We start from the raw sequence: 141,685 nt of genomic DNA, 5'->3' as shown, positions 1-141,685 counted from the left end.
GCTCCCACAGGCATGCCAGCAAAGCTAACCCTTCACTGTGGCTGGGAGCCTGGCCATCGGCCGCCATGGGTGCTGACCTAATGACCTGGCCCCGGTTCCCCAGAGAGTCTGGCCTGGCAAAGACGTCTGGGAGTTGGCTAACCTGCAGGAAGGCCCTGTGCAGGGAAGGGGAAAGCCCTCGCCGGCTCAGACAGGGAAGCTGGTGGAGAGCAGGCGCCAGGAGCAGGGGTGGGACCCTTCCTACCCCTGTGCTGGGGCAGCGAACACGGCGCAGAGCTCATGAGAATGGACCCCAGCCAATACTGGGTTCACAATGGCACCAGTGGCGCCATGGAGCCGGGCCCATGCTCAGAAGGGGCCCTGGCCTGCTCTACTTGTCCTGCGCCCCGAAACCCGCTCCTCCCCGCATCTACCACTTGCTCCTCTCGGCCTGCCCGCCGGCTGGCCAGGAACTCCTCTCCACCTCTGCCCCCTGGCCAGACCTCAGTGCACCTCCGGCTCCAGGCCTGTGGGGCCCCCACCTGTCTCCCCGGAGCTGAGTCTCCTGGGACTGATGCAGAAGCCTGGCCAGTCTCGGCTGGTTGGGGGGTGGGCAGGTGGGGGGGCTTGTTTGGGCCCCTCCAGGCAAATGGGTCCTGATGGAGCCCGGCAGGGGCAGGCCCTGGCCTGGCTGATCGTGCCACTCCCGAGGGGCCGGAGCGATTCCCGGCCCTGGGACCAGCCCTGGCTGCGCTGGCGTTTCAGCCTGGCAGACACAGTCGCCTCCCAGCAGGGCCGGTGAGTGGGGCCGGCAGGCAGGGCGTGGGGGAGGGGGTCTCTGGGAAGTCTCGGGGGGTGCTGGGCCGTGAGGGGGCGGGGAAGATCTGCGTGTGTTGGGGCATTAGGGAGTGGGGGTTCTGTGTGGGGTGCGGGGCAGCTATGGTAGGGCCTGGGGGGGTGCTGGGCATAGCAGGTCCAGGGGGGCTTTGGTCATAGGGAATCGGGGGGGGGCATTCTGGTGTTGGGCAGGGGGGCTGTGTGGCATAGCATGGGCGCATCCCTGAGGGGAAGGGGCATGCTGGCAGCTCAGGGCTGGGCGGGCCATTGTGTATCTGGCAACTGCCAGTTTGTAAATAGTGCCCTCGCGCTGGGCGGAGCGGGGCCGCCCCTACCATGTCATATTGCCCCTGACTGGCCCCTCACTCTGGGGACTAAGCCCCCCGCGCCGTGCTCCATTGCCTCCATGGGGGGCCCACAAATATGTTTGGGGCTGGACTCACAAAAGGTTAATCCGGCTCTGCTCCTAGCCCATACACCACACAGCAAGTAACTCGTCTGCCTTGGCACACAGCTGGGTATCTACTTTGCCAACCAGGGGGTGCGCCCGGTGAGATCACTCCCAGCTTTCCCTACATCCCATTTAAATCCCCTGGGCCATACCCAGCCACACCCCATTAACAGACCCACTGCATATTCCTTTAGCAGCCCTATATGCAGGGACAACACTGCGGAGGGGGTGGGTAGTTCCCCAGCAGGGCAGGTCCAGGTGCAGGGAAGCTGTAGTGTAGACAGGGCCCAGGCGTGGCGTCTACTGGCTCACTGCACCCAGAGGATGGCACCTCTAAATTTGACTCAGAGAGGCAGCGGGAATGACAGGTCAGGGCTGCAGAGGTGGTAGGGAAGATGGGGGGTAGCGGATGCCATGGGAGTGAAGCGGGTCGCTGTCCAGTGAAGAAGAGGGAGGGGCGAGCCCTTGACATGCTGAGGGACGTGAGGGCAGGGGGAGGAACCCCAGGAGGTCCTGCAGGAGCCATCAATCGGGAGTGAGTACAGAGCCCCCTGAGGAGCAGGGTGTGGGGGAGGGGGCAAACAAAGGCAGAGCAAAGATCGGGTCCTAACAGCATGTGTATGCGTGAGCCTAAGTGTGGACAGGCATGTCCGTGTATCATGTGAGTGTGCGCATGCGTGGTTGTGTTTCCCAAAGTGACAGGGAGGCGGAAAAGCAGAGCCACTCAGAGCAAAGCCCCAGAGCTCTCCTGGGACCTCCTGTGCTGAGCCTGGGGGGCGGGGCTGCTGCCCCTGCAAAAAGCAAACAAGGTATCAGATTATATCAGCGAAGGGGGCACAGGGCCTGGCCCATGGAGGAGGTGGAGTGTAGAGCTTGGGCACTGCCTGGTGCTACCTGCAGAACCACTCAGTGATGCAGGGGAAGGCTGCAGGGTGCCGGGCCAGGTGCTGGGCCCCCTCCCAAGGCACACGGCTTGCTTAGCATTCACGGGGTTAAGGCAGAGCTATATTTCTGGGTCTCTGTCTCCTGATGACTGTGTTTCTGAGCCACCCCGTGTTCCGTAACATGATAACATTAAAAGAAAAGGAGGACTTGTGGCACCTTAGAGACTAACAAATTTATTTGAGCATAAGCTTTCGTGAGCTACAGCTCACTTCATCGGATGCTGTAGCTCATGAAAGCTTATGCTCAAATAAATTTGTTAGTCTCTAAGGTGCCACAAGTCCTCCTTTTCTTTTTGCGAATACAGACTAACACGGCTGCTACTCTGAAACATGATAACGTTAGAGTCAGCCACAGTGCGACGGGCTGGATGGTTTTGTGTTCCCAGCACACCACCTCTCCCACGCAGGGTCTGTCTGTTGATAAAATCAGAGAGACTCCTTAATCCTTTGGTGAGGCAACTGAGGCACGGAGCATTTTAGGGCCCTGGCTAAGGGCATGCAGCCAGCAGCAGAGCCAGGCCTGGAACCCAGGAGTCCTGACTCTTCACCACCTGCACTATCCACGGAATCTCTGTTCCCCAGTGCCATATCATCTGAATGCCTCACAGTCTTAACTGTCTTTATCCTCACACATCACTGTGCGGTACAGCAGGGCTATTATCCATATGGCACAGAGGGGAAACTGAGGCACAGAGAGACTAAAGGACATGCCCAAGGTCTGACAGGCAGTCTGTGGCAGAACATGGTCTCCAGTGAACCCTGAGCCCCACACCTGACCAAAGCCAGGAATAGAAGGGCTCTTTCTTGGGAAGAAGGATGGGCTCATGGTTTGGTCCCTGTCTGGCACCTCAGGAGATCTTGGATCAATTCCTGACTCTTCCGCAGACTCCCTGGGTGCCCCTGGGCCAGTCACATGGGCCCAAATCATCACAGGCATTTATGCTTCTAACTTTCATTGATATCAATGAAGTTCTGGGCCTTAGCCGCTCTGTGCCTCAGTTTCCCATTTGGACACTGGAGATAGCAGCACTGCCTGCCCCAGTGGAGTTGGTGACAGTGTGTATGGAGGAGTTGAGATGGGATAATGTTGGGGCCAGCTGGAACCCAGGAGTCCTGACTCCCTGCTTGAGCCACAAGACCCCACTCCCAGAGAGTGACTACTAGGACCGCCCGAGTTTCATCGAGTGTCAATGCAGCAAGCAAGAGCTACCCCCTGCCCATACTGTGGCTGGCTGAGGCCTTGTGGCTGCTTTGCAGGTGACTAAAGGTGAGGAAACAGGCATTGGGCCTGGTGCATGTCCCAGCAGGTGGGCGTGGGCAGGTCCAGGGAGGTGCCACCAATGGGAGTTGCAGAGAGTGGGACGATGAATCAGGCAGAAACTGCTGCCCTGGCACTGTGTGGTCGTATGGGCCACAAACAGGAACCTGCCTCACCCCGAGAGCTTCAGATAGGAGTACCCAGACAATTACCCAGCAAAGACCCCCCACCCCAATTTGCTATGCCCCAAACCCTCTAGGGACATTCCTACCCCCCACGGAAACTCCCTGCTCCTAGGAAACTGTACTCCCATATACACTGTCCCCTAAGGCAGGCTCCATCCCCGACAGCGGGAGACCCCAGCCCACAGGAGGCAGTGCATCCCCACCCACCCACCCAGAGCAGCAGGACACAGACCCGTCCCCAAACCTGATCCCCCCTAGGAAGACCATCCATCCTGAGCCCCCCTCCCCAGGATAGAACCCTCCTGGGAAGAGACTCCACTGCCTCACCCACCCACACACAGGAGGGACCCTTACCCTCAAGCAATGTTGTCAGCTCTTGGAATTGCATCCTGAGTCTCACAGTCGTTGCTGCTTTGCCTTAAAGCCCCAGCTCCCAGAGTCAGGTGATGACAGGAGACTCTCAGTTTTGTAGTCAACGTCTGGCCCTGGGGGCTAGGAAGGAAATGGGTCCCCTACAGGCTCCAGGAGGTGAATAAAGAACCTACCATAAGTACCTATGACAACCTCAGAATCGTGATTTTGGAGCCCTTGGGGTTAGTGGCACTGCCCCAGAAATCCCATCACCTAGGCAGGGCCTAGCTCTGCAGCTCAAGCTGTAACAGTTGCTGCTCTCAGCTTGGGAGGGCCCCTCTTGGGTCCCTGATGGTGGGCACCCTGGACATGTGTATGGCTGACAGTGACACAGTAAGAGGCCCTCTTCAGGGAGCTCAGAGCTGGCATCACCCCTCCTGTAGTGCTGGGAGGCTTCCCCCCCGAGGGGAGCCAGGCAGGTCATGTTGCTTCCATCCTCTCCCAAGGTTACGTGGGGTGAGGGCAGAGTGAGGGGCCTAGTTTCAGAGGAAGTACATTTCCCCCCCTTTGTTCCTGTGCAAACAGGGCGTGTTTCATTCAGTAAAGACCCAGAGCCTGGCAGGAACCAAAGCCTGATGCTTGTCACTCGGCAGCCACTTTCTTGCCCAAGTTGTTGTGCGAGAGGCTCTTTGAGAGCTCCTGGAATGGGGTCAAGCTAGGAGCTGGGACCCAAGCCCCACCAGAGATTCCCCTGATGGCACGTCGCTTCCCCTCTTCCTACCATCCTGAGAGAACAGGACAATCGCAGGCACGAGGGCTGTGCCAACTAGCAGGATGACATTGCAGATTTATAGCTTTTAGAGAGCCCCACCCAAGGTTGCAGCCCCAATGTGCTAGTGGTACAATCAGACAGGGAGAGGCAGCCCCTGCCCCAAAGCATTTACAGTCTTAACAGAGAAGGGGAAGCTGAGGCATGGAGCAGCGAATTGACTTGCCGCAGGTCAGGCAAGTGTCTGAGCCGGGGGAGAACCCACTAGCCCTCGCTGCCTGCTCTGTGACAGGCTTTGCAGGTGTAACAAGGTACATATACTGCGGCGTTACTCAGGACATGACTTGGCTCTCAGCTGCCGAGTGGGAACCTGATCCAGGGGCTGGGTCACCACCAGGTCTCTGCTCTCGTGTCTCTTGGAAAGGTGCTGGGCGGGGCCCTGTTCCGCCAGCTCTTCCCGTCTATTCTGTCCTCCGTTTTCTGCCCCCCAGTAAATCTCCCTGTGCTCGCTCCCCCGCCCACACAGCTCTGCCAGAGACACCTGGCGTGGAGAATGCGGCTGTTATACAACCTGTCGGGAGCAGCAGGGAGTGTGGCTGTGTGGGCTGGCCGGGGGCAGGGAGTCCTCCCCACGGACCAGCAGTGCCAGTGGGTCCTGCAGTGCGGCTGAGGAGACATATAATCAGGCCCTAGAGAGCAGGGGAACTTTCCCAGTTAGTCCCCACTGGATTTCCTCATGTTTATTACTGGGTGAACTGGGACAGTGGAACCAAGAGGCCGAAAAGGGGCCTTGAAAGCAGCACAAGACATTAGGGACTGAACTGACGAGTCCCTGGGTGCTCTGGGCATGAATGCATGGGCCACCCCCGCCGCACAGATTCAGTCACCACGGCCCATCCCTCCAGCGGGGTGGGGGAGCTGCCTGGCTGGGAACTCCTGCACGCCCTGCACAGCCGACATGGATATTACTGGGCTGACGAGCCTTCCCCCTCTCTGACAGATCGCTCCTGGGACTGACGTGACCTGAATCATCCTTGTTCCGTCCCTGAAGGCAGCTGAGTGTTGTCATCTGCTTGCTAGAGCTAGGGAAATTGAGGCTGCGGAGGGGCTGTGGCTTGTCCGAGGCCACAGGGCGAGCTCCAGGACTAAAACACATGCATTCCTGGGGCCCAGGCCTATGCTCAGACCCGCCCTCTGGGGATGCACTGCCTAGATGCTCTTCACTGGTGGGGCTTGGGGCACTGCCAGCCCCTCACTGGCCCCACTTTGTTCACATTCTTTGTGGCCTGGGACCAGAGAAACTGGCAGCCCGTGAGGCAGAGCCAGGCTGGCTGCCCCTGGGGCCCTCTGTGACCCCGGGAGCAAGAGAAGGGCAAGAGGTGACTCTGCCCCTCGGGCCGGGGGGTGAGGCTGAGGCCATGCCAAGTGCAGCTTTTCACGCCTGTGTATTGGGAAGGGGCTCAGGCAGCAGGTGCCTGGGTACTGCGTGGCAGCCGGAGCCAGCCCAGCTTTCGCAAAGCCTTCGCCCACTTGCCAGCTAGGCCCTTGGCTCCCATGCCCGCTGGGGGCTGGGTGCCAGTGGCCCATGCAGTCGACAGGGAGGCAGCGACCTGGGTTCTATTCCCGGCTCTGTCAGTGAGTCACCGCCCCTCTCTTTGCCTTCCTTTCTCCATCTCGAAAAGGCTATTGAACAGTAACACCTGCAGACCGCACCTGAGATCAGGGCTTGGGGGGAGCTGAGACATGGAATGCCTGAGGGCTAGCGCTCTGCGGGAAAATCTGCCTCCCAGTCGGAGAGCTAAAGTCAGCTGAAAAGGTGGCCCCAAAGCACAGGGGGAGACTGTGACAGAGTCCAAAATTGGCACATTGGGCACCTCACAATCTTTCACATGCTCACAGGTAGGGCAGGGCTTTTGTTCCCATTGTTCAGGCCCTGGCAGCATAAGGGACTGCCCCAAGGAGTCTGTAGCAGATGCGGGGCTTGAACCCAGGTCTTAAAGGCCTAGGTCTATGTCCTAACCACTAGGCAAGCCTTCCTCTTTAGAGACAGCCTCACCCAGATGGTAAATTATTTTCAGAGCTATGGATTTAATGCTCTGTATAAATAGTTATTACTACTATTTCCCCTGTAGCTAGTGACCCCATCCTTGCCGATATTAATGAGCTTGGTGCCAGGCCAGGCTGGGTTCCTGCGCATGTACCCTGACCTGCAGTGGGTCTGGGGGCTGCTCCATGCCCCAGAGGCACTTGCTCCCAGGGGGCCAGAGCACAGAAGTTCTGTTTCATGAAGGATTCTGAGCTTTCAAAATCTGGTTTCTGAATTGGAGCAAAAACCTGAACATTTTGAAATTTTCCAAGAAGGAAAATTTGAGAAGAAAAAAATGCATTTGGAGTCACTCGAAACATTTGAGTGAGATTTTGGACTTTTAGTTTTGTTTTGTGTTATGCTGTAACAGCAGATTTAAAAATTGTATTAAAGTTATGTTTAAAATCAAATTTACACAAGTTACGAGGGAAGGTACTGTACATCTGGGATCAGGCTTGGGTTATGGAGGATTGCAAGTATTGGTTACAAGGTTCACGAGGTACATACGTGTCACATAACCAGCATAGATCCAGAGTGCGGTGTGGGAGTTTTTAAAGCGTCAGTGGACAAGTGGGCGCAGGTGTGCCACCCATGGAATGTATTAAGAGTCCAAGTCAGTATTGGTGTAGAGGATAAGTACATGGGTGGGGTGCGTCACTCAGTTCATCAGGGAAGGAAGTGGGTTACTTCCCTGGTTGGTGTTCTCGGTTACTTGACCTGGTACTAGCGGTGTCCCGTGATGTGTTCCATGTAGATGTCTCTGGACCACCTCATGGTGTCGGACACCATGAGCTGTCTCATGAGCCGGGCGTAGAATCATAATATAACGCGCAATTGTCCAAACTGGAGGTTTTTGACATTGTTTGAACCTTTCCCCCCTTTTTTATTCCCAAAACGAAATTCTGGTGAAATCGGCCCAGTTTTTGTGAAGTGATTCAGTTTCGACAGAAGCACGTATTCAGCTGGAATGCGGTTCTACTGAAGTTTCTCTGCCAGTTCTAGTGAGGAGCACCCGAGCTCTCTCTTGCACATGAAGATGAATTGTGAGCTGGCAATGGCCGTATGCTGGGCCCAGGCAGGGACAGGGCTTAGGGCCCATTACTAGCAAAGGAAAGTGGTGGCCACAGAGACTAGCAGGCAAGAGTGGGACAGCTTGTCTAGCAGCAGGTGCTGGCGGTAGCAGTGCTGGGATGGGCAGCCAGTGCTGAACAGATCCCCCAAAGCTGGGCCAGAATTTTCCAATGGAACATTTTTCCATCCAAAAAAGTCATTTGGTCAAACTTGAAACTTTCCACGGGAATGTGTCCCTTTCAATGACATTGCTTTTAAAAACAAAATCAAACAAAGCATTTTGGTGCTGTCACTTCGACAGGATTGGATTGGCACCTTCCATTTTTTTAGATTAGAAGCGACTTTTCATTTTGAATTTGATAATATCATATCATATATCCTATCAATCAAAAGCCGAAACTGAAAGAAAACATTTAGCTAGACCCAGAACCCAGGTTGTTCTTTTTTTAATTTTCGTACCGCAGGAAATTTTGAAATTCTTTCTTTGTCCCAATTTGGAACAAATCCAGATTTTGAAATCACAAATTGCACCAGACAATGGCAATTCCAGCTCCCCCCAGCTCTCTCCAAAGCCATGTGATTAGGACTTTCCTGCAGGCACATGGATGTGCCCTGTCTCTATGCAGCCCTCTTTATTGTCAGCTCTCTGCATGATTCATGTATGTTCCCTATGACAGCTGATGGGAAGGGCCCGGTTTCATTTTATGGGACCTTACATTTTTATTGTCAGACGGCTTGATAACAAAACTAGATTTGTGCCATTGCCCTCCGGATCAGGTGAGAACTCACATTACAGGCTGGAGCTAGTGTCATTGCTCCCCTGGGGAAGGTCAGCGGGCAGGGCTGCAGGCGCCCTCCAGGTCTGCGATGTAACCCATTGGGAGAGAAGACACCTTGCTCCCTGGGTGCCTTCTGCTAGGGAGACATACTGTCTGTTTTCCCCAGCTCTCCCACCCACCCAAGAACAGCGAGGCAGCTGGGCCAGCCCCATCAGTAAGAGCCGGTTGGAGCAGCTGACCAGCGTCTCCTGGGTGGGTGAGACTTGGAGAAGCAGAGCAGCGAAACTGATCTGGTCTGTACCGAGCTCTATACCGGCCCTAATGCCTTCAGCTCATAAAGGTTGTCAGCTGTAGGTGAAAAGCAGCCTTGCAAATTGTTGCCGTAATCAGGTGGTGAGATCTATTGGTTTAACGAGGAGGAACAGGAGATAATGCAAATGGGCAGTGCTGCCCGGAAACTGCTGTGGAACTTGCACCTGCACTTTCTAACAGCTTAGCCTTGGCACCAGCTTGAGCCTAGAAGTTCTGCAATATTCGCTCACAGCTACCATAGGGTTGCCAGATGTCCAGTTTTCGACCAGAACACCCGGTCAAAAAGGGACCCTGGCAGCTCCAGTCAGCCCTGCCGACCAGGCCGTTAAAAGTCTGGTTGGCAGTGCAGCAGGGCTGGCAGACTCCCTGGCAGTGGGGCTGGCAGGCTTAGGGCAGGGACAGCGTGCCGCGCCGCTGTGGCCTCCCCTGAGCTCAAGGGAGGCCATGGGGCTCTGCACGCTGCCCCTGCCCTGAGTGCTGGCTCTGCAGCTCCCATTGGCCAGAAACCACGGCCAACAGGAGCTGTGGGGGGTGGTACATGCGGGCACAGGCAGCACATGGAGCCTCCGGCTGCCCCTGAGCCGGAGGGACATGCTGGCCACTTCCCAGGAGCTCACACCCCTCCCGGAGCCCTCACCCCCTCCTGCACCGCAACCTCTTGCCGCAGCCTAGAGCCGCCTCCCACACTCTGAACCCCTCAGCCCCAGCCCCCTCCTGCATCCCAAACCCCTCATCCCTGGCCCCACTGCAGAGCCCACACCCCCAGCCAGAGCCCTCACCCCCTCCTGCACCCCAATCCCCTGCCCCAACCTCCTGAAAATGAGCAAGTGAGCAAGGGTGGGGGACAGTAAGCGATGGGGGGGAGGGGGATGGAGTGAGCGGAAGGCGGGGCCTCAGAGAAGGCAGGGGGTGGGGCAAGGGTGTTCGGTTTTCTGCAATTAGAAAGTCGGTTGGCAACCCTAAGCTGCTATGGGGTGCTGAGTTTCAGGGGCTGAGCTCCTGGAGGGAGGCTCTCTATCCCATAGCCACGCTCTCCGCTATAGGACCATCGTGGACACCTCCTGGGGGGAGAAACGCAGCAGATCTCTCCGAGAGCCGTGCCTGCTGGTCTGTGCGATGCCATTTCCACATTTCCTGCTGAGCACTCTGGGACCCTGTTGGCTCAGCGGGCACGACAACTATTTGTGGATTTACGTCGATGTGACTGCTTCTGCCCAATGGGAACAAAGGTGCACCCTAGAAACAAATCCAGCCTCAGGCTTGGGGAACCAGACGCTACAGGTGCCAATCCTGCGGTTTGCATGGTGATCATGAGAGCTGGAGCTAACCCCTGAGAATAATCCTCTACACACATGTTGAAATCACCCAAGACACTTGACCTCAGCAGACCAGGCCAGCTTGGCAAGGAGCCGGACCCTGGGCCCATTGAAGCTAGAAGTACAAATCCCATTGATTTTAAGCGCCCTGAGAGGAGATCCATAAATAAACCCCATTTCCACTCAGTGATCCTTGCCTGGGGCTAGCCCGCTCACTGGGTTTTCAGCACCTCCCCATCTCCTCACTATCCACCCAAATGTGTCTCAACCGGTTTAGCATTAATCCCCTCCAGCTTGGCTAGTGTTGGACGGTTTCTGAGATATGTAGCCTCCTCCTGTAATAAACACATTCCTTCAGCATGTTTATTCCAGTATCAGGGATTTAGGACAAAGCTTCACTTTGCCTACTCCACCTGTAGTGCTGAGAGTACACAGCTGACCAGCAGAAATAATGATGAGTTACTATGGAATCAGGGATGGTGAATTGCCTATACCGCATCTATCTATCTATCTATCTATCTATCTATCTATCTATCTATCTATCTATCTATCTATCTATCTCCATACACAGCATCTATCTATCTATCTGAAAGGACCATTTTTGGCCTGAAATAGTTTAGTTGTGGAGAGCAGGCCCTTGTCACTGCAGGGCCTTGCCAATAATGATATTAAGCCTTTGCTCTTCTGGACAATAACTCCCTCCATCTGATGGTCTCAAAACGCTTTACAAAAATGGGGAAGTATCATTACCCCCATCTCACAGATGGGAAAACTGAGGCACAGAGGCTTGTGTGGGTGGCAGAACCTGCCCTCTCCATACATAAATCCTCCCTACACAGCCCCTGGTGAAGCTTCCCTGTGCATTCATGGGAGCTATATTAGACTGTGTGTCCTGCCATTGCACAATGAACATAAGGCCCAGCGGGTCTGGAACACAGGCATGCAGAGCTACCAGGTGGCAAACACCTCCACACGGCCACCCAGCAGCAGCCGTAAGCTACTCCTGCTCCATTGCCCATGACCTGCTGCAGACACAGACCATAGGAAGTCCCGTCTCATGGGGTCTGACAAGCAACAACCTCATGGCTCCTGATTGACTCTCCACCCTATATAAAGGGACTTTCCAGGAAGTGTTCAGGTAATAGTGTTTTTGCTCTTGAACTCCTGGCTTCACTCTCGGCTTGATTCGGCCATCATGTTCTGACCTAGACCCTGAAACCTGACTCAGCTTCTGATCCTTGGCATTGACCCTGGCCAAGAACTTGATTATGAACTCCACTGTGTGACTCTCAGCTTCAGGTGTGACCCTGCTCTGACCCTTGGTCCTGGTTGCCCTTATCAGGATCCTGACAGTGAATCAGTGATGTAGGTGTCCATGCCTATGGCCAGTGGTGCCAGGGTAAGATCTCAGGTAGGCACCCATCTTCAGCCTAAAATTTGCATGTGATCTTTCACAGTGCCCCTGCTGAAAATGAGGCACTGATTGTTACCTTCATGGGGGCTCATCCCCAGCTGGCACAGGGAGTGAGAGGGGGCTGACCCAAAGAACACTAACAACCAGGTCATTAGGGCAGATCTACTCAGTTCATGGGAAAGATTCAGTTTTCAACTTGAAAAACTTTTGGGGGCAAAAAAGTTTAGAAATTGTCTAAACATTTTGTTTCCACATTTTCAAAATGAAACCTCCCATTGTCTGGTTCAAAATGACTCTTCATTTCAAAATTAAAGAGTAAAATGAATGTAAGAAAATAAAATAAAAAATGGCCAGAATTGAAATGAAAGGCTTCAAAATGATCTAAATGAAATTTTTCAATTGATCCAGATCCAATTTTTGAGGGGGGGAGGGAGATTGGGGGGTTCGTGAAAATTTTCAACTTTTTGTCCCAATTTGGGATGGGAAAAATTTTTCATTATCTCAAAACAATTTGTGGACTGGGCAATATATTTCTCACCCATATCTAGCTCTGACAGCTGGCATCACGACCGGTCCTGCAGGAAGAGCCAAGATCAGTGCCTAGTTTTTATGTTCAGACTCTCCTGCGCTCATCTCCTAAGAGCTATTGTATCTTTCACCCTTCCAGGAAGCCTCCCTCAGACAGTCCTGGTGCTGGATGGCTGAGCCTCCTTTGCAAACAAAGGGCTTTTGGTGGATTTGTTTAAATTTCAGCCAATCAGCTGCTAATTTTTACATATCAAAAGGTATATTTTGAATACAAAGCCCCATGGTATGATTATTTGCTTCTGATTGGCTTAAACTCAGAACACACCTGCTCTCTGGGCCAATCAGAATGCAGCTTTATTTCAATGGCTGTGAAAAGGGGTCACTCCGGTGCATTTATTGTCAGAGAAATCGGCTGCTCAGGTCTCCCCTGGGTCCTTGTCACCTTAGGACACTTCTCATAAGACCAGTACTGGGCTCTTAAAGTTCGTCAGCCAAAAACAAGCTGTGTGTCTGCTTTCCCAAATGCCAATCCAGCTAGAGTGTGCTTTGCAGACCCACTCTGCAGAAACCACTCTATCGCCGTTCACTCAGCCTCCTTGGGGGATGGACTGAATTAGCTCTGTGCACAAAGCAAGCAAGTGCTTGACCCCTCTGGAGTGCCCTTTGTCGTGTGGGATTCAGGTGCGGGTTTCTGGAATGACAGCCTTTAGCGTTACTGCAGAGAGGCTCTTCTAAGCCTGGGAAGACACGAGGCCCGATTCTGTACCATGCTGATCACTTCTTTGATGGAATACGGGTAATACCCTGGCGTAGTGCATGTGAGCCTCTCCCTCTAGTGGCTGACCCCAGTAATTTAAATAGCTGCTACTTACTCCCAAGTGAAAGATTTCAGAGTAGCAGCCGTGTTAGTCTGTATTCGCAAAAAGAACAGGAGTACTTGTGGCACCTTAGAGACTAACAAATTTATTTGAGCATAAGCTTTCATGAGCTACAGCTCACTTCATCGGATGCATCACGAAAGCTTATGCTCAAATAAATTTGTTAGTCTCTAAGGTGCCACAAGTCCTCCTTTTCTTTTTCCAAGTGAAAGAGTTCTCCTTTAGGTCAAAGAGTAGATGTGCTTTGTGGGCTAAAGTTCATAGATGCAAACTCCACTAGTGACTGGGGCAGATGCATTACACTCTGTATCCTCCGCTCCTGACTGAGTTCAGCGACTTACAGAATCAGGCAACCAAGGAGTTTCCTTACTTATGAGGTAAGTGGTGAGTAAGTTAAGCCATCCGTCACTCAGACAGCGCTCACAGGACCAGTTTTTTAAGAAATCTGCACCTTGACTCTCCTGATCTAACCTCTGGCCTCTGAGCAAACACAAGATCTTGCGAGAACAAAAAGCCAAGCAGGTGGAAAATTACATCTGACCGCCGTCTCAAGGTTCTTAGACAATATCTGGATTTCCTAAGAGCTGGTGCAATGGAGCAACACATGCGTGCAGCACCAGGCTGGCTGGGTCAGAAAGCACTTGGGGAGGCGTGTATTCTGCACAGGGTAGAACAAAGTTCGGGGTAAACACAAACTGCACAGGAGTCTTGGGAAAATTACTGCCTGACATCATCCACATGCGGATTTTGCAACTTGGTCTATTGTACATTGCAGCTTTGTGTGTGTAGCTGAGTCAGTTACCCTGTACAGCCCACGATAATGGCAAGGGATTGTTTCTCCCCTCAGGTACATGTGGGCCCTCATTGCTACATGGCCTGGAAATCCATTCCCCAGGCTGCTCTGTTGAGAGGGAATGGGACTTTTTGCATTAGAAGTCTCTGGGCCAACTCAGTCCTTGACTATCCTGGGCCCCAGTGCCACAAGCTTGGTAATGTAAAGATAGTTTAGTGATGCTCCCAACATCTGGGGGTGGGACACGTCTCCATGGCTGGAGATGGGACACTGGACGGGGCGGGCCAGTGCTCTGAAGCAGTACAAAGAATTCTTCCTCCGATGCTTGGTTGGCTGGTTCTTCCCCCACATGCTCAAGGTCTAACTGATCGCCATCCATGGGGTCAGGAAGGAGTTTTCTCCCAGCTCAGATTGGCAATGACCTTGGGGAGGTTCTGCCTCCCTCCCCAGGATGCGGCACTGGTCCCTTGCTGGGGTCATCAATCAGTTCCCTGCCATCAGGGCGGGCTCCAGGCACCAGCTTTCCAAGCACATGCTAGGGGCGGCAGTCAGAATGGGGCGGCAGTCTGTGTCCCGCGGCGGCAATTCGGTGGCAGCTCCGCCACTCTTCCTGCCGCAGCGGCTTTTGGGTGGCAGCTCTGCCGCTCTTCCGGGTGTGGCAGCAATTCGGCGGCAACTGCTTGGGGCGGCAAAATTGGTAGAGTCGCCCCTTCCTGCCATTTAGAGATAATGGTCCAGAATCCTGAAAGGGCCCTTGCCAAGGGATCAGATTAACCCTTTGCTCCGCCGACTGACTACCTTAGTATGTCTCTTTGTTTCTAAATGGAGTTTTTATGTGAATTTAGTGCTGGTGTCAGGTGCTGGCCTGTTTGCATTCTGGGCAGGTGGTGAATGGCATGCCCTGTGTACAGAACAGGTGCATTGTGGGAACAACCAGTCAACCATGCACACTCTCACACACTCTCACTCTCACCTTTCACACACACACACAGACACACACAGACAGACACACACACACACTCCAGCCTCAGTCCATGTAAACCACCAAACACAGTAGCAGTAGCTCCTGGTCAGTGCTTAATCAGGCTTGGCTCCCACTAGTGACCTAGCATCACTATTCTTCCTACTATATATTATGATTTTGCTAATGCCCTAAATCACCCATCAGGATCGGAGCCTCCATTGTGTTAGGTACTGTGCAAATACGGAGAACAACATGGTCCCTGCCTTGATGGTCTTTTGTATGTGGCACATCTGACCTGTGGAACTCATTGCCACAGGACACCATTGATACCTACATTACATTGATGAGCAGTGAAAGCATAATTGTCCACTGGAGAGTGTTTCTTGCACCCCTCTCTGAAATAGCTGGTGCTGGGTACTGTCAGAGACAGGATAGCGGGCTAGATGAGCCCCAGGTCTAATTGGCCTGGCAGTTCCTATCTTCCTGTCCATTTCCAGTGGAGCGGGTGCTTGGGCATTTGGCAAGCACCCAACACTGCAGCTGACCCCACACAGCAACTCTGTTCTGCTGGGTGATCTCCGCTCCAAGGGTGGCGTGGGTCTTGGGAGTCTGAATCCCCCTTCATCCCTATAGGCCAGTGCATTGGTGGGGAACGTGCCCTGCTGCTCTTCAGGCTGGACTCAGTCTATGGAGAGAGGACTCCCTTCTCCACAGCTCTGCCTCCAGCCCTGAACATGTAACTCCCCTACTCCCCAAATGCACTCGGTGCCTTTAAAGCGCCCAGGCTTTTGCTGTGCTGAGCCCGGCTTTCATGCCATTGAAACCAATGTGCAGGGCCATCAGTGTCCAAATAGCAGAGAAACACAGCGACCCCCGCGGGTCCTTCCCAGCGCAGTCCAGCTCACGCATTGGGAACAGGGAATGTGGCACCGCAGCCTTAGCCGATAGGTCTGCCTCCTCGCTGCCCACTTGCCGCTTGCCAAGTGTCTCTCCCGAGTTGCACCTCGACAATTGCCCAAGCAGCGTGAGTAACGGGCAACTTTGCATGCCAACCGGCTGCCATCTTGGCCACCGAGTGGCTGGGTTCCAACTCCATGTGGTGTGGGCATCGTGCCAGGGAGAGTCTAGCAGCGCACGCCTGCGTCATCTGATGACTCACAAACAGTAGCTATTGCAAGACGACGTCTTCCTGGCAGTTGACTTTTCTAGGGGGCAGGGCAGAAGGTGTATGCCCCACCTTTATTCCAGAGTTTAGGGACTCTGGGCTTTCCACGTGCTCCTGATCCCGCAGGGCAGGCAGCTGTGTGGGGAAGTGACCCCAGTGCTGACGGACTCACTGCTCATGGGACAAGGCCCGGCAGGATGGAAACAAAACATTCCCTTGTCAACGCAGCCTCGTAAAGCATCCAGACCCACCTCAACCATCCAGGGCTGTGCAGCCATGCCAAGCCATGCAGGGCAGGGCAGCCCAGCACCTCTGCTGCATCTCATGGCCCCCCGTGCAACATGGTGACAGGCACGTTAGAAAGACACAGAGAAACTGAGACTGGAAATGCTGCACCATACGTCACCTTCCGAGGCTTATTTGAGAGTTTCTTAACAGTGACACCTTTGATGGGATAAGGGTGTTAACGCTACCCCCGATCCTTAATCTGGGGACCAGTGCAGTGCTGCTTAGTCTGACCCCTGTCCTTTGACCTGTCCAATTTGGGAGAAGCAACTGACAGCAAAGCTACCAACAGCATAGCTCACAGGGCCAAGGGGGACACAAGCCATGCCAAGGTCACGCAGTCCCCAGGAAGGCAAATTGTGAAAGCAGCCAAAGACCTCCCTAGTTTATAGAGGCAGAGGATGGGAAGTACATTGCTTTGCACGTATGGGGTCAGCCCAGGGGTGAAAGCAACTTAAAGGACTTACCGGTACTCTGGAGTCCTGAGCAGGGGGCGGGGCCTCAACCCGAAGAGGCGGGGCCTTTAGAGCTCCAGGCTCCGGCTGCAGTAGTGGTGGCTGGGAGCCCCAGGCCCTTTAAATCGCCCCTGGAGCCCCAGGGGGCCCGGCCACCTCCGCTATCCGGGGGCTCCGGCAGTGGGGCTCTGGCTGCTGCTGGGAGCCTCTGGCCCTTTAAATTGCCGCCTGGGGAAGCCGGTCTGGTCTGGCGTACCGGGCGTACCGGCTTACTTTCACCTCTGGGTCAGCCTGTCAAGTACTCACGCGTCCTCGTGGCTTGGACTCCGAAGACCTGGGTTTTATTCCTGGCACGGCCCTGGCCTGCTGGGTGACTTTCCCTCCCTGTGAAGCGTCCCCATGGGGTTTAAGATACTGACTCCTTTGGAAAGCCCTTTGAGATCGGCTGATGCACGGAGCTACGTAAGAGCTGGAGTGATTATTATGCACAGGCTGAGTTCCTCCGAAGATCTGGCCCCTTTTGGGAAATCTTGGCCTAGCTTACACGCTGCGTATTCACCAGCAGCGTTATTATTATTATGCTGGTTTGGGAAGGGAGCAGCCCAGCCGCCCCATCACTAGGTTGCTGGGGAAGTTCGTCCCCAAATGTGCAGCTTCCCCTGTCTCTGGAACGGGGTCTCCTGGCACCTGGGTCGGAGCACCCTGCATGGCCAGGACTCTGCCCCCAGAACCTTCGGCCTTGTTCTGCTCGGGGTAACGTGTCCCATTCATAGCGGAGACGGGTCCTTTTTCTCCCCCTCGGAGCAGATCACAGCCCCCAGCCCCATGCCCCTCAGTCTTTACTGTCCCCCAGCACCCCTGCCGTGGGGAACAGCTGCTTGAAAGCTGTGAGGAATGCCCAGGAGAGCCAGCCCCCGGCACACCCGACGGGCTCTGCTGGAGAAACCGAGGAGTCGCACCCAGGAGCCTGCTTCTGACCCCGGCCTGTAGTGGATGCGTCAGAGCGAGGTGAGAAGAGGCCCCAAGCCCTCCAGCCCAAGGGGGGGATTTACTCCAAACATGTCAATACACCTCCCACCCCTTCACAGAAGGGGTGGGGCTGAGATGACCACTCCCAGGATCCATCAGGGAGCAAGGCTGGGTCAGGGAAATCTCCCTCCAGATTGTGTGTCCCCAAACTGCAACCTTGCTCCCTGCCATGCCTTCCCCAGACTGCTCTGCCAGGAGCAGCAGTGCTGGACTTGGGGGGCCCCGTGGGGGAGGGGCCGGCTGTGCAGGGCCCTGACTGTTTGGCTTTATTTGCATGCATGGGGTGGCAGGGAATTTCCCAGGTTTTCCCATGGTGGCAGCAGCCGGATGTTCTGTTCAGTGACCTTGGCCCCTCGAGGAGGGTACGCCCTGGTGCGCAGTGTGCCCATGGTGCCCCGCCCATCACTCTTGGGCGCAGAAGAACCCTGACGTGCCCAGAGGCACGTCACATGGAGCTGTGCCCGCAGGGGCTCTGCAAGGGGAGGAGGGCCGGGGGAGAACACGTGGGCAAGAAACGCCGGGGAGAGGTTTGTGTATCAGGCCACAGAACACACTGTACACGTCGCATACAACACAGAGCACACGTCCACCCGCACAACACACACACACACACAAAGAGAGCACAACACACACACACACACACGGAGCACACGTCCACCCGCACAACTCACACACACACACAGCACATGGCCACCCGCACAACACACAGACACACACGCACACACACAAAGAGAGCACACATCCACCTGCACAACACACACACACACACACACGTAGAGCACATTTCCAGCTGCACCACACACACACACACACGGAGCACACGTCCCACACATACACATATACAGAGCACACGGCCACCCGCACAACACACACACATACACACACACATCCATCCGCACAACACACACACACACACACACACACACACATAGAGTACACTTATAGCTGCACAACACACACACACACACACACACAGAGCACACGTCCATCTGCACAACACACACACACATGCAGTGCTCACTTCCAGCTGCACAACACACATACATGGAGCACACGTCCACCCGCACAACTCACACATACACACACACACACATACAGAGCACACATCCACCCGCACAACACACACACACACACGTAGAGCACACTTCCAGCTGCACAACACACACACACACACGGAGCACATGTCCACCCACACAACTCACACATACACACACACACAGAGCACACGGCCACCTGAACAACACACACACACAGAGCACACGTCCACCCGCACAACACATACACACACACATAGAGCACACTTCCAGCTGCACAACACACACACACACACGGAGCACACGTCCACCCACACACAATACATACAAATAGAGCACACATCCATCTGCATAACACACACACAGGCAGAGCACACTTTCACCTGCACAACACTCATCCACAGAGAACACACATCCAGGCTCACAGCACAGAGCTCACACAACAGACACACACAGCACAAATCCACCCACACAACACAACATGCACACAACATGCACAAATAGAGCGCACATCCACCTACACAACACACACAGCACACATCCACCAACACAACACAGACGCACAGAGCACATTGACCTGCCCAACACACTCCCAGCTGACACACAACATGCACATACATCTGCACAACACACAGAGAACACACCTTCCACCCACATAAAGAAACACATTCTCACACAAAGCACATGACGCATTCTGCTGTGTGACCCACAATGTGCAATGCTTCACAGATTTACTTATTTTTTACAAGATGGTGTGGTCTGTTTGCACAGAAAACAGACGGCGCCCGGCTCTGAGCACCAACGGTGTCAGGGTGCCAAATCCTGACTGAGGGAGGGGAAGGTTTTAGTTGAGAGTTGGTCCTGCTTTGAGCAGGGGGTTGGACTAGATGACCTCCTGAGGTCGCTTCCAACCCTGAGAGTCTGTGATTCTAAGGTCCCCTCTTTCGGAGATAGAGATGTCCCAGGACGCTAACTAGCACTTTTCGTGGCCTTGCTTGGCCCCTGCCCCTCTGGTTCAAGTGACAGCCTGGTTCCCAGTGTCACCTCCTGGTTTCACTGGCCCCTCCTTTCATGATGGGTTTGGCTTTGGGCTGGGACATTCTGCATTTGGTCTCTGTCCAAAGAGGGCCATTCATTTGGAAACTTGGAGCAAAACCCCCTCATCTGTGTTTGTGCTTGGCAGCAATCAAACAGACCTCCTGGCAAATCCGGCCATCCGGGAGAGTGGCCAGGAAGGGAAAGCCCAGATGGAGACCTCAGGACACCTCTCATTATAGTGCTGGTGACGTTCCCCCTTAAACCCTCCTCAGGAAATCAGTGGTGTGGGCTTTGCTTCCAGCTGTTCAGTTTTAACCAGCCCTTGCCAAATAGAAAGGACACACAGTGCAGATAGCAGGCTTCCCCTTGCACTGTAAACAAGCACCTTCTGGGGGCTGGGGGACCCATGGCCAGCCAAGGGCATGGTCAGCGGCTTGTAGGAAGTGCCTGATTCTTTTCTCAGTGGGAAGGTCAGTCAGTTGACAGTTCACTTGCAATTGCTGCCTCAGGTCAGAAAAAGGCCACCCAGCTGGGAGGGGAACAGACCATACTGGGCTGGTGCTGGTGGAGCGTAGAGGTGGCTGGGAATTTTTGGCAGAATGTTTTTACATCGGAAACTGCCAGTTTGTTGGAACTGGATTGTTGGTGGAAAGGGCGGGCGCCGGGCACCAGCCATTCTTGCAGCTCAAAACATTGTGAAAACAAAAATGAAATGGCCAGAAGGTAAAATTCTGGCTTTGCACTAGGAAATGACTTTTCGTTTTGACCTTTGATCTAATGATCCGAAAACCAAAATGTTCATTTGAAAGGGTTGAAATAGAAATGAAAGGTTTGAAAATTATTGAAATGAAACATCGATTGACCCGAACCAACATTTTGGGGGATTTTTTGGTTAGCAGAAATGGTCAAGATTTTCACCTTTTGTCCTGAATTGGGATGGGATTTCCCATCCAGCTGCAGTGTGGAATTCATTTGGGTCAGTATTGCTAGTCTGGTGGGAGCCAGCAGCTGGCGCTGCGCATGTTGTCTTAGCATGTGAACAGCAGACAGCCTTTGAAGACCTACTGGCTTGTTGGTTTGGTGGGGATGCAGACAGCTTGCGGGGGAGCTGTGGCAAGCTACAGGAGAGTTTGCTGTCTGCTTAACCTCTCTAATCAAGTTGATTCTGGGGGCAGAGTGGCTCCTTGGGAACTGGGCACTGCTGTCTGGGTTGAGAGGTCAGAGATCCGGGATTGCCTATCCTTTGTGACCACCTCTGTTCCAGGACTGGAGTGTGTACGCATGTATCTAAATGAGTTATACAAAAAATATGCCCAGATTCTGTGACTGTTCCCAAACTAACCTGCAAAGCCCCAATACAGGGGGGCCAGAACAGGAGGGTCAGGGGGCCATGGCCCCATCACCTTAAGGATGAGTGATGGGGGGAGGGGTGGAGAGGAGCGGGTGGGGCCTCAGGGGAACAGGCAGAGTGGGGGCAAGGAAGAGGTGAATATGGGCAGAGCCTTGGGGGAAGAGGTGGAGCAAGGGACTTGGGGCAGAGCTGGGGAGGACTGGGGGTGGAGCCACAGGGGAGGGGCAGTGGGTGGGGCCATGGTCTGGGTGCCGGTGACCACCCCACTTTTAGAGAACTTTTGGTGCTCCTGCCCTGATATCTGTCCCCAAATAGCAGAGGGGCGACACAATGCAGGTCTGGCTTGGGGGGGGGGGTGCAGGGGTGTGAATCTGCACCAAGGCCAGTGTGAGCAATGAATGGATTTAGAGAACTACCATACACTCCCATTCTCTGCCAGGCTCCCTGGGCCCTGTGCTCAGGAGAAATTTCCATGTCCTGTTTTCCGATCCACTGGACTGTCCTGCCTGCCAGAGCTTGCCAAACCCACACCTGCCTTGTAACTAGTGCGATGCTCCTTTCCACTGTGCTCCAGTGTCCAGAGACACCTCTGACGGGAATGATCTCGCCACGCTTTGTAGCTTCCTCCCTGAGCTGCAGTGATAGCCCGTTACTGCAGACAGCCTCCCTACGGATGTGGCAGTAGCTCTGGCAATCACATGGCAGTTGCTGGTGAAAACGATGCACGTTCCAAAGACTGTGAAAGGCTTGCCATGCCAACAGCAGCCTGCCTGTGCCCTGGAGCCTCACCCACTAGCCATGGGCCTTGTGTCACAGAGTCCCCGGGCGGATGCTCTGGAACTGCTTCCTACAAAGCCAGTCAGGACCCTGGGGGAGCCTCCTCTCTGTGAGCAGACTGTCTGCAGGACACACAGCTCACCCGGCTTCCCCCTTCCAGGGTCTGACCTCGGAGCATTCAGCATCCTCTGCCCCTCCGTGTGCTTCCCACAGCGAGTCCACCCAGGCAGGGTCCTGGGGAAGCCAGAGGGTCCTGCCCCCCAACTCCTCAGTCAGACGTGACTCTCAGCCAGCCAGTAAAACAGAGGTTTATTAGACAACAGGAACATGGTTTAACACAGAGCTTGTAGGTACAGAGAACAGGACCCCTCAGCCGGGTCCATTTTGGGGGGCAATGAGCCAGACAACCACGTCTGCACTTCACTCCATGTCCCCAGCCAGCCCCAAACTGAAACTCTCTCCATCCCCTTCTCCTCTGGGCTTTGTCCCTTTCCCGGGCCAGGAGGTCACCTGAGTCCTTTGTTCAGCAACCCTTCCTATCACCTTGCAGGGGGGAAGGCCATCAGCTGCCAGAAGACAGAGTGTCGGCCATTTTATGTACCCTGGCCCTTTGCTCTGCAACAATTACACCCCCTTATCCCACCACCTAGAGACTTAAGAAATGCATAGGGGAAACTAAGGCACCCCTACAGTATTCAGAGGAAAGATTAAGAACAGTTCCACTTCGTTACATCTCTCCCCACTTTGAGACCGAACTGAGCGAGGTCACTTTAGCCGGTGACCTGGGGAAGTTCGAACCCTCCAACGTTCCCATGGATGCCCCAGCATCTCTCCCATTCCTTGGTGGGAGTTACACCAGGCCCTTCCAGTTTTACGCCCTTCCTGTTTCATGTCCTCCCTTAGGTCGGGTATGCTCGATGGCATGTGGGAAGGTTTATGCGGCCCGTGCCCTTTTGCCACCCCAATACCCCTGGGGTTCAAACTGGGATCAGGTCTTCCCCCAGCGCTCCAGTCTGGAGGGCTGCAATTCGGGCTCTCTTGGTTAAGAGCCCCCATCTTGACCTGGGCCAGCTCTGGACTTGGGCAGCAGCTCCCCACCTTGTGGCCCAGGTACGATGCCTCTGCCATCCCCACCTTACACCTTCCAGCTTTTACCGTCAGTCCTGCCTCCTTGAGGCAGCCCAGCCCCCTCTTCACCGGGGACACGTGTTTCTCCCAGGTCTGGCTAGAGACACCGATGTCCTCAATGGACGCCAGGGCCAAGTTCTCCACCCCCCTCAGCTTGTCTAGAATCTCACCAGGCCTAGGGATGGGGTAGGCATCGGACACAGTGAGGGCTTTAAGCGTCCGATAGTCCCCACAGAACCAGATCGACCCGTCTGTCTTGGGGACCAGCCCCACAGGTGAGGCCCATGGGCTGTTGAACGGCTGGATCACCTCTAAAGCCAGCATGTCCTTGACCTCCCTCTCCAGGCTCTGGGCTGTTTTTCCAGTGACTCTGAACGGGGGACACCTGATGGGAGGATTGGCTCCCACCTCAGGGAAGAGATCCACCAGGGCGTCTTTCCCGTTCTCCTCCGAACCATCCCTTACCAGGTCCAGGGGGTCCCCTCACTCTCCTCCCACACAGCAGCTCAAAGGGAAGAACCCAGTGGATTCCTGGGGCACTTCCCCGTACCACAGGTGGGGCAGGTGCTTGTCCCCGTCCTGCGGATGCTGATTCATAAAACTCCTCAGCATCGTCCCCAGGGCCCCATAGACTCTCTCCACCAGCCCGTGGGATGGAGGGTGACCTACAGAGGCCCAGGTGGGCCAAACCCCCCATTTCTCCCACCAGCCCCGGAGCCGGTCTGACAGGACATTGGACCCCTGGTATGTAAGGACTGCGCTGGGGATCCCCCCTCTGCTGAAGATGGTCAGCAGCACGTCTGCCCTGGTGTCTGCCTCAGTGGAGGACAGAGCCCCCGCCCCTGGGTAGCAGGTGGCAAAATCCATCACCCCCAGGACGTATTTCTTCCCTGACAGGGTCTCCTTGCTGAGGGGCCCCACTATATCCATGGCCACCTTCTGGAAAGTTTCCTCTATGATGGGCAGGGGTCTCAAGGGAGCTTCACCCTTATCCCGGCCTTCCCCGCCCTCCGGCTGGGGTCGCAGGACCTGCAGTGCTGCAGGGCTGCGTCCCAGACTCCGGGCCAGTCACAGTTCTGCAGCAGCCGCTGCCTGGGGCCTGGATCCCCTGGTGTCCCGAGAGAGGGACATCGTGGGCCAGGTACGACAGCCGGCGGCGACACTTCTGGGGCACCCTCAGCTGCCTCCTGATCCCCACAGTTCTACTTCCTCTGGGGGAGCCCATTCCCGGTACAGGAATCTCCCACGGGAATCTGTCCCTGCAGCCTTCCCCAAGGGGGTTTGCAGCCTGTAGCCAGCAAGTTCCCTCAGCTCCTCCAAGGAGGATCCTTCTGCAGCTCGGTCTGGAATTCAGCGGCTGGGCCAGGGAGCGGGACCTGTTCCTTCTCGCGGGCTGGGCCTGGGGTCACAGCCCCACTGAGCCCTGTCCTGGGTCGCTCCCTCCCTGCCGGGGGATCACTTCCCAGCAGCGCCTCTGGACAAGGCAAACCTGGTTGGCAGCCGACCTGCCCTGCCTGAGGGTCCCCCCCTCAGCTGGAGTCTTATCTCCCCCCTTGCTCAGTGCTGCCCTTGCTGTCCCAGTGGGGGTAGGCAGTGAGCTCTCTGCTCTCCTTACAGCATCAGAGCCAGCATGAGCCCCCTCTCCGATGTGCAGGGGGGCAGGGAACATCTCTCTGTCCCACCCAGCCCCAGGAGGCTGGTTACAGGCAGGTGGGTATCCCGAGCCTAGCAGCTCCTCCTCACTGCCAGCCAGGTCATCTGCATTTTCACTGACCATTTCCCTCTCCGCCGATTGGTTCCCTGGATTCAAATTCAAACCTTTGGCCGTTATAGGAGCAAGGTCTGGATCCTGTCCCAAAGAGATACAATCATCCCCCAACAGGGTCTCCCAGCTGGTATCCTGGAGAACCCCAACGACCAGCCAGCCCCACCCCTCCTGGATCTGCACAGGGATCTGGGCCATAGGCAGGGCGAGGGGCTTCATCCTTGGGACCCTCACCCAGCTCACACAGCCCCTCAGCATCTGAGGCTGCACCACCCAGGGCCTGACAACAGTTCTCTGTGTCCCAGGATCTCGCCACCCCAGGAATGTCTCCCCATTGACCGTCACCTTCCGCTCCCATCTGGCTGACGGCGTCTATGGCCTTGGGACCCAGCAAGGGAGCTAGACACCGGGGCTTTTCCGCAGAGTCCCCCTGGTTCAAATCGCCAGCCTGCTCAAAGGCAGTGAGATGGGCATCCACAATCCCCCCCTCCTTAACCAGAGGCAGCGATTTAGTATTGAGGTTCCCTGCGGAGCTGACACCCCGGGGTCTGTCCCCACTCACCCCTGGGAGGTCCCCTATTCCTCTCCCCTCCACCATCACCAGTTCATGCTTCTGCAGCTCTTTCTTGGGCTCTCGCTGTCTCTCACAGTCCTCTTGCTCTCTCGGACTCAGCTCCAATCCCGTCCGTCTCCGTTCCCCCAATAGGGAACCCGATCGTGAAGACCCTTGTCTGGTCGGGGACAGGAGTCTTGGGGATGCCTGGCTACCACTCCAGCTGCTCCCAGATCCTCCTATAGCCCCATTTGGGTCAGGAATCTGCTCCTTAGACCGGTCGTCCTCCTCCAGCTGCACAATTAACTGTGCTTTGGTGAACTTTCCAATGCGCAACCCTCTCTTTTTGCACAGGGTTACAATGTCCTTCTTAAGGAGATGGTGACAGGCCCTCACTTTGCTGTTCCCAAGTTGTTGTGGACTCACAGGCCTGTGTGCTCTCAGCTCCCCATGGTTTCCAGGGAGAGCCCCTAGTGTGCCAACCCTTCTCAAGGTCACCACCTCTTTGCCAGAGTCAAGCTGCAGACTCCTCTGCCCCTGGGACCGCTCGCTGCAATCCCCAGGGGAACCCTGTTACTGCAAAAGTCCTTCTCTCTCCCAGGGCCAAGCCACAGGCTCCTCCACCCCTGAGACTGCTCACCGCAGTCCCCAGGGGGACCCCATTACTGCACGGTCCTTCTCGCTGGTCACACACTCCCAAGCGTAGCTCCTCTGCCTCCTGAAACTGCTCCTCTCTGAGCCTTCAGCATGCATGGTCCTCGTTAGCCCCCCTTCGTTTTACTGCTCCCCAGTCACTTACTACAGAAAGCGCCATCCGCAGGGTGCAGTACATCCCACTGCTAACACCAGTTGTCACGGAGTCCCCGGGCAATGCTCTGGAACTGTTCCCTACAAAGCCAGGCAGGACTCTGGTGAAGTCTCCTCTCTGTGGGCAGACTGTTTGCAGGACAAAAAGCTCACACAGTTTCCACCTTCCTGGGTCTGACATCGGAGCATTCAGCATCCTCTGCCCCTCCGTGCGCTTCCCACAGCGAGTCCGCCCAAGCGGGGTCCTGGGGAAGCCAGAGGGTCCTGCACCCCAACTTTGCAGTCAGATATGACTCTCAGCCAACCAGTAAAACAGAGATTTATTAGATCATAGAACTATAGAATATCAGGGTTGGAACGGACCTCAGGAGGTCATCTAGTCCAACCCCCTGCTCAAAGCAGGACCAATCCCCAACTAAATCATCCCAGCCAGGGCTTTGTCAAGCCTGACCTTAAAAACTTCTAAGGAAGGAGATTCCACCACCTCCCTAGGTAACGCATTCCAGTGCTTCACCACCCTCCTAGTGAAAAAGTTTTTCCTAATATCCAACCTAAACCTCCCCTACTGCAACTTGAGACCATTACTCCTTGTTCTGTCATCTGCTACCACTGAGAACAGTCTAGATCCATCCTCTTTGGAACCCCCTTTCAGGTAGTTGAAAGCAGCTATCAAATCCCCCCTCATTCTTCTCTTCTGCAGACTAAACAATCCCAGTTCCCTCAGCCTCTCCTCATAAATCATGTGTTCCAGCCCCCTAATCATTTTTGTTGTCCTCCGCCGGACACTTTCCAATTTTTCCACATCCTTCTTGTAGTGTGGGGCCCAAAACTGGACACAGTACTCCAGATGAGGCCTCACCAATGTCGAATAGAGGGGAACGACCACGTCCCTCGATCTGCTGGCAATGCCTCTACTTATACAGCCCAAAATGCCATTGGCCTTCTTGGCAACAAGGGCACACTGTTGACTCATATCCAGCTTCTCATCCACTGTAACCCCCAGGTCCTTTTCTGCAGAACTGCTGCCGAGCCATTCGGTCCCTAGTCTGTAGCGGTGCATGGGATTCTTCTGTCCTAAGTGCAGGATTCTGCACTTGTCATTGTTGAACCTCATCAGATTTCTTTTGGCCCAATCCTCTAATATGTCTAGGTACCTCTGTACCTTATCCCTACCCTCCAGCATATCTACCTCTCCTTCCAGTTTAGTGTCATCTGCAAACTTGCTGAGGGTGCAATCCATGCCATCCTCCAGATCATTAATGAAGATATTGAACAAAACTAGCCCCAGGACCGACCCACTTGATACTGGCTGCCAACTAGACATGGAGCCATTGATCACTACCCGTTGAGCCCAACAATCTAGCCAACTTTCTATCCACCTTATAGTCCATTCATCCAGCCCATACTTCTTTAACTTGCTAGCAAGAATACTGTGGGAGACAGTGTCAAAAGCTTTGCTAAAGTCAAGGAACAACACGTCCACTGCTTTTCCCTCATCCACAGAGCCCGTTATCTAGTCATAGAAGGCAATTAGATTAGTCAGGCATGACTTGCCCTTGGTGAATCCATGCTGACTGTTCCTGATCACTTTCCTCTCCTCTAAGTGCTTCAGAATTGATTCCTTGAGGAGCTGCTTCATGATTTTTCCAGGGACTGAGGTAAGGCTGACTGGCCTGTATTTCCCAGGATTCTCCTTCTTCCCTTTTTTAAAGATGGGCACTACATTAGCCTTTTTCCAGTCGTCCGGGACCTCCCCTGATTGCTATGTGTTTTCAGACATAATGGCCAATGGCTCTACAATCACATCCACCAACTCCTTTAGCACTCTCGGATGCAGCGCATCCGGCCCCATGGATTGTGCTCATCCAGCTTTTCTAAATAGTCCCGAACCACTTCTTTCTCCACAGAGGGCTGGTCACCTCCTCCCCATACTGTGCTGCCCAGTGCAGTAGTCTGGGAGCCGACCTTGTTCGTGAAGACAGAGGCAAAAAAAGCATTGAGTACATTTGATTTTTCCACATCCTCTGTCACTAGGTTGCCTCCCTCATTCAGTAAGGGGCCCACACTTTCCTTGACTTTCTTCTTGTTGCTAACATACCTGAAGAAACCCTTCTTGTTACTCTTAACATCTCTTGATAGCTGCAACTCCAGGGGTGATTTGGCCTCCCCTGATTTCACTCCTGCATGCCCGAGCAATATCATTATACTCTTCCCTGGTCATTTGTCCAATCTTCCACTTCTTGTAAGCTTCTTTTTTGTGTTTAAGATCAGCAAGGATTTCACTGTTAAACCAAGCTGGTCGCCTGCCATATTTACTATTCTTTCTACACATTGGGATGGTTTGTCCCTGTAACCTCAATAAGGATTCTTTATAATACAGCCAGCTCTCCTGGACTCCTTTCCCCCTCATGTTATTCTCCCAGGGGACCCTGCCCATCAGTTCCTTGAGGGAGTCAAAGTCTGCTTTTCTGAAGTCCAGGGTCCGTATTCTGCTGCTCTCCTTTCTTCCTTGTGTCAGGATCCTGAACTTGACCATCTCATGGTCACTGCCTCTGAGGTTCTCATCCACTTTTGCTTCCCCTACTAATTTTTCCCAGTTTCTGAGCAGCAATTCAAGAAGAGCTCTGCCCCAGTTGGTTCCTCCAGCATTTGCACCAGGAAATTGTCCCCTACACTTTCCAAAACTTCCTGGATTGTCTGTGCACTGCTGTATTGCTCTCCCAGCAGATATCAGGGTGATTGAAGTCTCCCATGAGAACCAGGGCCTGTAATCTAGTAACTTCCATGAGTTGTCGGAAGAAAGCCTCGTCCACCTCATCCCCCTGATCCGGTGGTCTACAGCAGACGCCCACCACGACATCACCCTTGTTGCTCACACTTTGAAACTTAATCCAGAGACTCTCAGGTTTTTCTGCAGTTTCATACTGGAGCTCTGAGCAGTCATACTGCTCCCTTACATACAATGCAATTCCCCCACCTTTTCTGCCCTGCCTGTCCTTCTGGAACAGTTTATATCCATCCATGACAGCACTCCAGTCATGTGAGTTATCCCACCAAGTCTCTGTTATTCCAATCACATCATAATTCCTCGACTGTGCCAGGACTTCCAGTTCTCCCTGCTTGTTTCCCAGGCTTCTTGCATTTGTGTACAGGCACTTGAGATAACTCACTGTTTGTCCTGCTTTCTTAGTATGAGGCAGGAGCCCTGCCCTCTCACGTGCTCCTGCTCGTGCTTCCTCCCGGTATCCCACTTCCCCACTTACCTCAGGGTTTTGGTCTCCTTCCCCCGGTGAACCTAGTTTAAAGCCCTCCTCACTAAGTTAGCCAGCCTGCTTGCGAAGATGCTCTTCCCTCTCTTCATTAGGTGAAGCCTGTCTCTGCCTAGCACAACACCTTCTTGGAACACCATCCCATGGTCAAAGAATCTAAAGCCTTCTCTCAGACACCATCTGCATAGCCTTTCGTTGACTTCCATGATTCGATGGTCTACCCAGGCCTTTTCCTTCCATGGGGAGGATGGACGAGAACACCGCTTGTGCCTCAAATTCCTTTATCCTTCTTCCCACAGCTGTGTAGTCTGCAGTGATCCGCTCAAGGTCATTCTTGGCAGTATCATTGGTGCCCACGTGGAGAAGCAGGAAGGGGTAGCGATCTGAGGGCTGGATGGATCTCGGCAGTCTCTCCATCACATCGTGAATCCTAGCTCCTGGTAAGCAGCAGACTTCTTGGTTTTCCCGGTCAGGGCAGGAGATAGATGACTCAGTCCCCCTGAGGAGAGAGTCCCTGACCACCAACACCCACCTCCTTCTCTTGGGAGCGGTGGTCGTGGAACCCCCATCCCTAGGACAGTGCATCTCATGCCTTCCAATCGGCGGAGTCTCCTTCTGTTCCCTTCCCTCATATGTGTCATCTAGTCCACTCTCCGCATTAGTACCTGTGGAGAGAACATGAAAATGGTTGCTTACCTGTATCTGCGTTGCTGGTACATGGAAGCTTCCCTTTCAGAAACATGGTCTAAAACAGAGCTTGTAGGTACAGAGAACAGGACCCCTCAGCCGGGTCCATTTTGGGGGGCAGTGAGCCAGACAACCACGTCTGCACTTCACTCCTCCTCCACAGCCAGCCCCAGACTGACTCACCCTCCAGCCCCTCCTCCTCTGGGCTTTGTCCCTTTCCCGGGCCAGGAGGTCACCTGATTCCTTTGTTCTCCAACCCTTTAGCTCTCCCCTTGCAGGGGGGAAGGGCCCAGGCCATCAGCTGCCAGGAGACAGAGTGTCAGCCATTTATGTACCCTGGCCCTTTGCTCTGCAACAATTACACCCCCTTATCCCACCACCTAGAGACTTAAGAAATGCATAGGGGAAACTGAGGCCCCCTACAGTATTCAGAGGAAACATTAAGAACAGTCCCACTTCGTCACACCTTGTCATTCTATGCACCATCTGCTAGCACCTGTTCCAGGTCAGGATGCTCCGTGATGATCCTGTTGTGGTGGGTTGGGTCACAGAGACCCCCTTGGGATTGTCACCTGATGTGCGGAGACTACCTCTGAGCCTGTTTTCCCTGCCAGCTTGGGACTTCAGAACCCTTCCTTGGTGAGCCAGACACAGACCCAGGTCTGAACCATGTCCCCCAAAGCTGCAGGTTTTAACTGAAAACCACTTGGCAGGTACTCCTGTCTCCAGCACCCAGATACCCAGTTCCCAATGCCCCAAATGAATCCATTATACTCTGTATAAAGTGTATACAGGGTAAATTCATAAATTGTTTGCCCTCTATAACACTGATAGAGAGGTATGCACAGTTGTTTGTTCCCCCCGATATTAATTACTTACTCTGGGTTAATTAATAAGCAAAAGTGATTTTATTAAGTATAAAAATTAGGATTTAAGTGGTTCCAAGCAAAATAAAACAAAACATGGAAGTCTAAGCCTAATACATTTAAGAAACTGATTACAGGTAAATCTCAACCTCAGAGATGTTCCAATAAGCTTCTTTCACAGACTAGACACCTTTATAGTCTGAGCCCAATCCTGTCCCCTGATACAGTCCTTGTTAGCTCCAGCTAAGGTGGTAATTAGGGAATTTCTCATGACTGGAACCTCCTTTGTTCTGTTCCACCCCCTTATATGGCTTTGGCACAAGGTGGGAATCTTTTGTCTCTCTGGGTCCCCACCCCTCTTTCTAAATGGAAAGCACCAGGTTTAAGTTGGATTCCAGTACGAGGTGACATGGTCACAAGTTCTGGATGACCCCAAGCCTTCATTCTTCCTGGCCTGGCTCACAGGAAGGCTTGCAAGTAAACAGCCATTTACAACCAATTGTCCCGGTTAATGGGAGCCAGCAAGATTCCAAACCACCATTAATGACCCACACTTTCAATAATTACAATAGAACCTCAGAGTTATATTTCATATTTCTCATTTCAGATACAAGAATGATACATTCATACAAATAGGATGAGCACACTCAGTAGATTATAAGCTTTGTAATGATACCTTACAAGAGACCTTTTGCATGAGGATCATTTGACAGGTGCATGTGAGGCAGAACCTGGCCTGCAGGGAGCTATATCGGCAGCCTGCAGCCCATCAGGGACGTCTCCACAAAGAGCAGACTTTGGAGGGGCGCGTCAGGAAGGGGGTGCCTAGACTGGGCATATGGGAAGAGGCCCTGGGATGGACAGACAGGGCTGTTTGGGTTAGGGTCTTGTTTAGGGTCACAGGGCTGGCCCTGAAGTGAGATTGGGGAAGCCCCTGCTACACTTAGCCTGGCTCCATGGGTAGGTAAGGGTCTGTGTTGGTGGCTCCTTCTGTGGGATCAGGGCCTTAAACCCAGCTGTAGCTAGCACGGCTCTGCTCCCAACATCCACAATGATTTATGGAGCAGGAAAGCCCAAATCAATTGGAGAAAGGCACACTCTGAGGAGACTTCCTGCTTACATAAGAGACCAGAAACCAACACACTTAGGGCGCCTGTTTCAACTGCACTACCCAGGGGAATCAGCAGGAGGCACTGTGACTTAGACACCGCCTGATGCATCAGTCCCTCCCTGCTTCCCCATTGCTCTGGGCTGGTAAGTCCTGGCCCTGGCCTGTGCCAGCCACATATGACAGCACCCCACCCCTTCTCAGCCACACTGCGTGGCACCTGGGACAAGGGAAAGGGAAGACAAGGCAAAGAAAGTGGCTCTTAGGGCTGGGATTGGCAATTCTATCCCAACATCTCAGAAAGAACTTTTACTCGCAGTCGGAAAAAAGATGAAACTTCTTGCAAAAGAAATTCTGACGAATGTCGCTGGGCGCCCACTGGCTTGTACATTAAAAAGGAACGTTTAATATGCTGCAGCTGGACTGGCTGTCGAATCGAATGAGAATCATGTTTCCCACTTTACGCTTTTGTGTGTGTCAAAATCAGCGTGTTCCAGCGAAACGTTTGGATTTTGACAACCGCATTGGGTGACGGAAAACGGGTCCTTTGACTCTGTGAGATGTCTCCTTCGGGCAGCTCCCTCTGGTGGCCACACATGGGCCATTGTGGGCAAAGATGTGCTGAACACATTCATCTCTGATTATTGGAATCAGTTTGGAAAACCACCAAGGCATTAACTTTGGGTTCATGCCTCAAAGATTTTGGCATGTTCTGAACGAGATTAAGTTAAAAATACCATTCAGAATCCAATCCCCAGGCCCTGGGATGGAGAATTCCTTTGTCTGGTCTTCAAGAACAGTCTGAGATGAGTCTTGGGTCTTGGAGAAAGCACTGTTTGTTAGGATATCAAGAGACCCGAATTCTCTGCAAAGCCAAGAGGGTCAGAGCATACCGAGGGTGAGCTGGGGGAAGGACGTAGCCTGGTGAGCGCAGTCTCAGAGTCACAATGGTTTACACTCAAGAATCCAATGTTATGCTTCCAGAACTTGGGCTTTAGTTCTCCAGCTGACGTGCTGTGTCACACAGGTCCCCATGCTGGTATGGCTCCGCCTTCCCCTCGCCACATCTCTACCCTTGCCTTATACCCCACCCTAGCCGGCACTGAAGTCTTTGCAGGATCGTCCTTGGGACAATCGCATAACTCCCTCAGGTGTCGCGGCATGTCCTACAATCTGCCACAAACATTGCTCCCCGTGCACTGAACCTGCAATGAAGCTGCGGCCAGGATGGGCTGCAATGCTCTGCCCCTGCTTACAAGAAAGGCTAGAAACCATCTTTGCCTTTGCTGTTCCTGCTCCTGGGGGGGTGGCACCTGGGGCGGGGGTGAGGTGGGTTTCTGGGGGCTGGCTGTGGGAGGGAGACAGGCTCCCCCAGCAGCTCCACTCAGGGGCTGTTTACTCTCGGGGCAGAAACAGGCCATCGCTCCAGGCATAGGTATCTCCAGAGAGGTCTTCGTGAAGGATGTTGGGCCAAGATCTTTACTGACACGGCAGCTGGGCTCAAAGTGCATTGGTGGGGTAGTGGAAGGGGGTGTCAATGGGTGTCTGGGGTGATACCCCGCCTTTCACAATGGCATGTTGGTGACTTCCCTCCCCTTCCCAGGATCAGCCAGCAGGGACCATCTGCTGGTATCAGAAGGGCGTGGCCCCATACCACCCCCAGGACTTCTGGCACCTCAGCCGCCTCCATTTCCTTCTGAGTCAGGGCCTGATCTGGCCCAGGGCAGCGGGGGAGCCCATCCGGGCCACGTGTGGTCCTGGGCATCTGACAAGGATTTCTTTCATGGGCTTTCTCATGGGCTAGTGCAGGCAGGCTGCAGCACTGAGCCATCCTGGCCTGTCTCCCCTGAAAAGCAAAGGGCATTTCTCTGCCGCTGACAGACAAGGGCTCATTGCAGAACCACGCCACAACACGGTAGTCTGTGCTCCCTGAGGCAGGGAGCAACCATCCCTGATAATTATAGACCTTGTTAATTACTCCCACCCCCACCCCCACCTCGAGCCTCCCAATCACGCCCTTCTCTGGAATCATGGGGAGGTTCCAAGTCATCAGAGGTCAAACGCAAAAGCCATTACGCTTGGCGTCTCCCATGCACTGCAAATGCCCTGCTTGGTGACGTGCCCCAGACATGGCACCTGAGTTCATGGGGTTTCCAATCCACTGGGAACGGCAAAGGGCCCCCAGCGTTTGAAGGCCGATCAGGAATTTTTGGATGAAATAGTTTTTCCCATCAGAAAATGCTGATCTGTTAAAACTGAAACTTTTTGCGGTATGACACTTTTGTTGGGAAGGTTTCTCAGGTCTGCAGTGGCATTTCTGTTCACAGAGGCATTTGAATGGCCAATACACCAGTGGTCATGGAGGTACCTAGCATGTAGGAGACACTGTTCAAATCCTCACCAGGCCTGATTTGGAGCAGAAATTTGGTCATCCGTGTTTTTTTTTTTACAAACTGGGCATGTTTAGTGTTGAGAAAAGAAGTCAGAGGGAGGACCTGATAGCAGTCTTCAAATCTGTGAAGGGCTGTTATAGGGAGGATGGTTATCAGTTGTTCTTCATGTCCACAGAAGGCAGGACAAGAAGTAATGGGCTTAATCTGCAGCATGGGAGATTTAGGTTAGGAAACCGTTCAAACGCTAAGGCTAGTTAAGAACAGGTTTCCAGGGGAAGTTGTGGAATCCCCGTCACTGGAGGTTTCTAAGAATCGAGGTGGACAAACACCTGCCAGGGCTGGTCTAGGTTATCTGGTCCTTCCTCAGCACAGGGGGCTGGACTTGATGACCTGCCAAGGTCCCTTCCTGCCCTACGTTTGAGCCCCAGTAAGTGCCCTAACCACCAGGCTGTAGTCACACCCCTTCTGCCTTGCTTGGCTAATGAATATTTATTTATTTATACAAAGTGAATCAGCTGCAACAGGACAAATGGAAGAAGGATAAAGGAGTTGGAGGCGCAAGTGGTGTTCTCGTCCATCCTCCCCGTGGAAGGAAAAGGCCTGGGTAGGGACCGTCGAATCGTGGAGGTCAACGAATGGCTACGCAGGTGGTGTCGGAGAGAAGGCTTTGGATTCTTTGACCATGGGATGGTGTTCCATGAAGGAGGAGTGCTGGGCAGAGACGGGCTCCATCTTACGAAGAGAGGGAAGAACATCTTTGCCAGCAGGCTGGCTAACCTAGTGAGGAGGGCTTTAAACTAGGTTCACCGGGGGAAGGAGACCAAAGCCCTGAGGTAAGTGGGAAAGCGGGATACCGGGAGGAAGCACAGGCAGGAAGGTCTGTGAGGGGAGGGCTCCTGCCTCATACTGGGAATGAGGGGCGATCAACAGGTTATCTCAAGTGCTTATATACAAATGCACAAAGCCTTGGAAACAAGCAGGGAGAACTGGAGGTCCTGGTGATGTCAAGGAATTATGACGTGATTGGAATAACAGAGACTTGGTGGGATAACTCACATGACTGGAGTACAGTCATGGATGGTTATAAACTGTTCAGGAAGGACAGGCAGGGCAGAAAAGGTGGGGGAGTAGCACTGTATGTAAGGGAGCAGTATGACTGCTCAGAGCTCCGGTACGAAACTGTGGAAAAACCTGAGTGTCTCTGGATTAAGTTTAGAAGTGTGTGCAACAAGAGTGATGTCATGGTGGGAGTCTGCTATAGACCACCGGACCAGGGGGATGAGGTGGATGAGGCTTTCTTCCGGCAACTCACGGAAGCTACTAGATCGCATGCCCTGATTCTCATGGGTGACTTTAATTTTCCTGATATCTGCTGGGAGAGCAATACAGCGGTGCATAGACAATCCAGGAAGTTTTTGGAAAGCGTAGGGGACAATTTCCTGGTGCAAGTGCTAGGGGAGCCAACTAGGGGGAGCGCTTTTCTTGACCTGCTGCTCACAAACCGGGTAGAATTAGTGGGGGAAGCAAAAGTGGATGGGAATCTGGGAGGCAGTGACCATGAGTTGGTTGAGTTCAGGATCCTGACGCAGGGAAGAAAGGTAAGCAGCAGGATACGGACCCTGGACTTCAGGAAAGCAGACTTTGACTCCCTCAGGGAACAGATGGCCAGGATCCCCTGGGGGACTAACATGAAAGGGAAGGGAGTCCAGGAGAGCTGGCTGTATTTCAAGGAATCCCTGTTGAGGTTACAGGGACAAACCATCCCGATGAGTCGAAAGAATAGTAAATATGGCAGGCGACCAGCTTGGCTTAATGGTGAAATCCTAGCGGATCTTAAACATAAAAAAGAAGCTTACAAGAAGTGGAAGGTTGGACATATGACCAGGGAAGAGTATAAAAATATTGCTCGGGCATGTAGGAAAGATATCAGGAGGGCCAAATCGCACCTGGAGCTGCAGCTAGCAAGAGATGTCAAGAGTAACAAGAAGGGTTTCTTCAGGTATGTTGGCAACAAGAAGAAAGCCAAGGAAAGTGTGGGCCCCTTACTGAATGAGGGAGGCAAGCTAGTGACAGAGGATGTGGAAAAAGCTAATGTACTCAATGCTTTTTTTGCCTCTGTTTTCACTAACAAGGTCAGCTCCCAGACTGCTGTGCTGGGCAACACAAAATGGGGAAGAGATGGCCAGCCCTCTGTAGAGATAGAGGTGGTTAGGGACTATTTAGAAAAGCTGGACGTGCACAAGTCCATGGGGCCGGACGAATTGCATCCGAGAGTGCTGAAGGAATTGGCGGCTGTGATTGCAGAGCCCTTGGCCATTATCTTTGAAAACTCGTGGCGAATGGGGGAAGTCCCGGATGACTGGAAAAAGGCTAATGTAGTGCCCATCTTTAAAAAAGGGAAGAAGGAGGATCCTGGGAACTACAGGCCGGTCAGCCTCACCTCAGTCCCTGGAAAAATCATGGAGCAGGTCCTCAAAGAATCAATCCTGAAGCACTTAGAGGAGAGGAAAGTGATCAGGAACAGTCAGCATGGATTCACCAAGGGAAGGTCATGCCTGACTAATCTAATCGCCTTTTATGATGAGATTACTGGTTCTGTGGATGAAGGGAAAGCAGTGGATGTATTGTTTCTTGACTTTAGCAAAGCTTTTGACACGGTCTCCCACAGCATTCTTGTCAGCAAGTTAAGGAAGTATGGGCTGGATGAATGCACTATAAGGTGGGTAGAAAGCTGGCTAGATTGTCGGGCTCAACGGGTAGTGATCAATGGCTCCATGTCTAGTTGGCAGCCGGTGTCAAGTGGAGTGCCCCAGGGGTCGGTCCTGGGGCCCGTTTTGTTCAATATCTTCATAAATGATCTGGAGGATGGTGTGGATTGCACTCTCAGCAAATTTGCGGATGATACCAAACTGGGAGGAGTGGTAGATACGCTGGAGGGGAGGGATAGGATACAGAAGGACCTAGACAAATTGGAGGATTGGGCCAAAAGAAATCTAATGAGGTTCAATAAGGATAAATGCAGGGTCCTGCACTTAGGATGGAAGAATCCAATGCACCGCTACAGACTAGGGACCGAATGGCTCGGCAGCAGTTCTGCGGAAAAGGACCTAGGGGTGACAGTGGACGAGAAGCTGGATATGAGTCAGCAGTGTGCCCTTGTTGCCAAGAAGGCCAATGGCATTTTGGGTTGTATAAGTAGGGGCATAGCGAGCAGATCGAGGGACGTGATCGTTCCCCTCTATTCGACACTGGTGAGGCCTCATCTGGAGTACTGTGTCCAGTTTTGGGCCCCACACTACAGGAAGGATGTGGATAAATTGGAAAGAGTACAACGAAGGGCAACGAAAATGATTAGGGGTCTAGAGCACATGACTTATGAGGAGAGGCTGAGGGAGCTGGGATTGTTTAGTCTGCAGAAGAGAAGAATGAGGGGGGATTTGATAGCTGCTTTCAACTACCTGAAAGGGGGTTTCAAAGAGGATGGCTCTAGACTGTTCTCAATGGTAGCAGATGACAGAACGAGGAGTAATGGTCTCAAGTTGCAATGGGGGAGGTTTAGATTGGATATTAGGAAAAACTTTTTCACTAAGAGGGTGGTGAAACACTGGAATGCGTTACCTAGGGAGGTGGTAGAATCTCCTTCCTTAGAGGTTTTTAAGGTCAGGCTTGACAAAGCCCTAGCTGGGATGATTTAACTGGGACTTGGTCCTGCTTTGAGCAGGGGGTTGGACTAGATGACCTTCTGGGGTCCCTTCCAACCCTGATATTCTATGATTCTATGATTCTATGAAATTGTGAGCAAGAGAGCCAGAGGCTGACTCTGGAACCTAGTGATTAGAGCCCTGACGTGGGAGAGCGAGGTTCAAATCCCTGGCCTGCCTGATTCAGAGAGGGGCTTGTACCAGGATCTCTCACATCTCAGCTGAGTGCTCTAACCACTAGGCAGTAGGTGGGAGAGGGCAGAGGGCTACTGTAGCTATTCTTCATGCATTAGGCTGGCTGGATAATTTGTAGGCACCAAGATTTGGGGAGTTTTTTGTGACCCACCTTGGGCATTGTTTGGCAAAGGTAGGCTGGTTGCAGGCTCTCTTCTGAGCAAATCCCCTGCCAGGCTCCCAGGACACCTTCAGACCCACCAGGCCCCCCCCACACCAGCTCCTCTGGCAGACACCATGTTGTTCTATTTGTTATGCAAACAAATTGCTCAGATTTCATGGTTGCAGCTCCACCAAACCGGTTTGCATGGCCAAGGCTTGGGGGGGGAAGGGGGAAGGGCAGAGACGTGCCTTCTAGTGGCAGACTGAAGAAGCTGTATATTCTCTTTAGCTTATCCAAGGGAAGGGTAAGAGAGGGGAGGCCACACTGCTATTTGTCTACCTGTGTTGGGAATGACACCTCCAACCAGCCAGGTAGATGTACCCTACATTTCTAGCCCTCCTGCAGAGAAAAGCTGGACCTGGAAATGGGACCTGAGCATAAACCTCAAGTGTCGAAACCAGAAGGGAAAACAAAGAACTTGACGTTGGCTGTTTTAAAAAAAAAATCTCGTCGTTTTTAAACCGATCTCATGATGTTGGGGGCCAGCCTCATGATTTTGCCTTCCCTGGGGCTGGCGGGGCTGATACCATAGCAAAGTGAGTGACTTTTGCTCTACATCTGGGCGTTAAAGTGCATTTGCACAGATGTTAATCCAAGGGAATCAGCTATCCATCTTAACAGACCCCCCTCCCCTTCCTGCTCACCTTCCCACCCACATTCTGCCCTCTGAGCTGGGATGGGCCTAATGCTGTGAGTTAGACAGTAAAATGCGGTTCTAAAGGATCTACTCTAGGATTCTTTGGGGCAGGTCTCTGGCCTGTGCTATGCAGGAGGGCGGCCTAGACGATGGCAGAGGACCCTTCCGGCCTTGGAATCCAGGAAAGATTAAGCAGCATAATGAGCTGGCCAAGTGCATGTGTGTTGGCCCTGTACCAGAGGGAACCAAAGCCACTAATTTACACATCGGCCGTGACAGGGGGATTGTGGCAGGGGTCTGTGCTTTAGCAGCAGGGTCTGCGTTCTCGCCCTGCCATTTCTGTGCACCCCAAATGGCGTGGAGATGCCCCGGAAGTTCCCAGATGGGCATGGGTTTGTTACACCACACTCAGCTTTTGGCCCCGGTGTCCGAGTCAGGGCTGTCTAGCTCTGCACCGTGCTCTGAACTGCCCTCTCCAGCCAGCAGCGTGACTTCTCCCCCAGCGGAAGGAGGAGGGTGGGACGGCTCTCTCCAGGCACTGGTGTGGCAGGACCCTTCTCCTACAGGAGTGTGCCTTAAATCCTCCCCTCCCCATGAGTGGTCTCTGTTGACTGTGATCAGCAAGAGCCCCAAGGTCACATGTGCATGACAAGGAGCCATCCCAAACCCTTCCAGATGTGCAGGGAACCCAGTACATCTGCTCAGGGCTGTCATCTATTTGTCATTTCCCAATCTTCATTTCCTCTTTGTGCCCTCACAAACCCAGAATCGTCCTCTTCTCCATGGGCTGCTGCCTGTTTGCAAAGTGCTGCTCCCCAGGCAGGTGCAGTGAGCCGGCTGCAGACAGCCCTGAGTGGTGGCAAATCGCCAGAGAAGCTCCCGGGAAAGGCCAAAAGGATGAACTGTCAAAAACGGGATTGGGGGGAGGTCACTAAATCCATCATCAAGTGAGTCTTCCCCCACCTTTCCCCATGTGAAACCCACAGTGTCTATCCCTCAAACCACCGGCTGGAGGGGAGCTGGGTTTGATGGTGCCCCCTCGTTCCCCCAGCACTGTTTCAGGGATCTCAGAGCCGGGGCAGATAGTGGGCGTGCTGGTAGTATGGCTCTGGAGGAGCTGCACTGGGAAGGAGCTGGAGCTAGGCAAAGACAGAGAGACCTGGATCCCTGTGCATCTCCCCAGCATCTGTGCAGATCCTGGAGGATCTGTAGAGCTGTGGGAGGGGCTCCTGGTCCACGTCTATGCCTTGCACAGACAGCAGGAACGATTTCTGGGGAACTGGCCAAGTGACCTCAGCACAAGTGTGGTGGAGCTGGGGATTACAGCTCCCATCAGCCCGCACCCCATTGTACACCCTTTCCTCCTGGCTAAGCAAGGACCACATTTGCCCATGTGATTCAGCCCCGTCCTCATTGCACTTCCCTTTCCACTGGCTGCCAGGGAAGGGGAAAGGCCCTGAACCAGGGCTCTTCTGTTCAGCAGTCGGAGCCACCTGGCAGCTGGGAGCTGAAGAGAAGCCCCAAGGATGTGGGCAGAGCCACAGGTGGGATGCTGGGTGCAGGCCTGGGTGGGGTTTTATGAGGGAGCAGCTGGGCAGAGAGCCAAAGGGGGCCCAACGAGAGACACTGACTGCGCCTAGCGTGGAAACCTGCAAAGGCATATTTGAACAGAGCCTGCACTGGGGAGGTACCCCAGGCTCCAGCCCAAAGAGCCCTGGACAGCCCCAGGGACCCAGATAGGATCCGCCACTCAAGAGTGCTGGAAACTTTGTAGACATTGGGAGGGAGGTGGCCAAGGCCAGAGTGGCGGGGGAATTAAAAAACGACTTAACTCACATGCCAGAACAATAACCAGAATTCGCCATGTAGCCACATGATACTATTTAAGGTTTAATTTAAGTCCGAACAAATGAAAAAACAGACAACTTTAGTCCTAAACATCAGAACTGCATTTTATTTTTGCACTTTGTGTATTGTCCTTCACTTGCATTTATCATTTTACTGCATACGCTCCACTATGAATATTGACCTGTAACTTGCCATTCTGTAACATTGCAATCGAATTGTCCTTGTTAATGGATAATGCGCATTTTAACAATTGTCACCCTAAGCTGTATGGCTCCTTGGAAAAAGACATCAGCAAAATAAATAATAATAACAACAAACAACTCTGAAGGGAGGTAAACGTGTCCCCATTGGAAGTGCTACCGTATAAAATGATTTTTTTTTCTAATGTTTTATAAAAAATCAAATCAAATCAATGTTTGGATATGTTTAGAAAACCTAACAAACCCCAGCACCAGGCTGTAGCAGATCGAAGCAATACGGTGTCTATTAAGGAAAAAAATGCAAACGTCATGCGATTTTGATCACGCGATCATCTAGGGTCACAGTGGAGATCTAAAAAAGAAAAGGAGTACTTGTGGCACCTTAGAGACTAACAAATTTAGTGGAGATCTAGGCATGCGTCTGACCTGATCTCACAGTGCGTCTCATCCTTTAGCAGTATGAGCATGTTTTCCCACCGCGCATATGTGCCTTTTGTTGAAAAGTGGGAGGGGGCCATGATCCCCTGCCCCTCCCCGGGTTTTGGCACCGCTGTGACTCATTTTGAACTGTAACTGTTCAGGCATCTGCACCTGGCATATCTGCAGCCTTCCCGTTGTCGGCCAGCCCCAGCAAAATAACCTGGCCTATAGCCCTGGGTCTCAGGGATTAGTGGGACCCACCTGAAGCAAGCAGCTACAACGCTTGCCTGTGAGAGGCGATCCCCCTGACCCACTGCTGGCACTTAGGGGCTTGGGGTGGGGAGGAACCCTGATAATTACACAAGGGTTTGTGAGAAACGGCCCTTGGCTGGCAGTTCTCAAGGCAGTGCTGCGAGGGGTCAAACAGGACTGGGTTTTCTGTGAGTCTGGTGGGTCTGCTGGCAGGTGTGCACTGAGCTGGGCTCAGTGACTGTGCTGGGGTGGCAAACAGCTGGACTGCCCAGGCGGTGGGGTGTGGTTTGATGAAGTGCAGAAGCAGCAGCTGAGTCTGAATGGGAGGATGGCCCAGTGGTGAGGGCACTGACCTGGGAGAGCAGGTCCCTGCTCCACCAGAGGCTTCATTTGTGACCTTGGGCAAGTCCCCTACCTCTGTGCCTCACTTTCCCATCTGTACAATGGGGCTAACAGCACTATCCTGCCACCCCGTGCAAGCGATGAATTCTTCTTCTCCGTTAGCCCCAGCGTCTCCTATTGGCAGAGCCTGGCCCTGCAGAGTCAACACTCAAATACAAAGAAGCACTGCATTTCTCGGAGTCCTGGATTGCAGGGGCACTTGGCCCCCCCAGCGGGGCGGTACCCGGGCAGGACCAGGCTTGAACATGTGCATGCGAGCGGCGGTGAGAGCAGCACTTGGCCATGCCCTTGTTAGCTCGTATGTTTGGAACGGTTCCAGTTCAGGAAGAGTTCAGCCAATCCTTGGCTGATCCTGCCGGGTGGCCGGCCCCCACAGGCCGGTGAATGAACCGAGAGGCACAAAGACTGTTCGGTAGCTTGCTTGCCAAAGGGGGCATTGTTCGGGAGAGAGGGGACAGTGACTCAGGGCTGCGCCCCCATGCACTCAAGGAACCCCAGTGCCTGCCAGGTGCCGTCTCCAGCTTCCACTCCGAGTTTTGTGGACCATGTCCTTGAATCCAGCGGGTAACAAGCGAGGGGGCCACGGGCAGAATGCCCCTTCTGAGCTGGGAGCCTGCAGGCTCAGATTTGCCCCGAGCACATCAGCGGAAGGGCTCGCCTGCTCCATGGGCAGGCTCCCATGGCGGGCTCCCGGGGCGGGCTCACGACCACACTCAGCGTGGTAACCATGGCATTAACCACAGGCCTGGCCTGGCACAGGGCCCGTGCAACAGGTTCAACCAGTCCTCCTGCCTCCCAGTTCTCTGGGCAAGAGGCCATCCCAGAGTGCAATTGCTCCATAGGGCAGCCTGTCCGGTGCTGAGGCAGTCTGGGATAGCTACCCGCTATTTCCCCAGCATGCACTGGGCCAAACAAGGTTAGACAGCGCAGTGCACACCGTGGAGGCACAAGGGAGCAGGGTTGTGAGAAATGCAGTTGGGTGGCCACAGCTCCACCCCGCTTGTTGTAACAGGAGCAGATGAGCGTCAGACGGGTTACCGAAGCGTGGGCGTTTCGTTAGACAAGACAGCGGCCTTCCATGCGTGAAGGGACTGTTCTGTGGGCCACAGACCATTCTCAGCCCCTGCCCCGGGCAGCCAGGCCATGCTGTGAGCTGCGGCTCCAGCAATAAGAGTGGCTAAGGACCAGCGGCTGGAGAGGATACCATCCATAGGAGTGCAGCAGTCAGAGGAGAGGGAGAGCCAGTCTGACCCTCCATCTCCGCCCTGCCCTGCGCCAGGTGTGTCAGAGGAAGGTGTGATACAGCAGCAGCTGGGAAATTGCATGCATGGCTCCCCACGCCTCCAACACCGCTGAGCCGGGGGCTGCTCCCCTGACTGAGCGTTCCCAGGCTCAGTTGCTCTCTGAAGGCACCCCTTAGCCTTGGCCAGGCACGCTACGGAGCCAGCTCGGTTCTGAAGCATCCTCTTCTGCAGGCCTTGGGGACCATCCCCACACCAGCGGACCATCCAGACAGCCAGCTGTGAAGCTGCAGTGCCGTATTGCAGTGGTTCTGTACGGGACTGAGCCAGGGCTCAGGAGGATGGGATCGTTTTCTACAGGATCCCACGGCAGCAGCTGCCAGCCGTGGTCTCACGTTTCATGTGGAGCAGGTTACCATTGCCCCTTGGCTGAGAGAGAACACAGGCCAGCGTGCTGAGAATGAACCAGACACCATGCTGAAACCCGGCGGCTCTAGAGGAGCACAAAGTGCCTTGCCACTGTCAGCAAGTTAAATCTCCCAGCCCCAGGGAGCCCCCTTCCTCCCCCGGCCCCCGATGGTATGTCTCATCACCCCCCCTTTAGGGGGGAAACTGAGGCACAGAGCGGGTCAGTGACTTGTCCTAAGAAGTTGGTGGCTGAGCCAAGAGTCAAATGCAAATCTGACTCACCAGCCCCTTCCTCTCCCACATTACAGGCGGCTCAAGAAAATAATGTCAGGAGCACATAGGTGAGAAGGTTTGATTTTGACCTGATGTGTGACTCCACAGGAAAAGAGTTTTAGTGCCCAGCACCACGGAGCCTATATAGGGGGCTGCTCACATCCGGGGGGCGGTGGAAGATTCAAAGACAGGGGAATGTGATCCGCTGTGACCTACAGCAACTGCTCCAAAGAAGATCTAAGTAATAATGGGAGAGAGTATTGGAATTCGGGCAACCTGAGTTCTAGTCCCAGCTCGACCAACGGTCTGCTGGGTGACCTAGGGCACGTTGCTGCCTTGATCTGTGCCTCAGTTTCCCCATCTGTAAAAGTGGATAATGCTACTGGCCTCCCTTGTAAAGTGCTTTGAGATCTACTGACGTAGCATGTTATAGCAGAGCTAGGGCCCATTCAGTGACAAACCTGACGTCCCATCAAACATTGCAAGAGCCAAGGGCAATACTGTACCAAAAAAACCCCAATATACCTGGGAACACATAAGGGCTCATTCTGAATAGGACAGGTGGGACCACAATAACCAAGAAGCCAGTGCTAGAAACTCACAAGGTCCCCGGTGTGACTAGCTCATCTCTGAGGGAGAGGGAGGGATAGCTCGGTGGTTTGAGCATTGGTCTGCTAAACCCAGGATTGTGAGTTTGATTCTTGAGGGGGCCATTTGGGGCAAAAATTGGGGATTGGTCCTGCTTTGAGCAGGGGATTGAACTAGATACCGCCTGAGGTCCCTTCCAACCCTGATATTCTATGACTTTATTACTGATCCCCGATCAGTGACATCCATTGAAAATGGACTTTTGGGACCAGTAATGCTGAGCCACCGAAACGTCACCTGCCCCCAGCCAGCCCTGCCATACCATGGGCTGTTGTTATTTTCAGAGAAATTCCATGACACATCAGGCTGTTGTGTAACCACGTGACATGAGGCTAAAAATAGCCCTCTCGCTTACAGCAAATTACCTGGGCAGAGTTACACAATTTCTGGGTCACGGTCCTGTGAGCTAGTCCCACGAGTAACAAGGGTCATTTGGAGCCACTGGGAGAGCTCCCGGGGCCTCCTCAGAGTATTCGAGTCACGGAGAGGCCAGCGTGGATTCTTGGGCTGTGACTCACCTCCGTCCCCAGCACCGATGCCCACGGCCCTGCTCCACTGTGAATGCTGCCACGTATTTAACCCAGCTCCTCTCTGTGTCCTGCTGTGTTTGGCCTTTTGCAGGCAGCATCTGGCTGATCTCCAGCCGTGCATGTGCCAAAGCCCCTCTTGTGCCACACCTCCCACGGGCACACCTGGGCAGCCAGGCTCAGCACCGTGGCATCTTCTGCCAGGGAACTCTTCCCCCTGGCAGCGCCAAGGCAAGTGGGGAATACAGGATAGGGCAGTTGGCCCCCCGGGGACTGCAGTTTCTGGTTCGGTATCAGTTCGGACAAGGGTCTGGCAGCTGGCACGTCTGCCCCTCACCCCACCTGGCGGGCAGGCCTGAGAGGAGGCAAAGGGGTTCTTGGCGCTGCCCCGCAACTTATTAAAGGCACCAAGTCCTGTTCAAAGGATACACTGATTTCAATTTTCCTTCCCACAATGCCGCACTCTTGGAACAATGAAAGTCACCCGAACACTTCACCGGGCAGGAACTACAGCATTGAACGCCCTTCAGCCATGGAGCTCAAAGCCCCCCGCCAAGGGAGGGCGGCATTCTGATCCCTCTTTCATGGGGGGAAGGAACTTTCCCTGGGGCACCCTACGAGTCAATGGCAGAGCCAGGACTAGAACCCTGATCTAGCTCCTACGAGAGGAAGGATAGCCCAGTGGTTAGGACGTGCTTCTAAGGTCTAGGAAACCCAGCTAGGATTCTCTGCCCCGCGCCAGGCTCGGTGAGTGACTTTTTGCAAAATCCTGTACTAAGCGGGGCCCAGCAGGCCAACCAGTTGTCAGCCTAACTGGTGGCGAGGGGGTAAAGGTTCCTGAATTGTCGTGATGACCTGCTGTAGGACACTGCCTTGGGAGAGCTGTAAGCTGGAGCCAGGCTGAGTTAATCTAACCAGAGGGCTCACTGGTATTGCCCGAGGCCCGGCAGTAGGACGATGACAGGTGAACAAGAGGAATAGAGGACTCCTGTCAATGGACCAAAATTGGTGCTTTGGAAATTACCCCTAACTGGTGGACAGAATAATGAGAGGAGAGGCTCATCTGCCCATTCCCCCTTTTGGAGGCCCTTACAAAGAGATGTGGGAGTGGGAGGAAGAGGAACTACCACCACCCCTGCGGTCGCCACAGAGACATCCAGACTGTCACACGCCAGTGGGGACGCCTGACTGTCATGGCTGCACCAGCAAGGACCCCAGCCTGATTCATGGGAGATCCTGCTCTGTCATTGCCTCCCCCAGGAGTCCCTTTCCATCTTCTTCCTGTCCTCTCTCTTGTTTGAGGAGGGCAGAGAGTCTGGGGGTATGGGGTGGTGGGGTTGAGTGTAGAAAGGAGGTGGGATCAGTGGGGCAGAGAGAACAATGGGGTTTGGGAGGGGCGAGGCCATGGAGAGCTTTGCAAGCCTAGCAGGTAGTTCTGAATGGCCTCTCAAACCGTGACTCAATGGGTTGCAGTGAGGAAGCTGGAGCTGGTGCTGAAGGATGTGGGGTGCATCTGAGGTAGGGGGGATACAGACTGGTCCCCCACAGCCCAGAGCGCAGTCAGCACCGAAGCCCTCTGTTAAGTCGAAGGGCACATGCAGAGCAGTGAGTCAAAACCAGAAATTGCCTGGCTGGAAGGTTGCAGCATCACACGACTTTATTTGCCAGACTCCAAATTGATAACACACAAGGACAGAAAACCAGAGAGCAACAAAGCAGGCTGCTCCCCAGGGCAGAGAGGCCCAGTTCGCCCACCCGGCTCCAAGCTGGCTCTGCAGCGCAGACTGATTCCAATCTCGCGAATCCCCCTAGCTTGCATGCGGGAGAGCCCTGACATTTAAAGTGACAGCTTGTAATTGTAACACAGCGTTCAATACGCCACACCCTCCCAGCGCTGCCTGGCCCCTGGTGAGCATGGTGCTCATCACCCTGACTGCCTGACTGGATGAAAGCGTGGGGCTGGGGGCTGGGTGGAGAACTCAGACCTGGGTGTGGGGCAGGAGGAGGGAGGGTGTTGGGCTGGGTGCAGGATAGTGGAGGGGGCGTGTGGGAGGCTGGATGGAGAGCAGTGGGGAGGAGTAGCTGGGGGGCAGGGGGGCTGGAAGCAGGGCAGCAGCGGGAGGGCTCTGACCCCTGCTCAGGAAAATTCTGGTTCTGCTCCTGCCCTCCAGCCCGGGATAGTGTGTCCCTGAAACTCTGTGCAGCAGGCTCTGTGCCAGGCCAGGCTCCCTCTGCTGAGGAGGTTGCAGTGGTGCAGGGCAGTGGGCATTATAGAGCATCAGAGAGTCTGATGCCAGGGAGCCCACAAGCTGGCTGCACCCCAGCACTCTCCATGTAGAAAAGGACCTGGGGGTTACAGTGGATGAGAAGCTGGATACTAGTCAGCAGTGTGCCCTGGTTGCCAAGAAGGCCAACAGCATATTGGGCTGCATTAGTAGGAGCATTGCCAGCAGATCGTGGGAAGTGATTATTCCCCTCTATTCGGCACTGGTGAGGCCACATCTGGAGTATTGCATCCAGTTTTGGGGCCCCCACTGCAGAAGGGATGTGGACAAATTAGAGAGAGTCCAGTGGAGGGCAACGAGAATGATCAGGGGCCTGGGACACATGACTTATGAGGAGAGGCTGAGGGAACTGGGCCTCTTTAGTCTGCGGAAGAGAAGAGTGAGGGGGGATTTGAGAGCAGCCTTCAACTAGCTGAAAGGGTTTCCAAAGAGGATGGAGCTCGGCTGTTCTCAGGGGTGGCAGATGACAGAACAAGGAGCAATGGTCTCAAGGTGCAGTGGGGGAGATTTAGGTTGGATATTAGGAAACACTATTTCACTAGGAGGGTGGTGAAGCACTGGAATGGGTTACCTGGGGAGGTGGTGGAATCTCCATCCTATGAGGTTTTTAAGACCTGGCTGGGATGATTTAGTTGGGGATTGGTCCTGCTTTGAGCAGGGGCTTGGACTAGATGACCTCCTGAGGTCCCTTCCAACCCTAATCATCTATGATTCTATGGTTCAGGCCGGCACTGTCTGGGGTGAGTCAAACTCTGCTGGGGGTGGGGTAGGAGTTGGCCCAGTGGAGTTTGTCCGGAGCCCCGTGTCTCTGACGTCTGAGTGCTCAGAGCTCGGGCATGTCTATGACCCTTATTGGCTATGCTCCAGCGATGGTGCCAGCCCCACTCTTAGGAGTAGTGCATTAACCTGCCGGGACAATGGAGCACTGGCTGCAGTGTGGTAACCGACAGGGAGGTTAGAACGGGCATCCCTGGCATCCTTGTGGCCAGGCTGATGTGCCGGAACGAAGTGCTGCAATGCAAGTGCCGCCTGTCCACTGCCTTGGCCCAGCTCGAGTGCTGGCTGCAGGGGTTGCTAGCGGGCAGCCAGGTGCCTGGCAAGATGAGGGCACACATCGCTGAGCCACTCGCTCCTCTCAATGGGGAATAAACCCTGTAGCTCTGACCCTTCCAAGCCCCGGTGTGAGCAGCCCCTGCAGGCAGGCCAGGGTGCTCAGCAAAGAAGGTCCCGGATGTGCCCCACAGATGCAGGCTGTGAGGCTGTGGAAAGTCATGTGCTCATGAGACTGGACAGGGCAGGGCTCACACCCTGATGACTTTCCAGACAGAAAGTCCCACTCACTTTGATTTGCAAGCGTGCGGTCGCTGGGAGGTGGGGCGGAGCACGCGGCCCATTCACACTGGCATGGGCAACCCGCAGGAACAAACTGCCCCTTCTCCTTGGATCCCTTGGACTTGCAGCAGCTCAACTTTGTCAGAGATTCAGGGTGTCACGGTAACGTCTTTTGATCCAGTAGCTGCACTAGGCTGAGATCAGGGCCCCACTGCACCCACAGTAACAGCCAGGCCCTGACCCAAGGAGCAGACAAGCCAAGTGAACGAGATATGGAGGAAGAACAGAAACAGAGAGGACCCTTGACGTGCCCAAGGTCACCCAGGGTGCCAGTGGCAGAGATGGGGATAGACCCCAGGTGTCCTGAGTCCCCAGCCAATCCCGCATCTGTCAGGAATGAGGGTTTGCAGCTGCACCTTCCCGCACTCCAGGCAGCCTTTGAGCACAGCCAAGCCACAGCAGAGCCGCCTGATTGGCCAAGGAAGTGCCCGAGTCTATTTGCAGCTGGGACCATCTCTCCTGTGCTCTGCCCTGCTCCTGCCTTGTTCCCAGCCTTGCTCCAGCCCTGCTCGGGTCCTGATTCCAGCTCTGCCCCATCGGCCGTACTGCCACTGGACCACACAGGTCTCCTTCCATCAGCTATCCGTTTTATTATTTAACATTTCTATTGTGGTAGCACCTAGACACCAACCAGCTCAAGGCCCTGTTGTGCCAGGCGCTGCACAACCCTGTGCTGACAGTCCTGGCCCCCAAGAGCTGACAGCGTCAAAGGCAAACAAACAGCGAGGGGGAGGTGCCACCGTGTGGGCGGGCAGGAGTAAGCCTGGGGGCAGGGAGCAGCATGCGCATAAACAAAAACTACCCTCCCAAAACAAACCACTGCATGCACAGCTCTCCCCCTGGGAAGAGGATGAGAGAGACCCAGCCATGTGGGCCAGCCAGGAGCCATGTCACGTCACTGTCTGCAGGGGCTCAGATACCCCGGGGAAGAAGGTTGGAGAAGAACCTGGAAACACGAGAAGAGAGCCGGGAGCTGGGACAGCGACGGGTGCAGGGCAGTCAAGTCATGTCTTAGCCTTGTCTGCACGTCCATGGGTGCCTCAGGGGTCTCAACATCCCTCATAAGCCACTCTGGCATCCTGTCCTGCTTCACCTCTGAATAGCAGCCCCATCCCCCGGGCACCTGCTAGCTGTCCCAACCCTTGGAGTGGGCCTTGGCCTTCTGCTTGTTTTTTTAGGTTTTCCCTTTCTTTCTCCCTACGTCGCTCTCTTATAGGGGCTGTAGCGTTAATTGCATTTTAATCCCAAATGTGGCAATAGTACAGGCGGCTGGATCGCAGCTTGGCCCGTGACTCTGCATCTGTCTGGGCAATGGGCAGTGTTCTGGATGGATAGCGCACTCTGCGTGGGCCTGGCTCCCCCCGCCCCGGTCCCCACAGCAACAGCCCCCTGTGATCCCAGAGCCCCCCTCTCGGTGGTGCAGGTCGGTTGCTCTGGTGAGTTGCATTGCGGCCACCAGAGGGCCCGGGGCTCTGGCAAGGGCCGGTTTGGCTGCGGGAAACTCTGATTATTCTGGCCAGAGCTCTGCGGAGAACCCAGAGCGGCGGTCGGAGCAGGGAGAGCAGCCTGCAGCCTCTCTGCCTGCCGGCTCACCCCACGCGGCTCCTCCACTCCTCCTTCAAGTTGGGGAATTTTCCCTGTCTCGCCGCAGCCCCGGGGTTGGGGTCACCCCTGCTTTGCAGGCGTGGTGGAGCTGGTGCCAAGGGAGCGATGGCTTTGCCTTGGTCTCTCGTGCTTTCACTGCTGGTGCTGAAGACCTCAGGGGCCATGGCGAAGCCGGGCACTGCCCCGCTGATCCAGGGAGACCGTGCACGTCCCCGGCAGGAGCACGGGGACAGAGGAGGTGGTCTGGGGCCTGACCTACCAGACGATGTTCTGTTGGGGTCACCTGGGAAGGTGTGGCACCCACAGGACGGTCACCGGGTCCCGCCTGCCTCAGGACGGCTGACGAGGGAGCGGCTGCCCAGAGGGACTGAGGACAAGGACTCCAAGTCAGTCCAGCAGTACATGCCGGGGGTAAGGGTGGAGTTCCCCCGGCCCATCAACCCAGCCAGTCTACAGCCAACCAAGTCCCTGGTGCCGTCCAGCACAGACCCTGCTGAGTACCGAGATGGGACCCACACAGACCTGCAAGGCACAGACCCCCGTGGCAACCTCCCCACGGTGCCGGACAAACGTCTGCAGATCCAGAACCCCCTGTACCCGGTGACGGAGAACTCTTACAGCGCCTACGCTGTGATGTTCCTCTCCCTCATCGTCTTCGCCGTGGGCATCATCGGCAACCTGTCAGTCATGTGCATCGTCTGGCACAACTACTACCTGAAGAGCGCCTGGAACTCCATCCTGGCCAGTCTGGCTCTCTGGGACTTCCTTGTCCTCTTCTTCTGCCTCCCCGTGGTCATCTTCAACGAGATCACCAAGAAGAGGCTTCTGGGGGACATCTCCTGCCGCATCGTGCCCTTCATGGAGGTAAGGGGCCGGCGGGGGCTCCGGCAGATGGTGTAAGCCCGCTCCTGCAGTGCCATTCGCCCGGTGCAGGGATCCAGCACAACCCCTTTGAGTGCCACTTCACCCCTCTGGGCTTGTGCTGATGTAGTTCCCCCATATGGCCCAGCACTTTAAACCTGGTCTGGGGCCCAGGCATCTGGGTTCAGACAGCGAGTGTGGGACAGGCCCTGTATGGAGCAACGACAGCCCCAGTCCCCTTGTAGGGTGACCAGATGTCCCGATTTTATAGGGACAGTCCCAATATTCGGGGCTTTGTTTTATATAGACACTTATTACCCTCCACCCCCGTCCCAATTTTTCACACTTGCTGTCTGATCACCCTACCCCCTCAGGCTGTAGTCTGGGGCTCCCAGAGCCACACGGGCTGTGTAGGGTGAGAAAAGGGACTGTAAAATCCTCCCTCATTCCCGTCCAGGGGTCTGCTTTTGCTAACAGACCAGAGACACAGCAGAGACCTCCTCGCTCTTGGGCCCCTAACAGCAGGCACCTAAATAAGTGGCCTGATCCCCAGTGGTGCGAGGCATCCACACCAGCCCTCTGGAAACCAGGCAACTTGATCTGGGCACCCAAAGCGAGGGGCCTGGCTCTCAGCACCCCAGCTGCGGTATTGTAGCCAGTGGCTTGGACTGCTGCCAGCCCTGCCCAGCTGGGGACGAGTTAACCCCCATTCTACCCTGTCCCCCCCACGCTCGCAGCCTGCTAGTGCCAGGCCCTGTGTCGCAGCAGGGTGTGCAGGTGGCCAGCCAGAGGGCAGGCGGGGTTGTCGCTCATGGAGGGCAGGCTAAGCCAAGCGTGTAGTACAGTGATGTGGGCCAGATCAGCACCTTGTGTTCAGAATAAACAGACCCACTGCGGTGCCATTTTCACAGTCACGTCTCTCCCCGTCAGCGCTAGCCCAATACGCAGGAAAACGGGCTGGACTGAAAGAGCTGGAGCCGCAGGCCCTCTGTTCCAGCTTCCGCGCGGTCAGGGGAGCTGGATTCAGGGCTGGGGTGGGGGTTGTGTCCTTGCTGGGGGAGACAGAAGCTGACGCAGGGTCGGACCACGCTGCAGTCAGAGGCGTGAGGGCGGCACATAGACAGACCCGAGAAATGACCGACATCTAGCTAGAGAAATGACCGACAGCAGGGAAGCTGCAGCACCATGGGCTGCAGCCAGGGCTGCACAGAGATTTTGGGGGGACAGAGGCAAAATCTGAAACCCAGGCTCCCCCAACCCTTCCAAAAAACTTACGACTGAGAGGGAGATCCCGGGGGGGGGGAGGTTGCAGCCTCACGCTCACCCCACAGCAGCTGCTCCCATCCTGCGAGGCTGGGCTCAGCTCCCTGCTCCAGATGTTACAACCTGGCAGCCTCAGGTGTGTCCCAGCCCAGCCATCCCACCATCACCATGGAGGGGCAGCCAGGCCAAACCTGAGTGGCCCTGTGACCCTGCACACTAGGTCACAATGCCACTCGACCTAGGTGCCCTCTCAAACAGGGGGCCCAGGGCAACCTGCCCCTTCCCCAGCCTCCAGGGGCCTGGTACCAGCCCACCCAGGACCCTGGGAAATTATTCAGCCTGCAGCTGCCCTACTGCCAGTACTCCAGCTCGCTAGGTCACAGCTGTGTCTGCATACGCTGCAATCACGCCTCGGCAGTGCAGACCCCATAGTCTCAGGGTACCTGGTCCTGGCAGGGTTGCTCAAGGGTGGGGGCTTGTGCCTCCGGCTAGTTCAAAGAGTCAAGCTGAGCCGCCGGTCGTGTCTTTCCTGGGCCACCCCAGGGATGAAGGGAGGAGGGTGGGGAGAGGGGCATTATAAGGGAGGTTACCCTGGAGAACCCAAGCATGCGAGCCGAGGAAAACCCATCCCCAACTCAGCCTCTCCTGGCCCCTGCCAGCTGCACTGAGATCACGGGGGAGGGGGGCTCTAAAGTGAGTCTGGGGGCTGGGAGCTTGGCGCCGGACCTGCTGCAGCTGGGGAGTCCGAATCTCCCCTCCCTCACCCTGATAGCATCGCTGGGGTCACACTAGCATAGAGCTGGTGTCAGTGAGAACAGCGAACCCCACTCCCTAGTGTCATGGGAGGGACCCTGCAGCCAGCCTGCATGCAGCTGTGCCTCTCTGCTGCGCATGGGGGACCAGATCCTTCCTGACTGCCCCCCTGGGACCCCTGCCTCATGTCATCAGCCAGAGCTCCATGGGAGTCAACGGGCCGGATCCCCAGCTGATGTGGGTGGACCGTAGCCGCCCTGGTCTCAGTGGAGCTCTGCTGCTGTGCACCAGCTGGAGATCTGTCCCCAGGAGTCAGTTCGGGACTGGCACAGGCTGCTGGATGTTCCTGGTGCATGACAGGCTGAGAAGTTGGTCACATTCCCCAGAGCTCTCTGAAGCTCTTCGCTGTGAAATCTGCTGTTCTCAGCCTCACCGAAACGCAGCCTCCAAAAACCTCCCGCACGTCCCTGTTCAGGAGAGTCCTGCACTTCGCTGCCATGGTGGGAGACACCCCAGCGCTACCTCGGCAGTGCCACAGGCACAGAAGGGTTAGACTGGAGTCAGGAAAACCCTTCAGCCATCAGTTTCCTCTTCTATCGAAAACCAATCTTTTCCTGTTCATCATCAGGGTTTACCGAGAAGGCAAGTGAAGGCAGCTGATAGGTAGCCACCCGACGCCCCCTCCTCCGGTCAGCTGGGCGAGGAAATTAATGCTCTGGTGTAGTATCCCTTCCCTCCTGAAGCCACTCAGCACCTCAGCCTCCACAACTGCTGCAGGTTGCCAATCCCTTAGACTGAACTGCACGTGGCAGGGCCTGGCGTTGGGCGCTGCGTCTGTCCAGCCCTCACAGTGCGGTCCTGGACATGCTCGACTGGAATGCAATATAATTAATAATGGCTAACGAATCAGCACCTATTTGGCTCTGCGGGGCCAGGGTGGGGGGTGGTCTTTGTAGTTTCTGCCTAGTGCAATAATGTGCTGCAAAGCAACGCGGGAAATACCTGGAAATACACCCAGTGCAGGGGCCGTTGCGAGGCTCCCCCCGGGGCCTGGGTGGGCCTAGATGTTATGCTGGGCCCACTGCCCCTGGAGGAATCCCATCCCTGCAGAATAGTGCTCAGACACTTAATGCTGTATGTCCCGGGCTGGGGGCTGGAGGCTGCTCCGGGAGGGCGGGGAGCAGCCCCGGTGGTGCACCCAGCTGCAAGTGATGCAGTTGGCACAGCCCCCTGCGGTCAGGCTGCTGTAAGGGCTCATTCAGTGGAGGAGGTAGCCGGGATAATGGGCCTCGGTGTTGGGGAGTGTCAGTCTGACGGGGGTTGTAGTATGCGCTCAGACAGGCGCTGCTGCATTGCTCACCACTTGCTCTCTCTGGGGGGATCTAGGCTGGGCGCAGGGGCTGTGTCCATGGGCCGTGTCTTAACAACATACTGCTGGGGCTCCCCCGTCCCGGTCCCGCTGCAGCTGGCCAGGTTCACTGGTTGGCCTCCAGATTGCTCCTAGGTCACCCTAGCACCTGCTAGAACAGGGGCGGTCAAACTTTTTGGGTTTCAGAAATTGTATGGAGGGCTGGTTAGGGGAGGCTGTACCTCTCCAAACAGCCAGGCATAGCCCGGACCCCACCTCCTATCCAACCCCCCACTTTTTCTTGCCCCCTGACAGCCCCCTTGGGACTCCTGCCCCATCCAACCTCCACTGTTTCCTGACGGCTTTCCCAGGACCTCTGCCCCATCCACATCCTTTGCTCTCAGTCCCGTGACTGCCCCCGTACCTCCCACCCCTAACTGCCCCCCAGCACCCCACCCAACCCCCCCCTACTTCCTGACTGCCCCCCATCCACCGCCCCTGCTTCCTGACCACCCCCGGAACCCCCGCCCCTGACTGCCACCCCATCCAACTTCTCCTCTCCTTCCTGACTGCCCCTCCCGTGACCCCTGCCCCATTCAACCACCTCTTCTCCCTGACTGCCCCCGGAACCCCTGCCCCCATTTAACCCCCTGTTCCCCAGCCCCTGCCCCACCCCCCAAACTCCCCATCTCTCTATCCAACCCCCCTTCCCCCTTACTGTGTTGCCTGGAGCACCGGTGGCCGGCGGCGCGGCTGCACCAGGACAGGCAGCCATGCCGCCCGGCTGGAGCCAGACACACACCGCGCGGCGCAGAGCACAGGGTCAGGCCAGGCTCTGCAGCTGCGCTGCCCGGCAAGAGCTCGCAGCCCCCCCCGCCCAGAGCATCATGCCGGTGGCGCAGTGAGCTGAGGCTGCGGAGAAGGGCGACAGTGGGGAAGGGGCCGGGGGTGAGCCTCCCGGGGCAGGATCTCAGGGGCTGGGCAGAACGGTCCCATGGGCCGGTTGAGGCCCGTGGGTCATAGTTTGCTGGTCATTACCGGGGGGGTAGGGGGAGCAGCAGGAGGCGCGGTGGTTGCCGGGTTTGGAAGCAAATGGCTCGGTAGTGTGCTAGGCTTAGTGAGGCAGCTAGTGCGGGCTCAACCCAGCTCCTCCTCTAGCCTTCAGAAGCCCAGAACCCAGGAACGTGCTGCAGTGGGTCACACGCCGTGAGGATGGGTCCTGGCTGCTGCATGTCCTGCCCCGCAGAGACTCTGGGTCCATCCGCGTTGCAGCCAGCGGAGCGACTGCACCATGGGTAGGCATCCCCGAGCTAGCGCCAATAACAATAGCCGCGAGGCCACGGCAGCACGGGCTGTACGAGTCCGTCCGGACCCTGGGCCTGTACTCAGGTGGCTGGGTTATTGGCCCTAGCTAGCTCAAAGCCAGCTGGCGTGTGTCTATACAAGGTGCAGACACCCTTGGATTGGAGTGCTGAATGGCCACCTTCAGGAGCTGCCCTCCTGCCTCCTGGCTTGAGGAAGGGTCAAGCTGTGGCAATGGGAGGGGTAGGGCATGTTGGGGGTCCAAGCCAGGCCAGGGGGGCTCCTACAGTCCCAGCAGCCAAGAACCTCTTCCTCTCCCTAGCGTAGTGCTCCATAGCCAGCTTTCTTGGGGTGAAGGCTTTGTCTGCAGAAGGAAGTGGCCCCACTGTGACTACATTGGTTCTGATGCCAATACAGCCCCTGGGGGTGGGTGCTCTTATTCCAGTTTAAGAATGTCCACATGGGGGGCTGCACTGATGTACCCCAATACAGTTCCACACTGATTTAGCCCAGCTGGGGCCATTCTTTCCTGTAGCCGAGTTCCAAGAGCTGGGCTGCATCCCTGGAGATTGGTCCGGTCCCTAAAGGTACATCTGCCCAGCTCGGGTAGACGTCCAGATACACCAGCTCCGCTTAAGCTAGCACCTAAAACTAGCAGCGTGCCACTCAGCCAGCCATCCAAATCCAATCCTGCCTGACCCCCGGGGACGTACCTGGCAACTACTGTGAGCTACTGTGGTTGCATTGCTCCACCTAGCACAGGTCTGTCTTCCCGCACTGTGTAGCGCCCTCCCAGCTGCTGAATAGAGGTGCCCTTCATTTCTCGGTGCCCCATAGCTTATAACCGCCCATCCTTTCTCTTGTCCAGTTAGACCAGAGGTGGCAGAACTGAGGGGGTGGCAGGCTGAGGGGAAGCACCCTCAAGTGGAAATATTGTGATCTGTGTTCTGCCCCCATGTCCGGAGTGACTGGAACATGTGGGATCAGGCCAGGCAGCAGGAAGGAATTGGGGTGGTGGGACCGGGGCTGGCAGCAGCTGTTCCCAACAAGAGAGACACCCTGACCTCCCCTTCTGTACCACTGCCCCTGATGCTCCACCCCCCATTCAAAGTGAGCTCCCACAGCATCAGAGTTCAACTGCGAGCTCTCACTGTCTCTGTGTGTGCGGGGCCATGAGCTGGTGTGGACACCACTGAAATACCGATACAACAGCTGAGGGACCCAGGCAGGGGTCCCAGGGGAAGTGCTGGGATCATGGTGAGGGGATGCTGATGTAAGCAGGCAGGGAGGCAGGCGGAGGTGAGAGCGCTGGGCAGGAAGGGACAGCTGCAGAAGGAACGTCCTTGTGTCTCTACTGATGATGCAACAGCCAGTGCGGGGGTGGTGAGCACCCCGGAGGCACTGCTTAGACGGATGATGTGGACATGCTGGAGTGAGGGCTGAGTACAGGATGGTGATGAGCAGCACCCTGCCATCCCCAGAAGGGCCTGTGCCAGCATCCCCAGGGGAGTAACTTTTTTCAAATGCTAAAAGTTGTTTTTTTAAAAAAAAGGGACCAATGTCCGATATTTGCTGAGCACTGAGAACTTCCCTTGCGGAGGTCAGAAAGGGCCATGTGTGCTTGGCAGGGGGTTGCCCACTGCTGGAATACAGTGTCCAGTTCTGGTGTCTGCAGGATTCTGCTGTTGAAGGATATTGATAAATTGGATAGGGTTCAGAGAGAGTTATGAGATGGATTAGAAAACCTGCCCTATAGTGAGAGACACAAGAAGCTCCAGCTATTTAGCTTAACAAAAAGAAGGTTGAAGAGTGACTTGATCTGTAAGTACTTACATGGGGAACAAGGAGTTGATCATGGGCTTTTTAGCCTAGCAGCTAAAGGTCTAACACAGTCCAATGGCTGGAAGTTGAAGCTAGACAAATGCAGACTGGAAATAAAGACTCTAATTTTTTAACTGGGAGGATAATTCACCATTGGAACAAATTACCAAGGGCTGTGGTGGATTCTTCCCTGGCAAATTTTAAATCAAGACAGGATGTTTTTTAAAAAGATCTGTTCTAGCTCCACAAGCAGTTAGTTCGGGGATGGGCTCTGGTTTTCCTGCGCTGTACAGGGGTCAGACTAGCTGCTCCCAATGGTCCCTTGGGATCTAGGACTCTGGGGAACGGTGGAGCCCAGCGAGCGCACGTGTGTGTGAACAGTTGTGCACGGACAGTGACCATTTCTTTAGCACAAGGGCTGTGGGATTGGGGTTGCGAGTGAGTGGGCAGTGCTGGCGCGGTGGCTGCAGAGTAGCTGATGGTGTTTATTTTCACTCCGAACCCTCCCAGAACTTGGCATTTTTTCCTACCAATTGTGTCCTCTTCCTTTGGCAGAGGGGGACGTTTTTCCTGGGTTTCTCAATGCAGCGGAAATGCCCAGGGGCTGATTTTGGACAACAACAGCTTGGGCTTGTTCAGCACATGGGGGAGCGGATAGCGAGGGACAGGAAGGCCTGCAAGGAGCCTGCTGGTGGTCCGAAGGCATGCGGCCCCTCGTGAGCCTGGGTCTCCCCCTTGTTTTCAGCTGCTGCGTTGCCTTAAGTGAGCTTCCAACCCCTCGTCTGTGCTCTTTGGAGCTGTTATGGGAGGGGCGTGTGGGACAGGCATTCTAGTCAAGCGGGTGAAAAAGGAGGAGAGCCCTGGCCTGGAGGGATGAGCACAGGGGCTCAAACCCTCCTGGCTCTGCCGCTGGCCTCCCTGGGCAGCCTCAGGCAAGTCACTGAATCCCCCTGCCTCAGTTTACTCCCTGGGGGCAGCTCGAGCTCCCTCCCAGGTGCGGTGAGGCTCCATGTAATATTCGTGCCGTGCATTGAAGGTGCAGTTACGTCTCCGGCTGCAACCACCTCTTAGGCCCTTGCATTGCACAGTCACTCACAGGAATGTGTGTGCAAACTGGGTTTGTAGATGTACTTTCACCTCCCCTGGAGCCCTTGCTCCTGCCCTCAGAGTGCTCCCCACTGCTGCAGAAGAAGTAGGAAATGGTGTTATTGGCCCCTTGACAAACAGGTGGGTGGCTGGGGATTGTTGTGATGTGTGGTTGTTAATTCCTCGGTGGCTGCTTTAGAAATGCAGGGCTTTGGAATCTGGGAAATGGTCAAACTTTGGCAGGTGGGTCAGATTTGGGGCACAAGCCCTGGGAACCCCCTTAAACTCTGTCTTAGCAGTGTTCTCACTGACCAGCAAAGAGCCGCCTTGCAAACTTCCATCTCACCAGCTGTAAAGGCCTGATGTGTCTCTGGCCAATGCAACCCTGTCTCCATTTAGTGCCACACAGTGACCCCAGCCTGTCTCTTCTTCCATGTCCCCAGGTGTCTTCTTTAGGTGTCACCACCTTCAGCCTTTGTGCCCTGGGCATCGATAGGTTCCATGCAGCGACCAGCCCTCAGCTCAAGATGCGGCTCATAGAGCAATGCCAGTCTATCATTGCCAAGCTGGCGGTCATCTGGGTGGGCTCCATGACCCTCTCTGTGCCGGAGATTCTCCTCTGGCAGCTGACGCAGGACATGTCGCCAGTCTCCGGTGTGGTGACTGAGTACTGCACCATGAAGCCTTCACTGGAGCTGCCGGAGTCCGTCTACTCCCTGATCCTCACCTACCAAAACGCCAGGATGTGGTGGTATTTTGGCTGCTACTTCTGCCTGCCCATCCTCTTCACCGTGAGCTGCCAGCTGGTGACCCGAAGGATCAGCAGCACCGAGAAGAAGGCGGAGTGCCGGGCGTCCAAACGCGGCCAGTGTGAGAGGCAGCTCAACTGCACCGTCATAGGCCTGACGGTGACCTATGGCCTGTGCACCATCCCCGAGAACATCGGCAACGTCGTGGTGGCCTACCTGTCCCCAGATATGTCCAAGCAGACCTTGGGCCTGCTCAGCCTCATCAACCAGTTCTTCTTGTTCTTCAAGTGCGCCGTCACCCCCGTGCTGCTCCTCTGTCTCTGCAAGCCGCTGGGCCAGGCCTTCGTGGACTGCTGCTGCTGCTGTTGTGAGGAGTGTAGCCAGGACACAGCCTCCAGCGAGGGCAGCAGCTCAGACAGCAAGCTGAAGACAGAGATGTCCTCCTCCATCTTCTTCGACAAGCCCAGGGCATCGCCTCCCCCAATCATGGCCCTGGGCACGCCTTGCTGAGCTCCACCAGCCCCGAGGGAAGCAGGAGAGATTGTTCCTTTGGTGCCTCCCAAAACCAAATCTTATGACTTTAGTCTGTGTCTGTGCATGAGATGGAGTGGGGCATCTTCATGCCTGCCGTGGGCTCGTTGGATACCCAGCAAGGACGTTAGTGCTGTTGCGAGCTGAGGTGGCTTCTTAGGGAGCTCTCCTGCCTTTGCTGGAGAGTCACCAAGGCCATGGGCACCTTCCAGTCGCAGTCCCCTGGCATGGCTCTGAGGAATTGCTGGCCTGGGTGAGGGGATGTCTCAGAAAGGGCCCATCTGCAGCACTTCAAGGACTGAGAGTTGCCATAGTGTCTCCTAGAGGATGTAGCCACTATTAACCTGTCTGATGTATCCTGGGTTCTCACCATCCTTCTTTGCCCCCAGCCCATCCTCCAAACTGGGAGGCAGCTGTGGTGAAAAGACTCCTGTAGGATCTAAACTCTCCCCTTGTACGAGTACCCTGTCCTCAATAAATCACTAACTAGACAGAACGAAGGGCCTCCAGCTAGGCAGGTTCTTTGATGCAGTATCACAGGGCAGCAGGCTGGGTTCGCTGAGCTGCCCATCGTGTACCAAACGGCCTGGGGCTGCCAGCCCAGCTCTTTTGGATTTAGATCAGTATCTTCCGACGCAGTGCTTCCCTCACTCCAGGCATGGGGAGGCGGCGACCCATCCTGGGGGGCTGGATGCTGGAAAGGGCTGGTCATTTAGATCAGTGTCATCGCCCCGTGTAACTGGAGACAATCCAACTGAGCCTGCTGGGCCGGGTGCTGGGGACCAGGAGAGCCGTGCACAGGCAGGCAGGGGACAGGTAACCAAGTCGCGTGTCTGCTCTCACGTTCCTGGGGCTGCTCTAAGTTACGCTGGCAGGAATCAGCCCCTGGGGATAGTTCTCCCAGTGGTGGATGGCTGGAGTGCAAGGTGCTGCTCCTCCCTGGGCCTTCACCTTGACCCATCCCTGACACCAGAGGGGCAGGGAGCAGGTGGTGCCATGCTGGCTGGACCCCAGGCTGGCTCCATGCCAGCGGGAGATGCCCCTGTAGCTGAGGCACTTCATTGGTAGCGTTGCTTTCTGGCTGCGGGGCACAGCCCTGGTGGCACAAAGCAGCCCGAAGGGGCCTAAGGATCAGGCTCCCAACTTAGAAGAAACCATGTTAGTCTGGGGCATTTAGCACCGGGCTGAGTGCCAGCTGAGTCCTAATCCCACCGCGCGGGCGAGTCCCTTATCCCTCCGAAGCCCAAGGACAAGAGCTGGCCTTCGGGCTGGGGATGCTGGAGCAGTATCGCCGGGGAAGATCCCCAGAGGGGAACAGTGAGTGTGGGGCAAAGCGCAGCCCCCCAGCCCAGCTCCTCCTCTGCAGCTGTAGGCTGGGCTGGAGTCCTGGAGAGCCCCGGCCTTACCCGGAAGGCTGCTGCCAGTGGGGGTGGGGAGGGGAGTAGGGCACAAGCTCAGAGTCTCAGCCTGTCTGGGAGCCTGGCACCGTTCCCTCCTCGGCACTGACACAGAGAGCCCGTTTCTGCTGGATGCTGCCTTCACATGGCACCTGGGCCTTTTTTGAAGCAGAAAGGAGCCAACAGGAGCCGGGGCCCAGCGCATGTGCCCACAAAGCAGGCTTTCTGTGCACCCAGCAGCCGGAGGAGAAGGCAAACAACCCAGCTCTGGGTCCACCAGCTCCCTGGCAGCTTAGAAGAACCAATGTGCAAAGACACTCCTCTGAATATCCCTAAATGGGCAAGAATCCATCTCCGTGCCCAGGCAGGAGAGAGAAACTCTGACCCCGAAAGTCATTCTTTGCTGGCATCCCCCTCATGCCCATGCTCTCTGATCCCGCTGGTCAAGCCCCCCCCCCAATGCACACCAGCAAGGTAATGCCCCCAGGTTAATAGTGATGCCCAGCTCAGCCCCGAGCAGCATGGCACATGGAACAGGGCCATGGTTCCCTCGCCCCTGGTTCTGAATCCCTACGGCACCACCCTTTGCAGGATTGTCCCCAGGGCGGGGCTCCCAGGTTTGCACCACTGGCTTCCCAGGCGAGGAGAGTTTGAGCCTTTTGCCCTGCACTGGCAGGAAAACTGGGTCAGCTGCACAGAGAACCAGCCGAAAACCTCACCCCCGCTCAGCCTGAGCTCAGGCACTGGGAGCTCTGGAAGAGGGCAGCAAACTGCTGCATCAATGTCATGCTGCCCAGTCCCTCATGTGCCCCCTGGTTTGCAGCAGGACAGATATGGCCACATGGAGTGAGGCTGTTCTCTCGGCATTTCTGAGCCAGGGTGTGTCAGAAATCAGCCCGTCCCGGAGAAGTCCAGTGCAGAGCGGGTCTGGGGCTGGCATGATGGAGTCCCATACGCCTTGCAGCTTACCCAGCGCTTTGAGATCTCAGGCTGAGAGTGCTCCAAGTGCAAAGGGCTCATTACCCGACTGCCGCCCAAGTGTTTTACAGCCATCACCCCAGACCCTGCGGCGTCTCCAGCCCCGGCGTCTGGGGTGGGCCAGCACTGTGAAGCTTGTGCCAATCATTGGTAGCACTGGCCGCTTCGCTGAAGCGGCTCGAGGAACACCTCCTCCTCAGCCCCCCGCTTTTGCTCTGTCCCAGGATCCTATTGTGTGAGAGGCTGTTACTGATCACACCCTTCAGCGGCCAGGAAAGCCTGCCAGGGCCGGGGCAGGCCGGAGAAATCACAGCTCACGTGGCGTGAATGAGAAACTGGCCTCTGTTGCCACATGGTGCATCTGCGCCCAGGCCAGGTGATGGAGGCCGTGGTCCCGTGACCTGCTTGGTCTCTAGACAGCAGCTGAGTCGCCGGGAGGCCCGGCTGAACCGGGGCAAGCAGCAGGTGAATGGGCCCAGCTGGTCTTTCCTGGTGGCTCGGCAGCAGTGACTGGGGATGCAGGCGCAGGGCCCGGGACTAGCCGACTGGCTCGGCTTTCGGTTTGCTGCCCACCCCCACCTCAGCCTCCTGGCCCCGGTTGCTCAGGGATGTTAAAGCTCCTTGTTCTTGCGCTTCGGCAGCCACCCCCAGCCCGGTGAAATGCCACCGGGCGAGGGAGGCGGTTGCTAAGCACCAGGAGCTCAGCCAGGGCTTTGTCCAGGGAATGACACCCACCGGTTTCCCTTGGGCCTGTTGCCATGGAGACAAAAGTCCCAGTCTTTGTTTCGGGAGCATGAAGACTGCCCCCCCATCCCCCCACTCAGTAAGCGCACCAGGTCCCGCTGGCAGCCATGCATGCCTGCTAGCTCCCAAGGAGACCAGCGCTCGCGGGCGGGCGGGGCCACTCGCTCCTTTCGTTGTGCAGGCAGGAGGCAGCGCTGGCATTCGAGGGGCCATCAATCAGCCCAGCAACCCCTAATCGCCCCAAGGGTGTGCATGTATGGGGGGAGATGATGGAGCTTCAGGCTCTGGCCTCTGCAACCAGCTCCAGCTCAGGGTATTAAAACGTGACTCTAGGGGAAGCAGCGGGAGTGGGAGCGACCAGGGAAATGGGGGTGTGATGAGCACAGGGTAAATGCCTACATGGATAGATGGGGAGGCTAGGGGGGAAGTGTCCACATGCAGAGCCAAGCTGCAGCTGCCTGGGTGTACATGCCATGCCCCCATCACCTTGCTAGCCAAGCATCCCAGCCCTTGCATGGTGTGTGCGGGGAGGTGATGGAAGCCGGGGGGCTGGGGACCTCCCCTTTGGCAGCCCCCTCACTCTCTTCCAAGTGCCGCCCTGTGCTGGCGACGTGCTGGAGGAGTAGGTCCCACAGGGCTGGTGCCCGGGAGCGATGGTGCAGGAGGAGTGGAGCCGCTGGACCGGACAGTCCTTCCCGCACGCCACAGCCAGGCGTGTTCCCGGCTGGGGGGGGCGGGGGGCTCAGCCAGCTGGCTGGGGGCTGCTGTGACTCGCATGCAGGACGAGGGCTGCAGGAGCTGCCTTCATGTGGCTCATTCTGTGCTGGTTTGTCCTGAGCTGGGGCCAGGGGGAACAATGCAGGGTTTGTTCGAGAGCCTGGCTGGCTGGCTGGGGGGGTGGGGGCGGCTGAGAAAACCGAGCTGGGGAGGGGCAGCCGGAGGTGGGGATGGCTGCCAGCGTGCAAACAGGGTTGAAAGTAGCATATGGGGCCTGCAGCGCAGGGGGCAGCTGCCCCAGCCCACCAACAGCCTCAGGGGTAGGATGGAGAACAGAAAGGGGCCAAAACCAGCGCGGCAGGAGGGGAGATGGGCTCCTTTGCACTGCGGTAATGAGCTGGCAGGGGAAGCGCTCCTGCCCCTGAGCAAGGGGCCCCACACCCCACAGGGGATGGGATCTCTGGCCCTGGATTTGCCTATCTCTAGGAGGGGGCTGGAGTATGGCACTCAGCTGCATTGGCATCACATGCCCATCCCGGGTAGGGCAGTCAGGGGTCACCCTATTGGGGGAGGGGGAGTCTCATGCTCCACATCCCCCCCTCGGTCCACCAGCCTCTCGGGCCCATGTCCACTCAACAGGCTCGCTCTCCCCCATAGCAGGGAGTCCCTGGTCTTGCCTCTCTGGAGGGTCTCCCTCCATGACACAGTCTCAGTGCCCTTGGAGGGGGCCCCGGGTGCCAATCCTTCTGCATGCAAATGCCCAATAACCTGTAGAACTCCCCGCTCCCCCACAAAAAAAAGTGACCCCCCACACACACCTACATTAGCAGCAGGGGGAGCTGCCCTGTTTTTGGACACCAGGTAGGATGGGGCACATTTGCCCCAGTGAGGCTTCTGTAAGCAACCCCCCTGCTCCTTCATTGCTGGCGACTAGCCCAGTGCCTAGGCCATGAGCCCACACCTGAGAGGGGGGCATAAGGCTGCGTCCGGCCCTGGCCAACTGGAAGGAGGCAACTGCTGTGGAGAGGGGAGTACGAGTGGGGAGCAGCCGAGTGCCTGGAGAGGCCACAGCTCAGAGCAAGAGGGGGAAGGAGCCTGCAACAGATACATTCCCAGAACTGTAGGTGGGGGCCATGCTGGCCCTGCACCCTCACAGCTCGGGGCCGCTCCCACACTGGTGATCTGCCCCCCAGGCCAACACCTGCTGCTGAAATTCCAGGTGTGCAACAGGGCAGGGGCAGGAGGCCCCGCTGTCATGCGGAGAGTCAGGTACACAAGGGCATGGGTGGGCCCTGGGCATGCACAGCAAATAGGAGCACACAGCCCCAGCCCGGCCTTTCAACGGTGGGAAAAGCTTCCCCTAGTGCTGGCTGGGGCTTGAGTGCTGCGTTCGGCGCCCCCCGAGACTTGCTGGCGTGGCTGGCACTGGTGCCCAGCCCGCTCTGCCCCTCCCCTCGCCCCGGGAGGTGCCTTCACTGTGCTAATCAAGGACGGAATATGCTGAAAGGGGACCCGTGGGAGCTTGTTTGAATTTCTCCCGGCAGCACTAGGCACCTCGCCAACACTCACTCAGAGCCCAGGAAGGCCAGCAGCGCTGGGAAAGGAGCACGGGAGGAGGGGCACGAGGGCACAGGCAGCCCAGGGCTGGTTGGCTGGCAGAGAGCCAGAGTTTAAGGGAGCGTATCCCTCTCCCGCTGCTGGGGGCCAGATCTGGCCTGGCCTGGCCCAGCCCGTAGGGCTTACCCAGAACAGACACGGAGGACATAGTGCAAAGCAAGTGCTGGGTCCTCAGAAGTCTGCAACGGGGAGGAGTTGTCCTTCGTGCTGGAGGGTGAGGAGAGCAGGGGGAGGGAGCTGGAGGTAGAGGTGTTCCACCCACCACAGCCCAGACCCATAGCAGCGCATGGCCCAGTGTCAACAAGGCTAAGGCAAGGGAGCCGCCCTAAGCTGAGGGCTTTGTGTCACCATCCCAGAAGCAGCCATCTAAATCTTCTACCCAGCTAACTGCCCTTTCCCAGGCACAAAAAGCAAGATTTGTGCCTGCAGCATCGACAACCCTGTTGACAGCCCGAGCCCCATGCAGCGAGACCAGGCTAGCCTGAGGAGTATGGTGCGGAGCTGCCGGAGAGCAGCGTTGGGGGGTGACGAGTGCTACCCCCCTCCAGCTCCACCTTGGGGGTCAAGGACACGAGGCACTGGGAGACTTCTCTCCCCCCCACTTTCTCCGTCATCTCTACCACAGCAGGAAGAGCGGCCGCTGCTGCCCAGCTAAGGCTTCGGCTGCCAGCCTAGTTATGTGCCTGAAGGGGTTAAGTCGAGTGGGCTATGAGAGGGTGAACATGGGGGATGAGCCCCACCGCCAGCCTCTGCCCCTGCTCAGAATGACACGCCCCAGCCCTGACAGAAAGCCCCAGCTGCTCTCGCCCTCAGGCAATAGGGCAGTGCCCAAGAGAGCCCTGGTTTAACTGTGCAAGGCTGCAAGTCGTCCCTGGAAGACGGACCATGTGCCAAGACCCCTGCCAGGCTGGTGAGATGAGGAGAGGAAACAAGACCACAGCAAACACGCCCCCCAACACAAAACTGTTAATTTATTTTGATTAGGAGGCCAAAAAAAAAAAAATTGTACAGTTACAAGAATCATTTCCCAACAGAGAAGGTCAATATGAGCCAAAAAATCTCTCCTAAAAAAGGAATATATGACACCACTTTACAATTCATTAAATAAACCATGGAAATGGCTCCTTGTGCAATTCTGCGAAAACGAGAAAAGAGGGGAACAAAGCAGGCTGGACACCCCCACTCCCCCGAAGCAGCTCTGTGCAGAGCGGGGGGCTGGGGAGGGAGCCCAGGACTCTCGGCTGCCCCGAGCTGACACGCTGGACGGGGGGATGCAGCTGGGCCTGGATTACAGGCAGCTGCCCTCAGCCGGAAAGAGGCAGGCTGTGCGCAGCAGCCGCCTCATGGCCCTTCCCCAGATCCTGTGGCTTCACCCCCAGCTGGCTCCGGGCCATCTCCAGTGCCCGGAGAGCAGGCTCCAGCACAGGACAGAAGCCACATGGGCTGGGGCACACTGGTGCTCCTTTCCCCTCCTTCCAGGCCTGGCTGCCACTTCCCCTCCCTGCCGCTGCCCGGGGACCAGACCTACTAGCCTGGGCTGTAGAGGGCAAGGAATTCCACCCTGACATCACACAGGGCCCATCAGCCCCGCTGTTCTATGGAGACAGGCCTTTCCTCTGACCCCTGTGTACTGGGAGAGAGGCCAACACCCCCTCGATGTGCCCCTGGGCCAGCACTCCCAGCTGTGCCCCCTCTGGGGCTGGGACAGACGCGGGGGCAGCAGTGTGACACAGCCGGCCAGCTTGTTTCTAGTCCATGAGAGCCCTGAGTGAACAGCCCTGGGTTGGGAACAGAGTCACGGGGAGCTTTGCACAGCAGCCCTGGCACCTTCCAGAGCAGCTCTGCTGTGCTGGGTCTGTGGGCAGCCAGACATGCCCCATCCTGCTGCAACCCCCCCACCCCCAAGGGTCAGCCCTCCTCCCAACATGCACATCACTGGAATGGAAGGGAGCAGCTTAGAGGGTGAAGCACATCAAGCAAGGGAGAGCCCAGACCCAGCACTGCAGGGGGTGGGCGTAAGGCAGCCCCACTGCCAGAACTTGGAGCACAGGGAAGCCCCCCTCACTTCCAGACGGGGGGGGGGAAGGGGGCAGAGATATCTAAAGCTCCTGGACTCACACGGTGTGGGGTGGGGTCTCTGGCTGCCAGCCTTCAACACACAGACCCTCCTGGAGAAGAGAGGGCCATGCCCCTAGACCCAGAAGCCAAGGTGGAGAACCCCACCGCAGGGCACAATCCGTCTCTGTGGGTCCAGGGCGGGACGAGGCCGGAAGGGGTTTTCCCATCTCTGGCTCGCCAGAGCCTGAGCCCCTGATCTCCCAGGTATGAGGTTGGTACATGAGCTGGGGCAGACACCCCCTCCTGGGCTGCAGCATGAGGGGAACCCTGCTCCCGGATGCTGGAGCATGGGGGGAGGGGAAAGGCCTTCCTCAGAGCTTTGTCCTTGCCTTCAGTTCTACAGCAATTGCAACAGCGCTGAGCCCTCCCCTAAGCGAAGGGGGGCCTAGCCCCACAGCAGAGCCAACGAGAGCGCAGGCGAGTGCGTGCTGCACACCGTCCCTCTGCACGGACCTGGGCAGGACGTGGGTCAGCAGGTGCCACGGCTCCCTCTGCAGCTGTGGGCACAGAGAGCATTCCCAAGGCGCTGGTCGCTGGCCCGCAGGTACCAGCTCTCCCTGACCCCCGTGCTGCACAGCTCGTCCCACCCAGAGAGCGTCTAAGGAGCTGGAGACCTCCCCAAAGCAACCTGGGGGAATGGCAGAGTGCCCCACCTTCCTCCACAGCCAGGGGAGGGGGCAGAAGTGAGTCACTTGCGGAGACTTTGGGGCGTGGGTTGCGGGACGGGAAGCGGAGAGGGAGGGAGTTGCACCTGCCCCTGCCAGCTAGTGCCCAATCCCTGCCTAAGCCTGGGATCGAAAGGCCGAATGCCTGGGAAGGGGCAGAGGTCTAGGAGCAGGAGGGGTGGCTCTGCAGACGGGAACAGCACTGACTCCCCACAGCCTGCTCAAGACTGCTGACCTCAAATGCCCCCACTGCCCTGCCCCCCAGGGCCATGTCCATATGCAGCACAGAGCGGGGGTGGGCATGGGGAGCTCTAAAGGCTTTTTTTGGGGGGCAGGAGGGGAGAGCTGGACCTAGTGAAGATACCAGAGGGGCCCACGGGCCTCAGGGTTGGAGGGACGTCCCCATGGGGGCCTGCATTCAGAATGGAATGGTCCAGCCAAGCCGCTCCGCTCCCATGACACCCTCCCAATACTGCCTTGGGGGCTAAACCACCTCCAGCACTTCTACAGGTCACACACCCCAGTTTAGTAACAGCGTAATTGCTTAAATTAAAATAGATATATACATATATATACTGTGTACACATCGACCACAACAGAACAGTGCCAAAACGAGAGAGAGAGAGAGGAGTCCGACAGCTTCTTTACAATAAAAACAGGAGCTCCATCTCAGCAGGAGCAGAGCCTAGGGTCCCCTAAAAATACCCATCTAGAGAGAGAGAGGGACAGAGAGCAGGGGACAGAGAGAAGGAGGGCTTGGACAATGGCATCTTCCTCGCTCCGAGGCGTGGTCTCAGGGCTCTCAGCTTCTCCTGGACTTTGAGTGCTGAATAAGCCACTGTAGGGTGATGTCTGCAAAGGCAACACACAGAGTTAGCGCCCGCAAAGGGAAGGGAGCCCCCTCCACCACGGGGCTCAGGGGAAGGGGTCAGCGGGGCATCAGAGACTGGTACCTTCTCTAACACAGCTGTTCACTGCTGCATTTCAGCCACTGCTCTGAAGCAGTGTCCCCCACGGCCTGGAAACCTTGGGCCCAGCTCCTGGGGCACTGCCCACAGCCTGCCTTTGGGATGGGGAGTGTAGGCCACTCTCAGCTGAGAAGTGACACTTCTGCCCCATTTTGCTTCGTCATGAGCTTAATGGGCTTAGGAGCCAGAATACCAGGGGCTGAATTCACTGCACAACCTGAAACTGCAGGTGTTTCCCAACTGAGCCCAGACTGTCCCCTCCCTCCGACTCCCTGCAGACCGCAGCCTAGCACTCACCAATGTTGTCCTTTTCTTTGCAGGAGATGGAATAGCAACAAATCTCTCGATCTTGGATGGCAGACAGGTTCCTGTGGAGAGATGGATCCATGAAAGCACAGACTGCTCAGTGCAGACTCCAGCTGCTCCAGTCGGCCTGTGTAAAAGGCTCATGGAGCAGAGTCCCTTCCGTTAGGGCGCACCCCACCCTCCCTCGGAGGCCCCTGCTATAACCTTCTAGTGCTGCTGGCTCAGGATGGGGCTGGTCAACAGTCTTTCAGCAATGAAAGAACTGAAAAGAAAAGTTTCCTGACAAATGGAACAAGGCCCCCAACCATGAGCACACAGGGCAGGCTGTGTATTACCCAGCTCGTTCCACAACCATACAGGAAACAAGAACCAGGGCCCTACCATGCCAGACTCAGCCAGCACTTCCCCTCTCTACCTTAGCTTCCCACTGGAAAAGGGAAAAGAGCGACCCACCGTTATCAAATGCTTAAGATCCTCCAAAACCAAACCAGTACTAGAAGTATTACTGCCACAGCAGTGGGCACAGGAGGGCTCTGTGCTGTGGCCCTGGCTCCAGCCCCATCGACAGAGTAGCAGAGCCTTCGAAGGACTTCGTTGGCCATTTGCTAAGAGCTCCTTGGCTGTGCTGGGTCCCGAGGTGAGAGCCTGTGGAAACGCTCTCCTACCACTCGGGCTGCAGGACCCAGGCTCCAGCCATCTGAAGGAATCTAAGGGTACGTCTTCACTGCAGTTAACCCAGGCTCTTACCTGAATTTGCAGGTAAGAGAATATACATATTCTCTTACCTGTAAACTCCCCGCATTCACACAAATATCTTGGACCCAGATTTGAATGTGCCTTAAGCCCAGGCTAGCTGACCTGGTGGGGGGCAGGCTTAGAGCCCAGGCTGCGCTCTACTTCGGGCTGGAACCTGCCCATTTTGCAGTGAGGACACAGGCAAAAACCACTTACGTGCTGCGTGACCTCCAGCGTCCATCCCTCAACTCCTCCTGCAATGGACTGGGAAGGAACCCTCGAGCAGCTCAGCACGGGGGAGTGCAGACACAGTAAAGTGGGTAGGGCTTTGCCAGGCTAACCTGGGGCTCAGACCCAGGTGTCAATCACCCAGGCTAACTGTGCCCTGTAGACATACCCTTGAGATGAAGCACGAGTCAAGCTGCGGCTCTGGCGCCACCATGTGGCCGAGGCTGAGAAACGCTCAAGCAAAATGACCATCTTTGCCCTGACCTAGCGACTTTCACCCAAGGGCCCCTCAGCTCCACACAGACTGGAGATTAACCCCGTTCTTCAGCTCAGGCCCTGCCCACGGTCACCACAGTGAGGGTGTGGCCAAGGCAGGACAGAACCCAGGGCCCGCGGCTCCCCTTTCCAGCTGCTGGCACTGGGTAACGAGGCCTCCCCAGGTCTGTGGTGCATGGAGAAGTGTAGATCCAAAAGAAAAAACAGTCTGATGTAATAGCAAAAAAGCTACCGTAGAGGAGCAAAGCAGAGCACCTAGGACATGTTTCCCCAAACCAGCTGCCTCACTGGTCACTGTCTGGGCTGCCAACTCCCCCCTCCCAGCCCCCGCAGCACGAGCCTTCGCACAGCCTGCTCCAATGCCTGGGGTGCCACAAATGGGATGCGAGAACTTCACAGCAGGACCCAGGCTGGAGTGGCTCAGCACAGCTCTGTTATCATGAAGGGATCGTGGAGATGAACAAACCTTCTCTGCTCAAAAGGCTTCCAGGCCCTGACCCATGTAAGGAGGCAGCACCCAGCGCTGCTGGATTGCAGAAGCATCCCTGGGTAGTGCAGGAAACCCGCACTCCTTTTCACAGTGGTGCCTCCTGCTGACAGCCCATCGCAGAGCAACTCCCCAGCGGTGAACTAGCAGGAAGGGACCAGGGCTCTGCACATGCTGGAGAGGGTTGCAGCAGCTGCCACCCCTCCCCCACCAACGGCCCTGCTGTGGGGTGGGAGCTGGTGGAGGGGGAACGTCTTTAGGGAATGGGACAGAGAAACTGAGGGGTTGGGGGCATTTTGGGGAGCAAGGCTTGCTGCACTCCATGGTGGGGGATCCCTCTCCGCTGTTGCTCTGGGAAGGCCTCTCCAGCATCCTGGGAGAAGCTCCTGCAAACCCATGCACCAGGCACCTTCGTTAACCCGTTAGCAGCCACCTGGATCAGACCCCCCTGACTCCTACTCAGCAATACACAGGAACTCGGCATCTCCAAAGCAAACTCTGCTACAGTTGCATCCCAACCTTTGCTGAGAGGTACAGGCAGCTGGAGTCAGACCGACAATGCCTGCCACCAGAATGGAGGAAGTGAGCCGTACTTACATCTTCTCAATAAGCTCTTTCTCATCCAAGGCACCAGCAAGATCTCGCTTGTTCCCAAGCACTAGAACCTGGAGGGGGGAAAAGACAGTGTCAGCATTCTCAGTCCCAGACCCACACCGAGCCACCTTTGGACTGTGCCCAGGCCGGGGGGAGGGACGAGGAGTCCGGCAACCTAACTATAGTTTTGGCAACAGAAAATTCATTGGTGTGAAGGAATCAAAACTTCCCCGCCTCCTAGGGAATTCCTGCCAGCCTGTGAAAGCCAGCTCTATTCCACCTGCCCAAGCGTTCCCCTCCTAGGATATGCTGGGGTGGAGAAGTTGCTGGGAAAACTGAGGCAAGGCCCGCACATCCCTATACCCCATGGGGCTGCTGGACATAGATTAGGGGAGTACTTTAATCTGCACCCTGGGGCTGAATTGGCTGAGAAACATCTGAGGGCTGCCAAGAGCTGAGGGTGTTCAGGAACAGCTTTGGTTTGTAGGAGGAGACATCAGGGTGGGAAATAGTGTGCTGCCCTATGTTCCTCAGGCAGAAGCCCACTGCTGCAAGCCGCAGGAGGTCCACCAAGAGTAGAAGGGCCTCCCCTCACCATCTCTGCCTGCACCTGGGAGCAGAACAGAGTTGTGCGACTCAGGCCCACGGTCCTTTGCACTACTTGAACTCCAGTCAGACTGCAGGGCACACCCATCCAAAGACAGAGGCAAATCCTCACCAGGACCCCTCTGCTCCTGGCAGCTGCCACCCCTCAGGGTACTCGTGGGCAGGGGGGCACAAAGGAGAGTGGTAATGGGAGCAGCATGGGTCTGATCTTCATTCCACAGTCTCAAGTTATAGCTAGCTAAGGAATTAAAAAAAACAATGAGGAATCTGGTGGCACCTTAAAGACTAAGATTTCTTTGGGCATAAGCTTTTGAGGGGAAAAAAACCCATTAAGAAGTGGGTTTTTCACCCACAAAAGCTTATGCCCAAAGAAATCTGTTAGTCTTTAAGGTGCCAACGGACTGCTTGTTGTTTTTGTGGATACAGATTAACATGGCTACCCCTCTGATAAGGAATTAAGAAAATTCCAATCTAGAAACCATTACAAAGGTGGCGTTAGGGCTGAACCATTGATGTGTGCCTGCAAGGGCATATTCCCCTAGAATAAACCCCTCAGATGTCAGCAAGTCAGAAATGCTGAGGTCAGGTTGCATGTTTCAAGCAAAGCAATGACCTACACTTAAAGGAGCAGCACCACCTTAACTCTGCCCTCGGAGAGACCGAGGACAAGGGGTCACAGATGCAGACATGTCTATCGGAATTCCACTCCACCTGCGGACTGGTCAGCAGCAGGCTCAAGTAGAGGGGCTGTAGCACAACCAAGGTGGGTGTCATATTCCTTCACTATGCAGCCTGTTTACCACACCCATATTGTCATTGTGGACAAAGGAAAATGGATGGTCCCCATCCCAAAGAAATTATTAATTAAAAACATTCACACCCTTGACATACAGATCGAACTAAAACTAAAGAAAGGAAATATTTAATGGCAACTTTCATTTTTAAAGTCATTTTCTAGTCATTCATGGATAAAGCAAGAGAGGATGGAGTCTTTCTTCTGCTCATGTCAACAACAGAAAATAATATTGGACAATATCTTCTGCTTCCTTTGGAGACTGCGACATAGCTATTGCTAGACAAGGGCAGAATTAGGGTTGTGGAGGTCCTCGAAGTGAGGCAGAGCCTTGTTTAACGGTAACCCTAACTCTGCACTTCCTGCTTTGCTAACTTGAGTGCTTTTTCTTCCTAAATTAATATTCTTGAAAGATTATGTGCACTCAAGGCCACTGATCAGTGGCAACAAGTGTTTTGTGTAGGAACAGACACTTGATTTGCTTTAAACTAAAGCTCAGAATTTGCAGAAAGCAGCAAAAATCACACAGATCCTCCATAATAGCTGAATCTGTGATGTTCTCCTGCCCCAGCTAAGGCAGTTTTTGGGATGAGATCACGTGCTGTGTGTGCTGTGTGGAGCTGCACCTCTCTCTGCATTTCTGAAGCATCAATCCCCATGTCAGGGTGAAGATATTACAATCTGCTTCTTGCAAACTGCCTCACCAGCACTCCTGAGCCCTACTGGCCAGTCAAAAACCTTACTGCGAGCTCACAAACAAGACTTGCGTTCCAAATGGCAGCTCACACGCTCAGTGGGTGTGTCAATCACTTATAATTCCCACTCAATCCCCCCGCCCCACAGGCCCTGGACAAGTCATTATCTACACTCATTGCCTCCAGTCTAGCAACTTCGGAGCTTCTGGTGGGCCCATCAATGGGACTAGGGGGTTTGATGGCTTGTAGGGTTATGGGAAGCTGGGTCACGATCTTCACCAAATTTTCCCAAAAAGTCACCTTCCAGCCCAGCCCCAGCCTGGAGATCATAACCTCACAAAGCTACTACTACAGATGAACGAGTGAGACACCATCACAGAACCTGCTTTGCAGCATGTGACCAAGCAACCAGAGACCACCCACCCTAATGACTGGGGACCAGCCTATGAGATCTGTCTGCTCCCCACTGTCTCCCACTGCCCCTGGACTGGAGAGCGCTTACAGGGATGCCCTGGAGCTGCGGCTTGTCAAGCAGGTTGTGAAGTTCGTTCTTTGAGGCCTCAATCTTCTCCTGGTCTGCAGCATCCACCATATACCTGGAATGGGGAGGGAACATTATCACTGAGCCTAGGCCACTGGAAGAGGAAGATCGAATGAATCCCACCTGATGAACACAAAACAACCAATGTCCCAAACACCGCTCTCCATTACAAGTGCTCAGGCCTCCTTAAAGAGCTGCTACTCTCCACTGGGCCAGCTTCCTGACCCATCAGTATAAATCTATGCTATGAAGCAAATCAGAGAGTCACCGCTCTCTCTCTGAAGTGCTTCAGATTAGTTCCCTGGTACTTGCCGCGTGTCAACGACCCACACCCTTCCCCTTACCACCTCTGGGCTCTTAGCACCCTTGGGAAAGCCCCGATGGGTCCTTGTAAGGGCCAAGCCACATCCATCCCATAAGACTCCAAAGCCAGTCATTAACCCTTCCCCTGCTGAGAGCCAGGAGTCCTCATGGGCATAGCAACAACTTCAACTCACCCGGCACCTTCTGCTACAGAGGCAACCTCAGCCTTGCCAGTGGGCGTGGGAACAGCGCACTGCATTTGGGTGCCCTACAAAAAGTGACTCTTGCTCTTTTAGATTCTTATCAGCATTTCTACAGCATCTAACACCCTCGTGGCTGGGGGCACTTCACCATGCTTTTCCCCAGAAAAGCATCTTACAGCGTGTTCCATAACCCCATCCAGCATCCAGATAGCTGACTGAAGAGGTGGGGAAGCCCAGCCAGTAGGCTGAATGCCAGAGAGTCTACAGCCAGGAGACAGAAATGACAGCTATCAATTTCTAACTGTGGTCAGGCTGAGCTCAGTCATATCTCCAGAGGGAGAGCCTGCTGGGACAAACAACTGCTGCCCCGTTCCTGCCAAAACCCATCTGGGATTGCAGAGCACAGGAAGGGTGGTGTCTGAGTGGCCTTCGATGTTGGTGCCAGACAGCGTGTGCTGCAGTAATCCAGCCTAGAAGTAGCAATGCACTGATGATAGGCGGAGGTTCCATCAGAGAGGGAATGGCATAATCACAGGCAGACGTAAATGACAGAAGGCATTTCTGGCTCCAGCTGCAAACCAAGCAAGCCAAGCAACAACTAACAAGACACTCTCAGTTAAGGGAAAAACTATAAATTTCCTCAGATCCTCAAGGTGCTTCTCTGTGCCAGTCAGTATCACCTCTGCCTTATCTGGTCTGAGTCTAAGTCGACTAAACCCTGGCTTTCATCCAGCCAGACAACAGAAGAACAAAGAGTCTATTCCATCCCTGTCTGATGAAACGAGGTGGAGCTGAACGTCAACCGCATATTTATGACACCATAGCTCATGTCACCAAACTCTTCAGAGCAGCCACACGTAAAATGATGATACCGAACGTGGTGAGATTAGGGGACTTGAATTGGGCAAATAATGGATGTCCTCGCAGTTAGTGAACACCTCTTTCTGCTTAAAGACATCTTATGTGGATTGAGATTCTCAACAGCATTTGTTATAATCTGTGAATAGCTCCTGTTTGTAGCTTGCTGGTGTACAGTTTGCATGTATTTGATATGAAATATCTGTGTGAATTTGACCGGACTCATTTTTCAGGAGTGCTTGCCATCAATAGTCTGCTATGCCTGTTTCCACAGACATTGCTACCAGTAAACTCAATCCCCAAAATGTTCACAAGCAGGACCACAAAATGGGTGTAGACTCGGGCAAAGGGAATTTGTTTACAACCGTGAATGAAGATCGACTGAAGGTTGCTGCTTCTCATAAATACAGAATTTGCCAAGCAGTACAAGAGGCCTTGGGAAGGAAGAGCAACTTCCTATAGCTGTCCCCTGGGGCCACCCTACAGAATGAGCTGAGCCACCCAAGGCTAGTCGGTCCACCTTCAAATGAGCGAATAGCACCTCAGGAACAAAAGGATCCAGTAGCATCAGCAAAGACAACCACTCTTCAGTCAGGAGCACAAGAGCCTGTTATTCGGGATAACATCAAGCCGAAGAGTAATTCTGCTACCTAGGGCACCAGTCTGTGGTTGGTTGGGGAGTCTGGTAAACCAGACTGGGATTCCTGCACTAAGCAGATACATTCACAGGACTTCCTGTCCCCAGGATGAGAACCTCTTACACCTGATGCTGGGTACCAAAAGCACAGCAAAGGCGCTTCCCAGGGCTCCGGCTGCACTGGGTAAGCTGCTGGGAAGAGCTAATTCACTGCTAGGGGCCTGATTCCCAGCAGAGGAGCTCTGCACCCTAGGATTAGCAAATTACTCAACCTGAGTGAGCACAAAACCCACTGGACACAGCCCCAAAGGTCCTGCCAAACCTCAACCAAGAGACTCTGTTTGAGAGCCTACCCTCTAATACTTTCCTATGCTGTATTAAAGGATCCCCAGTGCTCAGCAGCCCTGGAACGTCCGTGATGGACAGTGCGCACAGCTGGGGGGTACTTACACAATGGCACTGACTCCGCGACAGTATCGCTCCCACATACTACGGAAACGAGGCTGACCGCCAATGTCCCAGAGCTGTGGGAAAGAGAGGCAGAGTCAAGAAGCACATCGACCAGGGAAGGCGGCATATCAAAAAGCAGAAGTGGATGTGGAGCCAAGCTGAAATAGAGACTTTGCATACTGCTACTGAAACTCTTACCCCTTCTCCCCTTGTTGATGAGCCCTACAAAAAGGTATCACCTTGCTCCATGGCGGGAAGGTTTGTGGAATTCATAAGCACAGTTGGGTGCAGAGTTTTGTTCATTTGTATGCAATTACCCAGAATGTTCTGCCCACTCTCTGCAAGGGCTGGAGTCTAAGACCCAGTGTCCCAGGGAGCCTGCAGGAGTTCTCTCTGTGCTCGCCATGCTAGGATGATGGAAGAATTTCCCCCTCACTGAAGAGTTCACATGTTTTGAGGACCACATTTTGTCCCCAAAACGTATAAGCAGCAACCAAAGGCACAACCTGGGCCAGAATCTTTATAGTGAAGGAGTGATGGGAAGTACTGACTAACTCAAGATTATTTTCTGGTTTTCCATCCAGGAGCATCTGGAGGAGTGGAGGGCTAAAGAGCGTGCTATTTGTCTCATTGCTGAGACACAAATGCTATGAATCATGGACTGTAGCCCCACAGCTCCAATGGGCTCCTCCCCCCAGGACCTGCAGCCTCTCCCTTCCCTTCTCAGCAAAATACCTTTCCAGCCTCTGTCATGGACAAAGTTAACTGCCCGTGCTAGCCTGGGGAAAAATACCAAGAGCAGGATGAATGCCATCAGGAAATCCCAAATTACTGCAGCCTGGCCAGCAGCCCTTTACTGCTGGAGCCTGGAATAACCTGCATCCCAATACACCTGACCTCCCTTTAGGGGAGCTGCAGTAATCTAAAACCTTCCAGACTGAACTAGTGTGGAGGCAGGTCTATTTTTAAGTCTCCTGACTGAAGCGTTAGTCAGTATTATTTGCACCCCAATAACCTGCTGCACGAGAGTGTGCGAATCTCTAGATTTTCCCCACCCATCTCCCCATCCAACAGCCTACATCTTACCTTTATGGTGACATTTCCCTTGGTGATCTTCCTCATGTTGAAGCCCACCGTTGGGATCATGTCTTCATTGAACTGCCCCGACTGCAAGGAACAAACCATACTGAGTCAGCCATATCATGGGGCTGGGGACCTGCAAACCCTCAGGCCGGCACAAAGCATCTAAACTTCCCAGCCTGATGACACTGGGCAGACTACGGTGGAACAAGACTTAACTGTAGCTATTATTAAGTACTAGCTGGAGGTGAACCAAGATGCTCTGCAAGGACTGTCCTATAATATGCCCCAAATATTCTACCCACTTTGGTCACACCCCTGGTCATGGCTAATGCCAGCAGCAAAAACAGCGCAAATCAGAACCAGGTATCCTACAGGGAACAAATACTGCCCAACAGCTAGGAATGGGATGCACACTTCTGGGCACACATGGGGAACTCCACTCATAACAGGACAGGGCCGTTACTGCCAATATGCACTAGTTTATAGCTACAGAATCATAGAAATGTCGGGCTGGAAGGAACCTTGAGAGGTCATCAAGTGCAGCCCCGTGTGCTGAGGCAGAACCAGGTAAACCTAGCCCACCCCTGATAAGTGTGTGTCCAACCTTTCTTAAAAACCTCCAGTGATAGGGATTCTATAACCTCCCTTGGAAGCCTGTTCCAGAGCATAACTCCCCTTAAGAGTTAGAAAGTTTTCCCTCCTATTTAATTTAAATCTCCCTTGCTGCGGATTAAATGTATTACTTCTTGTCCTACCTTCAGTGGACATGGAGAACAATTGATCCCCGTCTTTATAACAGCCCTTCACATATTTGTAAACTGCTTGCCCCTCAATTTTCTTTTCTCCAGACTAAACATGCCCCGTTTTTTTAACCTTTCCTCCTAGGTCAAGTTTTCTAAAACTTTTATGATTTTTGATGGTCTCCTCTGGACTCTCTCCAGTATGTCCACATCTTTCTTAATGTGTGACACCCAGAACTGGACATAGTTCTCCAGCTCAATGAGCTATTAACTCTGAAGCCTAGGGAAGAATATTCAGATGTAACCCACTGTTAGACTATTTCACTTTTGACTAAAGCACATAAAGGAGAAGTTCAGATCTTCATAACCTGATCTACTGTGAATGGCCACTGATTTTGGCATCACAAGTGGGGGAATTGTGGGAGAATATCCTCATCTATTTTCCTCCAGTCTAACCCCTGGTGTTGGGGCTCCAACTGGGTTGAAAGAGTCTATAAAAATTCAAGATCTTCCTATAATTAAATCATGCCTACTTGTTATGTTTCCAGCAACACAGAAAAACACAGGTTTCTGGCTTATGTTATGCTGTGCTAACTCATTTTAGGGAGTTGCAGGGTGGATTAAAAAAATCAATATTTAAAAAAAATACAATTTTTTTAAAAAACCCACCTATTTGAAACTATTACAACCTAAGTTAAGACCTAAACTTATTACAATCTATTCAAATAGTTTAAATAAAAAACATGCAAGCAGTATGCATTTCTGCTGAAGTTTTAAAGTTTTTAAAGTTTCCACTCAACTAGTGGAAGTCACTGGGTAAGCCCCTGAAACCAGAGTTTGCTGGAAGTGCTAAATCAGCTTTTGACAGCAGTAACCTCTTCTGCAGATGCTGAGAGAATATCATCTTCATTTCAGCTTATTCAACTAGTTTCAGTTCAGTGGACTAGTTTGTTCAAAGTTAAGAAACGAACTGAGAGTTGAAAAAGCAGGAAAGCATGTTTTCCTCTTCCAATCTAAGAATAAAATGAGGTGCAAGAGGATGAGATCTACTAGTTCTAAGGCTGAAAGACACGATGACCAGAAACTTTCGGTTCAGTTCACTAATACTTCCTTTGTTTAATAAATCAGTTAGTTGTAAATAAACATGTTTGATATGCATCCAGCACATTTAAGGTAGTATTGCTGAACTATTGAAAACTATTTTAAAATGCTAGTTTTCTGAATATTCAATTGAATTCCAATTTCCATCCAAGTACAGCTTGATGCAAATCATGAATAAAAAATTAATCATCTATTAAATAATAAATGCATCATTCACCAATTCCTAACATAAAAAATGTAAAATGAGCAATGAGAATCAACATCAACCATTCTTTAGGAAAAGAACTAAAAAAAGATTAAAATAGATTATTTAAATCAAGGTTTCCTGCTTGCTGTCTAAATGGGTGAATTAAACCACTGCACCTGGGGGCGGGGGAGTGGGGGGAAGAGTTAGCCCTGCAATCCCAAACCCAGTGGCCTTGAAAACTTCTGGGTTGTAGGTCACTCTCTCCACAAACAAAGGCTATTAATAGGCCTGGCATCAATGTTGCTTTTGTTGGCTGCAACCAAGCATGTGAGATGGGCTGCAAGCTCCACCCAGCAGGTATCTGATCAATTTGAAATTCTTGCTCCATTAGCGACTAGAAGCAGCTGTTGGTCTTTTCAGCTCCCACCAAAGCCTCCTGACTGCTGTGAGGATGGGATGGGGATGGGAATAGCTCTCTGCTACTCCCCCAACTCCTGGCTATTGCAAGGAGTGGGAGAGGGGAAGATTTATTCTACTATACCCCTCCCCAACCCTCAATTTTTATTTCCTTTTGGATTCTACTTCTCCTTTTATAATTCCTAAGCACAACTAATCCTAGATTTGCCAAACAGCAGCAGCATGAAATTGACATGGATTTCCGGCAGCATCAACTTTATCCATAGATTCTGAATAGCAGCACTGAAATTGACTGGCCTTGTCAAACCTATAAGGAGCAAGTACAACAGGTACTCTCTGCAGCCCTCTCCTTCACAGACTCAGAAAGGCATCACAGATTGAAAGGCCCCAGAAGGGACCATTGCAATCACCTAGTCTGATCTCCTGCATAAGACGTTCCTGAATTAATTCCTGTTTGAAATTGAGCAGATCTTTTAGAACAGCCCATCTTGATTTTAAAATTGCCAGTGATGGAGAATCTATCACAAACCCTGACGAATTATTCCAATGATTAATTACCTTCAGTGTTAAAAATTTACCCCCACTGTTAAAAAAAAGTATTTCCAGACTGAATGTATCTAGCTTCATGGCTTCAGGCCACATTTGGAAGGTTACTGTCACAACCATAGAGGCTATACTTTTTTTAAAAAAATGAAAACTTATGTTCCACTGAAGTTTACTAGTTAGGCCCCACCCACTTGCAAGGTATTTACAGAGGCTACGCCCCTGCGACCGACCAACCAACGGATTTTCCATTCCCGTACAGAGGGTGCTGTGGGTGGGAAATGGCATGCATACCAGCAGCGCAGTATGGAAACCCAGGACTGGAATAGCAGAGAGTACTGCAGGTAGGGATTCAGGTCCATTAGTACCCCCCCTCCCCAGTACCCCCCCCAATTGTGCTCTGGATGGGGGGCAAACAGCACTGACCCTTCGCTTTAAAGGACGCTGATATTTTAGGCCAGATTAAAAAGTGGCCACTGATTCTGGATGCCAAGTTGAGGTGGTCAGCAGCCAAAATGCCAAGTGAAGTCAGTGGGAACTACAGGTCCTGGACACCTCTCAAAATCAGTCCCAGCTTATCTTAATTTGGGCACCTCAAACTGAACAAACCAAAACCAGGGGCTAGGTTTAGAAATTTAGCTTTGACCTTTTTTGTATGGGAGTGTATGGGTCCTTTCTATCTATGCCAGAAACCTGTGGATTTTCCATTTCCATTATATGAGAGTCCTTGTGACAAAGCTCCCATCTTTAGAGCTGTAGGTAGGACAGGATACGGATACCCCTTTGCTGGTTCTCCTTCACTGGGCCCAAAGGTTTGAGCACTGTTAAGTCCTCTACTCTCCGCTCCCTGCTGGTCTAAGGAGAAAGAGACTGGAGAGAACAGTCTGCCCACTGCTACGCAGAAGGTACATTCTATACCTGCAGCAGCCCCATCTACATTGTTCAACTTGTAGGTGTAAGCAGGCACTGCACCTTCGGGTGCCATGGGCCCTTTAAAGCTGGGAGCTACAGTTGTAAGTCATACGCCAGTTTCTATTCATAAGCCCTACAGGAACTTGCATGTAAGGTGTCCTGCCTCTTATAAGAGACTATGGTCAGGGCTGGACCTCTGAGGCGGGAAGGCCTAGTGGGAGATGTACTGGATCAGGAGGTAGCTAGGGGTACTGGGAAGGCCTTGGGGAAAGGGATAAGAACCTGTAGAGCACTGCATGTTAGGTTGCTTTGTTCTGGATCTTTGTTTCTACGTTCTAGCCCTGAGAGAGGGAACTGAAATGGCATCCGATGAAGTGAGCTGTAGCTCACGAAAGCTTATGCTCTAATAAATTTGTTAGTCTCTAAGGTGCCACAAGTACTCATTTTCTTTTTGTGAAATGGTGCAGTTGTTTGGAGCACTATTTCCCCTTATACAGCTCGTGGACAGGCGCATCAGTTTTTAAGTAGGTTTTTAATTATATATGAAATTGAATGAGCAATACTGTAGCCCACCTGATGTATTTCAACATTATGCCATCCCCATGGGTTCTACTTAGCATGCAATTCACATCTCAGACCTATTGTTTCAGGTTATCTGCAGATTCAGGAAGACAGAACTGCACCAGATGACACTTAGTTCACAAGGTTTTCTTTGCAACCATCAGTGCTAGCAACTTTTTTTAAATGAAGGATTTGATTCAGGAGTGCAATAGAGTGGCACATTCCACACCTCTGGAATCCTGACTGTAGCCAGCCTCCATCCACAGCAGTGAACACAAAGCACCAGGCTAGTCAGTCTCTTGTCTGTTTTTCCCTGTTACTTACATGGCCGACCCAGCAGGAGGGGAAGGCAGCTGACTCTCAAGGAAGCCACTGCCTACCCTGGCATTGCAGCAGAAACAAGGCAGAGGCTCCATCCCAATGCTGCTCCAGACTTTGTATCCCTCCTCGTTTATTTTTTAAATCAACCTCATTTGCCCACTTGTCTTTCTGGGCTCTCCATGGTCTGGTTGCCAACCATGGCCCCACAGTGCTCCAGTACCACAGATAAGTGAGGCACATTCAGATGGACAAACCAACAGACTTGTATCCACCTGACCACTCCCCACTCTGTTCCCTCCCTGCCATGTGCCTCAGCTATGGGGCCACTCTCACTATTGCTGCCCCATTTGTCTCACTCTTCCCCCCTCTGGACATTCTCTCTTCTGATCACATTTTCTAAGTTTACCTTCCTCATTAGCTTTAGCTGAACTCTGAGGATGCTCTCTGGATGAGGGCACAGAAAAACAGTGCCCTGGTGAGAGACTCTCTTTTTTTCCTAATTGATGGGGGCATATTTTAGTGCTGAACTGAGAACCTGGAAGACTAGATTTCATAGTAGCAGCCGTGTTAGTCTGTATTCGCAAAAAGAAAAGGAGTACTTGTGGCACCTTAGAGACTAACAAATTTATTAGAGCATAAGCTTTCGTGAGCTACAGCTCACTTCATCGGATGCATTTGGTGGAAAAAACAGAGGGGAGATTGATATACACACACAGAGAACATGAAACAATGGGTTTATCATACACACTGTAAGGAGAGTGATCACTTAAAATAAGCCATGGGGGGGGGGGGGGGAGAAGGGGGAAGCAAAACCTTTCATGGTGACAAGCAAGGTAGGCTAATTACAGCAGTTAACAAGAATATCTGAGGAACAGTGGGGGGTGGGGTGGGGTGGAGAAATAACATGGGGAAATAGTTTTACTTTGTGTAATGACTCATCCATTCCCAGTCTCTATTCAAGCCTAAGTTAATTGTATCCAGTTTGCAAATTAATTTAGGGGATACCATCATAGGGCCTAATCACATCAGCCACACTATCAGAGGCTCATTCACCTGCGCATCTACCAATGTGATATATGCCATCAATGCCCCTCTGCCATGTACATTGGCCAAACTGGACAGTCTCTACGTAAAAGAATGAATGGACACAAATCAGACGTCAAGAATTATAACATTCAACAACCAGTTGGAGAACACTTCAATCTCTCTGGTCACTTGATTACAGACCTAAGAGTGGCTATCCTTCAACAAAAAAAGCTTCAAAAAACAGACTCCAACGAGAGACTGCTGAATTGGAATTAATTTGCAAACTGGATACAATTAACTTTTTTTTTTTTCCACCAAATGCATCCGATGAAGTGAGCTGTAGCTCACGAAAGCTTATGCTCTAATAAATTTGTTAGTCTCTAAGGTGCCACAAGTACTCCTTTTCTTTTTGGAAGACTAGAGGCTCTCCATGGAACATGTACAGCAAAAATAGCAGGAGCACAAGCATCCCCATGCTGGCTCCCACACTCACGTGCTTAATCCTGAGACCAAGCCATTGCTTTGTGGGTGACATATAGCTCAGACTCCACGGCCCATTCAGTCTTCAGCCTCTGCTGAGACGGTCAGTGAGAGGACCAGTGAATGCCACGTCTGATAGACGCCCTGGGAACTTGCCTGAAACACCCACTCTTTATACACAGGCCATCAGAAAACTACACCTGTCAGTCGCCAGATGCCTGTGCGAGATTTAAACTGGTGGTCTAGAGGAAAGGGCCTCTGCAGCCCATTGCTACTCCCATGAGCTCTCAAGCTTCCTTCATTAGGATTCCGTAATTCCACACACTCTTCCCCAAGCACAGAAAGCTGCAGAAAATGAAGGAACTGGGGTACACCTCCAAAGCTTCTCATCACTACTGTGCATCTCAAATCATTCAAGGTGGAATGCAACAACAAAGGGTGTTCACATTCTATTTTGCCTCTTAAGGTTGTACAAAGATGGTCGACAAATACTGTTGTTTTTATTCCTTATTTTCTGCATTAGAATCCAAGTCTTACTAGCCCAGTTTCCCTCAAGACTCTATGGAAAATTAAAGACAATATCACCGCTCAGGTAACAAACAAGGGGAACCTAAACGATTCGAGAAGGAAAGGAGTTTGTCCAACTGATTAAAATCATTTTGTTTTCATTAGCACCTATTTAACTCAAACTAATGACAAGGGAGTCAGGCTCTCTTTAAGAAAGATATTACATCCTACTAGCTAGTTAAGCACAGAGAAAACTCCTGCTACATTTTACTAGAAAGCAACACACACACACTCTCACTCTCGCGCTCCCTCCCTCCCTCCCTGAAATAGGGGCTCAATTGCTTGAGGTCCTTGTTTTAGAAACAACATTGTACTGTTCAGTATTTGATTGCTGAATGTCACAAGCCCTTCAAAATTAATATGTCCAGCAGAAGAGCTCACCCACTGCTGTTATATATTTCCAGTGACTGAGCATCTTAAAATTGCCACTATTCGAAAACTTTTCCTGGTTTTAATCTGGATTGAGGGAAGGGGAGGTTATGGGCTCATAGCCTCTAGCTAAACCGCAAAATCCTACTGTCAGTGAAGACAATGTATGTAACTCTGCAATCAGAAGAATGTAGTGCTTTTAAAAAGCCATCAGCTTTTCTAGATACAGCATATTAGCAAATCTTGAGGATTTTCAAACCTCCTCACAAGGATTTTGCAATAGGTGCAGTTTTTTTTTATTTCCTCTTTTATATTTTTAAAGACAAATTCTGGTATTCATGAAAAGTGGGGAGTAATATCCCAGGCAAAAGCAACATTCCTACACCCTTTTACTACTGCAGCTCTGTTATAAGAAGCAATGCACCATGCTATTCTAGTCCAGATATAGGGTTAGTGGTGTAAGTTTTGGGAATCACTAGATCAAGTGGTTCTCAGGATACAGCCCATCCAAAACTGGTTCACTGTTTTTTATTCAGAGCTGGGGGGTAACCCTTGGAGCAGAATCCACTTAAAGCTGCCATTAGTAACTTCCCCTGCTCTCTGCTAGTGTTCAACACACAGAAACAGCTTCAAAATCCAACACAGCAGAACCCCGTTTATCTGATCTCATGGGCACCAAGGCCAGATCGGATAATCAAAAAATTGGATAAACTGGAGAACGGACAAAGTTATCTAGCCCTTATTTTAAGATGCAGAGTTGCTTTTAAACTAGCGACCCGTCCCAGAAAAGCATTCAAGCACACCATCCTTATTTACAGCGTACACAATTTATTACTTCTAGTAAAAAGAGTACCAGTTTTTAAAAATGCAGAAATGATCATTTTAAGTTGCAACCGCAGCTGTCCTGTACTATTTGGGAGTTGCCTGAGTTTATCATTTCTGCATTTTTAAAAACTGGCACTATACGCTTTACTAGGAGTAATGGTTCGTGTACATGTACCAATCCTGTGTGTGCGCTGGTGGGGTTCCACTGATCCTGCGAGTCGGATAATGGAGGCTTGGATAAAGGGAGTTCTAGTGTAATTAAAGAGTGATTGGAAGTTGATTCTGGTTCTACAGATGTGTGCAGAGCTGAGCCAGGAACAGGCTCCCATTGGGGTCCGGGGCCAGCCACAATGAGTCTGCTGAGCTCTGGCCCTGCCTTCTATATGTTCTAGGGGAATCTGTCCCCTAGAGGCAGCAATTCCCCATGATGGAGGGTTTTGCCATAGATAGTACAGATCCTCCCTCACTGAGACCTGCCTCCTAGACCCAGAAATTCCCTTTTTGCAGATCTGCAAATAAGAGAAGCCCTCTCATCTGAGGGCCTACCTGGGACCCAGCATGCAAAGATGTTCACTCTCATTTGGTTTCAGAGTAGCAGCCGTGTTAGTCTGTATTTGCAAAAAGAAAAGGAGTACTTGTGGCACCTTAGAGACTAACAAATTTATTAGAGCATAAGCTTTCGTGAGCTACAGCTCACTTCATCGGATGCATTACTCTCATTTGGGGAAAACAGTGACCCCCTAAAGCACAAAGATGAGAAGGGTGGCCCATCTGGGAATCCCCAGAAGCTGAGTGGAAGAGGAATGGCCATTAGGCACCCCTGTTCCATAGAAGACTGCACGGACAAGTCTTTGTGAGGAGTGACATGTGGGTCAGAGCTGGTGTGTGTAGGGGATAAACTCAGCAGTGCAGGGGAGGGGCGTGAAATGGCCCCACTGCCCAACTTCCCCACCCTGCTTTTTTGAAACTCCCAAGCTCCCAGACCGCAGAGGTGTCTTCGGCAATCCCTTGCTCATCCCAGGGATCCTCCAACACTATTTGCAGTGAACCAGTAGTGCTTCAGTTAAAGCTTTGCCAAAGCGTCACGTTTTCAAAACACAGCCTTGAGAAGTCCTTCGATGAATACATGAAATGGCTGTCAAAGACAACTACAGCAGAACCTCAGAGTTACGAACACCTCGGGAATGGAGGTTGTTCCTAACTCTGAACAAAACATTATGGTTGTTCTTTTAAAGGTTTACAGCTGAACATTGACTTCATACAGCTTTGAAACTTTACTGTGCAGAAGAAAGATGCCACTTTCCCTTCATTTTTGTAGGGGTTTAATGTTTAATACAGCACTGAACTGTGTTTATTTTGTCTCTGCTGCTGCCTCATTGTGTACTTCCGGTTCCAAACGAGGTGTGTGGTTGACTGGTCAGTTCATAACTCTGAGGTTCTACTGTAGTCTCTGTTCCCTTTGGGGGGCTGGGAGGTGCAGGGGATCTGGAGAGCTGCGCAGTGAAGTGAGACATGGGCTCTGTCAGAGTCCTCCTTCTCCTTCATCAAAAAGGAGCTCCTCCTTGAGCAGAAATAGAGGGAATTTCGGGGCCAGAGGCTGCCTCGCTCCCTGCCTTTGTATCCTCCCACCTCCCTGCAAGTCACTGGCACCCCACCCCACAGCACTCCAGTGCTTTTTCTTTCTCACCCCTTTCCCCCCAACTCCATGCAAATGCCTGAGCAAAAGGCTGCTGCACCAAACTTAAAACAAGCTCCCAATCACTTGTGCTATCTACAGATGCCAGGGCACCATTAGCAAGAACGGACATTTGCTTTGGTGTCCTGGCTAAAGTCCAGCTGGGGTAATTACACAGAACCTTCTGCCAACCTAAATTACCCATGTCGTCTGAAGTGCAGATTATTTCCCTTTTTCCATCCTAAACTGTTGGTGCGTTTGTCAGACACACACTGTGTCTCACCCCAAAGATGGCTGGATTTTAAAACAGGATTAGGTATGGAGGGTGGTGGGAAGAGGGGGTATGAACTGTACGCTCAGAGGGGACAACAGTTCTCTGTACATGGAGCTGGTGCTCTGATCAATATGGGAAGGATGAATAGCTTGCTCTGTAGTGAACACAGTCTTGCATAAACTGTGTGTAGAGGGGAAGTGTGAAATGATAGGCTCTCTGGCCCTTTTTATGAAAGCAAAGAGCATCTGGCCTCCAGTCTCTACTTCGTGGGCTTATCTGCACTAGGGATGTAAAATAGTAAATTGTTAAATGGTTAACTGGTAAGCATTAGTCTTATCGGTTGATCCACACTAACTGTTAACCCCAGTCACGCCGGGCCAGAGCAGCCCCAGCCATTGTGAACGGATGGTATCAAGGTACAACTTCCACACATCACGTGTTTTGGCTGGGAATTTCCTTTTTTTTTTTTTTTTTAAAAAAAAAAAAGGAGAACTAATCCTTGTAAAGAGATTTCTACTTCTTCCTAACCCTTATAAGAATTGTTGCATTTTTAAAAAAAACTCTTACTGCCTTACACACTTGGTTATAAGCCAATACCCCTAGCTTGTCTTTAAATATCAAGGACTCTCAAATTTCAGGGGTGCACATATCCTACTAGCAAGCAGCAGCTAGCGTGACTACCTGCTTTGGGCATTTAATCCCAAAGCAGGCAAAAATGAACAGTCTGGGCTGAAGGGCATGTGAAAGGCCATCAGGTGCTTCTCTGCTGCAGGCCTTGGAAACTCTGCAAAGCAGCAGCTCTGACCGCAGCCCTGATCCTGGACATCTAATACATTCATCGCAAGTCCTGGCACTGGTGGCTGGCTCTGCTTGGACAGAGTTTACAAACAGGCAGGGCAGACTCTTTGGGGACTCTATAAAAGTTTAGAAAGGAAAGATGGTCTTGTGGTTAAAGCCCTGGATTTGGACTCCGGATATCTGGATTCAATCCCTGCATCTGACAACTCCTTATGTAACCCAGGACAAGTCACTTTATTTCTCTGCCTTATTGGTAAAAGGGGGAAGATATTTTTTTCCCTCTCTCCCGCCCTCTGTCTGTCTTGTCTATTTAGATTTTAAACTCCTCAGGGCAGGGACTATCTCTGACTATGCCCAGCTTCATCTCTGTTGGGGTCTCAACATGCTACTACCATAGCTAAGACTTTCTCTGCTTCTGCAGCCTATTATTATTATAAATAATGCAGTGTGCAGAAGGAGCAATGCCTTGGCTAAGGCAGTGTCTCTGATCCCGAGGAATTTATAAAATCCACATGCTTCCCAGATCCATAAAGTCTCTGTGCTCCTAAAGAATTTAGAATCCCCATGTAATCTTAGCAAGGAACCCTGCAGTCCTTATACACTCTGCAGTGCTTCAAGTTTTCATAAAATAAAGCTATAGTGAAAGGCTCCAAAGTTAATCCACCTAATTTACCATTAAAGCTATCATTTCCATGGCCTATGCCATTCTTGGCATCCTAAGATTGCAAGCAAGGAATCCAAGCAGTGACAATTATGGGAATAATTTCTGTGATCTGGGAACTGGACTAAGACCAAATGCATTTCAGAGAGGGGCCACCGCATGGTAACTTTTAATCACGGCAGATCTAGCCTAGACTTGCTCAACATAGAGGTGGTGAAGGAGTATGCATATCCCTTTATCAGTCTCCCAAGTAATCCAGTCCTCACTGTGGATGTACTACTGACTCTGATCCCCTCCTGCCCTGCATCACATATTACAAAGAAGCAGAGGAAAGTTTCTGCAGAAATCCTACTCTTACATTCTAGTACAAAGAGAAGTGTAGAGAGTTATAAACTCTCAATAACCCCGGCACCCTTCCCTCTTACGAAGGGTTGGTTTGTCTATGGGCTTGTCTACACTGGCACTCAACAACACGGCAACTTTCTCAGTCAGGGGTGTGAAAAAATACACACACACACACCCCCAAGCGCTGCAAGTTTCAGCGCTGTAAAGTACCAGTGTAGACAGTGCTCCCAGCACTGGTAGCAATTCCCCTCAGGGAGGTGGGTTTTTTATGCCGCAACTACACAAGCCACGGCAGCACTTTCACGTTACTAGTGAAGACGTGCCCTTAGCATACAAGCTGGTGGGAGCAGGAACGATACGGTTTGTCTGTCAAGCACTATGCATGTGGACAGCACGAGGTCAAGGTTCTTGGGGGTTTTTTTTTTTTTTAAAACAAATTATGGATCCAGTAGCGTGGAACAGTCCCCAAGATTTCAGCAATTGTCAGTAGGAACCTGATTCAGACCCTATTTTGTAGCACAGCAATAAAATGGGCACAGTTTTGGATATCCTCCAACCTTGAAGGGCAATCTGTAAACACTGGCTGAGTTAAGATGGCACTACCTTTTCCCCACAGATCCACTCCCCATGAGTACTCCGCATTAGATATGGGTTGAATTAATGGAGACCGTTAGGCATTTTCCTCATTTAGGAAAATATAACTGAATTATGTTCATTCTGACCCTATTTCCTCTGCATTTATGCCCATATAATTTACTTGTCATTGTTGTGGGGTAAATGAGGTCAAGCCAGTCTTGCTAAATGTGCTGACTGCAGCTACCCAAGTCATACTCAGTTGAGGCAGATTTCTACAAATGGAGGGTTTAGCATCCGTGATGAAAGGAGAGCTTCTTTGTACAAATGGAAAACAATGATTCTTAGGACAGTATTGCTCTAGCGTGCATGTTTACATTTTACTCAATGAAGTATCAAGACGGGAGGGAGGTGGGGGAGAGAAAAGAACCCATATAAGATAAGAACAATTCCATTCTTAAAGGGAGTTGCATGGTTAGTTGGGGGAGGGGGGAGAAATCAATTAACAATAGCCTCTAAAAAATGGCCTTGTGTCAAGGAAGTTGGAGGGCTTCAGCTTTCCATCAACACCCTAGGGCTATTACTACAGCACAGAGCCAAGCCAAAAGAGCCAGAAGAGACCTTTCTGGGTAGAACCTAAGGGAAGCTCGGGGGAGGGGGGGGGGGAGAAGAGAAAAAGGAGAATCAACCCCAAACATGGGACATCGCTCTACACTTTAGAAATGACAAGTGCAGACAAGCCTATATGGGGAAATGCAGGCTTTCATTTTGCTTTCACTGGGGATGTGTGCAGGAGGATATGTCCCCTATATACTCACCCAGGCTAGTGGGGGAGCAGAATCTGAAATCTGGGAAGAATCTAAATAAATCTCTCTCTCCTGCCACCCCCACTTAGTCTTTACTATGTGCCCATTCATACACCTTGTCTACACTTAAAAAAATTACATCTGCACAGCCATCCTGATGTAGTTACAACAATTTCAATATCCTTAATGCAGACAGGCTCCTAAAACAAATAAAGTGACCCATCATCATGAGGTTTACAGGCAGACACCAGTGTCTCTTCTGGTGCTCACCACTTTGCCAGGCTGCTGCATGAAATTAAGAAGATTCTTGTCTGTCTCTCTAGTCCTATTCAAAACCCTGTGCTCAAAAGTGAAATTGTCAAAAATGTCAGTTTCGTACTATTGGTTGTGAACTTCCCAATCGGAGCAGAGGCAGAGCACCGGAGATAAGGATGGAAAAACAGAGACATGGGGAGGACAGAAAGGGATGGACACCTTTTTCCCTCCCACTTCACAAACATTCAGGCAGCAGAGTGAGGTTATTGGATGGCGTTTCAAATTTATAAGACACTGACTAACCAGATTTCAGAGTAGCAGCTGTGTTAGTCTGTATTCGCAAAAAGAAAAGGAGTACTTGTGGCACCTTAGAGACTAACAAATTTATTTGACTAACCAGAGGATGATATGAAAGATGAAGTGAAGTCCTGAAGCAGCATCCAATGGTAGGTTTCCTGCAGCTGGAAGACTGGATGGGAATTCTCAATATGACATTGCCCAGAGATCTCATTGGCAGAGACACCCCCTCCCTTCTTCTTTCATATCATTCTCTATCTAGGACAGGAGTTCTCAGAACAATTTTTTGGTGTCCTCAGAGAGAGTGTGGCCACCAACCCTCACTTGCAGCTACTCTGAAAATTTTCCAAACCCAAACCCAAGCCCAGAGCCAGAGCCCAAGGGCTGAAGCCTGCTGGTCACACACAATGGCCCCATGTGTCTCCAGAGGTGCTGCCCAGAGCCCCCAGGAGGATGTGTGGTGCAGGCTGCTGATCCCCTGCTGGCAATGCCAGCAAACACCAAGGCAGCCAGGAGCAACAGCTGGGTGCTTTTGCCCCCCCAGCCCCATCTCCACCCAGGAGGCTGTCCTGGCTGCAGAAAAATCCCCTGGTGGCTGCATTTGAGAAACGCTGGTGTCTGAAAACTAAGGACTTGCCTACACTGGCAATTTACAGCACTGCAACTTTCTCGCTCGGGGTGTGAAAAAACACCCACGAGCACAGCAAATTTCAGTGCTGTAAAGCACAGTGTAGACAGTGCACCAGCGGTGATAGCTGCGCCCCCAGTGCTGGTAGCTACGTCCCTCGTGGAAGTGGTTTTTTAGAGTGCTGGGAGAGCTCTCAATGCTTTAGCGTTGCCAGTGTAGACTAGCCCTTACTGAGTCTTAACTAAGCTATTACTTTGCGGGCACTTGTGCTTATATTAAGTTTTACATTAAAAAAATTAAAAGAATGGGAGGAATCTGGGGAAGGTAAGTGAACAGTCAGGGCTGAGTTTGTGTAGCCAATAGGTATATCTGTTCGAGACCATACCCAAGGCATCCAGACAATGTCAAGCCCAGCACTTAGCTGGTGCAAAAGGCTGGGAATCAAGACCTTGAAAAGGTGGGAGTGATGGCTATTGAGACTCAGCTCTTCAGGATCGAGATCCTCTATTATTAGTCTGCAGATTTCTAACATTTTTATGTATAATAGTGCCGAAAGTGTCAATTCTTTAAGACTACTTCTTTCAAATAACACCACATATACAAAGAGGAAAGCCCCTCCAACTGACACCCATGAGGCAAACACAGCCAAAGATGAAAAACACTCCAATTAAAAAAACACTCCACTAGTAGAATTCTACAAAAACAATTATTAAAACATCCACTTGAACAATAGCGCTACTGCAGCATTTGGCACCATTACTAAAGTACCCTCCTCAAAAGGGCTGAATGTTAGGAGCAAATAGAAGTCAGATGTTTTCTTAAATGCTTTGTCTTTAAACTTGTTTCAAATCATTTGTCATTATAAACTTTGTGTGTAACGGTGGACAGTGAATATCAGTTTTAACCTTCAATGCGCAGGCCTGTAAGAAACGAACTCACACACGGCTATTGCAGTGAGGATACAACTGCCCACCATCACAGATGGTCTTATGTAACTTAATTATTTTAGTTGTGAAAGCCACAGTTAATGCTGTAACAAAACTCTTACACATACGCACATGTGCATGCCTCATTCACTCTTAACATTTCAGCTTCAGCCCAAAGGTGAAGTTTGGGGATGATCCATTTAGCTGATGAGTTATCCAAGTAGGGAAATACGGATTCGGTGTGGGGAAAAAGGTAAAGCCAAGGGTTTTTTTGTTTGTTTGTTTTTTTAGGTTTTTTTTTTGTTTTTTTTAAAGACCAATTTTAGTCTCCCAAGCCCATATCTTGGCACTTAAGAGACTTGATTTTCAAAACTGCTGAGTCCCCAGCCATTCCCAGACAATTTCCACCAACAGGAGTTGGTCCAATAAAATATCACCTCACCCACCTTGTCATTCCTATTAGAGCAAGTTGTGAGAGCACCCTAGTAAAACAGATGAGGGAGCAAACGTTATTGCCTGTTACAGACACCACTAACCAGCTATGAATTTACTATCATTTGCCTCCCCTTAGGGAGGTTCAGCTTAGACAGCTGGGCCCCATTTCCAGGGAGCTGCCTGAGCTTCTCTCCTGCTGAGGTGACAGATGCAGTGGTCAAATGATTTACCTGAGGCTGCAGTGAATTACTGATTCAGACAGCATCCTCCTGGCTTCTGTTTCTGTGCTCACACAGTGCCCTTGAAGGTCACCACCTGTGTGAAGCTTAGTCAGTTGTGGTCTGATTTTCAACAGATGCTAAACACCTGCAGTTCCTAGTGGAGCTCCGAGTGCTCAGCACTTTGGAAAAATCAGGACTTCTGCAGACAGCTGAGTTTCATAGCTATTTCTGAAGAGAACAAAAGCATCTATGCAACACACTTAGTATGTGGCGGGTTAAATCTGAAGCAGGATTGAAAACACGCTACCAACATTCTCTAGTCCAGGGAACTACACTATAGAAGATCACACCAGAGCCACTGCCCTTACATAATGATCCCACATGACAAGTCCTGGTCAGCTTCACTTTGCTGATCCTGCTGAGGAGGGACAAGAACAATGTGTAGGTGAAGCAAAAGCAGGCTGGGGAGCTCCAATACAACAAGACATACCTGGAGTCAAAGAAAGAAGTGTGGATCAGAGTCCCCTTTCCCTTGCTCTGGCTGAAAACTGGCCCCGTTGTAGCTCATCACATTTCTCCAATGAATGAAACTGACCCAGATCACGTCAGTTATGTGGCCCTACTATGCTCAGGAAATAATCTGGAAAGAAGTGGCCTTTAAGGAAGGGAAGGATCACAGGGTGGAGAAAGGAGACCAAGTGAGGAAAAAAAAAAAAAAAGTGAATTACTTTGGCACCAATTGCATCTGAATTTCATTCAGTTATAGATTTAATGGAGCAAGTTGTATTCAAAAGAAAAACAAAGCCTCCTCAAGTGTTAGAATCATAATTTGAAAAGAGTTAAAAGGATGGAAGAACATAACATAAGAACAGCCAGACTGGATCTGACCAATGTCCATCTAGCCCACTATCCTGTCTTCCGACAGTGGCCAAAAATGAAATCACTAACGTTCCCAACTAGAAACGATTTTATTAATCCCTCACCACAAATTACTGCAGCTTTCCATTCTACAGGGAACTTCCATTTTTTGGCCAGCCAGCCTTCTCAACAGTAACAAGAGCCTTTCAGTGTAGTATTTCAGCCAGGTACACACAGACACCCTGCCACACATCTCATACAGTGGTCAAACATGGCTCTACTAAAACAAGGTTTTGTAACTGGGTTCCAATATGGCTGAGTACAGCACACTTCTCTCTGTACTGGGTGAACAGATTAAAAAACAAACAAACAAACAAACATGCTAGTAAAACCTGAGATTTACTACAAGGAAGTTTATACAGCACTATTTCTAAAAGCAACCGCTTAGGACCATGGTAAGGCTCTGTTTAAAATGGGTTCAGAGAGACATATGCTTTTGAGCAAAAAGAAAAGGAGTATTTGTGGCACCTTAGAGACTAACAAATTTATTAGAGCATAAGCTGCGATGAAGTGAGCTGTAGCTCACGAAAGCTTATGCTCTAATAAATTTGTTAGTCTCTAAGGTGCCACAAGTACTCCTTTTCTTTTTGCGAATACAGACTAACACGGCTGCTACTCTGAAACATGCTTTTGAGCGTCTCTCTAGCCAGCAGAAGTTGATCGAATAAAAGATACTCTCTCACCCACCTTGTGTCTCATACCCTGGGACCAACACAGCTACAGCACCACTGCATACATAAAATGGTTTCAGACAGTTACAAGCTCTGATAGCAGCACTATGCAGCAACGTCATGGCCTGAGCAGGGTCTCCCTGGATCTTGGTTTGAGGGGAAGCATGGAAGATGTGTATCTTCTGCAAGTATTGACTCCAGCTTAGTCACTAGCTGATGTGCAGAGACTACTGAGACCAATGAATTTACTTTTGTACTTTTACTTCTCTCCATTCTGGAGGCACTGGGGAGCCTGGGGGTCAGTGGGAAGCAAGAGGTAGGTTGCATTAGGTGTGAAATTGATAATCAGTAAATTCCCCTTTAGTTTAAAGGCTGTAAAGATAAATAAAATTAAAGCAGATATTAAGAAATACCTGTAGAAGCTTTAACATTTCTACTTAATGCCATTTCTAGTAAGTGAGGGCAGTTAGGAGAGAGAAACATGTTCTGTATACAAGTTGAATGAGAAAGCCAGCAGATTTAAACCCTACATTAAGATAAGTTTCAACATGTACATGTTATTTTACAAAAAATGGAGTTCTGCTTTAAGTTAACTGGTATTTTTCCCCCCCCCACTATGCTCCACAGAATGAGAAAAATGAAGAAACAAGAATGAGAGACTGGACTGATGGGAGGGCGTTGGGTCTTGAGAGAATCTGACAAAGTTAGAGAAGCAGTGGGTTGCTTTACAGGCAAGCAGTGTTCGTTTTCTCAAGTGTCTCACACTTCTTTATATGCCGGCCACAGGCCCTGTCTCCACGCTGAAGAGTTCCATTGTTTGTTTAAATGAGACTTCAGATTTCATTCATTTTCAAGTCTCCCTAATTCAAGGCTTTTCAACCCGGGTGAAAGGCGGGAAACCAGTCTAGTCCAGCAGGGGACAGAGGAGCAGACAATGCAAGGAAAGGGAAAGAAGGGGAAAAAACTGAGGGGACAGCAGGAAAAGCTCTGATACAGCCCTGCGACCAGTACAAATTCATTGTTGAGGCTATGAGTAAATGGCAGGTTGCTCCTGGACAAGTCACTTGCCTACCTTCCTCCCTGCTCTTTTGCAACTTTCAGCATGCCCATAGGAGCACCTGGAGCCTGGCTGCAGAAAGCCACCAATGGCGCGCCATCCTCACCCACCTGCCCTAGCAGCACATGCTCTCTGATAGAGCAAAAACGCAGCAGAGCCAGAAGACATTAAGGATCAGATACAGCAGAAAGTAGAGGGGCAGCAAGTGTGTATCTGAAGCATCGAGCAAGGGACACTAGGAGAGACAAGGACAGGGGCGGCGAGTTATATCTCCACGTGATGCCTTAGCACCAGCAATATTCAGAGCCCAGGGGCCCAGCTCCACCAATATTTGGGGCCGGGTGTCCTGCCCAGTCCCACCTGCCTCCCTCCCGTGCCTCCCCGCCCCCACTTGCTGACCCCAGCCCCCGCCGCACGCCTCCCAGGGCCCTTGAGCAGAGCGTCCCTGCCTCTTCCATGAAGCTCCATGCTGCCTCCCTGCAGCAACTGCTGCAGCAGGGTCCTAGTGCCCAGTGCCCCCCCATCTTGACTGCCAGGGCAGACTGACTGAGCCTGCCCTTCCACCTCAGACCCTTCCCTTTTCTGGCAGGACCCTCCACCAGCACAATGCCCCCCCACCCGCCCCACAGTCACCGCGCCTGCCCCATGCTGGGCAAGGAGGCAACCCCATCCCTCACCCCCAGTGAGGCTACAGTCGGGGCAACAGCACTGTAAATCTGATTTGGGTCCTTACTCCATCAGAGAGCTTTACATTTCAAATTTCACTTGTGTGGTCTGGGTCAGCAGAGATTTTTGGCGACATAGAAGGTGAATAAGACAAGCCATTTCTGAAGTACAGAACTTACAATCATTTTTAAAGACAGAATTACAGCTACTTTACCACAGCTTGAGTGTCACCATGTCAAACACAGCATGTCCTAGAAATTTCAAATGTGGTTTATTTAATAATTCTTGACCTCATGCCCAGGACTCGAAAAATGTCAGGTGCTTATTTTTAAGAGATACTTGCAATGGAATTTGGAATGTCCAAAACCACCATTCAAGCTACTTTATTGATTTTGTCAAATGTATGGTGGACTTTAAAAAGTCAGCTGGTACACACCTGTAGTGGATAAGCCCGAGTTCAAACAGCTGAACTACTCCACTATAAGGATGTTATAAGCTGCACTAGCATACCTGACTGTTTGTAAAGCAGTTCACCAGCAGAGTGCGTAACGACCTTATATCAGAGTGTAGAGTATATGATTTGAATGCTACTACAGTAGAACCTCAGAGTTACAAACACCTCAGGAATGGAGGTTGTCCTTTCAAAAGTTTACAACTGAACACTGACTTCATACAGCTTTGGAACTTTACTGTGCAGGAAAAAATGCTGCTTTTAACCATCTTAATTTAAATGGAAAACAGTTTCCTTATCTTGTCAATACTTTTTTTTTTTTTAGTACTTTATGTTTAACACAGTATTGTACTGTATTTGCTATGCTGCTGCCTGATTGCATACTTCTGGTTCCAAATGAGGTGTGCGGTTGACTGGTGTGTTCATAACTCTTCAGGTTCTACTGGATAACACTTTTAATGGTGTAAGTTCCCATATGTTTACTTTATTATACATTATAACAAGCTGTAACGTGAAAAAAACCAGACAGAAGTCGGAGGGTGGGGAACTGGACATAACAAAGTCAGCACCTTGTGCATAATTGATGATCTCAGCTCATCACTCATGATATACCTGAAATGTCCTGATAGGATCTGGAAAGAGCTCTTCAAGTGGCAGAGGGAAACAACAGAACGCCACTAGCCATCACCTTCAGCCCCCAACTAAAACCTCTCCAACGCATCATCAAGGATCTACAACCTATCCTGATGGACGACCCATCACTCTCACAGATCTTGGGAGACAGACCAGTCCTTGCTTACAGACAGCCCCCCAATCTGAAGCAAATACTCACCAGCAACCACACACCACACAACAGAACCACTAACCCAGGAACCTATCCTTGCAACAAAGCCCGTTGCCAACTCTGTCCACATATCTATTCAGGGGATACCATCATAGGGCCTAATCACATCAGCCACACTATCAGAGGCTCGTTCACCTGCACATCTACCAATGTGATATATGCCATCATGTGCCAGCAATGCCCCTCTGCCATGTACATTGGCCAAACTGGACAGTCTCTACGTAAAAGAATGAATGGACACAAATCAGACGTCAAGAATTATAACATTCAAAAACCAGTTGGAGAACACTTCAATCTCTCTGGTCACTCGATCACAGACCTAAGAGTGGCTATCCTTCAACAAAAAAGCTTCAAAAACAGACTCCAACGAGAGACTGCTGAATTGGAATTAATTTGCAAACTGGATACAATTAACTTAGGCTTGAATAGAGACTGGGAATGGATGAGTCATTACACAAAGTAAAACTATTTCCCCATGTTATTTCTCCCTCCCACCCCTCCCCCCACTGTTCCTCAGATATTCTTGTTAACTGCTGGAATTAGCCTACCTTGCTTGTCACCATGAAAGGTTTTCCTCCTTTCCCCCCCCTGCTGCTGGTGATGGCTTATCTTAAGTGATCACTCTCCTTACAGTGTGTATGATAAACCCATTGTTTCATGTTCTCTGTGTGTGTATATCAATCTCCCCTCTGTTTTTTCCACCAAATGCATCCGATGAAGTGAGCTGTAGCTCACGAAAGCTTATGCTCTAATAAATTTGTTAGTCTCTAAGGTGCCACAAGTACTCCTTTTTGCGAATACAGACTAACACGGCTGCTACTCTGAAACCTGTCATTATGCAAGAGTTAAGGTTGTTTATGTAAAGCGGTTTTTGAATTTCTATTTTAATTCACAAAATTTAACAGCATCAAAGATTCTGATCTGAAATGGACATTGTTTTCCCTCCCAAAAACTCCGTGCCTTCGTCACCACACTGTTGTCCCTTCTTTCAGCATTTCTACTCTAACAGCCATTGTTGCTGAGCAAGTTTTTCACCTGTTGGGAGACAAAACCAATCAAAAGATCTTGCTGGCCTCAGGTCTCTCCTGCCTTCCCAACCCACACACTCACTTCAGATGTGACTTGAACAATTAAGTATTTAATTATGATGACTATTCTGGAGCTGCCTGCTTGCTGGCAGCCATCTTGCAGACAAGATCTCATTTGATAGTTGCAGTCCCAGGTACATATACACTTAAAACAGTGCAGCTGCACTGCTGTCACACTTCAATGTAGACACTACTTACGCCGACAGGAGGGGTTCTTTCATTGCCCTTGCGCTGTCTACACTGGGGGCCAAGTCAGCATAGTTACATCTCTCAGGTTGTGAATTTTTCACACCCCCGGAGAGATGTAGCTACTCTAAGTTCCCATTGCAGACCGCTTCACTGAGGTACTTTCCATCTGGCCCTAAAGGTTTAAAAAGTTCATATGTTTAAGAAGTTCTTTAAAAAGATATTTAGACTTCACGTATAAATACACACATTATAAAACAAAAGCAAGAAATTGTTTCCTCCTTTACTTATCTGGCAAGACACAACCAAGCTCAGGAGCATGGGTTTCCCATGCCATAACTAAGGCCATCACAAACCCCCAAAACAGAGCTAGAAGCGTGGGGGGAGGATAAGAGCTGTACAGTCATCTTACAGCTCTTGCTTCCTGCTTTGCCATGGTCTAGTGGTTAACTAGCTATTGTATATAAAGTCAGCCTAAAAAGGTTTTTTCAGAAGTTCTGCTTGTTTGAAATTCATGTCTTGTCTAGCCTGTTTTTCCTAGAAGCCCATGAACAAACAACTGGTTGGATAACATCAGATACCAAAACAGAAACCTGACTAACCACTGAAAGGTGAAGAAGTTATTATATTTGGACTGTTTAAAATTGGTTTTGTTTATACCTATTTTAAAAGGGACATGTCATCTTACACAGGTCTGAAATTTCTCTTTACTTGCTATTGTTAAAAGCAAGTTCTAAGAATCCCATAAAAAAGAGCATAGAAAGGCACCCTATTTGACAGCACCATAGGTCATCAGTTTTCCTGATTGTGCGTGTAAACATTTTATATTTAAACAGGACACTTTAAGACCACAAACATTAGCAGGGGGACTCAAGAACAAGGGTAGCCTCAAATTATTTTTAATTCATGTTTTGTTTTGTTTTTTAAAAAACAAGCCCGAGTAGATTTCAAGTTGACAATGTCCCTTTATCTCTAATGCCCGAATAATAATTTGTAGAATGGGTAATTTTGCTAAAGATCCAGTACCCCATTCCCTTCAGTTAAGAACTGAGGGCGCTCCAAAAGCGGAGGTGACTGCCACCAAAACAAAGACTAGACTTGACATTCCTGATATTTCTAAAATTAAACATTTAGATGTTAAAGCCTTCTTTATGCCTCACAACCTCAACTCCTCTCTTCAGTTCACTTTTAGCACCAGACAAATACTCTAAGTCATTGTCGAATGAAGTATATTTGGTGCTTACGCATAAGGTAGCTTTGATTGTGGACACCACCACAATACTGGGGGAGGAACTGGTCTCAGTCACAGGATTCTGTTTCTGCAGTGCCAGTGTCAAGGGAGACCCCCCCCTCTATATGATGGTTTGCTAAGGGGAAGGGGGCTCGGAAATGAGCTATAACAATCCAAACAAATGTTTCTGTGATTGCTACAGAACGTTCTGAACTATTACTGGGCAGAACAAGCATGGTTTGGGTATTGCTGGTGCCGTGACTGTCTTTTGGGAATAAACAATGTTTATATTGAACACTTTACAGATTAAACATAACTGCCTCAGAAAAAACACATGGCACTGACCATAAAGGAAGTAGTAAGCAGATGTACCCCAGAGGTACTGCTGCACTTGCAAGAGATCCAAGTCTATCGGCCTCCTCTCAGCCTAGGACAATGAAGTTCTCAGACATTGTGGCAGCAATAAACTAAGCCTCATCAAGGAGGAAAGACCCTGTAGTGCTGCTGCCTTTTTAATTCTGACCCGACAACTGATCCATGGACTAGTGTTGACTCTGAAAGAAGCCATTAACGTCCCAAACACAGCACCACATCCACTCACGATCAAGAAGAGATGGAGGAAAAATAAGGGAAACCAAACCGTCCTCTCCAAAATAAACCACTGGGGGAATCAAACATAGCAAGGGCAAAGCTTAGAGGCAGATGGGGATGCCTTCTTACCAAAAGACTTTATTCACAAGTGCGTGCTTGTGAGGACAATTCCATATGAGCAGCATTCCCACCGCTGACCTTTTCTTCAGCCAAGACTTCCAAAACTTGCTGGTTTGTCTTTGCTCCCAGACGAGTTTTGCTGTTGTGCCAGTGTTTGTGGAGCTGCATGGTGCATCCCTGCAGATGAACTGGCACTGTTCGGGTGCTATTACTCAGAGGAGCTAGCAGTGCATCCCTCTGGCCACATGTCTGCAGCTGCCCTGCACAAGCTGCCTCAGGTAGGACAGCCTGAGTGTTACAGTATTTAAGAACCTAGTCTAATTAATATTAGATTACAAGCAAACAGAATTGATAATTTCACTCAAGCTAGTTGTTTACTAAGCCTAATGTAGCTCAGGGGCATGGGACCCTAACAGAAAGGGTCACCATATGCTGCAATGCCCAGGAGGGAAGATGCCAGATGGCTACCTTGGAGACCAAAGCCTTCTGTTTATCCAGTGCAGTGAAAGCTCTTCCTCCCTACTCCAGTGATTCATCCCAGGCATAGAAAGGACCGTTTCTACACAAAAAAGGGACCAAAGCCCTCCGGCCAGTCAGTCTTTGGCTATGTTGGCTGCCAATAAGAGTGCCAATTTTAAGGGTGTCTGCTAGGGAGCGAACACAGACCACCACCACACACCAGATAACAGCAACTTTAAATTGCTACCACTGATTTGGGAGAGTACTGAAACAACAAGAAGCGATAGCCTTTATACCACCCAGACTGTGGCATTTCCAGTCATTTCAGCTAATGTTACATCATGAAAAACTACAAGGTAGTACAACTACACTACTACAAGGTATTTCCCTCCAACCTCAAAATTCATATCACAAGGCCCTGGATGGCATGATACACACAGTCAGCAAAAATAGGAAGTGGGTTGTGAACCCTGATGGCAGACTATCAAGAGGGTGCATGGATCGAGACCTGCAGTGGGTACCATGCATCAGGCCCACAGCTCTGTCCAGCACACACTGCTAAACCAGTTGCCAATGACAGAGCAGCTCTTCCAAAAAGAAGCCTACATCTTGCCATATTTCCAGCTCGTGTTGCTATGGCTTCAGCATACAGAAACAAATCAAAATTAACTGAATTAGGCAGAATATGTTACTCCACCCTTAGCCAGCAACAAAAGGCTATGAAGGGCCCCTAAATACCTTGCTCAGGATTGCATTACAAACCTGCAGTTCCTCTGTGTGGCACCCCATCAAACCATACTGAAATTGCCATGTCTTATTTCAAGTGGCTAAAAAAAACCTCTTTGAAGTAGGGCATGACTACTGTTATTTAGAATATTTCCTGGTGCAGATCAATTTATATAGTGTGAATCCACTTTGAAAATGAAATAAAACAGGCAGGCACAACAAAGCAAGCTCTCAGCCAAGAAAACTCAGATTCTGGTTCTGCCCCTAGCTATCCCCATCTCCAGCCAGGCAGGAGGACAGACTTTTGAAAGACATGGGGAGGGGAATCGGCTGGCCCAGCCGCTTCAGCCCCTTCTGCCTCCCTCTGCTGACAAACTACTTAGCATTCTGAGGCGGCGGGCGCCTTGCGATTCTGGCCTGTGTCAGGCTGCAATCCTCTTTCCAGGAAGGAAGAAGATGGGTCAGGCTCCAGTTTAACAAAACAATCAAACCCTACAGATTATTTCATACTAAATCAACTGCATAACCCGCTATACTCTATAAATTCCATCCTGACCGTTTAAATAGGCACATACTGTGTATCCATATTCCCTATCCATTTAGTTACCCACGTGCTCTCAAAGGCTTCATTCTCCTTCCTAAAATGCAGGCTCTGAAGCCATTACTGCAGACTACACAGAAAACCATCACCCCGGCTGGAATAAATCAGATCTTTCCATCTGGGAAATTCTCTGTTAGGAGGATTCTGCTTCTTTCCTCGGACTCTGTATTGAAAAATTAGTCACAGAAACCCCCACTAATTACAAACCCACCCCCCTCCCCCGCAGCAAAACGACACCTGCCCTGCAAAGCCAGCAGAGCTTTCCGGCTGCCATCCCCTGCTAAGGGCGGTATTGATCGGAGGGGATGGAGATGAAATTACCATCCATCACAGGGGGGAATCTTCCTCCCGCTCCGGTCTGTATCTCCGGGTAGGCTGTTAACACCCCCCCCCCCCCAAAAAAAACCAACACCCGCCCCGGGGACATGCCGCGATGCCCCCACACGGCCCACGGGCACCAGCCCAGCAGTGGAGATTCCCCCCCAGCCCCAGCGCACACACGTTGCACAAACCCCGCTCCCCCCCCCAGGCGGGCCGCCCCGCCCCCGGGCAGACCCCGCTTCTGCCGCCGGGCGGGACGCCCCCCCTCGGCCAAACCCCGCTCCCCCCCCGGGCGGGACGCCCCCCCCTCGGGCAGACCCCGCTCCCCCCCCCGGGCGGGCCGCCGCCCCCTCGGGCAGACCCCGCTCCCCCCCCGGGCGGGACGCCCCCCCCTCGGGCAAACCCCGCTCCCCCCCCCGGGCGGGACGCCCCCCCCTCGGGCAAACCCCGCTCCCCCCCCCCGGCGGGCCTACGCCCCCTTCGGGCAAACCCCGCTCCCCCCCCCAGGCGGGCCGCCCCGCCCCCGGGCAGACCCCGCTTCCGCCGCCGGGCGGGACGCCCCCCCTCAGCCAAACCCCGCTCCGCCCCCGGGCGGGACGCCCCCCCCTCGGGCAGACCCCGCTCCCCCCCCGGGCGGGCCGCCGCCCCCTTCGGGCAAACCCCGCTCCCCCCCCCGGCGGGCCGCCCCGCCCCCGGGCAGACCCCGCTCCCCCCCCCGGCGGGCCGCCCCCTCAGAGACACAAGCCCCTCGCCCGGGGCAGCGGCGCGCTGTCGGCCAGAGGCAGCGGCGCTGTCCCGGGGCGGCCGGCGGGGCCGCTCACCGCGATGACGTTGACGAAGGTGGTCTTGCCCGAGTACTGCAGCCCCACCAGGGTGAGCTCCATCTCCTCCTTCCAGAACAGCGCCCGGAACCAGTCCAGCAGCTTGGTGAACAGCGCCAGCATCCTGCCGCCCGCCGCGCGCCCGCCGCCCGCCTCGCCGCGCCGCGCCTCGCGCTGGGTGGGGCCGCTCCGCGCGCCGCCGCCCGGCCCAGGGAGCAGACGCCGAGCCCCGCCAGCGCCGCCTGCCGGCCCGGAGGCCTCGCTGCGCGCGGCCGGACGGGCCCCGGCTCCCCGCCCCCGGCCCCGCCCCCGCCGCGCCCCGGCCCCGCGGCCGAACCCTCTCCCGCCGGGCCTGCCTCTGAGCGCGCCCCGCGCCGGGCCTAGCCCTCACCCGCACCCTCCCCCACAGCCCGAGCCGGGCCTGCCCCGCCCCCCTCCCCGGGCCTGACCCCCCCCCCCACACACGGGTCCACCCCGCCCCCCATCCCAGGGCCTAACCCCCCCCCACACACGGGTCCACCCCGCCCCCCATCCCAGGGCCTGACCCCCCCCTACACGGGTCCACCCCGCCCCCCCATCCCAGGGCCTCACCCCCCCACACACACGGGTCCACCCCGCCCCCCCATCCCAGGGCCTGACCCCCCCCCACACGGGTCCACCCCGCCCCCCATCCCAGGGCCTGACCCCCCCCACACACACGGTTCCACCCCGCCCCCCATCCCAGGGCCTATCCCCCCCCCTACACGGGTCCACCCTGCCCCCCCATCCCAGGGCCTATCCCCCCCCCTACACGGGTCCACCCCGCCCCCCCCATCCCAGGGCCTGACCCCCCCCACACACACGCGTCCACCCTGCCCCCCCATCCCAGGGCCTATCCCCCCCCACACGGGTCCACCCTGCCCCTCCCATCCCAGGGCCTGCCCCACCCCCCTCCCAGGGCCTGACCCCCCCCCCACACACGGGTCCGCCCCGCCCCCCCATCCCAGGGCCTGACCCCACCCCACACACACACGGGTCCACCCTGCCCCCCCCAGCCCAGGGCCTGACCCCCCCCCACACACACACACACGGGTCCACCCTGCCCCCCCATCCCAGGGCCTGACCCCCCCTACCACACGGGTCCACCCTGCCCCCCCATCCCAGGGCCTGACCCCTCCCCCCACGGCTCCACCCTGCCCCTCCCATCCCATCCCAGGGCCTAACCCCCCCCACACTGGTCCACCCTGCCCCTCCCATCCCAGGGCCTAACCCCCTCCACACGGGTCCACCCTGCCCCTCCCATCCCAGGGCCTAACCCCCCCCCACACACGCACACGGTTCCATCCTGCCCCCCATCCCAGGGCCTAACCCCCCCCACGCACACGGGTCCACCCTGCCCCCCCATCCCAGGGCCTAACACCCCCCACGCACACGGGTCCACCCTGCCCCCCATCCCAGGGCCTAACCCCCCCCCCCCACACTGGTCCACCCTGCCCCTCCCATCCCAGGGCCTAACCCCCTCCACACGGGTCCACCCTGCCCCTCCCATCCCAGGGCCTAACCCCCCCCCACACATGCACACGGTTCCACCCTGCCCCCCATCCCAGGGCCTAACCCCCCCCACGCACACGGGTCCACCCTGCCCCCCCATCCCAGGGCCTAACACCCCCCCCACACACACACGGGTCCACCCTGCCCCCCCATCCCAGGGCCTAACCCCCCCCACGCACACGGGTCCACCCTGCCCCCCCATCCCAGGGCCTAACCCCCCCCACGCACACGGGTCCACCCTGCCCCCCCATCCAAGGGCCTGACCCCCCCCCACACACACACACGGGTCCACCCTGCCCCCCCATCCAAGGGCCTGACCCCCCCAGACGCACACGGGTCCACCCTGCCCCCCCATCCCAGGGCCTAACCCCCCCCACGCACACGGGTCCACCCTGCCCCCCCATCCCAGGGCCTAACCCCCCCCACGCACACGGGTCCACCCTGCCCCCCCCATCCCAGGGCCTAACCCCCCCCCACGCACACGGGTCCACCCTGCCCCCCCATCCCAGGGCCTAACCCCCACACACGCACACGGGTCCACCCTGCCCCCCCATCCCAGGGCCTAACCCCCCCCACACGCATCCACCCAACCCCTCCCATCCCAGGGCCTAAGCCCCCCCCCACACACACGGGTCCACCCTGCCCCCCCATCCCAGGGCCTAACCCCGCCCCACACACACACACACACACACACACACACACACACGGGTCCACCCTGCCCCCCCCATCCCAGGGCCTAACCCCCCCACACACACACGGGTCCACCCTGCCCCCCCATCCCAGGGCCTAACCCCCCCCACACACACGGGTCCACCCTGCCCCCCCATCCCAGGGCCTAACCCCCCCCACACACACGGGTCCACCCTGCCCCCCCATCCCAGGGCCTAACCCCCCCCACACACACACACGGGTTCACCCTGCCCCCGCATCCCAGGGCCTGACCCCCCACCACACACACACGGGTCCACCCTGCCCCTCCCATCCCAGGGCCTAACCCCCCCACACGGGTCCATCCTGCCCCTCCCATCCCATCCCAGGGCCTAACCCCCCCCACACGGGTCCACCCTGCCCCTCCCATCCCATCCCAGGCCTAACCCCCCACACACGGGTCCACCCTGCCCCTCCCATCCCATCCCAGGGCCTAACCCCCCCCACACGCGTCCACCCTGCCCCTCCCATCCCAGGGCCTAACCCCCCCCCCCACGCACACGGGTCCACCCTGCCCCCCCATCCCAGGGCCTAACCCCCCCCCACACGCGCACGGGTCCACCCTGCCCCCCCATCCCAGGGCCTAACCCCCCCCACACGCGCACGGGTCCACCCTGCCCCCCCATCCCAGGGCCTAACCCCCCCACACGCGCACGGGTCCACCCTGCCCCCCCATCCCAGGGCCTAACCCCCCCACACACGGGTCCACCCTGCCCCTCCCATCCCATCCCAGGGCCTAACCCCCCCCCCCCACACACACGGGTCCACCCTGCCCCTCCCAGGGCCTAACCCCCCCACACGCGTCCACCCTGCCCCTCCCATCCCTTCCCAGGGCCTAACCCCCCCCACACGCGTCCACCCTGCCCCTCCCATCCCTTCCCAGGGCCTAACCCCCCCCACACACTCGGGTCCACCCTGCCCCTCCCATCCCAGGGCCTAACCCCCCCCACACACTCGGGTCCACCCTGCCCCCCCCATCCCAGGGCCTAACCCCCCCCACACACTCGGGTCCACCCTGCCCCCCCCCATCCCAGGGCCTAACCCCCCACACACACTCGGGTCCACCCTGCCCCCCCCATCCCAGGGCCTAACCCCCCCCACACACACACGGGTCCACCCTGCCCCCCCATCCCAGGGCCTAAACCCCCCCCACACACACACGGGTCCACCCTGCCCCCCCATCCCAGGGCCTAAACCCCCCCCACGCACACGGGTCCACCCTGCCCCCCCATCCCAGGGCCTAACCCCCCCCCCCACACACACACGGGTCCACCCTGCCCCCCCATCCCAGGGCCTAACCCCCCCCACGCACACAGGTCCACCCCTCCCCTCCCATCCCAGGGCCTAACCCCCCCCACACGGGTCCACCCCTCCCCTCCCATCCCAGGGCCTAGCCCCCCCACACACACGGGTCCACCCTGCCCCCCCATCCCAGCGCCTAACCCCCCCCCACTCATGGGTCCACCTCCCCGTCCCATCCCAGGGCCTAACCCCCCCCACTCATGGGTCCACCTCCCCGTCCCATCCCAGGGCCTAACCCCCTCCCACACTCATGGGTCCACCTCCCCGTCCCATCCTAGGGTCTAACCCCCCCCCCACAGGTCCTCCCTGCCCCTCCCATCCCAGGGTCTAACCCCCCCCCCCACACACATGTTCAGGGGTCCACCCTGCCCCTCCTATCCCAGGGCCTAACCCCCCCCCCCACGGGTCTAACCCCACACACACACACTCAAGGGGCCAACCCCCCCCCACCAGGTCTGGCCCGCTAGACACTTAGGGGGCCCCCCACAGTGTGACCCAAGGTCTAACCCCTTCCCCTGCCCCCCCCACCTCCCCCTCCAGGTAACCAAGCTTTGCTCACACAAGATTTCACTGTCTCACCTTTAGTGAAGGTGCCCAGTGTCCTCCAGGGCTTGGGCTCAGATACATTGCAGCCTAGCTGCCTTCTTACAGGAGAGACTCTGCACCGGTACTCGAAAAGGCGAGTTGGCTGTTGAATATTAGCTATTACCCCCCCCCCCACACACACACACCTAAGACAACCTCCCTGAGGAAATAAAAGGAGACAGCATTTAAACAGGCTGGGGACTGAGTTAGTAACTTCAGCCCTCCTCAGTCTCAGCGTGTGTCAATTTCTGCAGAAGGATCAAACCTGTCTCGGCGGATTTTAGTTTAGTTTTAGTTTTATTAGCTGCCATGTCAGGCAGCAGCAAGATGTGATCCATGCGTTTCCCTAGTGCCTCTAAGTACTAAGGCAAAGGGACTGGGAGTCAGACTTGGCTTGTATTCCCACTGTGTCTGTGTGACCTGGGGCAAGTCATTTCCCTCTGCCTCATTCCTCCCCCCCACATCTGTAAAGTGCTTTGAGATCTATGGATGAAAAACTAGAGCCATCTAGAACTATAAGAGCGAAGCCCAAGGTGTCTAGAAGTGGCAGGTGATTTGAGACACTTCAAAGGGGCCTGGTTTTTAGAGAATGAGAGCTCAAGACCACCCCACCCTTGTAACACTGAAACGGAGGCACCCAAATCTCAAGTCACTTTTGGGAAATTGAGCCAGGTATTTATTACCACCCTACAGGGTTGTGGGATGTTAAACTACTTCTGCTATCCATATCAGTGCAGAGTAATCTCAGTAATCTCTCTTCTGTACTTCATAAGGGTGTTGTGATTCTGACCACTTTGCAAATGTTCAGTGAACCTCAATGCAAGGTGCTAGAGAAGTGCAGACTTTGTCACTTAGATTTCATATAGGAACAACGTTGGCTCACACTTAGTCTCTCAGGGATCAGCTCAAACCCAGCCTATCTCCTTACACTATTCTGAGCCCAAAAGGGGCATGTAAAATGAATAGGAATCATTTAAGCAGAAGCTCATTTACTACTTCAGTAAATAAATGGTAGAGCAACTGGAATTTCTGGTCAAATTTGGTACTGAGGCTGTACTTTGTAAAGTGACGGCCACAAAAAGCGTTTTCACTTGTATTCTCTCTTTTGTCAGATCATGACAACTCCGAACCAAACATCTCAGTCCACAACATGATTTCTGCACTTTGGCTTCACATGAGGAAAAACCCTCATGTCCATCAGCCTTATGGCAACCCTAAACCAGTCCAAACAAGTGAAACTTATCTAGTAAGTTATTGCCCTGCACTTAAATATGGGTGTGTTTATAATTCAGGCTGAGTGACCAAGAGGAACTACCTGAAGAGGTGGCGGCTGCAAACCCATATCCCCAGACTACGGTGCATTCCTAGCCATTAGACTACAGTATCCTGAATTCATTCATGCCATAAACAGAGCCAGCTAGCTGTCTGAAAGACAAGTGTGTACTCACTGAAGGTAAAGAAACTGAATTGTCAGTATTTGCATCAGAGTGTGGATTCTAAAGTGCCTGATATAGTTAAGGTTAAAAAAAAACATTTCTATTATGTGGCATCTGTCACTATGAAGCTGCCTTTGTTTTCTGAGACAACGACCATTTTGTTTTCAGAATTGCTGCAACCAGTGAGAGGAGGAAATTCCTGTTCTCTCTCATGGAGACTTAAATAAGTAATTTTGGGCTGAAAGCATAGGATTATTTGACTACACCACTGTAGCTCCTTTGCATGCTATAGAAAAAGCCACACATTTTGGCTACGGTTTCCCCAGAGTGAGTTTCTGCTTTAGGAGGAACTTATTTTTGGAAGGAGTTAGAAAAAGATTTTGCTCACGTCTTAAATGAGCATGTGCAGCATAGGGACCATCTCTGTACCAAATTTCAGATTCCATACCCCAAATCATGACGACACTAGGGCTGTTTTAAAAAAAGATTACGAAAATTGTTACAGTGGCAAAGTGTATCACATTCTTCACACCCACAGGTGGTCCATAAGTTACATTACATATTTTTGGGTGATTTTTGAGACCAACCCACCCCTTTTAACACTGAAGCAAACATGCAAAATTAAGGATCTCTTCCCAGCCCCAATACATTATGTAATTTGTGCACAGCCCTCCACCCCACTGCTTTGTACTTTAAGCCAGCTGGACAGTTTTGCTCAAACAACAAATCCCCAGGCAGAGACCAGTCCTGGAATATTTCATCCTGTAAGGTGAAACTTTAACAGTTACAAGAAAATGAAAAAAGAAAAGGAGTACTTGTGGCACCGTAGAGACTAAAATACGTTTGTACTCCTTTTCTTTTTGCAAATACAGACTAACACGGCTGCTACTCTGAAAGAAAATGAAAGAGACCCTTTGAAATGAAAACACTTGTGCAACCTTAACTGCTGGGGTTGCTAGACACAGCAGTTATAGACCACCTCTCTGCTATTTCTTTCTGGTCATGATGATTATTCTTTTGTCCCATCCTCATTTCTCTATTCAACTCACTCTCCGGTCCCTGGTGATGATCTTAACACATGCTGTGTCCTGCCCCTTCTAACCTCCCCATCTCATCCTCTACCCCCCAAAATGGAAGTTCACACAGACACTGGACTCCACTTCAGTTCTCAGTCTCTTTCCAACCAACAGAACTTTTTGGGTTCCAACCTTCTATCCCTTTCCTTGCTAAATAAGTGTGGCCCAGAACATCCCAGTCACCAGACCCAGCTGGTTTCATTACAATTTTAGCTCATCTTCTGGGTACTGAATTGTTTGTGAACTGGTCCCAATTTCTGCATATATTCAGTGTTTGCAGCATAGTTTAAAGGTTTTTTTCAACCTGTTACTTGATTCCCTTGTCTATGATGGGGACATATATTGTCTTTTGGCTAGAAGACCCATTCCCCATCTCTCCACCCCCTTGAATTTAGACTAGATTAGTTTTGTTAAGATTTTAAAAAGCAGCAAACAGATTCTTCCATTATTCCTGACAAAATACAACCCATTAGGCATGTAACCCACGTGAATCGGCACACTGTACTAACCCACAACTGCATATGGTACTGCACTGATTATACCCAGGGTGAGCAAAAATTAGATCTCAGGCTTCACATATTCAGACTATTACCCAATAAATACATGGGGCATTATCACTTAGCCAGCCAGTACACAGAGGTTGAAATTAATACCATACAGAACGCCAGACCAAAGGTTATCAACCATTTAAGTCCCAATTAAGCTCTCAAAATACCGTAGACCTTACATGGACCTTAAGTATAGCCTAAGCCTCATGCTAACCCTCTGCCAAGGACTGAATTTTGCCCTCCAGGTGCAGACAGCTGATTCAAGTCTGTCCATCTATACAAGCAGCATTGCATGGGTGTGGCTGTGAGCATGAGGGTTCTTTGCCTCACTCCTTTTCTCATTGCTGGCCAGCCATCTCAACCATGAGACTACTCACGCCAGTTCGCTTGCAGGTTCCATCGTTAGTTCAATCTTCTGTCTCCTTTCCAGCCCCTCCTGCTCCTCTGTGGTCAGTTAAATGGAATGTACATCACGTGCATAATAGAATGAAGCCTGTAATTAAAGTGACCTTCAAAGGGAAAAAATTGAATTCTCTTTTGATTCTTTACAATGGATTAGAAAAGCCTTGAGTGAAATCTTGTCCCCACTGAATTCAATAGGGATCTGGCCATTGATGTGAGACTAGGATTTCACCCTCTTTTTATTTAAGGATTGGGGTGGGTTTAATTTTGTTTTTTTACATTACAAATTCAAGTGCTGTGACCCCTGATTTTTCCTATGGCAGAGGGAAGAAAGAGGCAGAATGGCCCAGTGGTTAGGGCCTAGGTTCAATTCTCTGCTCCAGACTTCTTGTATGCTTAAGTGACTTGCCCAAGGTCACTCTGACTCAGATCCTCATAGGTACTTAGGCACTGGGGACCTAAAATGATGAACTTCAAGATCAAGGCCTCTGTCTCTTCTGCACTATCCTACCACACAGAGGGGTGCTTTTAACCCAAACAGCTATCCAAATTTGGGGTCCTGTGGGTTGTTCCAGCTAGAAGGAAAAAATGAAGATGAAGTCTAGTATCTTTGATGCAATTTTATTTGTTTACTAGGGCAGCTCTCACCTTGGGAACCTTCAGGGCAAAACTCACCCCACTGCAAGTCTCCCCTGGTCTGTTTCTGAGGTCAGAGTAGCAGCACTGGAGCCCTCCAGCCAAAGCCCCCCTTTCAGGGCATTGACACTCAAAGGTACTAAGGAACAAAAACAAACCACTCAAAGCCAGGGTCATCCCACAGACATTCACTGGGACCTCACCCTTCTATTTGGGGCTTGTTTCCAAAACCGTCTGTGCTTCTGTCAATTCCCTTCCCAGGATCTGGTCATCCCCTCCAGGAGGATTGATCCAACTGTCAAGCAAATGCCATCTCAGGGTTAGAACTGGGCTTTTCTTCCCCAAGAAACAGAACTCCACCCACCTTCTTAGTCAGCACTCAAACAGTGCTGGGCTCACTCCTTTTATCTCCCCTCTCCATGCCTGACATTGGCTGCAGTGTAGTTGGGCAGGGCCAATTGCGTGACAGGTCCACAAGTTTTCCCTAACCCTTCGATTGCCAATGGGGAACCAGTCAGCCTTCTTAACCCCCTCATTGCCAGCGTGGGGCCTCTCTGCCCCACCACAACAAAGAAGAGCCAAAGCCCTGTTTCCACAAACACAGGAGGAACCAAACAATAGGAGACCATTTCTTCCCAAGTCTCATTAGCCAGTTAGTCCAGCCCCAGCCCCCTCTCTGGGCTTCTCCCAGGATCAGGGTCCCACACTGTGCTTGTCCAGGCTGACCTGCGGCTGGCCTGTGTCAGCTGACTCAGGCTGGCAGGATTCGGGCTACAGATTGTTTAACTGCGGTGTAGATGTCCAGGCTTGGCCTGGAGCTCAGACTCTGTGACCCCATGAGAGGACAGGGTTCCGGGATCCAGCCCAAGCCCAAACATCTACACCGCAGTTATACCGCCCCGTAGCCCAAGCCCCACAAGCTGGAGTCAGCTAACAAAGGCAGTCACAGGTGTTTGACTGCAGTATAGACATACACTTACAGCCTGCTAGTGCTTTTTTAATGTTTAACCTGACCGAAATGCAGCTGTTACACTCATCAGTTTTAAGGAGGTTTTAACTCAACCCGCAACACTACATTATAGATTGTGAGCTGCTCGGATCCTATGTATCTTATGTTGTTGATGTACACACCCTTGAGCTGCACATCCTAGTTAATGCCTTCAGAACTTTCCCTCATTATCTCTTCTACGTATATGTTGAATAGTTGCAGAGACAGGATACAATGTGGGTGTATGTCTTCCTTGATGCTGCGATACACCAATACTTTGGCTGACTGGCTGCTTTCTGTCCTCAGTATGTAACTGTATTTCATAATGACAGCTGTTGGCACAGTCTGTAGATATTTCTTTATTAGTAGCAGTATTTCAGTAGCACCTCTAGGCTCCATTGTATATACACAGAGGGCAGCTCGACACTACAAAGTTTTGTTGGCAGAGCTATGTCAGTCAAAGATGTGAAAAAAACACCTTCCTAGCCAACAGAGCTATGCCAGCAAAACCCCTGGTGTGGACACCAACGTCAGCCTGCCTCTGTTAACATAGTTGGGCAGGGTCTGCACCTAAAACTTAGATCGACCTAGCTACATCGCTCAGGTCTGTGAGCTCAACCTAAACTCTACTGTAGACGCAGCTACATTGCCAGAAGAATTCTTCTGTCGCCCTAGCCCTGTAGTGTGTATACATACCCCTAGAGTCATTTGGGGAGGTTGTGTTATGCCAGCAGAATAACGCCTTCTGGCAATATAAGCTGTGTTTACATTAGAGGGCTCCGCCAGTACAGCTATACCAGCTAAGCATTTGTAGTGTAGACAAGGCCCTAGTAAGAGAATCCCTATCCCAAAGAGCTTGCAGTGGAAATAGAGGAGACAGCAAGGACAGGTGTGTGAACAGAGGCACAAAGCAGGTTATTGGCAGAACTGGGCATAGAACCCTGATCTCCAATGCCCAAGTCACCACCCATTCTGCCGCTAGTTATGGCAGAACCCACAAGCAGGGCAGAAAATAAGACTCTAATCAGTAATAACACTGGGCCCTTCTCAGGGTATAGGTGCAGCTCTGCGGCTGTCGCACAGACACTTAGTATAGCAATGGAAGGGGTTTGCCATTGGTATAGTTAGTTCATCTCTCTAAGAGGTGATAGCGAGGCTGACTGAAGAATTGCTCCATGGACCTCGCTGCATCTACACTGGGGATTAGGTCGACCTAACTACATATGGCTTGTCTATGCTTGAAAATAAATGCTACAGCTGCATAGCTGCACTGCTGTAGCACTTCAGTGTAGCCATTCAATGGGAGGGGTTTTCCTTTAGGTGGATTTAATCTACCAGTTAGGTCGAAAGAAGAATTCTTCCAGCTGGCTAGCTCCCGTCTCTTGGAGAGGTGGGTTAATAGATGGAGAAAAGCCCTCCTGTCAATGCAGGAAGCATCTACATTCCAGCAGCACAGCTGGAGCTCCATAGCTGTGCCTTGTAGCAGCTATAATGTAGACTGAGTCTCCTTTACAGATGAAGGGGCCTGTCCACTGTCAAGGTGGGTCGGCAGCAGAACCAAGTGATATTTGCATGGTTGCTCTAACCAGATCTTACAGTCCCTCCCCAGAGAAAGGAGATGGCTGGAAGGGACTCTGCTTCCTCATCCATTAAGTGATAAGTCTTAGTGAATGAAGCCTGCACTTCTGGTTTCAGAGACTTTCACTCTGGCAGAAACATGGGAAAAAAATAAATTAAAAGGCACCAATGCAAGGGATAGACAAGAGTGACCTAGACAAATTGGAGGATTGAGCTAAAAGAAATCTGATGAGGTTCAACAAGGACAAGTGCAGAGTCCTGCACTTAGGACAGAAGAATCGCATGCACTGTTACAGGCTGGGGACCGACTGGCTAAGCAGCAGTTCTGCAGAAAAGGACCTGGGGATTACAGTGGATTGGAAGCTGGATACTAGTCAGCAGTGTGCCATTGTTGCCAAGAAGGCTAATGGCATATTGGGCTGCATTAGTAGGAGCATTGCCAGCAGATCGAGGGAAGTGATTATTCCCCTCTGTTTGGCACTGGTGAGGCTACATCTGGAGTATTGCGTCCAGTTTTGGTCCCCCCACTGCAGAAGGAATGTGGACAAATTGGAGAGAGTCCAGCGGAGGGCAACAAAAATGATCAGGGGACTGGGGCACATGACTTATGAGGAGAGGCTGAGGGAACTGGGCTTGTTTAGTCTCCAGAAGAGAAGAGTGAGGGGGGATTTGATAGCAGCCTTCAGCTACCTGAAGGGGGGTTCCAAAGAGAACGGAGTTTGGCTGGTCTCAGTGGTGGCAGATGACAGAACAAGGAGCAATGGTCTCAAGTTGCAGTGGGGGAGGTATAGATTGGATATTAGGAAACACTATTTCAGTAGGAGGGTGGTGAAGCACTGGAATGGGTTACCTGGGGAGGTGGTGGAATCTCCATCCTTAGAAGTTTTTAAGGCCCATCTTGACAAAGCCCTGGCTGGGATGATTTAGTTGGTGTTGGTCCTGCTTTGAGCAGGGGGTTGGACTAGATGACCCCCTTAGGTCTATTCCAACCGTAATCTTCCATGATTCTATGATTGGATTTGGCCTGTATTTTGCCGTGTCCTCTTTTTATATTTGTGCTCTTGCTCCAGCCCTGTGGTGAAATCACATGCCATGACACTGCCATGGAAAGATCACATTCTTTTCATGGCCACGGACAGTCAGTTGGATATGGATACAGTAAGTGTTGTCCTTAACCTCTGAACCAGACTCAACATCCACCCCACGCTCAACCTGCCTTCAAACAAGCATATCTCTAGTTTCACGTCCCTCTGCAGAGCCTGGAACCAGAACCATCCCAATAGCACAGCCGGGCTGTTTTTACAGTATTTCTGGCCTGACTCAAAAGAAAAATGACCAAGGATCTCTGGGGAATTCCTGTTCCTGAGCCATTTCCACTCCCAAACCAACCAGACTAAGGAGAGGTTTGTGTGAGATTTATCTCTCACACTGAAGGAAACGGTCCATTACAGAGGCAGCCCTTGTTAAACACATCTTAAGTGAAAGGTATATTAAACCAAAGCTGTTTCATCTCTCTTCCAGTCACAGAGTGCAGTTGTTAGGACACATAGCAAGCGGAGAGTAATATTCTGGGCTTTCATGAGGTTGTGTTTGTGAGGAGGGTGTTAATATTAGAATCCACACCAGGAACAAACAAACACACAGAAGAAACCATTTAAATTCACCATCCAACTTCTGGTATTGACTTAGATCACAGATCAGCCCGACACTTCTTCTTAGTCCATAACAACAGTTACAGACAATTGCCATCTCTTGCAACAGTCCACATGACAATATCCACTCTGTGTGAGGTGTAGCCTGCTACAGGATAGGAAATAACCCAGACCCAACAGCGCTGATGGCACTTTCGATTTTAATAGCTACACAGAGCCGTTTAAACAGAGAGGCTCAAATGGCTGACTATCCTCTCTGGGGCTGAAATGACTGGCTGCCTCTCTCTTTTGTTCAAAAGCTATTTACAAAGAAATGATATGGTTTCTACTCCTCTCTGCCTCCAAGGACATGGTGATAAAAACCGAGAAATTGACATAATATTATATCAGGGAGACAAGGCGGGTGAGCTAATATCTTTTATTGGACCAACTTCTGCTGGTGAAAGAAAAAGACAAGCTCTGGAGCCACACAGAGCTCTTTGTCAGGTCTGTGACCAGAAGAAGCTTGAAAGCTTGTCTCTTTCACCAACTGAAGACCCCATTGTGCTAGGCACTGTACATTATTAGGTGTATTACGGTAGCACCGAGGCTCCCTAGTCATGGACTAGAACCCCAGTGTGCTGTGTGCCATGCAAACAATTAAAAATGCTGTTTTGACAGCCCAGGGCGTTGGAGATCTGCTTATTCCCAGGGCAGGTACAGCATGGGCAGCAGCAGGGCAATCTTCCAGTGTACCTACCCCTGTCCACAGGCGACCTCTAGAGATGAGAAGGGAGTTTGATCTCCACAGCCATTCACTTCTTGGAGCCTCTTTTCAGACTGTCAGTGCGGGAGCCAATCAGTGCCAGTCACGCTTGTGGTTTTGGACTGTGGAGGGAGACTCCCCACCTGATTTCACATCAGCCGCTGAACAGGCATCAAGTTTTAGTCTCTGACAGTTTGGTCTGGGTCAGGACCTGTGTCCCCAGGAGCATGCCCCAAGTTGCTTCTCTCCTGGCGTAAACTCTCCGGCAGGCCCCCTGAGATGAACACCGCCACAGGTGCGGCAATGTGGGGGTGTGGAAGGCACTCTGCAAAAGACCTGGGGCATCCCATGGGAGTGGGGAGTCTCTGGCAGGAACCTGCACAGTCCCTTGCCTACGGGAATTAGCAAGGGAGGTGGTGAAAGATCACTTGAGTGCCCAAGCACTATATTGGTGAATCCCTTCCTTTCTGGCTCTCCTACTACATGGCATCCATTTCCCTAGTACCTTGCTGCAAATTCCCCAGGTTCAAACCATGAAGCAGAGGCCAGGTGAGCTCAGCAATGCTCACTCCCACCTCCTCTGTCAGCAGGTCACCTAGGTGACCAGCCACACACTGTGAACAGTAAATAGTCAAAGTGAGCCATTAGCAAGGACCTGGCACTCATATTTGTTCACATCAACTCGCTAGGCCGTTCCAAAGAGTGAAGTCACTCCTGTGAATCAATGTTTACTCACAAAGGAATCAAGGGTGCTATTTATTTGCAATGTAATGTAACCAGCTCCAGTGCACTTGATGTAACTGGTTGGAGGGTTCAAATGCAAACCATGCTCCAGCTCCTAGTGTATATCCAGTTCCTCAGCACAGTTTGCTGGTCGATTCGGGGCTAGAATGCCACAGGTTTAGAAAGCAAAAGCCCTTTTCCATCAGTGAAATTGGCCTCACGCTCATAGCAAATGGCACCAACACAAACCCGCTGGGAGCTCTCTCATTGTTCAAACCTGCCCACAACCCAACCTGTGCTAGCAATGCATTGCTGTTTGTTGGGGTGCTTCTAAGCAGCTCTAATTAATTACCCCAATTACAAGATGCCGTGAGTTAACTAGCGTGATTCAGGGCGGCCGTTCAAGGGTGCCACAGTTCCTCCCATGCTGCCATGGTGGCATGATGTAAGCAGAAAGGAGCCAGGGCTAGCTGGAGCCCTCTCCTGGTAGCTCTACTGTTGGCTCAGACGCTGGAGACTTCAGAGCGCCCCGGGGCAAGTCAGAGCCCAGCAGACAGCTGGGATTATTATGGGCCTGTCGTCTCAGGGAGCTGCGACGCATACACAGCCAGCGTGTGATGGAGGAATTGGTACTGTTCACTGGTCTGAATCATTCCACCTCTGGAAGAAGAAAAGATGGTCAGTTGTAAGATCTAATTAAACTGCAGCCACCTGATCAATTAATTCCTTGGAGAACTCTCAGCTGCGTGGGCATTCCAGCCCTGCCTGCTATTCCCAAATAACAACAGTGAAACGCGACCTTGCTGACCTCTAAGCAGCATTGGGGATTTGGAAGCCTTAGCAGGCGGTTCTCAGCCCGGATTAAAGGACAGATTCTGCTGATTTTCCATTGGTACAAATGTGGAGTAACTCCACTGAAGTCAAGATCCCCCTGCTGTAACCGGGCTCAGTATCTGGCCCTAGATTCTTACTGGAACAAGTAAATGCTGCTTTTCAGCATCTAAGTGCAGACAGCAGTGTTCAGACATGGGATCTGAATGCTCTGTTTGGCAGCCACATGAAAAATAAACCCACAGCCTTAAACCCTTGATACCTAGAACTGGACCATAATGATCAGACCTTCCAGGCTGGGTGGTGGAGTGCAGCAAGTCAGAATTCAAGCGAAATTCATTCAAGTTGCGGGGACCTAGAGCAGACTGAGTCTTGGCTGTCCCTGGATACAGTGTGTCCTGGGAAAGCCGGCAAGGGACGTGGGGCCCTCCCAATGGACAAGACCTGAGAGGATGGTGAAAGGGATTGCACTAGACCCTTCTGAAAGGGAATCTTCTTCGGTTTTGTGTAAATAAGTGAAAATCTCTTTGTGGAGCTCTAAAGCAGTCACTCGACGACAACCTCGCACCTTGAAGTCCCTAAGGTCCATTGTCCCTGACTGTGGGAGCCCAAATAGCTTCTTGTCTGGCCAGGTGGCAAGGGCTGCCCTGAGCTCTGTCTCATAGAGGCTGTCCCATGTTTAGAATGCCCAGGTGGATGGGGTGAAATGCCAAGGATCTGTTGACACGTCCGGGGCTGTGCTTTGGAGACAATTCCCGGTGCTTTGATGATGATTATATGGCTAGAGGCAGGTCAGATCCATTAGTGGAACATCCTGCTTAATGCAGGAAAGGCAGTTTGGTTGAGTTTTTGCTCTGTGCTCACAGTTGGAGTCAGGTTTTCTATATACCCCAGCGGGTTGTTCTGCAAATCTGGCCAGATATTTTGATACCCCAAAGGGTGCTGGGTTCTTTTAAAAACCTGGCCAGTAATGTGGTCCCAATGACATTGGGTCTGGCTACCTCAGTAGGAAAGTCTATGGAAAGTGGTTTTCATTTGAGGAGACCAGGCTTGCCACTGGCAGGACCCGGCGAGATACCGACTGGAATGAATCGATCTGTTTTTAAACCCGTCGCTTCCTTCCTGGCTGGCAGGGCAGCTGATCCAAAGACAGCTTCACTGTGCAAGAGGGAGAGCATCATTTCGTTGGAGTTCTCTTCCTGTTATCCTGCAGTGTTTGTATAAAACCATCCCATCCCACTTCCCTGCTCTGAATCCTTTTCTGCTTCTCTCACCGACCCCCTTAATGCAAGGGCAATCCCCCCATCTGCACCTGCTTCTCTACATCTAGAGCTAGCTCCCAAGTACTTTGGGACACCAGGCGCTTCCTCCCAGCTCTGCCCCATTGCTTAGGTGGCCCGGGCCCCTTGCTGTCACTCTGTACGTACCTGTCTATGCGGAGCTGGCACACTATCCCCAGGATATCCACCTCTCCTTTGGCCTTCAGCTGTTGGCATCCAATCCTGGTAGCAATAAAGCAGCCTGTCCGACCAATCCCTGCACTGAATGGGACACAGAAGGCAGATCAAACTGAAGCTGGGTGGATGATATGGGACACTGGAAAGCTCAATGGATGGCGCACAAACCCTTTTGTCTCCAGCTCCCTCCTGACCCGGGTCTGTCATGTCTGTGGATTGATCAGCTGCCTGGTCAGCTTTTGGTCCTTGCTTTTGTCAACATCACAGCTGGGTCCCTTGTCTCCAGAATCAGCAACCTGTCTTGCTTAGGTCTAGGGCCCCCCATCACTGCAGTATTTGAGCCCCTCACAATCTTAGACTCCTGGGAGGCAGGGCAGTACTTTTACCCTCAAGGTACTGGTGGGGAACCGAGACACAGGGAGGCTCTGGCCCAGATTTCCATTGATGTCAACGGAAGTTAGGCACTGAGCTAAAGTGACTGACCCAAGGCCACACCGGGAGTCTGTAGCAGAACCAGGACTCAGACCTGCGTCTCCCAATTCCCAGGCCATCCTCCCACCCAGAGAGGCCAGCTGATGAATTGGCCATGGAGCTTGAAGGGCCAAAGGTTCTCGTCACCCCCAAAAGAGAGACAGCCTAGGCTGGACAGGCTTCCACCCCTTTCTTCCAGAGCCTTCAGGGAAGTCGCCACAGCCTAGTCTGTCTTTCTTCTGGGGGTGACGAGAACCTCATTCTCCAGGGCTGGCAGCATGTCATCTTCCACCGGCCCAAGATTCGCTTGGCAGTAATGTGGTGAGTCAGTGAGTGGGCGTGGAAGCTCTGCGGGGAGGTCACTCGCCTAGGGAGGGATCCATGGGGAAACCCACCAGGATAGCTCATGGTTCTCAGCCCATTGCATGTGTCTCGGTTCCAAGAGTCCTGCCGTGAAGCCAACCTGCTGCACCCAGAACTGAAGGGAGCAGAAGAGACTCCCAACCAACGTTCACAACCACGGGTGCAGCAACAAGAGCAATGGGAAAGAGGGCATGTTCCTGCCACATGCTCCTCCCCTACAAGTGGCTCGGCCGGGTGGCCAAAGCTTCCCTCGCCACTGTTCATTCAGGCGGAAGCAGACTCCACACCCCTCCTCCCCCCCTGGGGTTCAGGGAAAGCTCTCACCTGCAGTGAACGACCACGGGGCCCATGCTGGCTGCAGCCTGCAGGATCTGCTCCACCTCTGACACTAGGTGCAGCAGGGGCTTGGCTGACTCGGGGGCCTGCTGGTCGGGCCAGGAGGGGAAGAAGACATGCTTCACTGGGCGACATTCACCTTCGAGCTTCCCAGCCATCCGAGTGAAAGAGAAACAAGAACATAAGAACATGGCCTGGCCAGGCTGGGTCAGACCCCAGGCCCATCCGGGCCAGTGTCCAGGCTCCGATAGTGGCCAGCAACTGCTGCTTCAGAGGAAGGGGCAAGAACCCCAGAGCAGACAGATGTGGGATAACCTGCCCCCATGAAGTTCTCCTCCTGATCTCTAATAGCTAGAGCCTGGATGAAGCCCTGGGCACCAGGGTTTCTCTCAGTTCCAAAACTCTTTGTCTGCATTAACTCACACACTGGATAGTCTTGCTAGCCCTGTAAATGTCCAATCCCTCTTTGACTCTAAGTTCTTGATCTCAGTGGCATGCGGACGGATACAGCGTGAACACTGCCCTTCCAGACCCGGTGGACTCCTGTTCCCAAAGACAGGGACCCAGACACTGGAGTTAAGGACAGCAAGGTCTGACTATGGCAGAACCAGTGGTCAGAGCTAATGGGGACATCGCTAACAATGCAGACAGGCATGTCTTTCCTGAGGCTTCACCTGGCGGGATCCTCAGCCCCTGCCCCCATCCCTCTGCCCTGACAGGCTATGCACTTGCCAAAGGAAATTCAACCCCAAAGTGCTATGGCCCAAACTCTCCTCTCCATTACACCAGGGTAAATCTGGACTCACTCCACTGACTCCAGATTTACACCAATTCCATTTGATTCAGTGGTGAAACCGTGGATTGCACCAGCGTCACTGAGAACAGGGAGTGGGTAGGGGCTGGGGATCCGGAGTTCTCCCCTTAACTCTGGCCGCTTGTGGGGAGAGGGCTGGTGCTGGGCTGGGAATTAAGGCCAAAGAGGAGCTCTGCTGGTGAACTCCTTCTCCAGACAGGGAGAGAAGAAACCCCCTCAAAACCCCTCCCCATCCCTTCTGGGACAGATTCTTTTACCCACTTATACATTACATATGTCACTGCTGCTCAATCCCCAGATCCCCACTGCCGCACTCCCCATTCCCCCCTCCGTCTTGGGCTCGGGGGGCTCCGACTCACCTGGAGGGTGAGATCCCGGACTGTGTACTCTGCACACTCGCTCACCCCCTGAAGGCGGATGGTGAACGGGCCATAGGTGGCTTCCTTTTCAGGCCAGTAATGGACGCATTTCTGGAAGTGGAAGGCAGGGATTCACGGTGAGGGAGGGGCCAAGGGTACCCGCTAAGGGGCTGATCGTGGCTGGCACCATGGCTCACGGGGGCAGCAGGGGGCAGTGCTGAGCATAGGGACACGTGATGAACAGGGTCATATTGCCATCCCTTCCCCCATCTTCCAGCCTCCTGCGTGTTCCTTCCTGCCCTTAACTCGGGCTCCCCCGACCTCGTCGGTGTCAGGCCCAGCAGCAGCCTCTGTGCAGGGTCCCCCCTGCCTGGCAGTGCTCCCCCCAGGCGGCCACGCCTGTGGCATCCCACCTCCTGCCCAACGAGGCACTGGCTGGGAGAGAAGCCGCAGGGCAGGGAGGCAGAGGACACCTGGAAATCAGCAGCAGCGGCTGGAGTGGGGCAGGGGCAGAAGTTGGCGAGACGGCTGGATGGCGTCTAGACTGGTTCGGCCGGAACAGGGCCAAGGTGCTGGAATCAGCAGAACCAGCCAGGACCCAGGGCCAGCTGGGGCGAACAGGCCACTGTCCCCTAGTCGGCATTCATGGTGCCAGCTGCCTCAGACCATGGCTGTGCCATCCACTTCATCCTTGGGGCTGGCTAAGAGTCTTGCCAGAGCCAGGCCCGGGGAATGCTCGTGGCTCAGCTTGCTGCCAGCCCTGCTCCCTCTCCCGCCAGCTGCCCTAAGCCTCCTTATCCCACTAGCTCACGAGCAAGCCAGGTTCCCAGAGAGCCCTTTGCGGAGAGCCTGCGTGACCGGGGATGCAGGGTAGGGTTGGTAAGTGCAGCTCAAAGTGTACGGTCACAGGGCCCAAATCCCCCCCACTTACCCCAGTGTGAATCAGGAGTAACCCCACTGGGCCCAAGTCCCCCCCCACTTACCCCAGTTGAGTCAGGAGTAACCCCACTGGGCCCAAGTCCCCCGCCACTTACCCCAGTGTGAGCCAGGAGTAATCCCACTGGGCCCAAGTCCCCCCCCACTTACTCCAGTGTGAGCCAGGAGTAACCCCACTGGGCTCAAGTCCCCCCCCGCCACTTACCCTGGTGTGACCCAGGAGTAACCCCTCTCGGCCCAATCCCCCCTCACTCACCCCAGTGTAAATCAGGAGTAACCCCACTGGGCCTGATTCCCCTCTCTCTCACCCCAGTGTAAATGAGGAGTAACCCCACTGGGCCTGATTCCCCTCTCACTCATCCCGGTGTAAATCAGGAGTAACCCCACTGGGCCTGATTCCCCTCTCACTCACCCCAGTGTAAATCAGGAGTAACCCCACTGGGCCTGATTCCCCTCTCACTCACCCCAGTGTAAATCAGGAGTGACCCACTGGGGCCAAAGGTGTTATTCCAGTGTACAGCTGGTGTACGTGAGAGGATAGTCAGGCCCCGTGTGTGAAAAGCTCCAATTTCGCAGCCGTTTTGATTCGTCCTCATTCTGTGTACGGTCTCCCATGTCAGGCATTAGCTGTAGCCCCCACTGCCACCGGCTCTGGGCTATGGCTAAATGCCACCCATCTCCCTTGGATACCGTACAGCCAGCAGTGGCGAAGCCAGCACGGACCGTACCTCTTTGCCTTCCTTGAGCTTGGTGATCATGACGATAAGCGGCACGCCTTCCTGCCACACCATCTGCCAGAAATCCACCACCGTGTTCAGCATGGGTCCCTGCGTGGCGATGTACTCTCGTGCGTGCCCTGCATAGCCCTAGGAGGGACAGAGAGGGGAGAGAGGGCTAGGTACGAGCTGCATTGGCAGGGACAACAGCCAGGAATCTCTCTGTCTCTCTGCCCATAAACCACAGGGGATTGTGGTTGATATGGAAGATTGATAGTTTTGCTAATCATGATAACTTAAGCATTGGAGCAGAGAGCTGGCAAAATCATAAGTCCATCGAATGCAACCTGAACAGCTTGCAACGCAGGCGTCTGCATGGGGTCTGCAAAGTCCAATGGACGGAGAGAATAAGCAACGAGGAGGTTCTTGAATAGGCACAGCTACCTACAACAGTGTAAGTTGTAAGGCAAAGAGAGGGACATATTTGGGGTGTCTTTTAAGAATGCCCAATATTAGGCTTGGGCACCCACAGCAAGAGATGGAGGGGCTCACCTAAGGCACACTCTGTAGCATGACAATGACTGAAGCTGCATTATTACGTATAGAAGACCTGTATAAAGGAGCCCCGGCGAGGGATGACTGGCACTGTTTGACCTCTGCCTTATGCATCTGATAGTGCGGGAAGAATGATCATGATGATGATAGAAGCAAATGGCTTGTGCCTGTCCCCTCCCTTTATTTTAGGATGAACTCCTGATGAGCTGATTGTGTTCTGGGGCTCTCCCCGCAGGACCCCCCATCCCTCCCCTTAGCCTTGTTTTGTTTTAGAGACATTTCCAGACTTTAAAAATCCTTCACTGAGACTTCCCTGATCTGGCTGCCAGAGTGAGTCGGTCAAATAGCTCTGCACCTCCACACTAGAACCTGGCCCCCATCACAGGGCATTCAATAGTTCATAAGTTAGCAATATTAATAGTGCAGTGGGGCTTCACACAGGAGTGAGCACAGCAGCCCAACACACTGGGCTAGCAGAGGTCACATGGGACAGAGGCCTGAGGAGCACTTGGAAGATGCCCCACCAATAATAATCCCTCATTCTTCTCAGCTTCAGGTCTGATAGGAAATGAGAGTCATGATCCTGACATCTCAGGTGGGAAAAGGGAAACATTGAGATTTGCCCAAGGTCACCCAGCAAACCAAGGAATAAAACCCAGATCTCCTGAGACCAAGGTCAGTGCTCTACCCACTGGACTGCACTGCCCCCGAGCTAGACTGAACACTGGCTGAGGCAGGGGAGGAAGCTGCCTTTTCCTCACATCCCAGCGAGAAGAATGTGCAGTGCCAGGCGCTGGCTGCGGAAGGTCTTTAGTGCACTCAGCAAGCTGTGAGCTATGTCATTGGACCCTGAGCTTTGGGAGCAGGGAGATGCTGGTAGTGAGCAGGGTAAGGGGCTCTCTTTGCTGTAGGCTAAGGGGCTGCAGAGGACACTTGGCATGGTGCAGAAGGCCCAGGAGAGATGTTGGATCCAGCCCTGACATTACCGCAGTTTCCCGGTGTGACCTGGGCCTGCAGCAGGTTTGAGGATTTCCATTTCGGGGACCCCAGGTTCACTTTTCAGAGACGCTGAGCACCCACAGTTCCTGGATGCCACTGTGTGCACTCAGCACCTCTGCCTGATGGGGATGCAAGCTGCAAAAGAGACTCTGCCCCAGATTTACTACCCCTAGGACCTATGTCCATCCACGGCCTCTCGCCCTCACAGCTGCCGGCTAGGGTGAGGGGTTCTCTGCTAGGATTTGCCCTTTCTGACCCGCTGACAGTGCTGAATTGCAGGGTGCTGTTCTGTCAGAGAAGTGTAGAGAATTCATCCTTTAGGGGACAGAGGTTGGCAGCTCACAGGAGACACACAGCAAAGGTCTTGGGGGTCTGGCCAAGGTGAGTTCTTATCCCCACCAGTTACTTGCTGCAGAAAGAGTTTTCACCATGAAATCTCATCTGGAAATAGGCTCATTTTCATGTGGGGGTTGATGTGTCATCAAATGTGTTGGAGAGATCTTTAAAATAGATCATGCCCTGCCAGATATTCCAATATGAGACAACTTAGCCAGTTCCCTGCTATGTTACAGCTATTTTTATATAGTGGTATAAGCTGAAATGATGTACAGTGGGTTTTGTGAAACACCGAAATCAGATATGGAAATGTGTGTGTGTGCACACAAGGGGAGTGTGTGTACGCAGAATCCAGATATGGAAATATGTGTAAGTGTGCAAGAGAAGGGTATGCACAAGGGCAGTGTGTGTATGTGCACCCATATATGGGCAGGGCAGTGATCTCACACTCGGATGGCATGACCACTATGTACTACCTGTGACGTGATGCATTTTCACATGGCAATGCAGCGTTACGCTGGGTCAAGGTCTGACATAAACGCAGCCAACTCTCTGTCTGGCAGGCCATGGGTCTGCCCCATCAAACGCCTTTTGAGGCCTTAGCAGCTGCTGCCTGTGTTCAGACAGCTGCATCAATGAGGCTTGCAACCTTACAAGAGACTCAGGCTTGGTGCCTGTGGCCTAACCACAAGACTGGGAGTCAGGAGTCCTCTAAACTAAGCTCGACTCTGGCACTGATGTGCTCTATGACCTTGGGCACGTCACCTAACTGTTCTGTGCCTCAGTTTACCCATCTGGCTCACACGGGTGATGACGCTGAATTAGTATTTGTGAAGCTCGGGGAAGAGGAGACCTGCTAAGTGTTATTATTCCGATTTCTCTCTCACTCGGTAGCAAATCCATTCAGATTCACCCAAGGGATGAGTTCCTGAAGTGCTCTGTGTGGGGTTGGGGCTGCTGTGAACTGAGCACTCACCTCGTGGAGATGCTAATTAAACCTTTACCCTCCTCTCTCTTGGCCCCCCAAGTTAACGGATCCTGGTGTGTTTCAGTGGAGATCACAAACTGACCCTTATTCCCCCCACCCCACCCCATAAATCTCTGTTCGTTGCTTTCAAATGTTGGCTCCTATGGAAAATGTTTCACAACCCTGTCGACGCTGGTGTGAGGAGGGTGTAAAACCTCCTCTGACCACCAGAGGGCACAGCCACCAAATCAGTATGAAATCGCACTGCACAGAGGGTGTATCTGCATTAGTGTTTCCTCCTGTAAAGTTCTGACGTGTTTTCCCCGTTTATGTTCCCCAGGGTACAGTAATGTGCTGTGTGTCTGTCGGGTAGGAAACTCCGTCTGCTGAACCTCCCTTTGGGAGCAGAGTTCTAGAGAGAGTCATTGCTCCCAGCCAGCAAACACACCTCCCTACTTCCCGGATCCTATCGCTGACACCAATAGCATTGGCTTAGCTGGTAGTTCTGGGGATCTAATCCCAGGGAAGTGGGTGGAGACCCATCAACTCATGTCACTCAGGCCAATGAGCACATCAGTCACTGCCTAGCTGGGCTAGATCAAACAGGTGGAATAAAAGAATTCCTACTTGACACCCACTTCTCTGAGTCCTTCCCCCACACCCAATGGAGATTCCCCACCTCATTCCTGGAGCAGGCCAGACCATGCCAGAGACCACCACCAAGAGGTCACCACCTCAAAAGAGCTGGGATTCCCCCATTAATAATAATACACAGCTCTTCTCTTGCACTTATCATCAGCAAATCTCAAAGCACTTTACAAAGGAGGTCAGTACCATGATCTCCATTTTACAAATGGGGAAACTGAGGCACAGAGCCAGGGGAAGGTTAGCTTCACAAAGGTGCATTGCAATGCCTTAACTCCTAGGTGCCTGCCACCCAGGGGAAGTCTCAGCCCCGAGCCAGGCATCCAGGCCAGCCCTTTCCTGCCCAACCGCAAAGAGAGAGCCTCCCTCCACCCTACTGTAGGTAAAAGCCTGGTAGATGGGGCCCTCTCCTGGGATGTGGGAGAGCTGGGGTGGGATGGAGCCCTGCTGGCAAGCTAGGCAGAGGAATGCTTCGCTTGAGAGTCTGTCTCAGTGCTCTGAGCTTCTTGCAGCATCAGGACAGAGTCATGCCTGTGTCACCTGGGGGAAGCCTGGGCCTACAAGGTTAGGCAGCAACAGCACCTGAATGTTGGACTTAGGTGCCTAAATCCCTTTGTGAACCTAACCCAGAGCGACTAACCCCAGCAGCACAGCCTGGAATAGAATCCAGGGTCTCCTGAGTGCCAGTCCACTGTTCTATCCATTACCTCACGCTACCTCTTTGGGGCATAGGCTGCTGTGAGCCAGAGTGAGGAAGCAGTGTCAGGCTAAGCCCGTGTGCCTTTGTAGACTCAGGGCAGCCGACTGCTCCGTGTTATAGTGTCCCCATGGGACAGGGGCAGGGCCCTGTTCACTCCTCCCGGGATCCAACATCACCAGCCCCTGTCATCTAAAAATCACGAGTCAGGTGCCCAACCCCATGAGACTGGCTTGCAGAGGAAAACAGCAGGCACAGGGCAGGTTCTTTGGCTCCCCTCCTGGGTTAGCAGCCAATAGGGTCACCTTTTCTAGCTCTGCTCTGCAACCACGGAAGCTAGGAAGTGTTTTTAAGTGAACACTGAAATTGCCACACAATCCCAGGCTCCCGGGAGCTGGGGCTTTCTGACGCCTCGAATGTCGCGAGAGTTGGCAGCCCTGCAGGCAGACTCTGGCTGGCTGCCTGTAGCCGTCTGGAGGCCGTGCAGCTGGCTCAGGGTCTGCTGCGAGGTGCATGTGTGATCCCACGGACCATGTGGCACTGGCCTGGGGGCTGGTCTCTTCACCCTGGTGATCTACAGCAAAGGGCCCTGTGCATCGCCTTGCAGCAGGGATTGGGGTGAGCCAGCTGGGGCAGGACGCTGGAAGGAACAGGAGTGAAATGGCTGCAGCTCTAGCCCCAGGTCTGCCGCTGTGTGACAGTGGATGCAAAGAACCCAGCAGAGGTTTCACTGCCGGCAGCCAACAGCCCCTGGCACGCAGCTCCAAACTGACTCAGGGGACACCATGTCCTGCCCGCCTAAATGCTCCGCCAGGTCTCCTAGCCCAGCCCTGCAGATCAGATCAGCTGGGTTCCCAGCCCCGGAGTTGTGGGTGCATGGAGCGCTCCGGCTCCTGTGGCTCTGCGGGTCTCAGCATGGGCAGACCACTCACCTGGATGTAGTTGGCATTGATGTAATCCTGCTCCTCCTGGCTGCTGGCTCTCCGGAGGCAGACGCGGCTGTGGGGATCTAGGAGACAGAGCCGGGATTAGCCCCAGAGCGGTGGAGCCCACAGGGCGGTACTGACCTCGGCCCGGCCTCCCCTCCCTTGCAAACACGCTCAGTCCCAAGCCCTCACGCCAAGGGGCAAAATCCTTTGAGGAACCCGCAGGTATGCACAGAGCTCAGTGACTATGGGCTGAACATCGCTCGTCGGGTGTCCAGGAGAAACGGGGGGCAGCTGGGCTGAAACCCAGAGGATGCTCTTTAGGGTGCACCCCCCACTGTCTCAGGACATGCACTCCCAAGCAGAACCTTCTCCGGACGCCCCTGGGCTCTAGCTTACCCACACACACACAGCGGGAGGGAGAAGCACGTACTAGGGAGGATGGTTCTGTATCTGTCCTTGGAGGCCCGTCCGGGGATGTCCAGCTCCTCTGGGTTGACAAAGTTGGGGGGGATTTTCTGCGAAGGGGAAGGAGATGGCGGCTGAAATCCCTTCGCCCCTGGTCTGGCTGGGCCAGGCTTGGAGAGACACCTGCTGCCCCCAGGAAACTGCCCACAGGACTGGGTTCTGGTGGGACCCGTTTTCCGGCCCCTCCTGAGAAGGGCTTGTTGGCAGAGTTCGTTCCTGACCAGGCTACCGAAGGGCCCTTCCTAGCCAATGCCCGGGGCACCTGAGCATAAGCCTTGGGCACCATGCCTGCTCCCACTGCCCCAGGGATGGAGACCTCTGGCACAACCTGCATGGCATGGGCAGGTAATAAGAGCAGAGACAAATACCCCAGGGGGCAGAGAACGCTTCCTGCACATACTAATGATCCAGATTCACAGCTGAGGAGAGCACTGTGCCTGCTTCCCTCCTATTGCCCTGCTTCCGTGGGGTAGGAGAGCCGCTCTGCCAGCATGGCCCACTCTGCTGAGGCTGCCAGGAAGCTGGTGATGGCCATGCCCTGGAGAACCCCATGCTCAGTCCCGTAGATCATTCTGCAAAGGCAGGGATGCCCAGTCACTCCCGGCCCCGGGCAGGGTAGAACTAGTGCCCTCCCCTGTGTGGGTACTGAACACCAGGCTGATGGGTGTGCCCTCAGGAGGGCTGGTGGGAGGGGAGCAGCCTGACCGTGGGCAGGGGGGCACCCTGATGAGACTGGGAGGGGCGGGCGAAGGGTGGCGCCAGCATCTCACCGAGAACTCCTCCTGCAGCTGTGCCAGGTTTCTGGCTCGCTGCTGCAGCTCCACGCTGGTCAGGACGTGGCTGGACGTCCTGAGGAACCGCAGTGTGATGTCCCGGGGGGTGCAGACAGAGCGGATTGGCTCCACAGTCGCCAGCGAGCTCATGTCCAGCACCAGAGACACATTGGAGCCTCTCCTGCAAGGCAGAATGGCTTGTCAAGATGAAGCTGTGGCCCCCTGCACACCTGGCCCCCAGGCTGAGTCAACAGGGATGGGGGTGCCCGTTTGCGGTGGGCAGAGCTCTGCAGAGGACACTGTGCCAAGCGGGGCTATGGGGCTCTAATGGGAGGATGCCATGGGGGCAGAGCAGGGGTCCCCAAGGATATGTGAGGGGAGGTGCTGCCCAGGCTGTGGGGCAGGGGGCGGGAGGAGCATCTTACCACCATCTGGGACCCACGTGTGACTCTCCAAGGCCCTGGATTAGAGTCAGGCAATTCACCTGTAACCCAGCCTGGAGCAGCCCCCAGCCCTACTGGCCCCCAGCAGCTCCTGCTCCAGGCTCCGCAGCCCCCTAGCAGCTGACTGGGCACCTGCACATAAGAGCCAGGCTGCTGTTGCTTTGGGTATAAAACGGGCACAAACCACAGCCACACAGGAGCCGTGGCAGGTGCAGACAGCAGCGCCCCACCCCTCCTGCAGGCTGACACCAGCGCCCCGCAGCCCTGGGGCTTGGGCGTTGGATCCCCAGGGATGCCACTTCTCTCCCCATCCTGAGCCCAGCTGGGATGCATTTGTTGGGGGTCCCTAGGCCTGACTAGGGGCTAAATCCAGGGCCTTTCTCCCTCGGGGCCGGCTGGCGGCTCAGAGCAGCAAGAGGCTCCCTCTGTCCCCGAGGCTGCCTGCTGACAACCTGTGTGCTGTGCAGTGCTCAGAGCCCCCTGCCCCGGGCATGGCCCGGAAGGCCCATCGGTGCCTGGCTGCTGCTCACCTCTCCTGCAGCCGTACATGTTTCTTAGCAGATGGGCCGGGCATGCCGACCTTGTCCATCGCTCCCCGGGCTGCCCGGCCTGGCAGACTGGCACTATGAACTCCAGAGCATGCCACGCAGTCCTGGACCATGCTGTGCCAGCAGCAGAGCCCTCACCCTGAGGCGCAGAGGGTGCAAACAGATCCCGGCAGGCCAAGGCTCAGAGCGGATCAATGAGCCATGGGGGGAAAGGCGTCTGGAAAACACAAAGCACGGCACCCGCTCAGCTGCCAGCAGGGGTGCAGCAAGGCTCCCTGCTCCTCTCTGGGGCCGGCCCGTGCAGCCTGGATAGCCAGCGGGCAAGTGGCCCAGCGTCAGCCCAGTCCACAGAGCAGAGCATCTCAGCCCACAGCGCTCCTGGCAATCAGGCCCAGGGGGTGGAGCTGGACTCCCAGGAACAGGCCCCAAACTCAGCTGAAAACTCTGGCCTAAGTCCTTTGGCTGGTTCCTGCTAGAGCAGATCTGTAGCCCCCAGAGCATAGGGTGCACATGGTGCCAGCACAGCCCAGCTGCAGCCTCTGACCTGGGGGGCACGGTGCCGGCATGGCCCCGCTGCAGCCTCCGCCCCCGGGGTCAGAGCTTCCGCAAGGTGGCGCAGCAGCCTTTCCGCCCCGATGCTCCCGATGCCGCTTATAGTTGCCCCTCCAGGCGGAGCCATGCGTCGCTCCTGCCCCCACCTACCATCCCCAAACCCTGCCCCAGAGCTAGCCAGAGAGTGACACTCCTCACTGCCCTACGCCATCACTCCCCAGTGCTGCACGGCCATATCCCCTCACAGACCCCTGCCCCTTCCTACGGCCAGGCCTTCCCCCCTCCCTCTGCAGTCGCTCACGGCTCGGGCTAGTCCCACACTCCCCCGCTCAGCTTCTGGCAATGATTTGTCTGCCCCTTTGTATTACTAGCCTAGTGACCTCTCCACCCCACGCCCCCACCAGGCCAGCTCCTCCGCTGGGGTAAGTCGCAGTCGCTCCAGCCAGGCCAACAGAGCTGAATGAGTGACTCCAGCCAGGGATCGGGGCTCTCTGTGAAGCTGCAGGGGGACTATGCTAGCAGGAGCCAGTGGCAGTGCCAGCTTCCCTGCCTCCTGCCATCAGGAGGGAGGGGAAGGAGAAGGATAGAGGGGTAGGAACGGACTGGGGTGTGGGGGGGAAGAGGGGTAAAGACAATGGGGAGGAATAAGGCTCTAAGCAAGCAGCGGGAGCAACCTGGCACTCTGCTATCTGAGCAATGGGCAGGGCTGGTGCTGCTTATCTGCCTCGGGCAGCACGGCTGTATGGGCCAGGCTCTCCAGTGCCACGGGGATCCATCCTCCGTGCTGACACAGGAGCTCTGAGGAGAGAGGGCACCGGCTCAGAGAGATCCTCCGCCCTCTCCCCGCCACTGCCCCCACACCAACTGTTGGAGGAAGCTGGCTTAACCATGCAGTTGAGCAAGACAGCAGGCCACCGAGGCTGATTGGCTGGGGCAGCGGGGTGCAACTGGCATGGCCGCTGGCTGCGGAGGGTCCAGCCTTGGAGGGCCCGGGCTCACCCCTGCTGCCCAGCTTCTGGGAGGGTTGAGACTTAGGGGGGCTGGCGCCAGAGGCCAAATGCAGGGAAAGCGGGCAGGGAGTGGGAACGTGCCAGCAGACTGGAAAGGGTCAAGGAGATGGATCCTCCCCTGCTTCCTTGCCATGGTGCCTGGGAAATTGCACTGGTTTAACTCAGGCCTTCTCTGAACCCAGGTTTTACGCTGGTATAGCCATGTCGACTATGTTGGGAGGGATTTGTTAGCTACACCGATCGCACCAGACAGCATTACACTGGGATAAAGGCGCCTTATTCCCCTTCTTGTATGGAATAAGCAATCCCGGTGGAAACCCCTTTACACCAGGACAAACCCCTTTGTACCGGCACAGCTGCCCCCATTCTTTCATTAGCCAGGGAGAACGACAGCGGGACATTTGTGTGTGTGGACAAAATCACAGATTGGCTTTTAAACCAAGACACTTCAGCTAATGCAATCCCCTGTGTGGGCTCCAATTTCAGTTTAAAAGCAGGTTGTTTGGGTTTAGATTAAGGCTGCGTGCAGCTGACCTAAGCTAGACTTAAATCAGCCTAGTGGAAACCCAACATTTGAGCATCTGCGCAGTCTTTGACACAGGTTTCACTATTGGCTCTAAAGCTACACCTATAATTAAGCAAAAACAACCAGGAGTCCTTGTGGCACCTTAGAAACTAACGAATTTATTTGGGCATATGCTTTTGTGGGCTTTTTGCTGATGCAGACTAACACGGCTATCACTCCAAAACCTATAATTAAGGTGTCAGTGGAGTAACTTCTGTGGCCCCAAAAGAGACACTCCAGGCTTCCCCTAAGGGGAGCGAGAGAGGAAACTTGCATGAAACCAGAGTGACGTTCTCATGTGGACAACCTTCCTTCTTTCCACCATTTTGATGGAGCGAATGAAGTGGGCTCTGGCGCATGCTCTCGGGCCCTGACTAAGGGAAAGCTGCACCAGCTGGACTTAAATCAGATTTTAGGCTGGTTTTGTTAGAGCGGTGCACTAGGCTGTGTGGATGGGCTTATTCCACTTTAACTAGGCTTAGGTCAATGTAGGTTCTGCCGAGTGGGAAGCTGTTGAAGCCAAACTGCAAGCCGCTGCTTTTAGCCTGAAATCTGAGTGTCCACACAGGGGTTAAACTAACCTGGTTGGAGAGAGCCCTAAGCTAGCCTGGTGCAGCTCTCCTGTGCAGACAAGAACGTGTCGCTCTGCTACCTCCCCAATCTGCTGGGTTCAGGACTAGCCAGCCCAAGGCTGGGGGCTGCCTATCAACCTCACGTGATCCAAAATACTGAGGAGCCAGCAATGGGGAATGGGGAGGGAGAGAGATGGAGTCTGGAACAGAGGTTGGGGAGCTAGGATCAGAGGTGGGGGGGGGTCTATATTTCTCCTTCTCCATCCAATACCCATGGGTCCTGCAGCTCCTCCTGGCTTTATACCTGGTCCCATGCCAGGGGGTCCTGACACGGGGGGTGTCCAGAGGGCCCCACTCAGCTGGGCCTGGGCAAAGCCTCTTCAAGGGCACAGATCCTCCTTTGGAGCCAGTTTCAGAATAACTAGCAAGCTAGCCTAGATCTGACCCACCGTGTCCAGGCCTCACTATGAGCCTCTCCCCTGGGCACCCCGCTCTTGGCATTAAAGACGAAGTCAAGGCCAGGCTGGCAGGACTAGGTCTTGGCACCTCCCCACAGCAAGAGGGCCTAGAGGGCAGGACAGCCCAGAGGGATGGGGTTTGGAGCAGGCTGTGTCCCAAAGTGTGGGGATGAGGCACTGCACATGGACAGCTGGGGACCATGCCCCAAGCCGAACCCAGATCCTAACAGTGCCCAGGCCTCATGGGGCTATGGCTGGGACCCATCTGTTGTGGAGGGGGCCAGGGTGGCTCACCATGCTGTGGAGGAATGTGGAACCCAGCCCCGCCAGGTTTATACCTGGCCCCATGCCAGGGGGTCCATGCCTGGCAGAACGGCCCCAGGGAGACAGGAGGAGTTCCCCTGTGGGACATACCCCAGGTGCACCTGTTTTGGCTAAGAGAGGGAGGGGCTGAGTTCTGGCATCCCAGTCACTCCTGCCTTCCCCACTCCTCACGCCAAAGCCTGTGTGAGGAACCCCACTGGCAGGCCAGGGTGGGTGCCCCCAGAGGAGTCCAGCCTTGGAGTGTGATCACTGGGTAAAGGGCACCAGCCTCCTAATGCCAACGTAGCCCCTCAGCCATCTCCAGACACACTGAGCTAGGAGCACCCGGCCGGTGCCAGGCACGGCGAACCCGGGCACCATGTCGGGACAGGCCCCACCATAGCCTCCGCCTGGCGCTGCAGTCCAGATCCTAATCCTGTGCCCATCCCCATGGTATCTGTGCTGCCCTGCTCCCCGGGAAGCCACCAAGGCGCAGACCCGCCCCACACATCATCTCCGCACACAGCTGCAGCCCAGAGGTGCCTGGGACCTGCTGCCACCCATCCCCAGCTCGGGGCCCTGGCTGCCCCATCTCCGCAGGCGAATCCAGGATCGCTCACCTGGGGTCCCGAGTGGGCCGGCTCTGTGGCTCCTCAGCGCTAGGGCTGCGAGTGGAGCACGAGTGGGTCGGGTGCCAGGGTTTGAAAGTGTTCAGGAAACTGCTTATCGAGGAGACTCTGTTGCTTCTGCAGCTTCCTCTCCCCGCTTCTCCCCCCACCCTGCCTGCCGCCCACGCGCATACCGGCCACACGCTCCGCAGCCCCGCTCCATCCGGCCTCTGCTAGGCAGGCACATCCCCACTCCTCCCCACAGGGCTCAGGTGGGGCCAGGCCCAGGCCCTGCCAGGGCAGGACGTGTTGCCAGAGCGCAGGGGGCAGCGGGGCTGGCCCACGGGGGGCCATCATCCTGCCCAGCATGGGGGTGCACCAGCACATGGCCGCCCCAACAGACTCGCTGCAGCTGTGGCCGGCCTGGGCAACAGAACAAACGGGTAGGGATCCCCAAGGGGGCGTGAGGCAGGGAGCATGGGCAATAAGCAGAAAGACTTTGGGTCTAAAGAAGTTTCCTGCTCCCCATGCTGTGGCACTGTCCCCTCCCTGATGGGTGGGAGGGGGGTTCACCTGGTCAATACCTGCACGATGATCTGTCTGGCCCTACACAACCCCCCACTGTGCTCCAGAGTCCCCGCAGGGCTGATTTCAGCCAGTTCTCCCCAGCCTGGTCTGCAGGGGATCCCCCTTCCCCACCTGCCTCTGACTCTCGTTGAGTTCTGCCCATCGCCATCAGTTCCGGGGGGAAAAGGGGGAACGTGCTGTGCCCCCGCTCCAGGCACTGCTCTCCTGCCCCCAGGGAGAGTCTGCAGCCAGCGAGGGTCTTTGCATTCCTTGAGGAGGATTCCCGAGTGCCCAGTTCCATCAGCGCCCGGCCTGCCCAGGCCAAACACGGCGGCGAAATGTCTCCAAGCCCGGCGCCCGGGTATGGGGCAATGTTCCCTCTAATTTTTGACATGCTGTGTGCATGAAAAATTTCTTCTGTGCAAATTGTTGTGCTTCTGTGCAAATTTTTGTGCGTGCGGTGTTTCACAGTGTGCGCGGGGTTTAGGATCTGTGTGCACACGCACAGCTTAGAGGGAACAGTGGTCTGGGGTGAGGAGATCGCTCGAGCCCAGCCTCATCCCCTCCTTGTCACACATCTTCCCTCTAACCAGGAACTTTCTGTCTCCTCCCAGCTCTGAATCCCCAGTCGTGTTCACAGCCCCCCGGACCCTCTTCCAATTCTGCCTCCACGGAAACCCTCCTGCCAGCTCCCACTCCTCTCCCCTCCCCTGCCCTCTTAATGGCCGCCCCAAGAACCCCCTCTTCAGCCCCTTGACCGTGCTGCTTCTCCACGAGAATGAGCCCCTTGCGGTCCCTGACCCAGGAGGGGTGGCACTGGAATCCCCTTGGACTGCCAGGTTTGCCCCCTTCTCCGCCCCTTTGGCCAGTGTCAGATCTCACAGTGCTTCCCTCCAATGGCATGCCACCCCCCAGCCAGGCAGGAAGTCATCCCTAGGCCATATCCGGAGGCCACTGGCCATTAAACAGGGAGGGGAGGAGAACTCCCATGAGATCAGTGCTTAACTTCCAATGAGAGGTGCTGGGGCTCAAGCAATTTTTTTACATTCATAACTGATGCACTAGGCCCAGAGGCGCCGGGGCTCTGACCTGCCGGGCCCAGAGGCGCCGGGGCCATGAACTGCCAGGCCCAGAGGTGCCGGGGCCATGAACTGCCAGGCCCAGAGGTACCAGGGCTCAGCCCGAGCAAGCCCTGGCACAAATTAAGCACAGCATGAGACGCAGGCCCTGGGGCTTCCCCGCTGGAGGCTTGCTCCAGGAGCCCTGGCCCTGCCTGGTCCCCACAGCACAGCCCCCCTCCCCCCGACTCCTCTGTCCCCAGCCTCTCTAACCCAGAGGCTGTCAGAGCTTCACCGTCAGGAGAGCCGTTCTCCCTCGGCCAGGCAGTAGCCACCATTCCCCCTCCTGTCTGTGACCTCCTAGGCTTCCCGTGGAGATGGCCATGGCTGGGGGGTGAATTGAGGACAGAGCTCTGCCGACCTAGCCCCCGGGGTAGGTGCGCCTAGGTCAATGGGAGAAAGCTTCTGCCGCTCGGGGAGATGCAGGAGCTCCTACCGACGGAGCTACCCCTGCGGGCTATCGGCTGCGTTACAGGGCTACGCTGGCATAGCTGTGGCACTGTAGCCGTGCCGCTGGCCTCCCCTTGGTGTAGACAAGCCTGGACTCCCCTGCCGTGGGTCCTCTCCCACCAGCCCTGTGCACATCCTTCTTCTCTTCCTGGCCCAGCCCCTCCAGCTCTTCCTGTTTGTCATGGCCCAGGCTCTCGAGAGACACACTTCGCTGCTCGCTTCCTTCCTCTCTTCCGCCCCCACCTTGCTGTGCCCGAACATTTGCCTCGGGGCCCTGCTCCTCACCTTTGAGGTGCTTGGGCCATGCTCTGCAGGAACGCTTCCTGGCTCTGGGCCCTTTCTCCCGGGGAGGCCGGCTCCCCGTGTGCCTCAGCAGGGGTGCTCTGGCCAGCAGTCACCTCAGGGATCCCAGACACCCCCTTCTGCACCTTCTCCGCAGTTTGCTTCCGGGATCAGCTGTGGTGGTGATCTCCCACGTGGCTCAGCCCCTCTCCCCCCATGTGGCTACCCATATCACTGGGCTCATAGTGGGAGTGCGTGCATGGAAGGCCTGGGCAGGGGGTTATATATTCGTTCCTCTCACAGCTTTACAAAGATTCCCGTCTCCATTGATCCTGGGAGCTGGGATGAACCCTGCAAAATGCACAAGCCAGGAAGTACTATTAACCCAGTGCAGATGTGTGCTGGGAACAGAGCTCCATCACCCCGGCCAAGTGCTGAGCAGAGAGATGGCCTGGCCAGGCTGATAGGTCGGGTGCAGTTGGACTAAGGAAGGACGTGATCCTAGAGCCAAGGGTCTCCAGTGGAACAGCCCCATCTGCAGCTCCCGCTGTTCCTGCCCAGGCTTGGCCAGCAGGAGGGCATCAGCTGATTCCAGTCATCACTAGTGGAAGAAGTGGGTCTCCCCGGCAGCCAGGACTGAAATCATACAGGGCTTTGCACATCAGTTTCAAGCTCTTGACTTTCAGCCAGAGCTGAAGAGGAAGCATGGGCAGGTCCATGGATGACCCCTGGCCAAGCAGCCTGCTCCCTTCTGCACCAGCTGTGGGCTTCAGGGAAAGCTCCATGTGGCGGTCACGAGAGCAATCCACTGTAGGAATCACAGAGTCATGGCTAATGGAGATGGGGTGGGGGAAGAGAAGGGCAAACCCCACCCCAATGCTAAACCCCGCACAAAACTCAGAATGGTTGCTAACATGAGCAGCAGGAAAATAGTTAACAATGTGGCTATTTACACAACCTTTGTTAGGGTTCAGAGTCAACACCCCAGTGAGATATATGGAGTAGTCCACCCCTGTTCTGAGCTTCAGGCCCCTATCAGTAAAACACCACTGCACCGAATCACACCCAGAACGTTTTCTTTACAACAGTGCGGGCTAGAGCTGCATTTGTTTTTCTTTAGGTGAGGTGACAGTGAGCTAACCTCTGGCTCTCTGGCTACCATGGACGCTCCCAGCCCAGGGAACCACACTAGTGCTGAGCACCAGTGAAAACCCAGTCAAGGGCAGAAATGATCTGTGGGCGCCTCCCTCAATTATCCCCAGCTTCTCTGGATTGAGCCTCTGCCAGCTCACTCCCATGCATCTCCTGAGCTCAGCCAGGTGCTGGGAAAGCAAGGACACCTCTCCATGCAACGGGGCTGAAGCAGAAAAGCAGAGCGGAGCGTCACCTACAGGCTGCTGGCATTGCAGCCCAGGCTACAACTAGCCCCCACACTGGCCTCACGTACGTGACCAAATGCAACCTGAGGCATTCAACGTGAGAGAGTCACTGGGTGGATGAACAAATATATTTACCCGCCCCTTCGTCCGCATCCCCATCCCTATTCCCCTCCATTCCCAGACACATCCCATCCATCTCCATATGCATCCACCCACCCATCCATCCCCAGACACCTCCCATCCATCTCCATGTGCTCCCACCCACCCATCCCCAGACACCTCCCATCCATCTCCATGCGCATCCACCCACCCATCCATCCCCAGACACATCCAATCCATCCCCAGACACATCCCATCCATCTCCATATGCATCCACCCACCCATCCATCCCCAGACATGTCCCATCCAACCCCAGATCTATCCATCCAGTCATCCATTCCCAGACACATCCCATCAATCTCCATATGCATCCACCCATCCTTTGCATTAAATGCCCCAATAACAACTATGTGGGTGAAACTGAACAATCACTTCGCTCTCGAATGAACTCACACTGGAAAATGGTAAAAGACAAAAACACCCTGTCACCTGGTTAGGGTTGCCCACCCTCCAGGATTATCCTGGAGTTTCCAGGAATTAAAGATCAATCTTTAATTAAAGATTATGTCATGTGATGAAACTTCCAGGGATACCGCCAACCCTACACCTGTGGGTGAACACTTTTCACAAAGCGATTGGTCCATAGCTGACCTCTCAGTCCTCGTCCTCAAAGGAAACCTGCACAACACTTTCAAAAGCCAAGCCTGGGAGTTGAAATTCATAACTTTGCTAGACCCTAAAAATCTTGGTCTTAATAAGGACACTGGATTTATGACTTATTACAACAATCTGTAACCCATTAACTCCCCTTTTTGTCCAATGCTGCAGAGATGCTAATGGGCCACTTCACCTTGAATGTTCCCTTAGAACATGTGCTAACTATGTATGCTAAATTATCTGTTTGT

The 141,685-nt window shown here is 53.5% G+C and overlaps 3 protein-coding genes and 1 long non-coding RNA gene across 4 annotated transcripts; 1 reads left to right on the top strand and 3 right to left on the bottom strand.

Moving 5' to 3' along the window:
- Positions 1–50,700: 50,700 nt before the first annotated feature.
- On the top strand, positions 50,701–61,071 carry GPR37L1 (G protein-coupled receptor 37 like 1). Its single transcript, XM_038379732.2, has 2 exons — positions 50,701–51,725; positions 59,739–61,071. The coding sequence occupies exons 1-2, from the start codon at positions 50,967–50,969 to the stop codon at positions 60,552–60,554; spliced, it is 1,575 nt and encodes a 524-aa protein (XP_038235660.1). The 5' UTR covers positions 50,701–50,966; the 3' UTR covers positions 60,555–61,071.
- A 5,908-nt stretch (positions 61,072–66,979) lies between these two features.
- ARL8A (ADP ribosylation factor like GTPase 8A) lies at positions 66,980–105,472 on the bottom strand. The gene is made up of 7 exons (XM_038379733.2): positions 105,269–105,472; positions 78,578–78,658; positions 77,492–77,565; positions 75,002–75,095; positions 72,409–72,476; positions 70,077–70,147; positions 66,980–69,663 (listed from the first exon to the last, which is right to left on the bottom strand). Exons 1-7 carry the CDS (start codon positions 105,389–105,391, stop codon positions 69,614–69,616), a joined length of 561 nt encoding a protein of 186 aa, XP_038235661.1. The 5' UTR covers positions 105,392–105,472; the 3' UTR covers positions 66,980–69,613.
- Positions 105,473–110,158: 4,686 nt separating this feature from the next.
- LOC122457112 lies at positions 110,159–114,054 on the bottom strand. Its single transcript, XR_006276451.1, has 3 exons — positions 113,695–114,054; positions 112,831–112,962; positions 110,159–111,300 (listed from the first exon to the last, which is right to left on the bottom strand). It is a non-coding gene; the product is annotated as an uncharacterized LOC122457112 (long non-coding RNA).
- Positions 114,055–119,191: 5,137 nt separating this feature from the next.
- PTPN7 (protein tyrosine phosphatase non-receptor type 7) lies at positions 119,192–137,062 on the bottom strand. The gene is made up of 10 exons (XM_038379987.2): positions 136,898–137,062; positions 132,800–133,034; positions 131,824–132,007; positions 131,019–131,103; positions 130,592–130,668; positions 125,473–125,610; positions 123,809–123,919; positions 122,624–122,781; positions 121,436–121,549; positions 119,192–119,837 (listed from the first exon to the last, which is right to left on the bottom strand). The coding sequence occupies exons 2-10, from the start codon at positions 132,928–132,930 to the stop codon at positions 119,744–119,746; spliced, it is 1,092 nt and encodes a 363-aa protein (XP_038235915.1). The 5' UTR covers positions 132,931–133,034; positions 136,898–137,062; the 3' UTR covers positions 119,192–119,743.
- Positions 137,063–141,685: the final 4,623 nt, after the last annotated feature.

Source organism: Dermochelys coriacea, chromosome 21, assembly GCF_009764565.3.
Source record: "Dermochelys coriacea isolate rDerCor1 chromosome 21, rDerCor1.pri.v4, whole genome shotgun sequence".
Taxonomy (NCBI): domain Eukaryota; kingdom Metazoa; phylum Chordata; order Testudines; family Dermochelyidae; genus Dermochelys; species Dermochelys coriacea.
Note: the sequence above shows the minus strand (reverse complement) of the source record. Positions and strands in the feature narration are given on the sequence as shown.

Excerpts from the sequence above, each read along its gene's own strand:
- GPR37L1 (XM_038379732.2), top strand. The coding sequence starts at position 50,967 with ATGGCTTTGCCTTGGTCTCTCGTGCTTTCACTGCTGGTGCTGAAGACC. Across the intron at positions 51,726-59,738 it reads GCATCGTGCCCTTCATGGAG|GTGTCTTCTTTAGGTGTCAC; the intron begins GTAAGGGGCCGG and ends CCATGTCCCCAG.
- ARL8A (XM_038379733.2), bottom strand. The coding sequence starts at position 105,391 with ATGCTGGCGCTGTTCACCAAGCTGCTGGACTGGTTCCGGGCGCTGTTC. Across the intron at positions 72,477-75,001 it reads CGCAGCTCCAGGGCATCCCT|GTTCTAGTGCTTGGGAACAA; the intron begins GTAAGCGCTCTC and ends TCCCCCCTCCAG. Across the intron at positions 69,664-70,076 it reads CAAAGAAAAGGACAACATTG|ACATCACCCTACAGTGGCTT; the intron begins GTGAGTGCTAGG and ends TTGCCTTTGCAG.
- PTPN7 (XM_038379987.2), bottom strand. The coding sequence starts at position 132,930 with ATGGTCCAGGACTGCGTGGCATGCTCTGGAGTTCATAGTGCCAGTCTG. Across the intron at positions 125,611-130,591 it reads TCAATGCCAACTACATCCAG|GGCTATGCAGGGCACGCACG; the intron begins GTGAGTGGTCTG and ends TGTCCCTCCTAG. Across the intron at positions 122,782-123,808 it reads TCCGGGATCTCACCCTCCAG|CTCGAAGGTGAATGTCGCCC; the intron begins GTGAGTCGGAGC and ends ATGGCTGGGAAG.